Source organism: Centruroides vittatus, unplaced genomic scaffold (genome assembly GCF_030686945.1).
Source record: "Centruroides vittatus isolate TY-2023 unplaced genomic scaffold, ASM3068694v2 contig_880, whole genome shotgun sequence".
Taxonomy (NCBI): Eukaryota; Metazoa; Arthropoda; class Arachnida; order Scorpiones; family Buthidae; genus Centruroides; species Centruroides vittatus.
Genome location: NW_027122572.1, coordinates 368,336 through 512,514, shown reverse-complemented (window position 1 = coordinate 512,514; position 144,179 = coordinate 368,336). Strand labels below are relative to the sequence as shown.

General features: G+C 26.7%; 4 protein-coding genes across 5 annotated transcripts in view; 2 read left to right on the top strand and 2 right to left on the bottom strand.

Moving 5' to 3' along the window:
• Positions 1–5,716, bottom strand: part of LOC136983302 (uncharacterized) — a 6,631-nt gene extending 915 nt beyond the window's left edge. The window contains exons 1-5 of one of the 2 annotated variants that reach the window (XM_067280000.1): positions 5,671–5,716; positions 963–1,961; positions 826–894; positions 511–600; positions 358–443 (exon numbers count right to left, since the gene is read on the bottom strand). In XM_067280000.1, the coding sequence (XP_067136101.1) occupies positions 381–443; positions 511–600; positions 826–894; positions 963–1,943 (1,203 nt within the window). In that variant the 5' untranslated portion in view covers positions 1,944–1,961; positions 5,671–5,716 and the 3' untranslated portion in view covers positions 358–380. Of the gene's footprint in view, positions 1–357; positions 444–510; positions 601–825; positions 895–962; positions 1,983–5,670 lie in introns of those variants that run through there. The other variant, XM_067279999.1, reaches the window with a different exon arrangement.
• Positions 5,717–11,027: 5,311 nt separating this feature from the next.
• On the top strand, positions 11,028–19,703 carry LOC136983301 (tolloid-like protein 1). The gene is made up of 14 exons (XM_067279998.1): positions 11,028–11,211; positions 11,365–11,395; positions 11,467–11,567; positions 11,640–11,763; positions 11,832–12,004; positions 12,079–12,300; positions 13,890–14,108; positions 14,446–14,580; positions 14,654–14,799; positions 14,962–15,166; positions 17,072–17,197; positions 17,277–17,440; positions 19,244–19,418; positions 19,508–19,703. The coding sequence occupies exons 1-13, from the start codon at positions 11,064–11,066 to the stop codon at positions 19,412–19,414; spliced, it is 1,965 nt and encodes a 654-aa protein (XP_067136099.1). The 5' UTR covers positions 11,028–11,063; the 3' UTR covers positions 19,415–19,418; positions 19,508–19,703.
• Positions 19,704–27,951: 8,248 nt separating this feature from the next.
• Positions 27,952–86,449, top strand: Galphai (G protein alpha i subunit). The gene is made up of 9 exons (XM_067280024.1): positions 27,952–28,304; positions 57,147–57,189; positions 60,802–60,943; positions 62,755–62,912; positions 67,281–67,409; positions 68,383–68,512; positions 68,600–68,753; positions 84,637–84,830; positions 84,908–86,449. Exons 1-8 carry the CDS (start codon positions 28,184–28,186, stop codon positions 84,825–84,827), a joined length of 1,068 nt encoding a protein of 355 aa, XP_067136125.1. The 5' UTR covers positions 27,952–28,183; the 3' UTR covers positions 84,828–84,830; positions 84,908–86,449.
• A 10,992-nt stretch (positions 86,450–97,441) lies between these two features.
• On the bottom strand, positions 97,442–137,038 carry LOC136983330 (uncharacterized). The gene is made up of 4 exons (XM_067280023.1): positions 136,874–137,038; positions 130,021–130,797; positions 113,503–113,620; positions 97,442–98,471 (listed from the first exon to the last, which is right to left on the bottom strand). The coding sequence occupies exons 2-4, from the start codon at positions 130,783–130,785 to the stop codon at positions 98,368–98,370; spliced, it is 987 nt and encodes a 328-aa protein (XP_067136124.1). The 5' UTR covers positions 130,786–130,797; positions 136,874–137,038; the 3' UTR covers positions 97,442–98,367.
• Positions 137,039–144,179: the final 7,141 nt, after the last annotated feature.

The following is a 144,179-nucleotide window of genomic DNA, read 5'->3' as shown; positions in this document are numbered from 1 at the left end:
ACTTTTACTTTACCAATAGAGTCCTGCCAGTTATTTATTAACTGCTGTCAGGAGAAGTTTTAAATTGAAATAACATGACTTCCGGTTTTCGTTGGAGGTTCTTATATAGTTAATCAGGGCCTCTTGCGCCTACGATTTACATACCTGGTCTTGGATTACATCTATCTAACTCAATTCTTGAGATTAAAGAAAGACAGACGGATGGACAAAATTTATTAAAGCAACAATTCGCTGTAAACATTGTAAATATATTCTTTTTTATTGGTTTATTCAGAGAATTTTCTTTAAATAATATTTTAAATCTTATTATTTAACAGGCTACTAACTCGAATGTAACTTTAAATAGTAAATACTTACTTTTAATAAACTATATACAAGTGTCATTTATTTGTTTCTTCATATTGATAGTACATAAGAAGATATGTCAGAAGTAAACTAAATATCTAAAATAAAATAAAAAAATTTTAAATAATTGTCAGATTATAGCAGAATTTTTCGAAAAATACTCACACTAGATAATGTATTTGGTGTAACAACAAAAATTCCTAAGCATGTTAATCCAATAGGTGAACCTTTTAATCTTCCTAAAAATATGTTTAGCTATAAAATAAAATATTCGAATATTAAAACTATAAAAAGAAATCAATTTTTGAATATCTAAAAGAATAAAAATAGGATTTCTCCCAGATCAAGTAATTATAAAATAAAAATCTCAATCAAGTTTCGATCACTGAGAATATCATAATCTCTCTAAACACAGATTTAAAAATAATTTATTTGTATTTTAGTACATAATAATTATACTGTAGTACTGTACACAATTACCTGTAGACGTATATCAGTGGGTATTTCTTCATCGCACAATTCGATAACAACTTCACGAATGCGGTGAGCCTTTATAAATTTGCGATAATTATTTATTTTAGAAAAAATATACAAAAAATATATTTAAAAATACTTACAGCAACGTTTACATAACCTGCTAAAACTGTAAACCCACAAATTCCAAAAAGTGAAATTATAGAGAAGAAATAAATAATTATTTTGATAAACATTTCTTTATCGTGAAAGAAACTTTTTAAACCAATAAACATCAAAGGAACAACTAAAGTATATAAAAGAAATAAAATCCATTGAAACATGATATCAGTTGCTTGTACAAGCAAAGTAACAAGATGGTGACGAAATTGAATAGCTTTCACATTATAAATTTCAGTTAAATTATTTAAAATATATTGAAAATGAAGACTAACTTCATCAAATTTTCTTTTTAAAATAATACAAATTAAAATTCCATAATTTAATTCTGCCATTACCAAGAAGCAAATTGCATTAGAGCAGAGGAAAAAGTGGACATAAATACATAGAATCGAAAGCTTTGATATGTATTTCAAAAAGACTTTGTTAACATTATATATAGACATTAATACAACGGTAACACATGTAAATAGGAAAACGGGAATGATCATTTTAGAAAATATTCTTTCTATTTTTAATAATATTCTATACGTTTCGAGTGAATGTGAAAGTGTTGCATGATCAAACGTTCTCGACCACAATGTACTAATTTGCCGTTCAGATTTTGAAGGTAAAGAGGTAAAATTAAACAAATAGGAGTAAATTGTAGAAAGAAGTGCTATGTCGAAAAGTAAAAATATTACATCATTATAATTCTTACCGAAAACTTCATGTAAAGCGATTCTAAGAGAGTTCTCACAATTGAAGATATTCATTATAATAAGGATTAAATGAAATATTGTAAAAGAAAATAAAAGAAAAAATACAGTTAAATCATAATAATGGATTTTTTTATCGAGTTTTTTAAAACTTAAACCTGCCCATCTTAATCTGCTATGAATACTCTTTGTTAGACAATACCAACATTTGAAAATGATTTCATTGGAAGAAGATTTTAAACATTTACATACTTCTATATCTGGCATACTTCCAATGCAAATTATCTAAAAAGAAATAAAAACAAATGTTAGTAAAGTATTTCAAGTATCATTATTTTTTTATTTAATTGTTTGGTTATATATAATATAGTTTATATAAGTTAAACTACAGTATAAACATTAACTGGAATAAAGATGAAATAGTGTATATGTTGTCTACTTGGACTTTGTTTATTAATAGGACTTATTATACTGGTGAAGTTTCTGATTAACAAAGAGTCCTATTAATAAACAAAAGTCCAAGTATAGAAATATATATGCACAGAAATGTAAAGATGAATTAGTACCGGTATGATAGAAATCGCATTTATTGTTCAATGGCGGATCCAAAAAACTTTTAAAGATAGTATAAACAACATTATTGGTTACAAAAACTACTTAGTTACTTACTCGTATGACTAATGAACAGGCTTATTACACACCAGCCTATTTAATTAACTTATCCAAAAACAGTCTATGGTGACAATCGCCAACATTACCATATACGTTAATAGTACAATTATTTCAAATTATTACATACACTTTATTAATAGGGTTCTAAATTATCATTAGGACAATACTAAACAACAATAACACAACAATACTAAACAAGTCCAATAAAAACCTTGTGAATAGTCCTCCTGTCTTCTTTATGGTTGTGGTAATTTTCTAATCTTTTGTCGCCACCACATTTGTAGGATATGCTGGTTCAGTTTCCTTTTTTTGATTTTTATTTTCATTTGGGTTATTTTTGGACGCAGCTTTCATTACGATTATGGGTGATCCTATACATGTTTTCATCTTAATATACAGATTCACACATTCGTAAGTAACTAAATAGTTTTTATAATTAAATAAGACATTATTGGTTGTTTATATGGAATCGTTTTGCACTAAAAAAAAAAAAAGAAAGTTAACGATAGAATCCAATCAGATATTAAAATTTGTCTCCAATAACCCGCAGCTAGCATGTGTTATCCGATCGGAAACTGTCATTGCGAAAACAAACAGAGAGAAAATTTATACGTTTTTTGAAAATCAGAAATAAATAACTGCTAAAGAAAGGCAATCCACTTTCTTGACGCTTTTTCACATTTATGAAGAACCGAAGAAATAATATAATATAATATTACAATTTTACTTATTTATTTTAAAATAATTTATTATTAAATTAATATTGTTGTTGAAAAGTGGTAATTTTATATCAATATATTTATTATATATTTTTTTATATTTAAAGTACTTCGCGTACAAGTTATTCGTATTAGTTTTATTAATGTCATGGGAGCTAATTTTATGTGGCAAATGCATTGATCAGTATACATTAATATATTAAATGTTTCATAATTAAAGAATAAATATGTATATTTTTTATCATTTTTTTATTTATTCTTTTATTTATTAAATCAAAAATGCTTAAGTTATTATTATTGTTTTTTAATATTTTAAGAAGCGTAATTTAAACAAGCAAATTAAGTAATTAAATGCAAGAAAAAACATATATCTGTACAGCTTTGTTCTAAATTCAATGATAACGTTTCGTGCGACCTAGGTGAAATTTTCAGTGTTATATAAGAACCAAGAATATGAAACACAAAGGCTTATATGGATGAGGGATCACTCTGAATCCAGGACCTGCTCCTGGATTCAGAGTGATCCCTAAAATTTAATTAATATATATATATATATATATATATATATATATATATATATATATATTTGGTGTACAAAAAATGACGTAAAAGTGATTTTAAAATGTTTATTTAAGACTACCGTGGTCATATCTCTTCTCTCAGACCCTACGTAAGGACATATTTGTGAAAACAAATATAAATAACTTCTATATTAAAAGTTATTAACGATGAAAAAGTTTAAAGTACAAAATACAAATTCAATATAAAAATTTTAAATCTAAACTTAACTAATACTGTAAAATTGTTTTATTACCATTTCTACAAATTATGCGGGACGATCATTCAATCCATACACTTAATTAAAAATATGTCTATAGTTTTATATTATATATTTATTGAATGCTTTCATAAAATAATTGAAAATTTTTATTACTGTAATGACAAGTAGTAAATAAACGCCTTTCTTTACGCCTTCCTCAAATAAATAAAAATAAAATAAAACAAGCAGCAACACACTTCATACTAATTTGTAATAATTAAATAATTATTTATTGACATCGTTACAATGCCAAGCTGCAATATTTACTCATATTTTTAATTTATTTTATTTAAAATATATTACTCTCCACCTCAATTTAGTACTGTAATGTCTTGCCCCTGTACATCATACTTTTCCGTTAGCAATTGAGTCGTGTTATCGGTACAACTATTCTTGTAATTGATTTAGCTCAAAATAAAGCTTAATTTGCGACAAATTGAAGTGGAATTACAAATTTTGAGATGTAATATTTTCGAGAATTATGTAAAAATGACAATCCTTCACTACAATAAAGTATAATTCATATGAACATTTTAAAATAAAGTTATTGCGTTAAACTTGATCCGATGTCTGTCCTATTCACGGGTCCTCAAGGGACAGAGGAGATATTTCCCCAATATAAAAATATTGATGCAAAAATATCGGTAAATTGTTTTCCTGTCGAGATGCATGTTTATACATAACTTACTTTTATTTTATACCATACTACAAAAATTGGAAGTAGAAACGCGTACACTATATACAACGGGTACTGGTACATGTTATTATTCATTTTTTTTTGTATTCAATCAAAACCCGACAATGAGAAATTTTTCTTATTCTTCGTCATTGAACCGATCTTCCAATATATAGACTATATAGAGATCGACGCCGATAATACTATAGCATTATTTAAATACTATAGCATTATTCCCGTTTGAGTGCAGGAAAAGTTGTACAAAAGCTGATAAGGGCTTTTGTACAACTTTTCCTGCACTCAAACGGGAGATCAGGAAGTCTGATAATTTTCAGATTAACTACGATATAAAAGCTTAAAAGAAGAAATTTTGTTGAATTGTGATAATTTTTTTTTTTATATTTGAAAACGAATAGTTAAAAATTGTGTGAAGCCATCTGTTATGAAATTTTATTACAAAATAATTCTTATATGTTTAATTATTTTAAAGGCAAGACTGTTTTTGGTTGCTTTTTAATTCTTTCCGCTCTGTACGTACTAAGATAATTTTTTTAAGCAAATCTATTATGGGTTCGGCCAAGCCCACAATGGTGCGACCGAACGATAAGGGATGGGATCATCCCTCGAAAAATTGCTGGGTTTTTTTCGACTCGTCTGTATTCGCTCCTGGGTCCCAGAGCAATAAGTTGCCACCTTACCGCTCGAGCATCCGGCCGTCAAAAGTTTTTGGAGTAGGAGTGCATTTCTAAACAAATTACTCGTTACTGGCATTTAGCCAGTAACGAGTACAATTTTTATTAAATCTAACTTCACTCCAGATATGACACATGACTTCTTTATCTCCCTATTCCCTTGATATGAAACTATCACAAATTAATAGAGTCAATACCACATATATCTGTTGTTTGAACTAAATCAAACCAACATTAAATCTATTATTTACAAATATAATCTACACACGAAACGAATAGCTAATACTTATTTATATTTCAAATTTCTATTTAATCTATAAATATATTATTTAAAATTAATAAAGTCTGGCATTTGTCGACACCATTAAATTTTTATACACAAAAATTTTGAGTCAAAATCTAAAATTTTCCTTACCTAAATTTGGTTAGATACTTGATAATATGGCTATAAGAGATTAAATTATGAAACATGATCAATATATTTCTCATAAATCATAATGTAAATGGATTTTCCTGAGAATTTTTTAAAAATATTTTATTCTGATTGTCTTAACGAAGAATTTTAAGAGATGATAAACATTCTAGTAACAGCTTTGAGATTTAATGATTTTTACATCTACCGGGTATTGATTTGGCTAATAGCATTAATAATGTTCAGTCATATTTAGTGCATGCTTCTAATTGTATTTAAATCAATTATAATTTTCATCTATATTGTGTATAATCGTACATAATTCATTTTTCTGCTATAATTGGTTCCGTTTCTGCGTTAGACAGAATTCCAATTTATAATAGAAATTTTATCATTATGTTTTGACACTTCAGCCTAAAAATATAGAAAAATCGAGATTTATTTTCCGTTTACGCAGGTTTTCGTTTTGTAGAAAGTCTGTTTTAGACAAGTTTTACTGTAATTATATTATTATTATATATCACGTATGCCTTCTAATAATATACTGTTTTAACATGATGGATATAATAAATTTTAATTAATTGGAATTATTAATACAGTATAAATAAAGGAATATCATTCTATAATTTTCCTCACAACAAACCTGTCTTAATGAAGGAATGGCTAGTAAAATTAAACGTTTTAAACCTAAAAATAGCACACGAATTTTTTCGGTACATTTCAACGTCAGCTCTTTACTAATAGACAACATTGATTAATTAAATTCAAATGCTATACCAATTATATTTATATAAGTCTATAATGGGTATCAGAATAAACAAAAACGTTGGGAACGGCGAAAATCAATTAAATTCATCGGAACGTTTACAATAAAATGCGTATATGATACATTAGAAACCATTGTCGAACTTAGGATCTAGATATCACAACCATCTATAATAATAAGGCCGTGTTCACATGGTCCTGTTGTTGTATAAATTATTAATAAATATAGTTTAATTATAGCCTTTAAACCTTATCAGGAATAAAAAATAATCTGGTTTCCTGCGATATTGAATGGTATGAATAGAATAGTTTCTTTGTTTTTCATATTTGACTCTTTTAGCTTGTATGCGCTTAATCCTGTACATAATAATTAAATATCCTCGAACGCAAATAGTTTCGAGAAAAAAAGGAACCAATTTTAAATTATTGTATTTTCGTTCTCTGGGACAAGCATAACCGGAAGAGAGTGGCGAAGCGAGTTATTTGCGTTAAAAGTTTTACAAATAGTCACATCATACTAACTTTTCGAGTATATTAAGAGAAAATGGAGCATGTCAAATATCTTAAAATAAAGGACTTTTACAGAGACGTGTATAACGACGGCAATCTACATCGAAGAGTACAGTACATTTTGAGATAATGGTACTGTTCTGTACGTGACATGGACATGAGTCATTTTTGTAGTGGAATATACAAGTAAATTTAAGTATCCCGGATGCCATTATCGTCAAGAATTTTTAGAGTGGGATGTTTTTCATACATTGTTGTCGACAAGAATCATTTAACAGAAATTATCACCATCATAATAAATATAAACTTGTTGACATCAATATTTAATCGTAGCCTACTGACCCTGGCACAGTTGATTATGGTGACATTTAAATAGTAATCTAGAGTTATTGTAGGTACTTGTTACGTACAGTAACCCTAGATAATTACATATAAGTGTAATAAATAGATCTAAGTATAATTTATAGTCGCATATATATATATAATATAAACCCAATTTAAATAGTTATAAGGTTATAAACTTATATTAAAATTTAGTTTTGTACTCAAAATCTGTATAAATAAAACTGTGACGATATCGATATTGTTGTAACAGGATTATGTCACATTAAAGGAGTTTTACCTAGAAATTGTGTGATTCATTTATTCTAGTACGCAAGAAAGTCTATAAAGACATAATAGATATTACAGTCTGTTTGGATATTTGTTGCCGCATGACGGAAAAAAGCCTGAACATATTTAAACCAAACTTCATATTTCGAATCTTTCGATTCAGGAGAACGTTTAAACGTACTTATTATAACTAAATCTACATTATATAAATTAAACTGGAATGGATTTCTGTCTCTTTGACTCTCTGTTCGCTAGATGGCGACACATAGAATCAGCATCTGTCCGTCAAGCACCTATATATATATATATAGGTGCTTGACGGACAGATATATATATATGTCAAAATATGTATTTTGTATGTATATTAGCTAAAGGCTTCTATATTGTTCAACATATCCGCACCAAATTTGTCATGAATATTATTTGAAACTTCAGAAAAATACTACGGGGTCCCCAACCCCTCTTAAACACGAGCAATTATTTTGTTTTGCAGTTTCATTATTGTAGTAAATACTCAAGTAAATAAATGTATATTTTAGTTATGGAACTGTTTTGTTTTAGATTTAGAAAAAACATTCAGACATCCAACTTTCAAGTCGTTTGTAGTTATTTAGTGCATGCGTGATACTCTAAACCAGACATGTCAAAGATACGGCCCGCAGGTCATGACTGGCCCGCGAAACAATTAGTTGCGGCCCGTGACATCAATTCAATAATGCTATTTGTTTATTTTTTTTATTATCTTGATACCAAAGAAAATGTGATATTTTGTACTTAAACAAATAATACTTAATAAACAAAATTGTTGAACTCAATTATTACTATTATTGTTTTTGTTTTTATTTATTTATTTTTGTGTTTAATTTCTTGTTTACATTATGTTTTTTCTATTTCATCTTTTGAATTTCAAATTAAAGTCCGTCTCGTCAAGATCATTTATTGCATAATTCTCACGATTTTGCATATAAAATGCGTGTTTTCGACATAGTGTGGGTGATCGGTTAATGAACATAACCCGTTCCAAGACTTTGTTCGCTATCCGAATTGTTCGTTAACCGATCATCAATTTACCATAGGTTTTTATGAGAATTTGATTAATTCGTTCTGGAGACTCGAAAAATAAAAATATATACTTTTTTACTACGTTTATTTATATGTAATAATAAAAATAGCCTACATATATACACAGTCTTGCATTTTTATTAGTCATGTTTTTTCCGTTTGTAGGGGTTAAAAAATCTGTCTAGTGTCGATTGTTTTTCTCTCTTCTTCAGGATTTTTCAGAAGTAATTAATAGCATTGTAAATTGTAGAGATCTCCAAGCCTATTAACTTCAACCTGGTTTGGATGCCATTCTAAGACCGTTGTTCTGACTTCAGACTCCCACTTCTTCAAAAATTCTTTAATAGCAGATATATATGCATTAATCCTCTTTTTTCAAAAAAAACATGTCAGGCAGAGTTTCTTGGTGTTCTTCATTCAAGAGTTCTCGGCGTTCTTCCGTTGTCAGATCAGTTTTAGGTTCCATTATGAGCTCTTCAATGTTCTTTATTTCTCAGATGTGATTTTTGTTACTACTTAAGCTGCTTGAGCCTTCTTGATTATACTGTACCTTTCTTAGATAAGATTGAACTGCGGCCTACTGTAGAACTGTACATACCATACTGCCCAGCAACATCAGACATCTTCTGCCCACTCTCTATCTTTGCTATTATACTCTCACTATTCGAAAATAAAAACCGAACGCAAAACTTAACGAGTGCCCACCCGAATACTATAAAAGAATTGTTTCTGTCAGAAAAATAAAAGATCTTGGAAGTTCAAAGTTCGAGGAATACTATCCGATAGGTAACAGCTATATCGGGTTGAGCGTCGATGTCGACGTCTCCCACGCTTCGAAAAGTTTCGAATTGTTGCCTGAAGACAAGGGAAGACCAATCAGTATTCATTATTTTATGTTGCTTCTTTTTCTGTATGTTCTGTGAAGTGTTCGTTGCCCGAACATAAAAATCTTTCGCGAAAGTGTTCGTTATCCGATTTGTCCATTAACCGATCCCCCACTGTATTAGTAAATTACAGTTTATGCTTGTATTTTGATTCTTGCGATCCTTATTTCCGGATCAGTTTGCAGACCTGCTTCAATCCTGTAAATTGGTCGAAATTGTTTGTTTTATGATTAAAGTTATTGCTAGAAAAGTACAAATATTGTTTTTTTTTTTAAATTTTATTGTGAAATCTCGGGTTATTAAAAAGGAATTTTTTGAGTCGGCTACTTTTTAGAAAATTTTTGGCTACAAAAGCTAAAAACATCTGGCCCGCTGTCGTACTCGAGACAAAAAAATTGGCACTTAAGCAGTTTGAGTTTGACTCCCCTACTCAGCATCCTCGTAGAGTAAGACAGACATTAACTTAGCATAATAATTTTATGTTATTTCTAACATAAAACTATTATGCTAAGTTGTGTGTCTTTGAATAAATTGAAGTTTCTTTGAAAATACATAATCGTTTTTTACAACCGTTAATAAATCCACTTGTGGGCATAGAAATACGTATTTAGTAATTTGTTTACTTAATAAGTAAATTAATAAACAAATACAATAATAAATAATTCGGTAGTGAAAAATGTAACGCATCTTTACTGCTAAAATAAACTATATTTCGCATAAAATTTACTCGAATTTTAAATATTTCATGCTTAAAATTGTTGTTCTGTTGCCTTTCTAGTCAGTCAAGATAAATGAAAGAATGTTTAATTAATAAAAATAAGTGAAAATATCAGTAATTAATTTTAAAATTAGAAAATATTTTACTATCTATAGAAAAAAAAAACGCAAATGAAAGAATTATAAACATTTAAAATAAGCAAAATTATGTTTATTTATATAAATACGACTTCAATACGGTCTTATTGAAGTCGTGTTTATGTTGATTGAAGTTGATGAGGTAACTAATGGAAGGCGTGGTTTGTAAAAATGTACCAATGAAAATACCCCAGGCGTAAGGAATGTAAATACAGACGGCCCTAAAAATTTCCTGATTTCATCCTGGCTTTCATGGATGATAGAATGATAGAATCTTAGCACCTTAGACCATCCGGTCCTAATAGAAAAACTGGAACCACTTAATGAATACTTATTATTATATTTTTTCTGTTAGATTTATAAAACATCTTTTAGTTAAATAAAGATATTTTATGAGCTTTAAGATAAAATATCTTTGAGAATTATATCAAATTTTTCGATACAATAGAGTATATGAAATAAATATGGAAAAAAAAATTGTTTTGTACATCTCTAAAACTTTACTTTTCAATTGATTAAATTAAATTCATATCTACGTTAGTGAAGAAATGAAATAAAAGGAAAAGCTAATTGGCTATTTTGATTAACTATTTCCTGTAACATTGATTGAGTGTTGATAATTACAGAGTAAATGCATTATATTAGTATTCTTCTTAGTTATATTACTTAAAATTTTGAAGTGGAATTTAATTTTGTTTGAAATTAATTATGAAAATCAGATTCAATTTCATACATATTTTTATAATAATTTCTTTAATTGTATTTTTATGCGCTTTAATCTGTATCATTGTCATTCTATTTAGTTTAACTAATAATTCATCGGAAAAAATTTCAAACTACGAAGAATATGATTTAGGTAAGTCTTAACAGCAATACATTTATAACAGATTAACAATATTTTTTTAATGTGAAAATATCTTTTAATTTTGTATTATGTAGTATTAAGACGCTACTTTTGTTTAATTATTAATATTTAAATATGTCCTCTCTCTTCTCCCCTCTCTCTTAGAAAAACAAATAATTCGAGAATTTAATAATGGGTAAGATATCTTATGATATGTTTATAATTTATTTCTCAAAAAATGTTTACAATTTCATATTTATATTTCAGTTATAATGAATATTTTAAAAGAAAGAGAGCAGCTACTGCTATTAAAAGAAAGTTATGGGATGAAGGTGTTATTCCCTTTGAAATTGGTTATGAATATCTTTGTGAGTATTTAAATCTTATAAGAAAACAAACTATTAAAATATAGACCTATAAATTAACTATTTGCTTCGAAGATTTTCAGTTTAAATTAATAAACAAAGCATTTCGTGAATGGGAAGCTGAAACGTGTCTCAAATTCATTCCAGCTGAGCCTTCACACGAATATAGAATTATTGTGAAAAAAGGAGGTTCGTGTGGGTTAGTATTTAAATAATTTATATGAAAATTGAAGCTTTATTTTATTTATTTATTTTATTATTTCGAAGTTGTTGCTCTCTTTTTGGGAAAACTCAAAGAAGACAGAACTTGATCATAAACTATGTCTGTAATTATTCAATGATTTTACACGAGTTAGGGCACGTGATTGGTTTTCATCACGAGCAAAACAGACCAGATCGTGATAAATATATTAAAATATTATATGGCAACATTCAGAGTAGTAAGCCAGATATCATTTCATAGGAAATCATCATTAAAAATTATATTATATGAAACGTTTTCTTTTATTTTCAGGTAAACGCGTACAATATGAAAAATTAACAAAAGAAGAGGTTAATTCACTAGGATTTCCTTATGACTATAACAGTATTATGCATTATTCATCTCGCTATTTTGCAGTTTCTTCAAAAGAAGAAACAATGATATCTCTCAACCAATCTGTATCTTTAGAAGAAGAAAGAAAGCATCTTAGCAAAATAGACATTGCACAAACTAATAAACTTTACAATTGTCCAAGTATTTTATTTTTTCTATTTATATTCATATATTCTAATAATATATTTGCTATAAGTTTGTAGAAAATGTGTTATTCTCGCTTCTTTTTGAGTGGAACAGTGTTCCATAATAACTCATACCTTTTATTTCCCATGTTCATTTCTCTTTTCGGTTAATGATACCTATGGTAGTGAACATGGCGGCGCTTCGGTTAGGTTAGTTTCGTTTCCGTTACATTAACTATATTTTTAGTAGACGTTTCCTTTTTTTTTTTTTTTTTTTTTTTTTTTTTTTTTTTTTTTTTTTTTTTTTTTTGTTTTTAGTTTGTTCAAGAACTACCGTGAATCAATAACTAGTGACATTACACACACGGCGGCCTGCCGGCGGCTCCCCTCCGGGAGGAGTCTATCGAGAGCACGAACAGTCGGAAGGGCCGTCATGTTCGCTAGGTAACATTAACCCTCTTTTCGTATATGCGTTTCGGGAATTTCATCTCTTCTCCTCGGTATGGTATCCGTTTTTATACATATTGGGCTGCAATTTGAAGAACTGTAGACCTACAACTTTCCACTGTTGTCTGTCTGTCTTTCCTTAATCTCGAGAATGGAGACAGATAGATGAAAGACGATATCAGATATGGAAACCGTAGAGGCAGGAGGCCCCGATTAAGTATATATAAACCGGAAGTCATGGTTATTTCAATTTAAAAAGTTTCTCCTGAAAGGTATTAGATAGATGACTCTATAATTAAAGGAAAAGTATGATGTACAGGGGCAAGCCATTAGTAATTTGAGATAGAGAGAATATATTTTAAATTAAATACATTAAAAATATGAATAAAAATTGCAGCCCGGCATTATGACGACGTCACAGTAAATAATTGCTCGTGGTGTTATTTTGAAAGGTTTCGAATTTTCAAGAGTCACTCGTACTTCCGTTTTAGTGATTGAGGAAACGTCACTGCTACACTTTTTAAAATATTCAGTGAGGTTGAGTGTTCACTCCGGCTATTGAAAGGATTTATATTATTAGTTTACAAAAAGGTTTTTACTTCTAATAGATTTCCAAAGAGGATTTTTATTTCTAAATTTATGTTTTCTTACCTATTTTCACCCCCCTTTTTATGTTTAATTAAACGTATTAAAGGCCATTAAAACTAGCTAAAAATTTCTTCCTAGCTTGTTCTTTTATTTCCTTTCCACTCTTTACCAGTTCGGTCCTTTTTTTTACCACGTCTTTTTAGATAGTACTGTTGCATATGGTTGTTTCAATTACAAAATCTCTTTTCAGTATGATTTTATTTCCATGCTTTTATTAATATTTAGATTATTATTATTTTTCTAAATGTACATGTTTTCTTTAAATAGTTTAATATGTGTATACAAACAGGTACCGTACTGAGGAGGGAGATGAAACTTCTGAAACGCGTATATGGGAACGAAATAAAGATGGGAAATAAAAGGCATTTGCGTTGTTGTTATGGAGCACTGTTACAAAAAAAAGAAACGACAAATGATACAACGCAGTTCCGGAAAAATAAAACCAGATGTATTATTCTCTTATATTTAATATTTAATATACTAATTACAAAATACATTTATACCTTTCAGAATGCTTGTTTAATATTAGAGATGAATCAAGAACAATATCAACTAAAGATCAAAGACTTAAGATGGCAAAAGAGAGATATTGTCAATGGTACATTAAAAGATATCCAGGCGAATTTATTCATTTTTACATAGATTATCATGATATACCTGAAAGTGAAAACTGTTCCGAAAATTATTTAGAAATTCGCAATGGATATTGGTCTAAATCACCACTTATAGGTAACGTTTTACAATATTAGATATATCTATATTTTAGTATAAACTTCGCTGCGATTTTTTCGTTTTTCTCAACTAAAATCTTTATTTTAGTTGAGATAAACGTTGCAAGATATATGAAAAAGAAGATATATATATATATCTTTTTCCAACTCTTCCCTTTAAGTTCTTTGTGTTTTTGATAGTTTATCTATCTTCTCTTCTGCATTTTTCTGGTATCCATTTCTAAAATTCAGTCTGTTATCCTGTTTACATGTCCAAACCATTTTAATCTTCTCTACATTCTTGTCTTAACCATTCTTGTGATATCTGTATAAGTATCAAATTTCTTTAATTTTAGGAAGATTTTGTGGAAAGCAAACTTACCGCAACTCTAATTTTATATTATATAAAAGTGTCTCAAATTATTTATTAATTACGTATAAAAGAACATCTAGTTATTCAGAAGATCAAGGTTTTTCATTAACTTATAAAAGTAAATAAGTACAGTACATTTTTAAATGATTTTAATACATTTTAAAAGCATTCTAAGATATTCTTTCTTATAGCTGTATGTGATAGAATTATCGAAGCCAATGAAGGAATAATACAAAGTCCAAATTATTTGGGAAATTATTATTTTCATCTAGAATGTAAATGGATTATTACAGTTTCTTCAGGTTACAAAGTAGCTTTAAAATTTCAACGCTTTCAGGTATTTTTCAAAATACGGTTGTAAGTAGCTTCAATATAAATAGATTATTATGTAGAGTAGCACAAAAGTCAATTAATCGATTTATATATTAACATTATTTATATTGTTAACTGAGTTTTGGATAATCATGTATATTATTATATTAAATGTTTAAAACCTTAGATTACAGAAGAAAATTGTCAATCAAACTTTTTAGAAATAGTCGACGGTTCATGTCCTGAAAAAAATTTAATAGGAAGATATTCTGGAAACGAAATGCCAAAAGATATAATATCCACTAATAATACAATATTAATGAAATATAAAAGTGACTTTTCTGCGAGTGACTATATTCAACCCGATGGTTTTATAGTAAATTTTGTCAAAGGTAAAATTTATTTATCATTTTTTAATTATATGCCATAAATAGATACAGTATGTAAAAGTATTCAAAGTTAAACTAAAAATTTCTTAGAACATTCATTATGAAATCCATGTCAAACTTCTATGTTAACGAAGTCTTTAAATGTCTTTTTATGTAAACAAGATTTCTGTTGAGAAGGCAAACATTCTAACTCTTGTAGCAATTTTTTGATATCTTTAGAATGAATTTTTGCTGGTGCAATGCGAGCATTTCTCACAGCTTCTCCTTGAAGGTAGTGAATAACTTTTTGAGGACGGCAGTTTTCTAATTTTATCGACAAGCCTTGTTTGTGAATTATTTGTAAGAGTTCTTTTAAATCAGATATACCGTAAAATGGAAGAGATTTAGTTATTCTTATTATTTCAGCTGTATCAGTATATATTTTAATTTCAAATCCATTTGCAATGATCTTGTCATCTGTGATTAATGGATATCCAATTTCTTCATTTCTTTCTGAATTTAATATAAATAAGGCATTCCAAACTTCAAGTTCTCCAAATGAGCCTTGAGATAACATTATTGGACAATCCAACTCAGAAAGAAAATGATGTGAAGAGATATCATCAATGTATTCAGGGAGCGAATGGGGTGTATGCTTCTCCTTAATTTATGCTTTTATGTGTATAGGCTTGTGTGTGTGTCTTTTTAGATTTATCTAAAAGAGAACATTTATTTACAAAAGTATTTCCAATTATAACGGCGTAAAAAATGCAGTGATAACTCTTGCACATCACATTATCAAATGCATTGAAATATGGTTTTAATATAGTATTTTTTTCTCATAACATTATATTGTATTATATTACAAGATGCAATGCGATATATACTACCAAAAAATATTGTAAAAGAATAATGAAATTTGTAATTTAATTGCAAAATTATTTTAAGCATTTATAATTATGAACTGATAAATATCAGTTTAGAATTATAGAATTATAATTCTAAAAATTTTCAGTTTGAAGGCAAGTATAGGTTAATGGTAATTATAGAACTTTCGTTGTATTACTTTCAAACTGAAAAAATATCGTTTATAGTGTTATTTTACATCAGTTTTTATCGTCTACGACTTTTATTACTCTATCGCTTGTAAACAGCAAGAAGTGTCAATTATATTATTTGTAAACATAAAGTATAGCTTGTAAACTGATAAGAACGACACACTACTTATAGCTGATAAAATTATAAATTTCTGTCAATTAGAGTAAAATAATATATTAATTTTATTTCCACAAATTTAAAAAGATTATATTAAAATAAATAAATAAATATATATGTATATATATATATATATATATATATATATTGCAGGGTAGTCTATTAGAAATGCTTCGAAAATCCATTGAGGAGCAGTATCGATAAGGGCGGATTATGTAATAAAATAGCACTGTGATGTTAACTGTTATGTCTTGGCTGTTGTTAATTAGGTTAGGCTTATTTCTCGCATAGATGTTAATGTATGTGGTTTATCCCTTCTAACATAATATTTTTGGAAAGATATAGGAAAGGTTTCTAGACTTTCCCCTCAGCATTTGAATGCCTCTGAACGAGCGTATGTTCAATAGTTAAATGAGGCTCACAAAGCCGCTCTTTAGTCACTGTTGGTTTATATATAGGCCTATCCGTAATTGAAAATTGTTGTAATGGAAATTGAATTCGATAATTTATTTTACATAAGAATTCTCTAGAAGGTCCAAAATTCTAAAATATTCGTTGTATGACAAGTTAGTCTAAACATAAATTCATTGCTTAGAAGTTTTATTGTAATTTAATTAATTCTTTAATTTAAATTTAAAAAAAATATATAGCCTAATTTTGCTGTGTCCATTTTGAAGTAATTTGTTAAATATTAAAAATGAAATCATATTTAAGAAATAGACGAATGCGAATATTCTGAAAGAAACGGATGCAGTGATATATGTGTTAATACAATTGGAAGCTATCGATGTGAATGCAGAGAGGGACGATATGCATTTACGAATGATAAAATTTGTAAATGTAAGAGATGTTTAATTAATATATATAATATAAAATACTACAAAATTTTGAATTTAAATATAAAATTTTTATAATGTAGCTTATTCTAATGCTTGCGGAGGAATTTTGAATATAACAGAGAAAATAATAATTACTAGTCCTTTATTCCCGGATAATTATCCAAGTTACTCTACTTGTATATGGGAAGTTATCAATCAAAATGTCATGATTAAGTTTCTTCAATTGCAGTTAGAAGGAAAAGAGGTATTTTTATAAATCATAATTTTTCAAGTATTATTATTTATTAGACTTATTAGTACTATTATAATTAATAAAGTGTAAGAATATGATTTTAAATTTAAAAAATCAGGCTATCAATATACATTTAATGTATAAGCTCAGCAATGCATATATGCTACCTAAAAACGCATAAAGAAGTAACATATTATTAAAACAAGATAAATAATACATAAATCCTAGGTAGTTCGACCGCTTTGAAAAAAATTCATAGCAGGTTAAAGCATTGCCCAAAAAGTTTAGATATGTTATAATTTACAACAAATCAAAAGCGTATATTTTTATTTAAAAAAACATTAAAACGGCATGTCTCACTCTTATGTCCTAATTAGAGCGTCCACCCATCACTGGTGAGATCGCCCTTTAAAAATAACAAAAGTGTAACTTATAAAGAATAAAATAACAGAGAAAATTGATTGGTACAATGTTGCTTTTTCAATTTTTCACGTGAATCGCAATAATACTCGTATTTAGAGCAATAATGAAACCAAAGGCTGCAGCTCTCACATTTAGGTCTAATTCCATCATCCCTTCTAGTAGTTTAAAAAATAGTTTTCTCCTCATCCCACATATTCATTTTCGTTTCACTCTTCAGATGATACATTATCTTATTGTAAATCTGGACTTTCACTCCCCGAATCTGAAGATAGTTGGTTTATGTGTACGTATATGCGTTTTTCATTTACATATAGTGTAGCAATAATATTGGATATAGGATATAATATATAATATTGGAATAATTGATGGAATAAATTGAATATAGGAATATATTTCTAACTTCCACACTTTCAATAATTTTCAATTTCCTTTGCGGTCTGTCTCTCTCGAATTAATGTGGTCTAACTATACTAAAAACACAGAAGAGATCAACCATCTTCGTAACATGAAACAAAAACAAATACGGATGCATTTATCACGTTATACTCTATGTTTAAGCACATTCTATCACCCAATATCGGAATAATTTATATAAATTCACTTGTCTTTAAAATATCACTAATCACACAAGTCAGTCAAAAAACTTTCAGGTTAGTGCAAAGTTTTAAGCATAATTTCTAATTTGAATACGGCTTTGCTTACGTCTTGATACAATATCTGCAACAGACTGAATCGTATTAACTCTTCGACGTGACATACAGCATCCTGTGTTGCTTCGCTCCTCAAATACCGTCATTGGCCGGTCTCTTCGCTGGTCGTATTCACTATTCCAGACTTACATTGTACACACAAATTTTTTAAAAATTAGAAAAATAAATAAAATTTTAAAACTCATTCTTTGTTTTTATCATATATCATCTTTCAGTGCGTTAGAATAATCAAATTCAGTTTTCTTATGCGTTTTCTCAAGAAGAGAACAAATATCCGTCCTGTTTAACGGTACTGTTATGAATACATTAGTATTCATGTGCTGTTGCGCAGGGCGGTCGTACCTACTTTAAAATCCAAACATAGTGTTAATATTTACAGAATTTCTACGAATTATTAGGCATTTTGACATAAAATGTGGGTTAATGTTACTTATGGTTCCAAGATGGCGGCTCGTCTCTGATTCCAGCAAGGAAACAGTGGGGACGCACGTTCTAACCTAACCTAACCTATTTTAATAATTTTCTTGGTAATAATTATTATAATTTATTAGAATAGGTTAGGTTAGGTTAGAACATGAGTCCCCACTGTTTCCTTGCTGGAAAATCGAGCCGCCAACAGACGAGCCGCCATCTTGGAACCATAGGTAACATTAACCAAAATATGCTAATATTATTTTTTTAGCCATCGTGTTTTGATAAATTAATAATAACCTCTGGAGATTATGATTATGAATATTGTTCAACCAAGCCTGAGGCTCTTAATTTTACTCAAATTGATAATTTAAAAATTGAATTTCTTTCGGATGAATATGAAAATTTTCCAGGATTCGCAATTTTAATTGAACCGTTTTAGTTAGGTAAGTAAGCTTCTATTTTTATTAGCAATTCACATAACTAATTTTCATTTTATTTCTTTCTTTTATCTGCGATATAGCCTACACTTTAGGGATGAAAAATTTTAAGTGTTCCCGATGGATTTTTTGATTATTCATTCATGTTACGCTTATTATAAAGCATTTAATTACGTATTGTATTAAAGGTATTTGTTAAAGGTTCTGGCAGATGTGTACTTATAACTATTAAACTTTTTAATACATGAAATGGAAATCAATAAAGCATTATTAAGATAAGATTATTTTATAATTGGCTTAGTTATATTGATCATTTAGCCAAATGCAAAGATGAAAGAGTAGACGAAATAATTAATGGAATGAAGACAATGGATGGAATAACGACAGAAGAAACCAAGAATTAGGTGGAAACGAAATTGGAAAATTTGAAGAGAGATCGTCACGTAATAATGGATTGATAATGATTTTAATTACTCCGAAGATTTTAGAAAGAAAAGAGAAATAACATTTTAATTATTCCTAAACATTTAATCGCAACTAATTCGACGTAATTACTATTTTTATAAGATTTAATAAACAGTTTAAACGATGCTAACATTCCCTGTTATAACAGAAAAATTGAAATACAGTATATTTTTGTCTTGTTGTTTTAATTATAATTACTAATATTGTCGTTAATGTTAATTACAGTCTAAATGATTTTTCTGTCTTGACTGATATAGATAGACGGAAATTTCGTTCTGGTCATAAACAGTTTATTCCTTATAAGGTATTTATCTTAAACATATTTTTGAAACTATAGATAGACTGTTCAGGAAATTCTAAAGAATAAACTGTTTATGACCAGAACGAAATTGCTTATTATATTAGAGAAATTGAAATGAAAACAGACCGAGGTCTGTCACATCACACAGATTTGTGAGTAAAAACGTACCAAAACTACCAAAATATTTATCCCACCTTTCACCAGATTGGAAATTTTGGCCTTTTAGGAAGTGTCGGGACATAAAAAAAATGTTTAATGGCCTTTTTTACAATTCCGTCTGATGACAAATCGGAATCCTAAGGCAAATAGATAAACTCTTCCCACTCAAACATTTTTTGTATTCGCGCTGGATTTTGTGACTTGAAGGCGCATATTATCGTGGTGAAGAATAATCCCATCTGTCAGAAGACACGGGTTTTGTTCTTTACAGCGCGACGTAATGTTTCGAGAGTATCCTAGTTTTATGGGACTCAATGAGCAAGGACTTTCGTTTTTCGAAGAAAAATGTAATCATCATTTTGTCGGTTGCACTTTCTAAGCAAATGCTCAACTGACATCGGTTGCGTTTCACGAAGGGACAGAACGGTCAAACGTTTTCTTGTCACAACCGATCTTCTTCAAACTGGAATTTCTAACTTGGTTAAGTGATGGATAAATGTTTTAATGGTTTTGGTATGTTTTTACTAGTGACGGTAAATCGCTTGAATAAATTGCTTAAACAATTCGATTATCTCGATTATGGTAATTTAACTTGAGTATCAGTTGAGCAGTTGCTTGAATTAGTCATTCGTAGAAGTCGCTTGAGTAGCAATCTCTCGAATCAGTCATTCGAGTAGTGATCGTTCGATTTACTAGTTCGAAAAATTAATCGCGTGCTATTTCGAGTGACTGCTCTTTCAAATGTTATCTCAAACAATAATTGACTAAATCCCACTCGTCATTCGATTTACGATACTTTAAGGAAGAATATGGAAGTCATTTTCTATTTAAAATTTGATTATTTTCAAATTAAGCCAATGAATATTGATTTGATAATATTCTTAATATAGAACAGAGCTATAATATCTGGAGAGGCAGCGCGTAGCTTACTGCTACTGTCACCGTAAAGCCACCAACAGAAACACCTTAGAGCACTCTGTCCTGTAACGAGTAGAAATTTGTTTTAGTAATAAATAGATTACGCGTGATTGGTTGGAACGGGTTCAAATTAGCGGCCTGAGATTTTTGACCTCTCTTTGATTTCTACTAATTTCGACGCCCTGAGTACAATAGTAATGATCTCATACCTCGTTCCCGAGATATAGGGCCCCAAAGTTCGGGTCTTACGGTTCGTTTTTCGTTCATTCCTGCTTACTTAACACTTAGAACCGCGATTTTAACGATTTCAGATAATTCGACATTCCGAATGAATTGTAATCGTTTAAACTCTCACCAAACCTATTTTTAAAAGTTTAGAGAATTTTTTCCACTTACTATACTTCACATGTAATGTACTGTACATAAACTGACGGGAAACAAAATATCCAAACTTTCTCGACTGTTTTGCTGCTCATACATACATTTTCTCACACAATTGAATATATTATAATATATATAATAATATAATTTACATAAAAATATATATATTTTAATATCCACACTTAACCTGAAATTATAGCAAGTTTCGGTTTAGGCGTAATAATAATCGATGACACACACCCTCGTGGGATATGTGACCATGTGTTTTTGTAAAAAAAAAATAAAGGACAAATAAAAAATTGCTTCATAATAAAAAAGCAGGTTGCGTTTTTTCGTTTCATTAAAAGTAAAAAAATTTATAACATTTATTATAAAATATAAGCATATATATATAGCATCATATTATTACTTAAATAACATTAATTTTAATAATTTTTACAAGAATGAACTTTTTAATAAATCAGTTTTGTTTTAGAAATGTGTATCTCGTAAAATTTAAAACATTTCGTCATAAAGTGAACATTTTATTATTCTTTAAAATGTACTTTTTTATTCTAAATTATTTATTATTATAAAAGGCAAAAAGCTTAATTTTGATTGTGAAGATGAGTATTATAAAAAGTTGTAAATTCTAATAACGAGTAAATTCGTCATTACGTCGATTCCACTCGAGATATGACATATGATCCCCTCTCTATCTCCCCACCCAGTTGACCTTTAGCTACCAAAATTTAATTGCATAAATGCACCTTATCTCAGGATTGGGTAATATCTCAGGATGTTTTTTAATCATTACCCCATCCTGAGATATGAAATGAAATAGACGCCAAAATACACACACATACATACATAGCCACGAAATTTTTTTCTGATTTTTTTAAATCTACTTTTTAGGTTCAGGAAGTCGAGGTTTTGGTTTATGAGGAAGCAAACAACTCATACGTAAAAATATTGTGTCAAGTAAGTGACAATTTAGATGCAGTAAAATTTTTTTCTTAGGAGTTTTTCTTTGGTAAAGATAAGCTTGACTTTTTCAAGCGGTGCCATAAGAATTTTATTATTGCCTCCTATATTTAGCATTGAAACACAAAGCTAATCTTTATTTAAAAAAGACTACTAAGAAAAAACTTTGTTATCTAAATTGTCATAATTTTTTGGTGCAATTTGTTACATCTCAGATGTTTTTGTTTGGATATGAATTGCTTTTTGGTTAATGATTGTGTTTTTACATCAAGACCTATGTATGACAAAGATGTAGAGTTCGGTGCTCGGCAATGGCTGCCAAGCTTTCAATACATCTTTTAGTAAAATCGTTATAAAAAGTTCTAATTGGCATAAAGTTTAATTATACTGGATAACATTTTAAACAAAAATCATTCGTTTCCTTGCAATTTTACCCATACGAGCATAAAATTAAGCAATGAAAGTAAAATAGCTCTGTGGGAAAGCTCCATGAACTTTGACCTATCGATCCGGAAGTTTGGCGAGCAACGCACTGATGACAAGAGGCTTACGTTTAAAATTTGAGCTTTCTAAATCTAGTGGAAGTGTCTGTAGTGCTGAAGGAAGAAAAGAAGGAAAATAGCATTTTTGAAGATTTTTACACTTTTCGATCGCTTATATTTCGGCAACCCTTTTATAGAAAAACCTGAAATTTTACATACTACTAAGCATACTTGCAAAAATAATTATCTTTCGATTAACAACTCTGATTTCTGTATATATGTTCAGTCAGTGACTTTTTCACTTCTTTACCGGAAGATAATTAAAATTATTTTATTTCTTTAAAAACGTTTTTGTTTGTTTATAACTTTAAAATAAAATCTTTCTTCGGAGCATCCAATTAAGCCATGCATTTACACTAAAGAGAAAGAGAACTGTGAGTAATGAAGTCGAACAGTCAGAAAAAGCAAAATCCTACCCGAATTCCATCAAATCGAATTGAAAATCTTAGTTTTTCTGAATAGTTGCTTCCAGTTTCAGGTGGCACTAATGAAAATTGTAAGATAATTGTACTTTGAGTGGAAGGAAAAGTGAAATACAAAACATTCCTCTTCCAAAAAACATCAAGGAAATATAATGCAGTTGCAAAGCATGACTTATATTGATATTTCAAAGATGTTCAAATCAAAAACTCTCACGATGAAGTAGAAAAGCAGAGGTGGTCCTTTCAGCTTTTTTTGCAGAACACAGCATTTTCAGTGGTTAATCACTTAAGTCCTATTTTTAAAAAAACATTCAGTGATTCAAAAATATTAAGAGAAGTAACATTACGCAAGAAAAAATGTTTATCATTAATTAAGAATGTTATTGTTAAGGAAGAAAATAATGACATATTATAAAGCTTAAAATTGTTTGCCAAAAAAAGAAAATCCCTTTATCAAATCTTACAAGTATTGCAACAGATGCTGCAAGTATGATGATTTGGCAGAATAACTAATCGTATGCTCGTCTTAAAACAGAGCTTCCCAAACTTATTCTGTCTGCAACACGCTGCTGCTGCTATTGCTGCAAAAACATGTGAAGAACTTCCTAGAAATCCAGAACCTGTGCGATGTATGGTTACGTACTGTACATTGCCAGTAGTCAAAACGATGTCGAGCAGTTAGAGGAGATTCATGAAACGTATGGAGCTAGTAGGCAAAATACGTTGAACTAACAGAATCTAGGTGGCTTTCCTACCATCATTGTGTTGATAGAATCCTTCAACAATGGGACGTGTTCAAAACCTTTCGTTCGACCTTTGACAGATGATATATGTATGTTCTTAACCCAAATGGATATTTGAAGAGATGCAGAAACCTACAGATAAGGTTTATCGTTTTTTAAGATTTGTTTTGGATTACTTTAACAGATTCGATGCTCTTTTTCAGTCAAAAACACTTCTGATTCATCAGTTAAGTGAAAATTCAAAGTTGATTTTGAAATAACTGTGTTTGAATTAATGGAAAACCTAGAAAAGATCAATTTATTTTATTCATCCATTTTGTTGAATGAAACTCAGTTCTTCACTCTCAATTCCTTCAGTGTGAAGAATTCTTGAAAGGAAAAGCTGATAATTTAGTTCAGGAAGTAAGGATGATGTGTTTAAAGTTTTACATTACCACTTCATGAGAAATCGCTTTCAGGCTACCACTCTCAGATACATTGCTTCAAGAAGTCAGGTTTATTAATCTATGCATTGCGTTGGAAGGTAAACCTCGATATTATGCAAATGACTAAGTACCTTAAAAGTATTTTCAAAGGTAATGTTGAAGTATTTGTCGTGGATGTTGAATGGAAAAATTTGCTAGTCTCTTTCTTCACAAAAGAAGAGCTAAAAATGCTAAGTCTGGATGGAATGTGAGAACAAATCCCAAGGAAACAGAGAAGCAGCCTCCTTTTGCCAATATTTGTAAGTTGACAAAACTTGTTCTTATATTACCTTATTTAAATACTGACGTCGAACGTGTTTTCTCTATAATCACTGATGTCAAAAGAGAAAAGAAACCGTGTGAATACTGTTACATTGAATGCTTTGTGTGCTATCAGATGTTCTTTTCATATTGCAGGCATTTTAATGTGGCAAAATAACACCTACGTTTATTTACAGCTAATATGTATAAAACTAATTGAAATGTGGCGTCAAGTTCAAAGCCTAGTCCAGTCATTGAATACAAACTGTTTTAGATTCAGAATGTGATGATTAAGTCGCACAATTGCTAAAATGCTGCGATATTACAAGTGCCAAATTACTAAAATGTTATGATACCGTATGTGCAAAATTAATAAGATGCTGTTCTTATTAATTTGCAATTCTATGCTGATTTTTACAATTTAAATAATACTCGTAAAATCATAAATTATGAAGCAATGTTTAATGGAACATTTTTATATACAAAAATAAAGAATTGCATTTTTAGTCTTAAGTTTAGTCTATTACAATTTTTTGGTCTTTGTAGAAAACGAAACAAACAAAAACTATTCAGATTTGACTTTTTCCTTGCATTTATAGTATAATATGTAACTACAGTAGAACATCGATTATCCGACCCCCGATTAACCGACTTTTCGGTTAACCGACCGCGTTCTAGTCGGCAAATTCAAATGTCCGCTAGTGATGTGGCGCTACAATATTTGGTTATGTCTTGGCTACTTTAATATTATTTTTGTTAAATTTTTGCTTGTTTTAGCTGGCAGCACTGGCTCGACCATGAAAGGGAGGCTAGTATTTAAACCAGGCCTAATACACTATACTAATAATGTATTTTTTCATACTTTTCGGTTATCCGACCAACCCCAGTCCCCAATTAAGTCGGATAATCGATGCTCTTACTGTATTTTTTTTTTTTTTTTTTTTTTTTTTTTAACTCTTTCCGCCCTGTGGGCACTAAGAGGGCCTCTTTTAGTAGGCCCATTATGGGTTCGGCCAGGCCCACAATGGGGCGACCGGGTGGTGAGGGACGGGGCCCGACATATCCGAACGGACCACCCCCCGAAAAATTCCTGGGGATTATTCGACCCGTTCGGATTCGATCCCGGGTCCCCCAGAGCGGTAGGCTGCCACCTTTACCGCTCGGCCATCCGGCCGTCTAATGCTCTACTGTATTGTCAAAACAAAATTGACACATCAACATGCCGTCAGTTGCTTTTCAGTCTCCAACCATTGGTGTAGGGAATTTTATTTATAAGGGCATTTTAAATGTGACGTCAGGTTTAAGAGTATCCCGTCCTTGATCAGCAACGCCGCCTCTTCAAATATTATAGGTCCACTGTGGTCACAAAGTCTTGTACACACATTGAAATAACATAAAATGTAATTGACATTTTTTCCAGTGGCGGATTACCCAACAGACGTGCACCTAGGGCTTCGTCGTCTCGACGAATCTCAAAAATTACATAGCGAAAAGATAATATACCGATAGGTCTACACCTAAAAATTTAGTGAACGTTTAAAAAGTGTATATTATAAAGGAAAAACTTGTTATTATTTAAGAATTTCATTATCATTTTAATATAAAAAATACTTTTACATAAAGGACCTTATAATAAAATTGCGCCTAGGGTCTCAAAGAGGCATATCCACTACTGCTTTTTTCGTCTCCACCCTGTAGATACTAACTAGTAAAAGGAGCCTTTTTTTCCCATACTCTTTGTGGGTTCAGCTATGTCCGCAAGGGGTGCGTATACATTTGGAATCAAACTGATCCGAGATTACTCTGATCGTTCAAATCCCGTATATAAACGAACTATAGCGATCTGATCAATCTCTATTCGCGTATACAAACCCCATCTAGAATCAACTGGATCGCGATCAAACTAATCCGAGGGTAGGATAGTTTGGATCGAATAAAAAAGATTAAAGATAGTGACTTCCATGCTTGTTATTATTAAAATTAAGCTGCTAGTTGACAGCAAAGAAATATGTTTAACTGTCGAGAACAAAAAGTAATTAAAACTGAATAAGTGGTAAGTAAAGACATTATTAAAATATCCGATAAACCGAGATTAAAATAAATAAATAAATAAAAAATAAGTATTAAGAGACAGTTTTGAGAGATTGTATCGTAACAATGCATGGTGTGCGCTGTCCCATTTTGCCACTATGTGAGGAGTTTTATTTACGGAGTAAATACAATTCGATCGTATCTGTATACTTTTCGCCAACTAACACACGATAGAAGTGATCTGTAACACGTGATGAAGACCGATCCTATCTTACAGATCGATCCATCTGAAACGAAAAATATGTGCACCCAAGGAGAATGGCTGGATGGTGAAGAACGGGGCTCAACATATACGGAACAGATCTGATTCCTTATGAATAATTCCTGGGTTGCCCGCCCGAATTTGATCCCGCCTCACCGGAGATTTAAACTTCTTAAGTGATTTCAGTAATTATATATTTAAAACTTTTAAAGTAAACCTAAAAACTAATTGCTTTTATTAATTAAAATTAATTAAATTCGCTAATGGATGAAAAATATTTATTGGCCAAACAAAAACTTCTTTTTATATCAAATACAAGCGAAGTATTTAATCTTTAAAGTTATAATAAATATATATACATTTGTATTTATAATAAACGCTTATTGAAATTAAATAATTCACATTTTGTGTAAAATTATTTTCACAAGTATTATAATAATCATTTCATGTTCTAATAAAATTAAATTATTAATAGAAAACACACAAGATTTAATAATTATTTAATAAAGTTTGCAAATTTTAATGTTTATTATTACGTTCTCTAGAAGGGTTATTAGAAATGGGCGTGCCAGTTGAAGAATTTTGAATTTTTAATCTCGATGTCAGTGTGGTCGATCGGCAGAAGGCGCTGTCACAGTCGAGGAGCGAATTTAACGGAAGAAGTGGAAGTCTAGGGACTAGGGAGTGTTGTCACGTGTTAATTGACATGTTATTAGAAATCTAATCATTTACAAAGCGTTTTTTATATGCCTGTAGTGTGTAATTGTGTTTTTATACTTTAATTAACAATTTGGATAATTGAGCTTATTATTTGAACTATTTATTTTATTTGAACTGGTTCATAAGCCTAAAGTCAGCAATGGGTTGTGCTGTCAGTTCCTCTGCTGACAAAGAGGCAGTCGAGAGATCCAAGAAGATAGATAAAGATTTGAGAGCCGATGGAGAAAGACAAGCCAGAGAAGCTAAACTATTATTATTGGGTGAGTTAACCTTTCATACATAAGCATTGTCCTCATGATTCTCTCCTATGTTATAACATTAATTAATTGAGATAATTACAATTTGTAAGCTAAATAAATCACCTTTGATAAAATTAAAGCATATCAAGTTATGTATTAAATCAAAATTTATTCTAATCTATTTCCTTTAGAAAACTGTCAATTTCTATTGGATATGATAAAGAAATAAAAAAACTGATTATGAAATTATTATTTTAAAATAATTAGTAAAAAGTTTATATAATTTGATATTCAATTATTAAAGATCATATCTAAGTATAAACACATTGAATGTTTTGTAATTGAGGACAGTTTTGGTTAATTGCTAAAATATTAAAATATATTGTAAAAAAACCTTGATAATTGACCCTTCATAACTTCAATTATTACATACAACAAAATAGAAGAAGCCAATTCTCAAATAGTAAATTTATTGAGTAGGTTGTTTTTTAAAATGAGTCTAGAACATTTTTTATAATGGTTCTTCAGTTATAGATTGAAAAAATGTGAATTTATAATCGTTAATCATTACACTTCACTTTTTTAAAGATTACTATATTAGAGATTTATGTATAATGTTATATTAATCTTTGTGTTACATCATAAAAAATCAGAAAATATAGAATATTAGAATTAAAGATTTGAAATTTCGAATATTTGAAAGTTTTGGTCATTGTAAATATTTCTAAAATCTATTAAATATTAATTATCAGATAATGTAGTTTTGCGTAATATTTATTTTATAGATTAAAAATAGTATAAATTTTTTTGTTTTGATATAAATTCGAGTATTTTAATTTTATAAAAACGATATAAGCCGATTTGAAATATTTGTTTTGAAAAATATCAATTAGAATCTTTAATGTCCTCATTATGTCATTAATTATTTATATTTCTTTTTAGAAAGGTAGAAAATCCATTTTTTTTAAATTCCGTACAATAAGATTGGCCTTAATAGTTTTTGATTCAGATTAGATAAATGTGAAAAGTTTAACCTAAGTTAAAGTTGTTTAAGCATATTAGTTTTTGTTATATGAATAAAAAAAACTAAAATTATTTAAAATTCAAAAATATCTCTGAGAAACTGATTTTTGCCTGAAACATGAAAGTTTAGGATCTATAATTTTAATAATTACACATAGCATTTACATAAAATATTATTTTTTTAACATTTAAATTGAAAATTTATTTTATATTTTATTATTCAAATATTTGACCTTTTTTTTTTATAAAATTGAATTATTTTTACTTATGATTTTTATTTATTTTTTCAAATATTAAAAATAAGATTTATGAGAGCTGTTGCTGTTGAACTTATTGACAAGGAACTTTTTGCACATTCTAAAAACATTAAATAGTGGTTTTGAAAAAGACTTGGTTGTTTTAACCTTTATGCTCTTGTATAATTTTTTTTTAGTTTTAAACAAATGTGCATAGTATCTATGCTGCAATAGGATTTCAGATAGTAATTTATTATTAATCATTTCATTTTTCTAAGATGCTATTAGATTAACAAACAACTCTACTAAAACCCGATACATTACATTACTAAAGCCACCTACTGCCCTATGCTATCAGGCTATATTGTTTGGTGATGTATTCGTATTATAGTTGTTATATAGCCCGTTAGCATACGGAAGTAGATGGTTTTAGTAATATTGTTAGATAAAATAAATTATTGTATAATTTTCATAATTTCTATATATTTTAAAAAAATTCATATTTAAAAATTAATCAAGAATATAAATGAAATAAATAATTTAGTATTAGAAAGTTTTTATTGCCAAAGTTAGCACATTACATGTTTTTTATCATCAAATATGTTATGAATGAACTGTGTTAATGAGAAGTAATATGTTGATAACATTGTACACAACCTTCAAAACTTTAATCTCTATGGATATTAATTTGTAATAGACAACTATAAAATATTTTGTAAGTACAGTACTAACAGATTACACTAATAAAACCAGAAAACTGCTTAGAAGTTTTTGGGTTTTATTCGAAATATTTAAGTTTAAAAACAATGTACTATAAAATGAATAAATAAATTTTCATAAACTAATTGTTTTATTTAAATTTGAAAATGTGCAGATCATGATGACACTTCAAATTATCATATTACCAGTAATAAAATACTTTTATATTTAATCTTTTTTGGAAATTAAAAAAAATTTTAAAAAAAGTTAATACATTGATATCATTTCATCTGAATAATATAAAATGTATAAGTTTTTAATATTAAGTTTAGCTCTTAATGTTTATGAATCTTTATTAAAATGTAATAAACTTTTGGTTACATTTTTATTCCCAATGAAATATAATATTTAATAGTTTTTTTTATTAGAATATGTATTTACATTTTGATGCTTTTAGATATGATAATGACATATTATTTAGATAATTTTTTTCTCAAAATTTGATGATATTTCAGTAATAAATTTATTATTTGATTAAATTTTATAACAATAAATTTCATCATTTACACTATATGAAATAATAAAATTTGTATTATTTTTCTATAGCTTAAACATGTTTGAATGTAAAATTGGTTGACAACATTAGCCTTGAAACTATTGAGAAATTTTAAAATGATTATATAGATGTTAGAATTTAGATTTATACATATTATTTTATCACAAAGTATATTGTTACAGGCATGCTGAATTGAATAAAATGTCTTTAAACTATTTATTAAGGCAAAATTAAGTTCAATAATATATCTGTCATGTCATGTATTCTAGCTATAAAATTTTGTTAAATTAGAAATTTAAATAACTCTGCAAACATGATAAATTTATAATGGAAATTGTTTTAGATTTCTGTTGAAGTGTAAAACGTGATTTAGATTTAAAGTACATTATTTTAGACAATAAATCAATCTGAATTTTTCAGATAGATTGAGTTACAAGGTTCAAGATTTTGTTGATTTAGCCATTGATATTACTGTAAATGGAAAAAAAGTGCTAATATAACATTGCATAGTATATTGGTTTAAAATAATGCCATTTATTAAATATACAATTTTGTAAAATATTTAATTATACAGGAAGTTTGAAAGCATAATGAGATCATACAATAATTACAAATTCTTTAGATCAAACATATTTTAAAATTGTAATGAATACAAAATTATAAGTTCCGTTTAGTAGATCAAAATTATTTTTGCTACTAAATTTAATACTCTTACAAGCAAAAATATATATTATTTATCAATGTGTATTTTAAAAACTTTAAATTTTTATCTCACTAAACTCTTATCCTAGTAAATGCTTATCCAGGAAGTGATGTCATTCGTTTAATAGGAAACTTTTAGAAGGAAATTCTGAATATAGTCCTTGTTATGTTTTAACTGATGAAAATTTTTAAAATAAAATAATCAGTATATTATAATAATTTATACCATTTTGCTATCTAATGATGAATCAAGAGATTTCTTAATATTTAATTTTTAGTTTAAAAATATTTTCTTATTCATATTTGTTTAAATTTAAAATTATGTTGTATCATCATTAGCTTATAATGCAGTTTTGTTAGACATATTTATGAACTATGTATATACATATAAGTTTTTTTTTATTTCATTAATTCACTACCAGTTTTTTATTTGTAATACCTGCAGTGAAAAATGACTCATCCACCTACTGTTAAGATTGCACTTTAAGTTTGTCCCTGGCCTTAGTAGGGTTAAATCCCCACCCAGTTCAAGGGGAGGACAACGGTCGTAGTTCGACCAGCTGCTTGATGATTATTCTTTAGTCCTTGAGCTTTACTAACGGTCTTGTCTCAGAAATTTAAATTTTTTTTTCATGTAGATTAATGTACAATAGAAAAAATAAAAAAACTTGGTGTCGAATTTCGAAAAAGATCTTAGAAATGATTTATTCTTCAGTGTTATACATACATACATGCATACATATATATATATATTTAAACTTAAATGTTGGTAAATTTTCAGTTTTTTAATCTTATTTAATAACTATTTTGATATATTATTATTCTGTTCTAGCTTTTAAAATGCTTACTAGGAAATGATTTCCTGTCTGACTTCCTCCGGATGAGAAACGTTTTCAGGATTCTCCGGCAGAATTTTTATTTAAACACTTTTTATATTATTATTATTTCAGAAACGTTTTCGGATTAGTCTATTACGTTCGATTGAGCGCTTATCTACTTTTTGGAATATCGCAACATATATCGTTTTCGTGTACAGATAATTTATTCCATACAAAAACTTTCCCAGTCAAATATGACGACTTTGAATTCCCCCGAATCGAATCTAGAGACGGCCATTGTTTCATTCTTACTCATGTCCTGTTTGATGTGACTTGTTTATTATACAGAACGAAGAGTCGCGACTATCATATGTCTTTAGAGTATTTTCTTTCAAACATATGTTCTGAAATAACATCACATTCTCATCGGTAAAATGGTTTCATGCAGTCAACGTTTTTTCGATGAAATTTTTTTTTTTAAACTTTGACTTTTGCCGGAAAATTCATTTTATTTTCGTTCGAATTATACCGGAGACACGGAACGTTTTAGTTTCGCACGGTTACTGATGTACAGTACTTACAATATTGAATTGTTGACCGATAGAAACAGTCAACCATTAAGAAATTTATAAAAAAAAAATTTGCGGATAAATAAATATAAAATATTTTAAAATCCTCCTCTCATCGCAGATAAGAAATATCGAAACACGCTCCCGTAATCTAGTTATTCAGATAATTTGTTTTTAACATTAATAATTTCGTCACCATTCCTCCATACTTATTTATTTCTCACGGAATTAGGATTCGATGGTGCAAACAAAATTTTTGCACAGTTCAATGCATAGATTCAATGTGTCTTGGGGGAAAAAATAGATTTATTTTCCGATTTAACAGTGCAGATTATGATAGGTGTATCTTATATTAAAAAAAAAGAACATTAAAAAAAGTTTACAGAGTTTGCTAGACAACCACCCACATTGGTGGTTTTTAGTTTTAGGTTACTGGAAGAGTAACACGTGGTCTGTGATAAGATAACATTAACGGTCATTTAGGACTTGTAGAATGATCTTGGGTCTTTCCACAGATGGGATTAAAAGTATTCGTATAACAGCTCTCTCATCAATTATATTTAATGACCGACTCATAGGAATTCGATTTATTTATATATATATATAAATTTTTTTTCGTAATTGCAACGAATTAGAACATATAAAATTCAAATACATAACGAATATATCCTCCCGTTCTGTTTTTTCCCCTACTTAATTAATAATTTTTATGGCGCTAAAAGTAACGTACTTCAAACGAATGTTGCAAATTGCAGGGATGAAAAATTTTATAGCAAAAAATAATCCTTTCTGAGTTTACTTTTGATATGGTTGCATTGAATAACTATTTTTCCTTCTTCAATTAAGAAATTGATCTGGTTGTCTCGGTTCCCATGCCGTTCGGGGAAAATTTACTGCTGTCGGCATTTCTTTTTTTATTTAAGTCGGTCGATCACCATATTTTTCCCAAGGGTCGCTTATATTGCTGGAAAAAGCTGGCTAATGTCACGTGTGTTCTACTTCGTTTTGACTTATATCGAGGTAAACGATATCAAGTGTTGAAAAGTGAATGTAATGAATATAAATGTTTCCTAGTCTGCATTTTTTTAAAAATAAATAAACAATTTGTAAAAAAGAAATTTACCAAATTAATATAGGGTAATTTGCAATATTAGTTTTCTAAAATAGTAAATTTATTTTATAGAAATATTTGTCTTTTCAGTTACATTAACAAAGGATAAATCTGTGTAAATAGAAACTGACAGATCATAAATTTCGTAAAATATCTAACATTCTATCTTTATTATTATTATTATAAATGGAAGTGGGTATCCTCATGGTGTTTTGGTAATTAGTTTAACACATGTTAACAATATTTTAATTAGAATTATTTTCGTTTCTATAAAGTGTTGATAATTTCTTGTGTGTGTGTAAACAGGGTTTAATCATTTTAATGCAAATGATAAAACCTAGTTTAAATGAATCTTTCAATTTTAACTGAAGAAACAATTTGACAGTATTTTTATTTCTTTGTTTTTTTATAGCTGTATCTACTGCTTGTTTAAGTAATAAATATAGTTTTAATAAATTTATCAAAATATAATAAATTATGAAGTAAAGATAAAAATTATATTAGTAGATTGAATTCAATTTTATTTGTAAATTTAATTTTTTTTTTTTCTGTTTTATATTACTCAATTTTTAAAACTGATTATTCTATTAACACAAATAAATTATTTCAAGATAAAGTAAAACAAAGATTTGTTTTAAATATTTAATAAAAATTTAATTATCTCTGATTATTTTATGATTAATAAAATCATCTTTCATTCAAAAGTATAATTTATTAAAGCTGAAATCATCAAATTAAATATAAAAAAATGAAAACTTAACATATTCGTATTATCATAATTCTACAATCTAAGAAGGTAAAGATATTTCAATTTTTTAACATTTAAAAAAACTTTTAACATTATTTATTAATAAAAATTTTAAAAATTATGGTTAATTAAATATTTCAAATATTTGAAATATTAATTCTATTAATATTTGAAGTAATTTAGAGATAGCTGATGTTATTTATAAAATAAAAAATTATTTTTTATATATATAACTATAGACATATTTGTCGGTATGACAATATTTATCTTTGAAAAACTTTTTAATTATCTGAAATATTTATGAACTAATTTTGCCCATTCTCAGAAGCAAAAAAAATTAACATTAAAGAACGTTAAGAATGACATTGCTTGTGTAAAAAGAAATATTCAGTTTTTAATATGTATGCTGTCAATATTTGTTTTAAAATTTGAATTTTAAAGTAACAATTTTGTAATAAACATGAATATTTTTTAAACTTTATTATAAATTTGTAATTATAACTGTCTTAAATAACATTAAACTTACAAATTTTAAGATATAACTTGCAACTACTGCTAGATTTTGTTTATTTAAAATATATTTTAATAGAATGAATTTAAATTGTATGAAAACTCATAATGCATATAGTCTGTTGATGGACAAAATTATTAAATTTTTAATAATTTTATTATACAGTTTAACAAAACAGAACTGTATTTATTAAAATAAAAATAATTTGGAAACTATGAATATATACAAAATGAATCAGCTTTTAAGCTGATCTGAATGTATTTATAATAAATCTACAATTTCAGTTTTAAAATTACTTGAATAAACTTAAAATAATGTTACAGTTAGATACTAATGAAGTAAACTACCTTCAAGAAGTTCAGATTAGAATAAAAGAAAAAATTTTGATAAAACTTAACAAAAGTATTTAGTTAACTCTGACAATGTAAATATATTAAAATTATTATTTAATAGTTAGATATTTTATGGTTTTTAAAAATATTTTTAAGGTCTGACTACTATATTATCTGTCAGTTTTTCTGATTAGGCTGTATCTTAAAGATCAAATCAAATGATTTAATTTGTTTAAAAAATTTTATTATACCCTTGCAAAAAAGATGATACATAATTATCTCATTCTTAAAATAATTATCATTATGATTAAATGTGGGATAATTTTTATCATCTCATTACATTCTAAAGGGTTTGAAGAAATTAATGAGCTAGCATTGATAATAATTGTTAATTGGGTAATTTATGGTATATTAATTTATTTTAAAAATATAAATTGAATAATTTAATAGATTTTAGCTTTAGAAATATGAGAATTTTTAGAAAAATTTTCATTAATCAATGAAATCATTCTAAATGGTTTTTAACTATTTATAAATTCATCAAAAATTTCAAGAGATGTATCTACAATTTTAAATGTTTTATTTAAAGACATTTATGTTAAAGAAATGTTATTTGAAATTCCTGACGAAACATTTTCAATACTGCAATTATATATTAAACAATATTTTAAACTTTTATAGTTGTAAATACTAAGAACATTTTGTTAATTAAATTTGAAATATAACAAACTTTCCATTGAATTAAATAGCCATTTATGTTGTATATTCAGGGTTTCTACACACCTGGAAAGTCAGGGATTTTCATTAGTTTTCAGAAAAAGTAATGGAATGTCAAGAAATTTGTCAAAAAGTAAGGGAATTTGTCTCCTTGGATGCCTTGTTGATTTTTTGCTGACAATATGCTTGACTAAGTGTAGCCGTCTGCAGGTGGTTCAGGTGGTACAATACAACTTATGAAAAAGAGGTGCAGAATATTTTAAGGACCCATAATTTCTCCCAAGCATACAAAAATTTCCCCAAAAATTTAAAAAATACAAAAAAATGATAAGTAATATCATTTTAAGTAAAATTATTTATCATTCTTCATTTTATTAATTTTGACTGCATAACAAAGCAATTTCTGATTTTTTTTCTAGTTTATTAATATTTTATAAGGTTTAAGAATTTTATTAAGAGATAAATTTAATAAATATATACTTTTGTACCTGGATTATACAGGATTTGTTACTGAATAATAAATAATTCCTTCTTTTTTTTTCCAAAGCCATGTAGATTTATGGTTGTGGATTAATCACAAACTACTTTAATTTAATAAAACATTTTATTTTTAGTTTTAATAATTCAGCAATTATAAAAAATGTATCTGTTAATTAGAAAAATCATTAATTAAACAGTTGGAGAAACAATAGTGTATATACATAGTAAGTCAAATATACTCCCACAATTTATGGCAGTAGTGGGAGTATATTTGTAAGTCAATTTCTGTTTTATTTTGTCAATATGCCATACTGAAGGAACATGAGGGTCAGGGAATTTGTACAAAGTTGGTCAAGGAATGTCATGGAATTTAAAACAAAAATTTGAATAGGAATCCTGTATGTTATTAATTGCAATTGCGTAGTAATGAGCAGGAGAAAGATCTAAGATAAAATACTGAAATTAGTCTATGTTAAAAAACCTGTGTGATGATAAAATAAAATCTAAAGAATTTCCTGAAAATTTTCCTTACATGTATGTATTTATATCAGAGATGAGAACTTTGATTTGTTTCTTTTTAAGAAATAAATATACTGATAATTTTTAAAATGAGATTTGATGTTGTTATGATGGTATTATATAAATTTTTAACATTTTAATCTGTTTAATCTTTTAATTTTTTTTTTGTTTTGCTCTCTAATTAATATAACTAAAGGTGGTTGAATGAACTAAAAGCATTTAGCTTTCCCCCATAAAAATTTTTATTATATAAATATATTGCAATCATGCAAAGAAATGGATTCTAAAAATATCCACAATTTAATATATAATTTTTTTTAGAAATACATTACTGTAATTTTTGAAAAAATGAAGTTATGATGATTATCAGTTTATAATACAGTACTTTGTAAATCAATAAAGCTATAATTTAATCTTGTAATTAAATATCAAAAATTTCCAAAATATTTTAAGTTAATAAGCTTGACTATAATCTGGTAAATTGCAGTGATTTTGGCATTCACTTAATTTTTGATTTTTAAGTTATTAATGAAGTTTAAAATCAGTTTATCAAATAAATATTTTTATAAATTATTATGATTTAATAATTTTTTAATGAAAAATTTAAATCTTTGAGATGTTTCAAAAATAGATAATCAATCTCAAATATTTAATATTTTAATGAAAATAAAATATCGTTGTTTATGAACACAAACTTTGCTTTGTTGTGTTTTTGATGATTTATATAGATTATGAGGTGCAGTAAATAGTCAGAAATGCAATCAGTTAAAATTGTAGACCTAATTTTAAAGTTACATCATATCCTATCATTTCATGAAACATTTTATGTTGTTATTACAAGTGAAAATAATGATTAATTTTTTAAAAGCCTTCAAATTAAAATAATTAATAAATATTTAATTTGAAATAATTAGCAGATTATGAATTTAGTTTCTATATGTAAAGTTATTATATTAAAATATGATACAGATTTCTAAGATTGATAATGAAAATTGCATTAATGTTTTGTGTTTCCAATATAAATACAAAAATTTATTACAAAATTTAAAAAAAGTTAAAATTCTACAAGTTAAAACTTGTGGTATAACAAAATCAGTGTCCCAAAGTACGATTCACAACTCAATACTTATGCACAAAATAAAAATGCTGATTTTTGGAAAACTTAAAAGCTACATGGAAATAAATAAATACATGGAACACACATGGAAATAAATAAATAATAATAAATTTCTAATAATAAAATAGTTTCAAAAACATTAAATTTATTATTTAAATAAAATTTCTTATTTTATATATACATAATTGCATAACGTTATGTAATAATTCTGAACTTGGTAAGATAATTGTGATGCAAATTGTTGTGCATGTCTGATGTGTTTGAATTTATATTAGTTGGGTTGGGTTCAAGAAACTTATTGAAAACCTTTGGTCCATAGGTGAAAAAGTTTAGAATAACCAGAATAGCCTTTTCAAAAGAATTTATTCTAATGAAAGAATAAAATTTTATTTACATTCTAATATTATTTTAAAATTCTTATAAAAATTTTAAATTGTGATTCTGAATTTAATCCATGAATTTTAAAAGTATTATTTTTTTTTTTAAACAATAAGTTCTGAGAGTTTAGTTGTCACTTTTAAGAATGTTACTACATGTGTTAATGTATTATTGAAAATATTAGCAAGGTTGAGGCCGAAATTTTAAATGCGAAAACGTGTATGTCAGGCGTTTGGCGCCGTTTTCCTGTAAGCCTAGAAGTTTGACAATGGTGTTTAGAAAGTCGGTGGAATTGTGCTTGACATTCCAAACGCCATCGTCAAACTTCTAGGCTTACAGGAAAGCAGTGCTGAACGTCCGACGTACACGTTTTCGCATATAAAACTTTGACCTCAACCTCGTTATTATTTAATAAAATGTTATTTAGATAATACAGTGTCATCATTTAATTTTCTCTTATTTAGATAAGTTTCAAATTTTAGAATTATTTCTCCAAATTTAAAAAAATATACGATTTTTTTTCAAATTTTGAAAGTAAATTAACTTTTATTAAGTTTTTGTTGAATATTATATTGAATTAATCCCAAATATAATTAATAAAACCTTTCAAATTATTGGATTCTAGTTGATTATACTTAACATCGTTCTAAAATTGTTACTGTTGTTTATTTTCAATGTTTTAAAATTAATAAAATCAGTACATTCTTATAACAAATATATAGATAGTAAAAAATACAAAAATTCTAAATATAAAATCAATTCCAAAACAGAAAAAAATCACAGTATTTAATTTTAGATATATAATTTAACATTATACTCCATTTCATCACAGAAAACTTCAAATTGTTCAGCAATAATTAGTTTTGAGAAAATATTGATTTATTTTGATGTATAAATTTTCAAAAAAATGTTTAATCTCATCAGATCAATAGCCTAAAAAGATAAAAATTAATCATTAGAACAGTAGAATTATTTCTAAAAATATGTTTGTGTCTATCTTAGAATCAATTGTTCATTTTTTGGAAATTTTTTAAATTTGAATGTTTCTTAATGTTTGCTTTTAATTATGTTACTGTTCTACATTCATTTTTTATTTTTTTTAAACATTTGATATTAAATGTATAGGTACAATAATATAAAATTTTTAATCAAAATAAACTAATAAGATTCTTTGAATTATCTAACAATTTTTAAATATATAATATTTAACAAACACTTTTCAAACATTGTATAAAATGCATCTATTATATAATATAGAAATTTATCTGAAATTTATTCAGATACTTTATGCTCTTTATATTTTCTGCTATTATTATAGAATTTAAAGTGAATTTATTTAAAGTTTTTAATAATATTTTTTTCATATTGATAAAACTAAAAAGTAAACATTGTAATTAAGAAAATTTCATATATAATTGTTAATTGTGGCAAATTTTTAATTATATAATCACATACATTATTATTTAATTTAAATAGACTTCATTGACATTATATGTAGTATTTTGACCCACATTGTAGATAACTTTCATGACATAGGGAATACTGAGTTAGTTAATGAGGATATCCTGCATAAAGGAAGAAAAGCAATATAGGTAGTGAGGAAAATTAAACTTCTACCTTAAATCACTTAATTTTAGGTTGTCTGATGCTATAAACAATTTTATATTTTTCTATATAACATAAAATTATAATACTTTTAAAATTGAAGTTTTTTTCATAAAGAAAAAGTTTAGCTTCAATTAAATCTTTTTGATTTTATTATCTAATTTGGATTTTTTAACAGTTAACCATTATGTTTAATGAATATTATTATAAATGAATAGAACTATAAAAAAATTAAGAGTTATTATTTGTTTATTTTTTAATTAAAAATAAGCATTCATAACTTAAAATATTCTAATATAGAATTCATATAAAATTAAAACTTTCTGATAATTTGTAATGATTATTTACATAAAATTAATTTTTTTTACTTTAAATAATTATTTTTAAATTTTTTATTCCAAAAACATGCATGATTATATTTTAGTCTGTTTTTTTAACTCCTCTTAAGGTTTTTATAAAAAAAACATGAAAAAATTGGAGAAATCTTAATTTTAATAAAATTTGTTTTAACTTTATATGAAAAGAGTAATATATTATAAATTACTTTTTATAACAAAAAGAAATAATTTAGTGAGTAGTACTTACATCTTTTATATTAATTTTGAAAGTTACAGATGAATAGATTTAATACAGTTTGAAAAAACATTTATATTTAAAAAGGAACTCCACACCTTCCATACTCTTTCCAGCAAAAATATTAATAGGACAAATGTTTTTAGCCTCTTTATGGGGACTGCATTAGGTTTTCCAACTATTCTAAAATTGAATGATCTACAGCAGTGGTGGCCAACTTTTGTGCACATAAGATCTACTTTTTATCGTAAAAATGTGTCGCGATCGACTTGTCATAGGCATAGTCTAAGTGGGGAGGGAAAAGTGTGAAATACATACATGTTTATACACTGTTTCAGTACGAAGAGCACTCACTGCTTATGAGTCGAGTCATAACTGCATGCATATAGTTGCGTTCGGTTACAAATATAATACATTAAGTCAAGACATCGCTAGCGATTGACCAAAATTGGTTTGGCGATCGACCGGTCGATCGCGATCGACTTGTTGGCCACCCCTGATCTACAGCATATTCCAAACTGGAATGTTCAAATGTGATGTTATTTAAAAATTTATACATATGAATGTATAAATTTTAAATAATATGCTGTAGAACATTTTATTTTAGAATCTGATGCAGGCCCCTTAAAGTGGCTGAAAATGCTTGAAGTATTAAAATTTTTTCTGGAAAGAGTATGGAAAATGTGGAGTTGTTTATTGCTAAAATGATCCAGCTTGTCAAAAGTATATCAGTTTATATTTAATATCAATTCTGTCTTATATTTATTTTATGATTTCAATAAAAATTATTAGTGGAGTCTTGGAAACTTGACTCTCAATAATTCGACATTCTATAAAACTCGTGTCATCCAAAAAAAAAAAAAAAAATACATGTACAGGTAATCTTATTTTTATCTCTCTAATTGTATGCTAGGATCAAATAAATTATTGTTCTTCACTGATGACACTCAATAATAGCATTAATTTCATGTGTTTACAAAGAATATAACCCTTTTTCCAATATGCCACTGTAAAATCATGTGAATATCACTAACTCTAAATTAGCCATTGAATTAACCAATTTTTTTTAAATTAATATTTAATAAAAAATAGAAATAGTCACTATCAGTACATAGTTAATAAGTATATGAATTTGTACATATACTAACTTTATGAAAATTCTGTTATTTTGGCTGGCATTAGACTGCCATAAAACTTGGCATTTTCAGTAACTTGTTGCCTTCTCAGTTCACATTAAGTTGAGTTTGTGGAAATCTACTGTATTAATGATTAATGTTTTAATTAGAATTTTTCAGCATTTATTGAGTGATAATTACTTCTAAATACTTGAAATGAATACAGAGCAATAATGTATTATGTGAATGTTACTTGAAAACTGGCAGAACCTCAAATGAGGTTCTGCCAGTTTTCAAGTAACATTCTGCCCTATTCTCAAAAAACATGATTTTGATTATAATCTTGAAAAGAAAGATGATAATGAATTTGTATACAATGATTTGTAATCATTTATTTGTTAACTGAATAATTAGTATTTAATGAGACTGAGTTGTATTTATATTTAAAATTTTTTTTTCTATAAACACTTAAAATCAAAATTCATAGTTTCATAAAGGAAAGCAAAAAGTCTGCAATGTAGAGAATGTGATTTTATGTAATTCTCCACTTTAACAACATTGTCCATTGTGTTCAGAAGATCATCAGGTAGAGATTTTGACACTGAAACTTTGCAGTGAATCATGCAATGTACAATTCTAACTTGTGATTTTTGTTTGAAATACATAAATTATGAGGTGTTTTTATCGACTCTGCATGGATGGATCACCATCGGTGCACACACTAATACAAGTTTGCCACTGCATCCCTCTCAGTATGACATTTTGGTTTACCACGTTAAAGACATCTGATGTTTTTTCCCTTCAATTCACAGGAAAAGAAAAACTGACTTATGATTTTACTACCTCAGATTATTTGCCAAAATGTAATTAGTTGAAAGTACAGACATCAGCAACAAAGACCAGACATCATCGATTTGTAAGGAGTTTGAGTTCATTTTTTGCTTCGGTGAAATGTTTACAGAGCAGGTCATCAATGTCTCATGAAATGTCTTGAATTTTACAAGAAATTGTGTGGGCTGACAAAGAAATGGTTTTAATTTGTTTGATGGCATCATCACTAATCATTGTGCCAACGGCAATTTCCAAGGCTGGTAAAATAATGTTTTTGGCATCAGAATGTGATTTTTTTTCTTCTTTGCCAAAAGTTGGGTAATCTATTAACTAGCAATTTGAGCTTGCTTGGGAATTGAGTAAAATTTCTTCAGCCTTTTTGATTGAATTTTTAAATTATTTCTTAGCATCTGGAAATATCCTTTTGGTTTGTTCTTATGTTGCAGATGATTTGTTATTAAATGATGTTGAAGTTTACTGGAACCATTGCTTCATTTGGGAGTGTTGTTAATAAAAAAAGGAACTGAGTTGTCTTTTTCTGATAATATAAAATCATATTTGATGTAATTTTCATTATATTTTTGTTTTGATGAGATGGACTTTTTATTCTGGTGTTCATTTTGTTTGCTATCATAGCAAACAAAATCATTTTCTGATTTCTTGTTTTTTCTGACGTCTCGTTTTAATGTTTAATTTATACGTTTAATTTGTTTGTTTAAAATATTTTCTCTTCACTAAAAATCTATTAATTTATGTAAATTATAAATAAATTATAAACTAAAATCTACTAGGACTTCTAAACAATTTACTTACAGACAATCCCAGTTGAATTTTTTTAATGCAGAAATGTAATATATTGATAGTTGATCTAGTTAAAGCTTGCATTAAACATAGTATATCTGCCAAAATTTCAATTTAAGAAAACTAAAGCATGGGAAAATTGAAAAATACATTAATACATAAATGGGAAAGAACTATTTTTTTATTGAGTTAATGTGTTTCATAATATATATAATATTAAAATTTAATACTAATTAATTATTTAATAATTAAAAATGTTGAAAATCATCATTAATTAATGAAAATCGTTTTCCATCATCAAGACTTAAAATTTTCAAAATCTATATTATATTTATTTTTACTCTTAGATGGTCCATGGTATCTCTGCATGTTTTTACCTATACAGTATTTTTAAATCTTTTGTGGCACACTATTATGCTGTGGAACACACTTTGGCAGACACTGCACTAGATGGTGTGAAGTAGTATATGTTATTTTTCTTTTGTATTTGCATTATAATATATTACTATGCTCTTACACATGCAAACTTATTACACAACAAACATTTTAAAATTTATCTTGTTTAATTTGTGTTCTATCAGTAGAACCTGAAAAGGGCCTTCGTAAAGGTTGAAAATGTTTGTTTTTCAATAAATGTTTTGTTCTTTAACTGAATTCTAGATTTGGAAGAGGATGGTCTATAGCATATTTCATGAAAAACAAAAGTGAGGTCCTTGACAAATTCAAAACCTACTTTAAAGGATTAATTTGCTATTAGCAGGAAGAAGTAGATCTGTTAATTATTTTTGTAAATATAATTGTGATTCTTGCATGTAATTATTACCCTATATTAATAGCATTCTGTCATACCCAAGTAAAGAGGCATGTTTTTGTATTCAAATTGAAAGTAGACGAGGAAACGTGTTTACTTTTATGTCTAATGTTAATATTATTTAAAGATATCTTATAACTTAAACACTGAGGGGTCCAAAAAGGGGGGTAGATTTCAAAACAAAATAATGATTATTAGATGTTGTCATCTCTATTTTTCTATCTGGACTGGTAACAATCAATGACATGTGGGAGCAGTTGAGTCAGAGATCAATGCTTCGTTTACAAACAACACAACCCATTTATTATACAATTAACTTACAATAAAAGTCAATAATACTTTTCATGAAGGGTTGAAGTCCCTGTAGATTTTGGTGTGTAGTTTTCAAAAGAAGAGGAGGGAAAGTCCGGCAACAAAAGTGGTTTTCATTCACTGACCAGATGTTGCATTCATCGAACAGGAAACGACATCAGGTGAATGCAGATTAGAATTTTTGAAGTTTCTCTCAACAAAAATCTATAACTTTCGGAAGATATATTGGCAACAAAGATGCAACCTTGCGGGAAACACCCACGAGGGACATGGCATTATGGACACCACAGCAAAGAACAAAGTGTCCTTGTGGCCTGGGCTTAAATATCTTGTGGTCTTGCAAATCATTACTTTATTGGTTATTAATTCTCTTTCTCAGTCCCCAATTGGTGTTTCTTTGTTACCAGGTAAAATTGGACCAGATTGGTTTCCGAGAAAGACGATTGTTTATTAATACAATTCAATACTGTCTTTCACTCTGTGTTGAACGAACCTTGTACCGTTAACTAACATTTTCTTTATTGTTTGTCTTGTCTTATAAAGAATTTAATTTACTAATTTTTCCCCTTTTTTATCGCATGGTTTTAATATTAAAATAATTTTATTTTTTTTCCTTTTCTTATAGAATTTAATTTTATATAATTAATTTTAATTAATCCCAAGATTTGATTTTTTTTTTTTTTTTTTTGTTTGGATGTATGGTTAAAAGAATGTTTTTCATTCCAGCCCAGGGCCTCACATTACTGATATTTTTAATTTTATTATTGATCTGAGAACTTTAAAACAACAGAAATATCATTTTCTTTACCAGATTCACTGCTTGAATTAGTTTTACTCATATCGTCCAAGTCACTGTCACATTTATACTTGCCTTCTAGCAGATCCTCTACAAAGTCCAGCAGTTCTGGTACTCATCTCTACATACTCCTAGAGTCTAGAATGCATAAAATGAGCTGTTTGAGGTATGCATAACTTATTTTGCTTAAACACCAACCTCACAACCTTATTATCTATGTTGCTTTATCTATTGCAAATCCATTTCGAGACTTCCTCATAGGAACATGATTTTATTGTTTCTGAACCTTGTAAAGTTTTCATTCCCATTAGCAATACAGTCTTTCCATTTTTTTCTCATCCTGTCTTTAAGAAGTTTATTCAGATGAGTATTGAGAGGTGTATTGAAATGAATCATACAATCTGAAATGTAATAAATATCAGTATTTTGTTTTGGCCTGTATGTCTTCCGAACATGACTGAGTCAAATACATAACAAGTAAGCATTTCTGCTTAGATAAAGAATTGGGTCAGATATTTGAAGATTTTTGGAATATACCCTTCTATAATGTATCTATTTATTTAATTTTTACAATTGGAAATGTCATGTAAAATTTCAGATTTTCACCTTCCATTTAACAGTATAACCCTATACATAAAGTACATAAAAATATAAGTGTAAAAAAGCAAGTAAAACTCATTTTAAAAACATTGATAAGATAACAATAGAAGAAAAATATTGAACATTAAGAATTATAAAGTGCTGTATTTACTTATGTGTAAGATGATCTCACATATAGGATGAGGTGTGACTTTAAAGATCAAAATAAAGAAAATTAGATTCATTAATATAATTCTAATTTTATTTCATTTAATCACAAATAAAATATTATCAAATTCACGTATTAAGGCAAACAACCGTGTTTTCTTGACGCAATTACCTTTTGTCTACTCGGACTTGCCCTCCAAAGCTTCGTTACAACTCTCCTTTTTTTTCACTCTGACTCCACAAAGCATCGTCCTCTGCTCCGTTGAGTGAATTTGAAATGCAACATTTCCTGAATGACTTTGCTACCAGCTCTTGATGAATACTCTTCCATGCAACTGCACCCATGTGACAATCTGTGAAGCTTTAACTCTGATGTAACCAGTTGTGCTCACTTTGTGATTTTCAGAGGTAAGACGGTCATCATACAATTTCCTCACAAAATCTTTAAATATGTAAAATCGAGGAGGTAGGAGGAAGTCGTATCTCCCCTTTCCGGTAACAGGTCGTTGACCTTTCACTTGTCAAGATGGCTAAAGTTCGAATTCCGTCCCGCGAGTAGGGACTCTTTTTGTCGGGCGAGTGGATAGGAGGTGAGATGGGGTCAATGGTAAGGCAAAAGCGATATTCGGGTCAAGGAGGACACCATTTAACAATTAAAACAAGGTTTATTGGAATTAACAAAGGACACAAATACAAAATCTGACTAAATTTCCTAATTTTGCATAGGGTTCAAGAGAGAGAGCTTACAGTTTCAGTTCATACCTCATTATTATTTCCTTATAGAGTTCGGCCCTTGATATCCAGAAAGTGGAAATCGGTATCCGAAAATGGCACAGTTTTATAAAGTCGTGACTGAGCGCGGAGACGATGGGACTGTAGGTCCAGAGCGGTGACGACCTGCGATGGCGTTGGTCCGGCAGATAATAAGAGACTCCCCTGAGGGGGAGAAAGGAGTGGCTTTTATAGCTTTAGGCTGGTAAAAGTGGTCACGTGCTTGAATGTTGATGGCGATCTGGGTCATAGGTGTTCCCGGGACTAAAAATATATGACGAATTTGGACGTTAACTATAAACTTAGGTTGCAAGATGATCTGCACACAGCTTAAGAACAAAGGATAGTTGACAGTTATACGGCCGGGGACGCATATTTTCTCGTCCAGGACCGTTTTCTAGACGGGATGTTTATAACAGGAAAATTCTTCAATATACTAAAGGAAACAATTATTAAAAATTTTTACGTTTTTACGAATTTACGTTCAGGGGAATTTCCGGATCTCACAAATAGCTTGTTGATGCATATGTCCAAGGATTGTAATTATGATGTCATTCCCCAGGAATCATCACGAGAGTGCTCTTGTTTCCCCTTAGAAGATTTTTAACATCCTTTATAAGGTGTCCTTTGAATTCATCCATCACTAAAATTGACAGTAGTTTTAGCAATGCACCTGGTCAATGTAGCCATACTGTTTTTAACCAGTCAATCAAAGCTCATTGTTCATCCAGCCTTTCTTGTGACATCAAATATCATCATCTCTTGGAAAAGTTTCATCTTTAGGGATTGTTTTCTGCTTCTGTATAATGTATGGTGGCAACTTACTGCTGTGCGTGCCAGTGTAGAGCAGAGGACGCCACCACAATTTTGGTGAACTTCGCTCTCGGACGCTGTCAAGGAGAGACGTTTTTCTTTTTGTTCCGTGCCAACCTAACTTACTGTAAATACCTCGTAATAGTGAATGATACTACTGTATATATCTAGCAAACGTGACGAATAAAGTAAGATATTTCGCAAGGATCAATGTCTCCGTTAATCCTCAGACGAGCAAAGGATGCGGGGCTTGCTGTTGAGATCGAAGCTATCATCATCCAAGGTAGGACCAAACTCGAACCAATTCTACCGAATTGCGCCAACGGATTTTAGTCACATCACTAAACCAGCATGACTGATTCTTTGCTTTTCATTTTCCACCTGACCTAATCAATACTTGCTTTTCTCCTTTTTGATGGATAGATGTATTGCTTGGTGTATCAAAGTAAATTGGTGTCTCATTTGCATTCCCAATTTGGCTTATTAGGAATTTAGTCTGTTTCTTAAATTGATGGACATGCCTCTGAAACTGGACCAGCTTGGCTTTGTAATTGGTGGGTAATTTTTGAACAATGGAGATCCAACATCTTATGGAGAATCCTTCTCTTTTTATGAAGCAGGATGCCCAACCACAACTTGCTTTGAATTCTTGCTGTGGAATTCCATATTCTCTTGTGAGATCTCTGGCTTTTGCTTGAAGAATTTCCAGTTATGGGCATACACCTATTGTGCATGTGTTTCACAAAATTTTGTAGTTTTTCTAACTTTGGATATTCACCAGTTTTTGGTCCACAAAATGATTTTCTTGTACTTTCACAATTAAACAATGAATCTCACTGATTATGCCACTTCTGCATGCACACTTCTGATACACTGAACTCGCAGCCTGTGACACAATTATTACTATGTTCTACATGCAAAATTACTTTTCTCTTAAGAGAAGCTGTGTACTGTGCTGTGTGTTTTCCATAATTTTTCCATTGTCAAAAACCAACGATATCTTTTCACTACACAAGCTAACAGTAAAATAATGTAACAATGAAGAGTGACCTGTTGTTAGACCAGTATTTGACAAGTCAGAAATAGCAACCAGTCATTCCTATAGAGCTAGTGGAACTGAGTTGAGCGCCACCTGTACACAGGCAAAGAAAACTGCTTTGGGAAAACACGCGCATCTTTGGGTTGGATACGTACTGAATGCGGTGCTTGTTTTTTTCTCGTGATAATGAACCACAGCTTTCTGCCACACAAAACTTCAAAAAATAACTGTTGTGTGGTTGCTTGTAGTGTTATCTATATTATTGTGCTGCCAGGTACGAAGTTAACCAGTAATGTGCAATAGTATTTTTTTAAAAAATCGGTATTAATATTGATAATATGACATACATACGTGCAGATTCAATACGTTAATTCAAAATAATCTATAGTCACTTCTCAAGTTATGACCATTTGCACTTACATTCGAAGTTGCAAAACCGAACCCTGTCGTAAGTTGAGAAGTAACTGTATTGACTAATGCAGGCATTACTTTGACTGTAAACTGCTGAATGTATGTATATATTATATATTATTTAAATATATACTTGAAATTTGATAAATTATAAATTTATATTATTTATTAAAATATATAAAGTGTTGCATGTAACATACAACATTCATACAAGATAAATTCATATATTGCAAGAATGCTATTATTCCTCAACAACAATCAAATGAAAAAAATATTAAAACAAAAATAATGAACACGAAGTACTAAACTTTAAAATTATCACATTGAAAAATCACTGATAAGATCATCATCAGAATCTTCCTCACTAGAATGATTTTGTATGGTTGAAGCAGATGATGGTTTTCAAGTGTAACATTTATCATTGTTGCTTTTAAGTAGCTTTTTTGCTAATAACAGTGCTTCACAGGAATCGGTAAGAACTCGATTCTGTAGTTTTTATTAAATTTAATTGTAAAAAAGTATGTTCAACTGCTGCACTTGAATGAGGAAGTAATAAAAACATCTATTTACTGCCAAAGTAAGTAGAATAAAAATGAATGTTTGGAAAGGTACTAAATTGAAAGGAAATGTATTAGGATTTCATGAATGGTAGTAGGAAAATGATGTTGGGTATCTTGGTACTGGACGAGTAAAAAGGTACTAGATTAGTACAAAAGTACTAGGTGGAACAGCACTGGTGCCATCTTCATAGCCCCGATTCTGTTACCCGGCTTCTCCGCTAGAGGTGCCTTGATCTAGTTTCGCCATACCTTATACTAGCTCTATTCTCAAAGCTATTTTCAGACCATCACTTTGACCTTGATAGCACCCTGCTATAATGGCAGCATGTTCACACTATACATGGTTCACAAAAAGTATATAAAAACTCGTCTTATATGCAAGTGAATATGGTATTTGTTTTCAAAACATATTTAAAACGACTATAAGCATCTTTGCTGTCATTACTTCATCTTTTGTTTCATATACAAAACAGCCTTTTGGGAGGTTTTTCAAATTTTGAAATATAAACATAGGAAACGGTTTCAAAATTGTTTTGGGATCATACACAATAGTCATCCCAACAGAAAAGCACATTTTTTTTCTTTTCCTTTCTTTCTTCCTATTTTTTTCTGGTATTTAACTATCTTAAGTCTTAAAGTAGTTGGAATAGTTGGCTGGCAGATCAAACCATAGCAGGGATTTATCAAAATTGTGAGTAAATGTTGCAGTATGCATTTCTATATGTCATTTAAAAATGTACAGATGCACTACTGGGTACTTCCTCTTCCACACTGGTGACAACATTTCACCAATATATGCTTGCACAGAGACTGGGTTAGCCACCCATGTGATGTCTTTAATTTTGATGAATTAACATTTGGCTAAATTTGAAGAAAAAATGTTATGTCATTTCACAAGTATTATTACCATTTTTAGTTACACCTTTAGACCTTTAATTCATTTGATGAATGTTGTTTCCATCTTTGTATACTTAGCAGCAGTTTTATAGGGAAGATAAGTTTTTTACAGTTTAATACAAGAAGCAGTCAGAATGTTGCCTGATTCTGTTAACTGTCTTGTAAATTGATCTTGCTATCTTTAAGTTTTCAATCAATAATAGTCAAAGCTGGAACTTCACCAGTATATCAAAACACTAAATACACCTTAAATTTTCAAGAAACTTTCAATGCCTTTTCGTTTTCATATGATAAAGAGGTTGCTTTTTTAAACAAAAAACTGTATGATTTTCTTTTATGCATTTTTGTGTAAAGGATTTCTAACAAAACAGTGTAATCTATATATAATCGAGACATGATGATGATAATAATGATAATAATAATTAGCACAGAGCCCAAACGGTTAGGAGTTGAAAGTTGAAATTTGGTACACAGTTAGGGTATGTCACAAGAATGCACACTAAGAAGGGATTTTTCGAAATTCCTCCCCACGGGGGAGAAGGACAGGATTAAGTCTTAACACTTCCATTAACAATGGAAGTGTTAAGAGAAAGCGACGTGCAAGACGCAGATGCAGTTTTTTCCTTTTTTGCGGGAAATCGAAAATATTTTTAGACCCATCTAAAAATTCTCTAGTTAGTCTGGAAACGGGTCCCAATTCATGCATTTTGTGAAAACGGGTAAGGTTGACTATAACGTAATAATCTTAATTTTTGCTAAAACGGTTAGGAGTTGAGAGTTGAAATTCGGTACACAGGGTACCAAATTTAAGTACTTAAGTGTTAAGTACCAATGGAAGTGTTAAGTAACAATGGAGAACAAGAGAAAGCGACGTGCAAGATTTACGGGCACTGGAGGAAAAAAAAAAGAAAAAGAGTAATATGTTAGAACATATTCGATTTTTCAAATTTAAACAGATTAGTTCGGTTTTTCTCAACTTTTCTTCTTTAGAACGTTCGATGAAAATCGAACAATATAATCAGAACACGTTGTGAAAATCGAACAATATTAGAATATTCAATTTTCGAATTTGACCTTTCTTTAGAAATATTTAGTTCGTTGATGAAATTACTCTTTTTCTTTTGTGACTATAATGTAATAATCTTAATCTTCGCTATCGTTACTTTTGCCTGAGCAACGCCGGGCCTACCTGCTAGTTTTTTATAAAATTCTTGTCAAACACCAATGTTGACGGCTTTCAAAATTCAACCAATGAATTCTAATGGTCATTTTCCCACAGATGTATATTATATCATGCTGATATATTTAAGATAAATATAAATTTTGTTTTCTGTCAGAAATGTGCAATTTTCTCATACAGGTATACCTCACCTTATGTCGGTAATTGGTTCCATGAGAGGTGACTTAGGTCGAATTTACTTGTCACTAGGCTAAACCACAAATAACCATTCCCATTTCTGTATTTTATTTATAAATGCATTTTTAATAATATATGGTTAATAAGAATCTATTTTAAGCTTACAAATATATTACTTTTTTTTCTGTACTATATTAAAAACTAAAATTTATCTAAATTTACGAATACATGTACAGTACGTACGTACTTGTAAATGTACATGTTTACAATTTGGCAAAAGTTTTGAAAGTTGATGTTTTGAAACTTTTGCTAATTGCTAATTTTACTATTAACCTTATATGATCTTTCCTATCATATTGTATTAGTAGTTTCTAGTATTAAGAGTATTTTGTTAATTGTATAATAGTATTTATAAGATTTGTTATTCTATTAATGTTTGTTTGAACAATTTAAAGAAGTAATCTAAAAATAAGTTTGTGAGACATGGTGTATATTTTGGATTGTTCATTCCTTATTTTAACAAAAACATTATACAAATCTTAAGTATATCACTATATTTTTGATATAGTTTTGCCTTCAATGAAGGCATCTGATATAATATGGAATAAGATTTTCAATTCTCTATTCGTATAAAGCTTATCCTGCTATTCCAAAGACTATTTCACAACTGTCTGTTTTCATCACTTTGAAGTTTATGATCATCAAATTGAGTCTTTAAAGCAGGAAAGAAATTGTTGTCAGTTACTACCAGATCAAGGCTATATACCAGATGTTCCAAGGCTTCCCACTAGAAAGTGTTGCAACAGTTTTTGAATTTATTTTGCCACTTTATGGCCAAGAATTTCCATGCAGAAACAAAACACCTTCAAAATTTTATAAAATTTTTATTTAATTTGCACTCTTAATCATTTCTATATTGTATAATTATAGATACATTGCTTTTTATTCTATGTTTTATAAAGTTTACTTATTAGTAAGACATAGCTGTGAACAGGAAATCAAAGCTAGTTGTTTTCACAAATGTCTCACTCAAGGTTGGAACTACATTGAAAAGTAAAATGACAATCATAAAAGTGAATGTGGATGGTTAGGAATTTCATATTACAATATAACTCTGATTTATCCAAATTGATTTGTACTGCAGGTGATTCGGATAATTGAAAATTTAGGTAAATGGATTAACATGTGAAGAATGAAATTACAGGGGAACAGCAAATTATTGTACACATACTGTATTTATTTATTCATCAGTGTGTGAGTAACATTCATTTAGCTCGGTCACAGCAAATAGTCATCACTAATCACACAGTCTCATGATGTAAGAGAATTGCAGTGTGATGTCAGTGGGAAAGAGAAAGGAGGGCCTGGTGATCTGGATAATTGGACATACAGTTAATCAGTAATTGGATAATCAGAGTTCTATTAGGTAAAGAAAAATTGAAATATGGTGTGCAGAGTTAAACTTTCTTATGACCTTGCGATCTCCATTTCCCAAACTGGTTGTTTCTTAGCCAGACGACATTTATGGGATATAAATCTTGTAAAAATGCAAATACTATGGATTTATGCATTTCTTTGTAGAATCTTAATTTATATCAATTATGAATGATTTCATATGCATTATTGTAAAATATTTAATTAATTTATTAAATATTATACAATAATTTATTAAATATTTATTTATGTAATTAATATCATACATTTTTTTATGTGATAGTGGTTTTTTTTTGTTTTTAGTTATAGGATAAAAGTATAAAATGAAATATTAGTCTTTTCATAAAATACTTTGTCAAATTTGAAAATGTAAAAATAAAATACCTTTCTTGTTTTAAGAAATATACGTGTTGAATGTTTTATAAGAGAAAGTTGTAAAATAGTTTTTATTTAATGTATTTAAATTTATTCTGGGTAATTGGCTACTCTTAATTGACTCTGATAATTTGAAGGTCATGCTGCATTTTTCTAATAAAACATTTTAGGATAAATGCATACCTTTTTATCCAAATAGAATTTATGAAATAAAATACTGTTTTCAGCGAAATTTATAGCCACTGTCTAAATGGAAATAGATTGTTTTAAATAAGTAATAAATAAAATAGTGGAATAATAAAATGTTTAAAATATGTACAGTAGAACCTAGATTATCGGAGATGCTAGATTACTTAAGGCTGAAGTTTAAGTGAATACACTATTTTTCTTACTGTAATTCATAAAAGAAAGTTTAAAACAATAACATGTATTACAAAATGATTTTGTTACCATTTATTATTTAACACTTCAGTAGGAGACAAAACATTTATAATGGTATTAAAATGTAACTACAATAACACACATTTTTATTCTTAAAACTATTGTATGTAGCTGTATAATAAATAAAATAGTGTTGTAGGATATAATTGTTGTTCTTAATAATTATAGTTTTATATATGATTAAATTCACTAAGGTATAAAAATAAGTTTGAAAGTACCATTATATAAATCTTTTACATTTGTAATTTTTAATCTGAAATGGTTATAGATGTCTGTATCATCTGAGTTTTTGGTTATCTAAGATACCATTGGTCTATATTACTTTGGCTAATTGAGGTTTTTCTGTAAATATGTAATTTTTACACTACATATTAAAATGTGTGATTAATTAATAAATGCAATGTTTATAATGTGTGTTGAAAATATGTGGTTGACATCTGCAGGCAGCAAGAAGTAGTATGGTGTAATGCAACTTATGAAAAGGGCAGTAAAATATTTTCATGACTTAAAATTTCTCCCAAACATACAAAAAATTTTCCCAAAAATTTACAAAGTACAAAAAGTGATAATTTTAATTTAAATGGTATTATTTATCGTTTTTCATTTTAACAATTTTGATTGCATAACAAACCAATTTCTGATTTTTTTTTTCCAGTTTATTAATATTTTATAAAGTTCGGGAAATTTATTAAGGGATAAATTTAATAAATATATACTTTTGTACATGGATTATATAGTATTTGTTAATGGATAATAAATAATGGATTTTTTTTTTCAAAGCCAAGTAGATTTATGGTTATGGATTAATAACACAATAAACTACTTTAATTTAATAAAACAGTTTATTTTTAGTTTTAATAATTCAACAATAAAAATAATATATAACTGTTAATTAGAAGAAATAACTAATTAAAAAGTTGGAGAAGTGTATATGCATAGTAAGTCAATTGCTGTTTTATTTTGTCAATATGCCATACTGTAAGGAACATGAGGGTCGGAATTTGTACAAAGTTGGTCAGGGAATGTCATGAAATTTAAAACAAAAATTTGAGTAGGAACTCTATATTATTATTGTTGATCTATATTATTAATCATTCAAATTTCATAATTAATAACTGATTTAATTCTAGCACAAAAATAATGTGGCTTGTAGATGCTTGACTATAACAAAATATTAATACAAAATTTGTTGAGCTTTATATACTAACAATTTATAAATATTTTTTGATAATTGTGTTATTTTAAGATTATTGCACTTTGTAATCTATGTGTATGTTAGAAGTTTGTTTTTTACAAGCAAACTTTTGTAAATTTCTCTCTAATTGTATTTAGAAGAATTTTCAGAGAGAATATTTTTCTCTAAACATAAATTAATATTTTTAGTAAAGTAAGATATGTTTATAATAATAACAATAATAATAATAAGTTGACAAAACTGCGTCAAACAGCTGGTTAGCTCGGGGATGCCTGTTTGGGAGATGGAAGGATTCATGATTGCCATACAGGATCAGGTCATAAATACTAAAAACTACAGAAAACACATACTCAAAGATACAACACTCATGAATGGCACATGCAGAAAATGTCACGTCATGCCAGAAACTATACAACACATCACTTCTGGTTGCAAGCTCTTGGCACAGACAGATTATTTACACAGACACAATCAAGTAGCAAATATAATACATCAAGAACTTGCAAAGAAATGCAAATTATTAGACATCCATGAACCATACTACAAGTATATTCTACAGACAGTATTGGAAAACAACACACACAAAATGTACTATGACAGAGCCATAATCACAGATAAAACAATTTACCACAACAGACCAGACATCACACTCATTGACAAACACAATAAAATCACATACATTATAGACATATCCATTCCAAACACTCACAATGTACAAAACACATTCACTGGAAAAATCAGTAAGTACACAGAACTCGCCCAGGAAATAAGGCATCTGTGGAGGATGGATAGAGTGCTTATTGTACCTGTTCGTCTTCTCCTGTACAGGTGTGATACCACACACACTACACAAAAGCCTGGGAACATTACAATTGAATAGAAATACATACATCACACTACAGAAGGCCACAATATTGAATACATGCCATATTGTTAGGAAATTCCTGAATACAGACACACACACTGATATACTTGTTTTGGTTGCTATGCCTTGACTTACTTGACTTTGGTTTGGCATAGTATACAGCCACTGGTGTTATTCGAGTATATCTCACATAATAATAACAATATATTGGATTTTTAAATCTGGTTGTCAGTTTTAAATTATAAATTTATAATTTCAAATACAAACAATTTGATCTAGAAAAAACAAGTATATAGAAAATATTTTTATATAATTTGAAAATTATTTAATTTATTGTGAAGTTAAATGATTTAACTTCATTATTCCATCATTTATTTAAATACTATTACTAATTTTTTGTATATAGAGAACAAAGTTATTTGAGTTATATGATTAGAGATTTTAAGTTAGTTATACTTTTCAATAAGAATTATATTATGTAAAATGTTTGTTTAATTTATAAGAAATAATTTTAAAATAAAAGTGAATAGTAAAATGTAACAAATGTAATTAATTTTTCATTTTTATAAATATATTTTACATGTATAATTTTTTTTAGGTGCTGGTGAATCAGGGAAAAGTACTATTGCTAAACAAATGAAGTAAGTTTTATATATATATTATATATATATATATATATAATATATTATTTTTTTTTTTTTTTTAATTATTGTAATACAACATTATTTATTATTAATCATTTTGAACATGTTATGTTTTAGAAATAGAAATTTTTATAAACGATATTTAAATTTCTTTATAAAATGCATTTAAGTAAAAATTTGACCAAATAGACCAAAAAGGCATGTACGTGGTGTGTGTATTACAGTTTATATTAATTCTTTATATACATATACAATATATATAAAGAATTAATATAAACTGTTAATCCAGCACTACTTGTAGTCAGATTTGTAACACTATTACTCAAGAGTGAATGCACAGAGCTCACCCTACCTATTTTTGTATTCTTAATGATTTGTCTTGATAAATTTCTTAGATCAGGAAGTTTTGTTATGAATAATACACTCATTTAAAAATTTTTCTAGTGTTTTAAAATCCTACATCTAAAAATTGCACTGCTTTTCACTCGAGATACAATAAATGTTAAGCATTTTTTATAAGTTCTCATAAAAATATTTTCAACATTTATACAACTAATTCATGAAGCCTTTTTACAGAAATTTTAATATTTTTGTAATTTTACAAAAATATTAAAATTTCAATTATAAAGTAGTTTGTAAAAATTATTTTAAAACAGTTCAAAAATAATTAATTTTAAATTATAATTAGAATATGTTAAATGTTAAAATTAACATTTATACTGCTATTATTATTATTATTATTATTACCAATTAATGAATCAATAATAAATTGAATACAGTGGGTGATTGGTTAACGAACATAATTCGTCCCAAGACTTTGTTTGCTGTCTGAATTGTTTGTTAACCTATTATCGATTTACCATAGGTTTTAATGGGAATTTAATTAATTCATTCTGGAGACCCCAAAAAATAAAAAATATATACTTTTGTACTATGTTTATTTATATGTAATAATAAAAATACATATATACACAATCTTACATTTTTATTAGTCATGTTTTTTCCATTTGAGGGGGTTAAAGAATCTGTCTAATGTCAGTTGCTTTTCTCTCTTCTTCAAGATTTTTCATAAGTAATTAATAGCATTGTAATTGTAGAAATTCCCAAGCCTCAACCTGGTTTGGATGCTATTCTAAAACCATTGTTCTGACATCATCCTACTTTTTCAAAAGATGTTTAATAGCAGATATCAGCATTATTCCTCTTTTTCAGAAAAAAAAAAAAAAATATTTCTCTGAGTTTCTTGGTGTTCTTCTGTCTTCAGATCCATTTCAGGTTCCATTATGAGCTCTTCAATGCTCTTTATTTCTCAGATGTGATTTTTGTTATTTCTTTAGCTGCTTGAGTCTTCTTGATTATACTGTATCTTTCTTAAATAAGATTGAACTGTGGCCTACTGTAGACCTGTTCAAGCCATACTGCCAGCAACATTAGGCATCTTCTGCCCACTCTCTACCTTTGCTATTATACTCTCACCTTTCAAAAAGAAAAGCCCACGCAAAACTTAACGAGTGCCCACACGACAGTCTCGCAAATACTATAAAAATATTGTTTCTGTTAGAAAAATCAAAGGCTGGAATTGTAAGGGAGAGTTTCAAAGTTTAGAGAAATACTATCTGATCAGTATGTACCGCGGGTTGAGCATTGATATCGACGTCTCCCACACTCTGAAAAGTTTCAGATTGTTGCCCGAAGACAAGAGAAGACCAATCATTATTCATTATTTCACGTCATTTCTTTTTGTGTTTGTTCTGTGAGGTGTTCGTTATCCGATCATATGTTCATTGTCCAAACACAAAAATCTTTTACAAAAGTGTTCGTTATTAGATTTGTTCGTTAACCGATCACCCACTGTGTGTGTGTGTGTGTGTGTGTGTGTGTGTGTGTGTGTATGCATTTCAACATTAACAAGTTTGGTTAATATGTAAAATAAAACATGTTTGTATTCCTGCAAATTCAATAACAATTATATTACATCATTTAATACAAAGCACATTGTTTCTAGCTTCTCTCTTGAAGTCACGTGGCCAGATTGGAAACCCCAAGTCACATGACCAGAAACACATGTTAGCCACAATACTTATGACATCAATTTTATCATAGTCAATTTCACATCACGAACAATGTTAACTCCAACTCAAAAAATTATACTTTATCTTATAGTCAGTACTTTATATGCTCTGACAATGCCAAATGATTAGTTAAGAAGTTGGTTTGCACATTGGAAACAGAAGTTAATATTGGATTTAACTAAAACTACATAAAACTGTAAATTTTTTAGTTGTTAGTAATTTATAAACAACTAACATAAAACTACAAGTTTACAAATTGAATATCTCCCAATCCCATTGGGAGATTTTCAATTAAATTTGTAGTTTTATAAAGTAGATCTTACTTTTTAATTGTTTTAATAACAGAAATAATGAAACAACTGAATTACAATATAAAATGCTGTAATTACTTTTAATTTTAAAATAAAAAATTGTTTTTGTTGAAAACCAAGCAAATAAATTATTTTTAAATTTGTAAAGTTTTATATAGATCCATCACCCAGATTTGATTAAGTTGATACATCTGCCTCTTATATCCAGTAGCCTTAATCATCATTCTACTAACTCTAACCAGGGCCGGTCATCACATAGACAAATGTCTACGGCCCAGTTTTTTAAAGGGCCTGGCCAAACTCTATTTTGAAAAGATTTGTAAATAAGATAGTTTACTTTTCTGAATTTTTAAATGTAGTATATTCATATTTATCTACTTATTTTTTTTAAACCATCTTGGCTTTTATTTAAATTATCTTTTTCATTATTCAATTTACCTTTGATGGGTAAAATATTATATTATTTAAATATTACCCAAAAAGGTTAAATTAAACAATTAATATTTTAAGGTAATATTGTTATTGTATAACAACTTTTGTTAGACATTTAATAAAATAAATTTCAATTTTTTTTAATTTATAAACAAACTGTTCAAACGTTTCTAGAAAAACTAAAATTTATTGTTATATATTAAATCTTTTTTATTAATTAAAAATTTAAGATTTGTTTTAGTTTTTCACATTATTTAGTTTTGTTTTATTTATTATTTTATATTTTATTGTGTGCTCTATTTCTTGTGGGATAGGGAGGGGGCCCCATAAGAAGAAAATGTCTAGGGCTCTAAAGTGGGTTAATCCTGCCCTGACTCTAACCAATGTCAAAAACCAACTGTAGATTCTTTCTTTGAGACAATGTATCACAATAAAGTACATTGCTTATTTTTTCAAATGTATCTAATTAAGATAAAACATAATGAAATGACTGGAAGAAAATTTGGCTTTTGCAATTTGATGGTATGATTGATTTTTTTTTAAAATAAACTTTGCTTAATACAAACATAAATGATATAAAGTACCAATTTTTAAGTTCCTTTGACTTTGTATTAATGGAGTTTGTGACTGTACTGTAAAAATAAGATTTTATTCATAACTTATTTTTAGGATTAATGTTACTTTAGCTTTTATGAGCTATTTCAAACATTTATAGGTAAAATGCATTAAGTTTTGTACTTGAACATTTTTGCAAGAAAAAAATTTTAATTAATGATTTTTTTTTTACTCTGCAGAATTATACATGAATCTGGTTATTCCAAAGAAGAATGTCTTAAATATCGACTAGTTGTACACAGTAACACTATACAAAGTCTAATAATTATTATAAGGGCAATGGGACAGCTAAAAATTAATTTTGGTGATCCTATGAGAACAGTAAGTAATAAATGTATTTATTTTTATATGATTTTATGCTTATATGCATTTTAAAGTGTATGTAATGTTAACAGTGAGAAAAACAAGAAAATATCATTATGTAGCTTATTGTTAATTTAATTTTTGAATTTCATGTTTGTAAGCATACTGCAGCAAAAATAATGAGAATGAATTAAAATGAAAATACTTATTTAGATTAAATATTGTTTCAGGAGATTTGTGTAGAAAAGAATTAAAAAATATGCATTGAAGTGCCGTATAATGAAATTAATTTATCTGATATGTTCCCATATGTACATATTTTAGGCTTGGGCTACTTGTGGCCTGTATGACATTTTTATGTGATTTTCATACTATTAAGATACATTATAAGTAATTATAAGTCTGTGTTCAGTGAATAAAAATAGAGGCTATGAGCAAGAAATGTGAATATTATAAATAAATAATCTTCAAATTTCTTTTACAAATTAGTAAATTTGCTCATTTATGAGAACTGCCAATTGTAATTCAAAGACCTCCTTCAAATGTTGTCAAATTACAACCTTAATGTTTTCATTAAAATTAAGTACAAATTTTATACTTAAATTTTTTTCACTTACTTACAGTTTTAAAGAAAAATATTTCAATGTTACATTTTTACAGTAATTGGGTTTTATATAGATCTGACATAAAATTCAATATTTTCAGTGTTTTAGTCTGATCTCATATCAAAACAGTGTTGTATGTCCATTATATTTATATAATGGACATACAACAATGTTTTGATATGAGGTTGTTCATGCCTAGTCTATACTATGAATATGCTCTTTAATATATATTCTACAGGCTTAAAAAATCTTATCACAATCTGTGTTCTTTAAGGATTTGTTGTAATCCCTCAACATTTTATCTTCAAAATATGAAATTTTGATGTTATGTGATATCCAAATGACAATAATATTACTATTACAAGCAATATTAAAAGATAATATTGATTCCATGAAATATGTTATATGTAGATACATATTGAAACAATTTTAAATTACATCGTATGAAAACATTTTGATTTTTTTTAATATCCAGTTTTATCTACATCATTTTTAAATTAATGTCAACAAACTTTAGTGAGTCAGTAAATATATATAATTTAATTTATACATATATATACAAATTATAAAAATTTTAGTTCATTAAGTAAAATTACACACGCATACACATTTATATATATATATAAATGTGTATACACATTTATATATATATATAAATGTGTATGCATGTGTAATTTTACTTACTGAACTAAAACTTTTAAAATCCAGAATGAAATTTGCACAGGAATAATTTTCAGCTTAGTCATTATCAGATTCATTTAAATAATTTTTTGAATTAAGCATGTGATGGGGCTCATATTTGTTTTTCTAGAATATGATAGCTTTTTTTCTGTATTTAATTGGAGTAGATGACAACTAATTAAATAACCTGAAAATGTTTACTTTTTACAGTTTTATTCTGAATATTAAAGTTTTGTTTCTTGAATTCATCCATTGCTTACATTAATGCTGTTAATTTTAATGTAAAAGTTTTTAACATGTTTTTAAATTTACATATATTGTACAATTCACTATCACTCCAGGTTTTGTAATTATTATTATTTTTGTATATTTGATATAAAGTTGTTAAATTATTTTTTTATTTTCATATAATAAAAAATATTAAGTTCCTCATTTTTAAAATTATACTTTTATTTTTAAAAGAGAAACTATATAATTATAAGTAATGATAAAGAAATATATTATACAATTTAAATATATTCAATATTAAATTTCAATTTGTAGGAAGATGCTCGTCAATTTTTTACAATTGCTGGAACTTCCCAAGAAGGTGAATTGACACCTGAATTAGCAGCAATAATGAAGAAACTTTGGTTAGATTCTGGAGTGCAAGAATGCTTTACACGTTCTAGGGAATATCAGTTAAATGATTCTGCACCTTAGTAAGTTAATATAGCAATTACCATTTTTATTACATAAAATTCTTTCTTACACGAAAAACCTTGACGATCCAGTGTTTTTATGTACAACTGCTAACGTTTTCAACCCCTTCGGGGTCTTCCACGTTTTCAACTCCTTTTATTACATAAAAGAGTTGCATTGAAATTATAAAGATGTTTAATAAATTTTAAACTGCCCTTATATAATTAAATAATTTAAATGGAATATTTTTATAGTATGTTTTTTAAAATGTTCAATTTAATTAATTACAAAACTTTGATCAGGCTCCTTTTTGTAAATTTTACTTGTATAAAGATTCTGAGTGATATATAAAATAATTAATATATTTTAGTTTCACAATCTTATGAACAGATAGAATATTTTCTATTTTTAGCATTGTCTTGATGATGATATATCTTTTCCATATATTTGCTAAATTCTTTATTGCAGATTTTATTAAAATTTCGTTAATATAAAACTACAGTAGAGAGTCGTTAATTGGAACCCCGGTAATTGAAATCGCCGGTAATCGGAACAATTTTCAGTCGGACTGTGTTGTGCTGAATTGAACGATTTTGATACTAGATTTACTTCTAAAGTATAATTTTCATGTTTTTATATTCTTCAATATATTTATTTTGTTTGTACAAAATGAAGAAATAATTTTTAACAATATGATAGCCTCGATTATTGTTATAAAAATTTTCGTTAGGCTTAAAATCGATGAAAATTCAACACGAAGCGACACGCAACGGAGAAAAATTTGAACATTGGACAGGTTAATATATTTTTTCGTACATAATCGGTAATCGGAACAAATCACTAATCTGAACAACCCCAGTCCCTAATTGATTCCGATTTTCGACTCTCTACTGTATTAGTATATAAAGAATATTTTCATGAGTGTTAAGCATTGTATCAAAGTTTTTTGTTTTTATGAAGTTCTACGATATGATTGAAGATGTTTTTTTGAAACCAAAAATCAAATCTGCAAAGAAAAATTTAAAAATTTTAAATTTACATTTTAACACAATGATTATTTAAAACTGTTTATTGATGTCTTAATTTAATCTTCATTTACAAATGTTCAATGTTATGAATGAACACCGTAGTGAATACATTTGATGAATCCTTAGACTATTTAGCATGTTACAATAAGATTTTTGATAATAAAAGAAAACTAATTTTATAATTCATTTATGTAGAAAATGTGGATACTGAATCAAACAGTAAAAATTTATTAACAGTACAATGAACTCCCCTAAAATGCAAATTCATATAATGCAATGAAAAAATTTTGACTAGTACTTATACAAAATGTTAATTTTATCATCCAACGGTATAAATTTTCTTCTGAACTTCTCAGTTTTATTTGTTTCAGTACATATGGCTAAAACAGAAAATGCTTCTTATAATTAATAATGACAGTATATAATATTTTAAACAATTTAGTTACCTGTATTTTCTGTTTTGCTTTTTCCTTATTAAAAGAAACTTTCCTTAAGATAAGTTAGTTAACACTCTGCATATAATAAAATCATATTTGAAAGTAACATACATCTCATTAGCAATTTACAATCATACTGAAACTTAGACAAGTTTAAACTTGCATAAAATTGTCCTGATAATTCATGTCTCGTGTAACACTATTTCCTGTAATGTGGAATGTATCCCACATATTGTACAGGTGTTTGCAGTACTATTATGTAATAAACTTACTATTGTATGTTCTTTTAATTTTTCTGATTATTTCAATTTAAGTAATTAAAAAACAAAATTGTGTGTTTTAACAAGCAAAAACTTACAATGTTTGTATGATCTTAGTCAATAGCATAGTGAGGTGGGAAGAAGGGTCTATCATGCCCCGGGCACCACTCGCAGAGGGGCATCTGGGGCATGAAGGTAATAGTAACTATTCATAATATATTATAGATATTTTAAGGTAGGTACTACATTCTATTATTATTTGTATTATATTCTTATTATGAGTAAATTCTATATATTATATTACTATATGTGTTTCTGGAGGAGGAGAGGGGCACCAATAAAGTGTCGTACTCCAGGCAGCAGTTATGTTTGCTACGTCACTGATCTTAGGAATGGATTTTTTTCATAAATCAAGAAGTACCCACATTAATTATTATAATTAAATGAGTATATTATAAAAAATTAATTTATTAGAACTTCAAAACTCATACTGTTGTTGATTATTTAAATTTTAGTTTTCCACCTTCTGGACATTAGCAGGACTTTTTATTCCTATTATGACTTTAATAGGCTCTAATTGGGAGTGGCTGGATGGTAAGGGATGGGTCCAGTATAACAGGGTTAACTTTTTTCTTAAAATTTGATTTGACCTAGTTACAAACCCATGTTCCTTACTGTTCTAGGCTTAAACTTATTGTTTCAGAGGTCATCAAATTTGTATTTTCTTGGTCATCTTATTCAAATTATGAGTGTGTTAGATGTTTGTTCACATCTGTTATCTCACTATAATAAAATTTATCAACAGAAATGACAGATATAAACAGAAATGTTTTTATTTGTTTAATACTTTAGATCTGATGTAAATATTAAATTGCTATATTTTGTAATAAGCAAATGTCAAAAAAATTTTATTGTAATTTTTTATTTCAATAAAACATGATTTTGAAATGAAAAAAATTCATGTATAATGAAGTCATGTCCTATAGACATTTTTGTTTTTTCATTTCTCAATTTTATATAATTTTATCTACTATCATATCTGTTTCATTTAAAAAAGATTAATATATATTTTTTGTACAAAATAATGTATATATTTAAATATGAATTTACATTTTTAATATTTTACATTTAAATTTTTTCTCATTGTTTGTTTTGAAAATTAGATAATTTGTATAATAAGGAACTATTTTCACGTGATTTTATTTTTATATTACAACAAATAAAAAATTAGTATAGTTTATTTAATTTTCAGTAAATATTGTCAAATACCTACAAACCAAGTCTATATTTGAGTTAATTATTTAAATCATCTAATTAGAGCCTGAATTATTCAGTAAATATGGTATATTTGTCATATTATATGGTTATATATAGTGAATTTTTTGAAAATGAATATAACGTTTTTTAAAGAAATATGTTTCTCAATTTCTGAGTTCATAAATAATAATTAACATTAAACATGAAGTAAAATAACAGGAGTTTCATTTGAGAATACTGTAAAAGTATTCTCAAATATAAGATAGTCATACATTTTTTTTAATAACAATAAGAAAAGAAAAGTTGCAGATAAGTAACAGCTCTATAAACATGATTTGTTTAAATATATTATAATTTATATTAACATACTATAATATTTTTATATTAATTTGTTGTAATAAACTTTTAAAAGAAAATTTTCTTTAATTGTATAAAAAGTTATAGGTACATAATTTGCATGAAATATTAATAAATTTAGTAATATAAATGCAGAAAACTTACTGGTGTTCCAATTAAGACTATCAAACGGTAAACCTGAACTTGTTTTATAAACCATGTCTGTTTTAATTAGGAGGCAAAGTTCAGTCGGCAAAGAAATTTTTATTCACTAAGTATTTTGGGATTAAAACATCATCTCTTCAGGCTACAAAAATATATCTGACATTAGCAATTTTAAATTGAGAAAGTAATAAATACAATAAAAATTAAACTACCAGTCAGGAACACTTAAAAATTTAGCAATTTTTAATTATTATCCTTGTTACTTTTATTTTTTTGGGGGGTGTTTATGCTTATAAATTTTTTTGAAACTAGGAATTTTCCTAAAAAGAAAAAAGGTTTGAGGAGTGTATTGTGATATTAATGAGAGGTGTATATGCAAAAACTGAAGTGTTCCTGATTGGTAGTTTAATTTTTATTGTATTTGTTACTTTGTCAATTTAAAATTGCTAATGTCAGATATATTTTTGTAGCCTGAAGAGATGATGTTTTAATCCCAAAATACTTAGTGAATAAAAATTTCTTTTGCTGACTGAACTTTGCCTCCTGATTAAAACAGACATGGTTATAAAACAAATTTGGGTTTACTGTTTGATAGTCTTAATTGGAGCACTAGTAGGTTTTCTGCATTTATGATATAAAGTCTACTATAGTGATTTAGTTTCTAAATTTTTGCATAAATTTAATAAATAAAAATATACTTTGTAAAGTTCAATAAGTGCAAAAAATTTATTGTAATAATAAATTATTGTCAAATATATATATTATAATTACTATAACAATTTTTGAAAAAATAAGTCCATATTTTAAAATAAATGCTGAAATTATATATACATTATAAGAGAAAGTGGTGTTAAAATAAAATTCTATTTCATAATTTTTTTAAAATGAATTATAATTTTTTTTAGTTACCTGAATTCTTTGGACAGAATTTCACAACCTAATTATATACCAAGTCAGCAAGATGTTTTGAGAACAAGGATTAAAACAACTGGAATTGTAGAAACACTTTTTACATTCAAAGGTCTTCATTTCAAGTATGTTAGATATTAAAATATTTATCTTCTTATTTAATGAAGTTTTTAAAATAATTAATAAAGTATAAAAAGTATAAATTGGTAGATTATGAATCTGAATTTCAATTAATTTTTGTTCTTAGATTTTTTGATATATTGAAATTACTTTCCAAGTTATGCAATTCTGTTTTTACAACTTCAGCCTCTTCTAACTTGAAAATGTGTATGAAAATTGTTTAATTTATTGTATGGTAGTTGCTAGGGGAATTAGAATATTAGCCATAAGGCATGTTTTTAGTTCCATTACAACTAGATAGATACAATTATACCAGTTGGATACTAATAAATGACTATTTTTCAGATATTTTCAATTTCTATTCAAGTTTCTGAAAGTAATAATGGTGTTACACATGATATAATTCTCTATTTTTTCATGTAATTTTTTTCACTCATTTTTTTTTCATGTAATGTTGCCATATTATTGGGAATTTGAGAATTGCAATCCCTTTTTCAAAAATGTGACAATTCTTGTTTTTAAGAAATTGGAATTGGTCAAAATAGTTGATAAATAGTCTTATGTCTATAGTTGTTTTGAGAGAACTGGCATTTATTTGACTGTTAATGGTTTTGGAAATGTAGCCATTTAGAACATACTGTTATGAACTAAATAATCATCTACATATAATTAGATAAATTTTTCATAAAAAAAAACAGTCTGAAAATCAAATTATTTTTTTTTACTTCTATGAAACAACTAAACAGTTTGACATATTTTTAATAAAAGCTGTTTATATTTTGAAATAGTATAGTTTGATAAATATTTGTTCAGTGATGTCAAATGAGATGATGATTGATTTGTAAACATAAATTTTATGTTATAACTAAAATTTATTATTTTTTTAATTATTTTACTCTTGCATTTTATTTATTAATAAATAATTTTAACATAAAGACTAATATAGTTAAAAGTTATTGATAATTTTTATTTTAATAGAATGTTTGATGTTGGTGGACAGAGATCAGAAAGAAAAAAATGGATTCATTGTTTTGAAAGTGTTACTGCTATTATATTTTGTGTAGCTTTAAGTGGTTATGACTTAGTTCTTGCTGAAGATGAGGAAATGGTAATTAGCTATATTTACAGATTATTAGTAAATTAAAATAATTAATTAATTACTATTAAAACATTTTATATTTTTATTTCTATTTAGAATCGCATGTCAGAAAGTTTAAAACTTTTTGATTCGATATGTAACAACAAATGGTTTGTTAATACATCCATTATATTATTTTTGAACAAGAAAGATTTATTTGAAGAAAAAATAACTAAATCACCTCTAACTATTTGTTTTCCAGAATATACAGGTAAAAACATTATTGCATAGTCTTCTATATATTTTTATAACTTTGTAATAAATTTAGTGTTATCAGTAAAAAAACACAAGATAGTATTTAGCATATTTCAATAAAACTCCAAATATATGATTTTAAAAATAATTTCTAAACATTTTTTATTTTAAAAGTTTGTTTTTTTAACTCATACTGTGCTGTATTCACTGTCTTGAAACCCAGATAAACCAATAAAATTTCAATTACACATTCAGTTCAAATTGACATTCACTTTACCTCAATTTTAGATTTAAGTCTACATTGCAATTTAACTTGCCAATAATGATGAATTTATTTTTAAATTATGAATTAATTCAAGCATTGTTTGAATTCATTGTGAAACAACATGCATATTAAATTTTTAAAATAATCTTACTTTTTCAAGAAGCTGAAAATAAGCAGTTATATCAGAAATAAGTAGGTTGTTTCTAGATATTTATAAACTTTTTTTAGCAAAATTACAATTGCTTACTATTTTGTGCTGTTATTTCAGGTAACTATTAATATGACATTGTCCTTGCATTCTTTCATATCTGTTACTTTCCTGGCTGTTATGTATATATAACAAGGGAAAGTATTGAATCGTGTCAAATTTGACTCTCTGAGTCTTTTGCAAGTCTCCATGTTTTGAGACCTTCTGAATCAAAAAATTTTAAAAAATGAAAAGGCAAAAATATTGTGTGTGTGTGTTGAGATCTATTTTGCTTAATATCTCAGGATGGATTAAAGATTAAGTAACAAAATTTGGCATTGTGGTTTGTACATGAGGGGCATTGATGCTATTAAATTTTGGCAGTTAATGGTCAAAGGGATGGGGAGATAAAGGGGTCATGTATATCTCCTATAGTGTCAGACTTAATGACAATTTTACACATTGTTAATTTTATGCATTAGTTTTTATAAAACTCATCCCTACTTTCAAAATTAAGCTGTTTGTCATTTTATAGTAATTAAAATTATAAAAGTAATTTTCTAAATAAGATCTCATAGTAGCCAGGAAAGTTATGCATTTGTTGCTGCAAAATTCCATGCCACTTGTTGCTGAATTTTTTTGTTTACTTATTACTGCATTTTTTTTTTTTTTTTTTTTTGTAATACACTTTCACAGTTTTAAAGGAAGATATTAAATTTCGTTTCAATTGGTACAGTTTTTTTTTTTTTTTTTTGTTGTTGTTATAAAAATCCATTGTCTATAAAACTTTGAAGTGATAGCTTAGTTTGCACATAAAAATTTGTCTAAATGAATTGACATTTCTACACAAAGCAAAGAATTTCTAATATAACTATTTCAATTCAAAGATTTCTTAAACCAGTATTACAGTGGGTTGGTGAATATGAAAAGTAAAGTAACTCATAATGTAGAATTACAAGCAGAATCTCAGATTATGAAATGTTCAATTTGAAATGTTGTTACTGAATACAGTTAAAAGTTTCAACAGTGAACTGCATCTTATGCAGAAGTTACTCTCAACATATTTCAGTATATCTGAAATATCTTAACCAGTTGTTTGCGGAGTACTGCTATTGGAGTAACCGGTTTTCGTTAAACTGTTGCGGAGTACTTCAGTTGGAGTAACTGTCAATTTTCTTTCGTAATTAACTAGTTGGTGGCGATTTAAGCACTGATTGGCTTTTATCTACATAGACTAAGTCTGTTTCAACGAATAAGATATTTGTTACCACCCCGTATTTTTAAATTTAGGCACAAAACTCCTCCATTCCATGTTAAGTCTATGGGAGACCTTTCTTTTGTTCATTTGACAATAAAATCCTAGTTAGCATGCCTGTTAAGTTCTAATTGGTATATTATAGCTAAATGACTATCCTTTGACCAATAAGCATTGACTTGGGTTTGTGGGGTGGGAACTTTCTTGGAAAAAGTTATACCAACTTCGAGCTACATTGTCAGCTACAAACGTAAACAAACAATTATAAATCGTTATTCTTATCTATTTTTAGCATGAATTTAATAAATTTTTATGTATATTTATCCTATTTAACAAATAAGCTTGTTTTTTAAGCCATTCAGCCCTAAATCTTTCAAAAAACAAAGTACTTCCGGTTATGGTGGTACTTCCGTAATACATAAGATATACATGTATAGTCGTTAATATAATAAAGTAATAATCGCTTATTATAGTCTACTATTAGTACAATAAATTAAATAACGTATAAATGGAATCAAATACACATCATCAGTAATAAAAGTGTATTAACCTAGATTTAGAAAGGCCACCACCCCCCCACGCCGATCGGCGTTATAATCTATAGGCCGTATTATTTCTCTACGTTGATTTAGAAAGCTGCAGTTTTTTTTATTTGACAGAAAATATACATGTCTAAGTAACGTATGTAACAAATTAATGGAAAATTTATAAAAAAAACGATTTTTTAAATATTTTAAAATCTTAAATTTTATTAATTTTTTTAAACGTACATAATATTTTGAAGTTAACAATCGTAAAGTGTAATATGTACGTGATAGAAAACTGAAAACAGATTATATCTACTACAATTTTTAAGCGAGATATCGCAAATTGAAAAACCACTTTAAAAACCACAAAACCTGTATGCAACAGCGGTGTTGTTTCGGATTATCGAGTGCGCAGCTGACAGGTTAAATAAGATTTGCTGATTTTCTCATATTATTGACTTAAAATATTTATAAGTACAATAGAGTTCTGGAAACTTGACTTTTGATAATTTGACATTTTGTAAAAGTTGTCATATTATTCAAAAAGAAAAGAAACATAATCTAATTTCTATCTTTATAGTTTAACACTAGGATCAAATAAGTTATCATTATTTATTGGTGACACTTGATAATAGTATCAATTCCATGTGTTAATTAACCAAGAATATAACTCTTTTTCCAAGGTTTCACTGCTAAATGCCATGTCGGTTAGAAGTAGTCACTGAATAGCCAATATGTTTCTTAAATTAAAATGTAATTACAAATAGAAATAGTCATTATCAGTATGCAGTTAATACACACATATAATACTAAGGTTACTAAAATTCCTCTATTTAGACTAGCATCATCACTATGTGGTAAAACTCATCACCTTCTCAGTTCACATTAAGTCCAGTTTACAAGACACAACCGTATTATTACAATATTTTACATATAAATACATCCAGAAAAATTTATCATAATTTTAGTAATCTAATCAAAAAATATTTTAGGAAATGTTGTGATTTTATATGTTCAAGCTAACAAAAGAGAGCAACAGAAATTTTATTAAATTTTAATAAAAGCAATTTGATATAATTTATTTTAAAAATAAGATAAAACTTGTTAATTGTTATAGTGAGATGATTTAGTACAGATGAATTAAATATCATTTCCAGTCATCATTATTCTAGCAAATATTAATTAAATCTAGCAAGAATTGAATAAATAAATTATATATAGTGGAATCTTGCTTAATGAGCACCTCGCATAACAAGTGATGAGGAGAGAGGAAGTCTCAGATTGTGCTCATGCTCCATAGTCTGTTTAGTATCTTACTGTCGCTTGTGATCACATATTTTTCCAAACTTGTGTTCACACATTATGTATATAAACATCAACAACCATAGTTCGTTATATAATAAACACATCAAACGATATGACAAATTCTTGGGCTATGTAAAGGCTATAATTAAATATTAGAAATTAATTAATTTGACTAGAGGTAGGCAGTTAGGCTGCTATCTCATAATAAATTTAATGACCAATTCCAAATTAAATTTTAGAAATGTCTAAATTAAAAATTTATTATTTTTAATTATTAAATTTAATATGAGATGGAAGCATAACTGCCTACCTCTAGTCAAATTAATTAATTTTTTTTCCCCCCTGCAAATTAAATTCGCATTTTAGGTTGGTTTATTCCATGCTAGAAGAAAAGATAAAGATGATTCACATTCCTTAACAATGTATATTGTATAATTTTCTTTGAATAAACATAATATGTAAAATATTTGAGTATTTTTCTGGCATGGAATGCATTATCGTATTTTACATTAATTTATATGGGAAAAATTGTTTCACTTAACAAGTGTTTTGCATTAAGAGTAAGATTCTGGAACGAATTATTCTGGTTAAGCGAGGTTCCACTGTATTAGTAAAATATAAAGAAGTATAATAAAAATGAATTTTATGCCATATTGATTTACTAGTTTTATTAGATGGTGGCACTTGGCTAAGTAAGGATAAACTTCTTGTACTTTCTTTCTAATTTAAAATGTGCTAATGTTTTAATAATTCTTATTTGCTGTTTGCAATTTAAGAATGGAAAATATATATTATAAAGAATAATTTAATTGTATACAGCTTAATAGCTTTTAAATTTATTGCAAAAGTTATTAACCACAACATAAACTAGCCATATTTACTACAAATAACACAAAAACACCAAAGAAACCAGGGAAAAAAAACAGTTTTTTGTGATACTAAAGTTTTCATTCATGAACAATTAAAAATGTTAATGTAAAACATTTTATTTTTTTACTGGTTTCTTTGTGTTTGTGTTATTTGTGCAAAAGTTATTTTCACTTAATTTTTTTTTGTTGGGCAAAGCTTAATTAATGTACTGTTGCTTGCTAAATATACAGGGGTTGGACAAAAATATGGAAACCCCTCATGAAATGCATAGTTGAACGTAAATGTTGATTCTAGCCAAGCCTCTAGGTAGCACTCTTGTGTTTGACTATTAATGACACCTGTGCAATCTCCTCAATACATTGCACATGTCAGTCATTGTTAGAACTGTGTTCTGTGTAGGTGAGAGTGCACAATGTCAGAGCTAAGTGAATTCGAACATGGGCAAATTGTTGGTGCTCGTATGGTGGGTGCTTCCATAACCAAGGTGGCCGAAATGTTTGGTGTGTCAAGAGGCACCGTATCAAAGATTTATACTGCATACAGAACAAGTGGAAAAACATCATCCGCTAAGTCACAACGTGGACGAAAGTGTGTGTTGAGTGATCGTGACAGACAGTCATTGAAGAGGATTGTGACAAAAAATAAGAAGACTACAGCTGCAAAAGTCACTGCCAAACTGAATATGGAGCTCACAAATCCTGTCAGCACCAAAACAGTTCGAAGGGAGCTCCATAAGCAGGGAATTTCAGGGCGAGCTGCAATTCCAAAACCATTAATCAGTAATGCAAATGCCCAGAAGAGGAAAATGTGGTGCCGAAGCCATAAAACCTGGACTATGGAGCAATGGAAAAGAGTCATTTGGTCAGATGAGTCTTGTTTTACACTGTTTCCAACCTATGGCTGAGTTTACGTCTGGCGAACGCCGTCCCAAGCTTACGATACAGACTGCTTGCTGCCAAGAGTGAAACATGGCGGGGGTTCGGTTATGATTTGGGGAGCCATATCGTGGTATTCCATGGGCCCCATGATTACTCTGCAAGGTCACATTACTGCCAAAGATTATGTAACCATTTTGGGCGATTGTGTCCATCCCATGGTACAATGTTTGTTCCCCAATGGTGATGCTGTGTTCCAAGACGACAGGGCGCCTGTTCACACAGCTCACATCGTCCAAGAGTGGTTTTGTGAGCACGAGGGTGATTTGTCGCATCTCCTCTGGCCACCACAGTCACCAGAAATCAATATTATTGAGCCTTTGTGGTCTACTTTGGAGAGACAGGTGCGTGATCACTATCCACCTCCATCATCGTTACCTGAACTTGTCACTATTTTGCAGGATGAATGGTACAAGATTCCTTTGAAAACCATACAGGACCTGTATTTATCCATTCCAAGAAGACTGCAGGCTGTTTTGAATGCCAACGGTTTTCCTACACCGTATTAGTGCTTAGTAATCGGTTTCTTTTTGGTGTTTCCATATTTTTGTCCAACCTCTGTATTTATACTGTTCAGACAATATGATCTACTAGCTTAGTAATCTCTGTAATGTACATGTGTATACACTGATGATAACTCAAGTAACATGTAATATAGTAATGTTCTGTGATGATATGATAGATATGCTTTTCAGAAAATTGCAAGGATTGAAAAGAGGAAATATTTAACTAAATATAGATATATAGTTAAGCATGTAAATTTGAAATATATTTGATTAATTGCAAAATATTTTCAATTTATAAAGATTAAAACATTTTCAGTTTTATTTTAAATTTTCTGCAATGTAACAAATTTTAATAATTGTAAAGAGAAGAATGAAAATGAAATATTTTTATATTAATTAAATTATCAACAACTGTGAGGCAGATAATAGTGAGGGCTTATCAGACCAATGATGGGCACAAATGCTCAGGGATCAAGTGAAAACAATTTAATAAACACACAAAAAAAAGGTAAATTGTTTTCACTTGATCCCTGAGCATTTGTGTCCATCATTGGTTTGATAAGCCCTCACTATTATCTGCCTCATGGTTGTTGATAATTTAATTAATATAATTATACCAAGGGCTAAAAGCAACTTTTGTAATAATTTCATGAAATATTTTTGTATTTTTATTTAAAAGATAGTTGATTTGTATATTTCCTGTTCTAATTAATCTAAAAGTTAATAGTTTTTATTTTATATCATAATAATATGGTTACATTTACCATGTGATTGTATTAGGTTTTTTAGTAGAAGAATAAGAAACAGAAATAATTATGAATTTTCTGTATAATTTAAGCTTTGTTGAAACAAAATCATGCTGTTTCTATTTGTCTTCTTGCCGTCATGAAATTCAGCATCTTTTTTATTTCTTATACTTCATAACTTCAGTAAAGCTTGGTGACATGATGAACCTACCAAATGCCTCACCAAACAAGAACCTAACCTGCTAGTGAAAAAGTTAACATTACAAATTGCTTTTTCATGCCAAAGTATGATAACTAAAAATTTTCTGCTTTAATATATATAATAAACATCTTAAAGCCTGATGAGTGTAATAAAGAAATAACTAGGGTTTCTCAAATGGGATCCTGGCTGTTTTTTTTAACCTGGGAAATTATTCTCATCCTGGAAAATTCTGCAAATTTCTTAAAAGTTCACTTTTCTCTTATTTTGTGTTAAAATTGAGGAAATTTTTCAAATATAAAGTATAATTAACCCACACACTGTCAGAATACATCTATATTTATTAATTTTAAGCCTGCTTATTAGTTTTTTAAATTTTTGATTGTTATGACATCTCACAGATTGTCAATAATCAATATGTATTTTTGATAGGACTCTGAAAATTCTTTACTTGTCAGAACCTGTAATATTTAGAATAATTGTGCCCATGCTGTCTTAATTTTAACTATGCCCAGTAGCTTCAATAACTGCATTATGCCAGGTTTTGCAAATTGGGCAAGAATAGAAACGAGTATGAAGTCTGCAAGTATGAAGTTTTTCTTCATAAACCTGATTATTAAAGCCAAACGAACTGTCAAATTATCAGCTATAAGCTTGATGTTTCTATTAAAGCAGCCGAGGTAGACAAATCAAGAATATTTGAGAGCAAAAGAAGTATTGCAATGCATCTTGAAAATGAACTAGAAATCTTTGAGACTATGGGTGAAAAACACATAACATTTGTCTTCTCTTAAATGCATTAAAGACAATTCCATCCACATCCATTGAATTGGAAAGGGCATTCTCGGTAGTGGGACTTTTCATTATTAAAATTACAACCAGATTGAGTGATCAGAGTATTGACCATCTTTGCTTTTTAAAATCTTTTTATAAAAATTTACAATAATAATTTGTATTTTGCAGGGGTGTAGCATAGTGGGGGTGGCAGAGGCGGCCTGCCCCGAGCGGCACTTTTAGGGGGTGGCAAAATTTCACAATAAATAATAATATCTTGTAAAAATTTGAACTATTTTATTTCATATTTTTGTTACACCTACAATTCAGATCGATTGAAATGAGCACAGAATTTTTCATTACTTATTCTGTGACGAAACTGGGAAATCCCCTTTTTTTAAATGAATGTATAATAATGAGATCTACAAGTCAGTACAGATGATGTTGCCAGTTGCTCATTGTAGCAACTGGCAACACCATCTGTACTGACTTGTAGGGATTCCCCATATTTTATTTTGTGCTTGGATTGTTTATGACTAATATTCAGCAAGAATGACTTCTATCATTCAATTATATTATTTTTCAATAAAAATATAAATAGTAACAGTATAGTTCTAATTCTAATTGGAAGTCAATTTGTGTTTTATATTCAATTCGTTAATAACTTAATCTTGTCGATCATCAAGGTATAATCATAAGTGTTCTATACCTGTTATATCAATGTAAGTGGCATACGTGTAAAAATTTTTGTAATAAATGTGATTATTATATTGTAAAATGTATATACATGACTTTTTATTTGTAACCTGTACAATACACAATAATGATGATTGTTCTTGCCAAAAAGTTCTTTTACTGAATTACTGTATATTTTAGTCTTTTAAATTGAGATAACTAAATAAGGGGGTGGAAAAATTTTCCTTCACCCTGGGCGGCTGACACCCACGCTATGCCACTGGTATTATGTTTTACTTAAAAACTGAAAATTACCTTCTAAGTTATAAGTTTGACCCAAGTCATTTTTTCTTAAATTTTTAACTCAATTCATAAGCATTTGTTTTTTGTAAGTAGTTTCCAACAAACCTTAATAATTTTTTCTATTTGTGAAAATTTCTACGTAATTCGAAGGTAATTTTAATATATATATATGTGTGTGTATATTTTTTAAACAGCATTTATTAATATTATGATTTTAGAGGTTGCAGAAAGTATTAAATTTCTTTTAAAAATGACAAATAATTATATCATTTGATTTTAAGATATTTTGTATATCTTGAACATAATTATTTCTATCCTGGGATTTCCCGGAATCCTGGGAAACAGTTCACTTTTTTCTCGAAAGACCGGGAAATGAGAAACCCTAGAAATAACCAACAATCACCTGAAAGATCGGACAATAGCCTAAAATTTGGCTAATTAAATGATTAAAGTAATTTGTCACTAGAGGGAAGTATAGGCATCATCTCTTAACTGGATTAATAATTATAATTAATTTAGAACCCTTTGGAATAAAAGAACTGACCCAAGGTGGGGCATTTCTTTTATTCTAAATTAATATACCTCTGGAAGGCAAGACTTGCTAAGGGTCTGGGTGATGCAACAGGCAAGCGCATCGCACGGCAAGCGGAGGTTGTAGGTTCATGCCCCACCCCAGGTCAGTTCTTTTATTCCAGAAGGTTCTAAATTATTTAATAATTAATTATAATTATTAATTCAGTTGAAAAATGGTGCCTAACGCCTCCCTCTAGTGACAAATTACTTTATATTAATCATTTAATTAGCCAAATTCTAGCCCAATCTTTTAGGCGATCATTGGTTATTTCATTTCTGCTTTAATTTTTAAAGATATTAAGTTTTTCATATCCCACATCTATGTACATACATACTATCAGTTATACATAACAATTATAAATTTAATAGCAAACTATTTCAAATAATAAATTTTGTCTCTGTAAACATACAGGGTGATTCACTCAGGACTGAATGCTTGCTTTGCTCAATACCTCATGATTGCATGGTCACATTTGAATAACGTATTGTAAAACATACACCTTGGTTGACTGTTTCATCATGAAATAATTATCCTATTCATGTTTCATACCCATCCTTTTATTTTCTACAGAGATATTCCACATAAGTATTTACTCTTGAGTGGATTTGCCAATATGTTCACACTTAGACAAAATCTATTTTTTGAAATACTTTTCTATTAAATTTATAATTGATAACATGATATTTAACAAAAAATTTATTAATTTTTATTTTGAATACTCAATGTAAGATTTATAATAAAATTTACAAATATTGAAATATCACAAACTCCAAAAGTATCTATTTTATTACTTTAGTAATGTTTTTTAAGAAAAATGTTGTCTGTTTACTTTGGTTATTTTTGAATGTTTCATTATTATTATTCTGCTTTTAGAAACCTTATTTGGCTTTTTTTTAAATAATTTTAAGTGATCCTATTTATTTATTGAGTTGGTACTCAAAAAAATGAATTATTTTTTTTTATATATAATTATTAAAATAAATTAATAGTTTAAATAAGAATTACTAAATAAATTTATAATTTTGCATTTTATGATTAATTTTATATCATTACTGACAAATAGTTTTATAATAATTAAATTTGAAAAATTTTTACAATAAATTGAAACAAAACATTGAAGTATGCTAAATATAATGTTTTAATTTTAAACAATTAAAAAACATTTACAAATAGATAAATTTTTATAATATTGTATATGCTGTTTGATGACATATTAAAATAATCTTATTTTATGTTGCAATATAGAGATCATTTTACTGTAAATAAATTAACAAAATTTTTGTATTTCTAATGATTGCCTGAATTAAATTTACATTCTTAGTGATATACAGTAAAACTTCCTTATTACAAACTTCTATATAATGAATTTCTCTGCATAATAAATTTTTGCATTGTACACTGCTTTTTCAGCCAAAATATGTATGTAAAATTGCTTCTAAATAATGAAGTTAAATTTCTGTATAACGAATGTTTTTTACACCCTTTGTCAGAAAAGTTTCAGGACAATTTTTTTATTTCTGTACAGTACATGTGATGATAAAAAACAATAAATTGGTGTTTTAATGTCACCTGGTATGTGTTCTTACTTGACATGTTTTTGGAAATGTTTCTGCACAAACTCACTAGGTGGCAGAGCTGCGCTTAACAACACATTGTTTGTATAGCTGTCACAATAGTTGGAATGACACAATGGATGCTGATTGTGCACAAAGAGTGAACATTAAGTTCTGCGTTAAGCTTGGAAAAACCCCTACTGAAACATGGAACATGATTAAGCAAACATATGTGGGTGAGGCACTTTCAAGAAGCCAGATTTTTGAGTGGCACAAAAGGTTTCATGAAGGCAGAGATTCAGTGCAAGACGATCCCAGAGCTGGTTGCCTGTCTTCAGCACATAGCAATGCAAACATGGAGTGTGTAAGGCTGTTACTGCAAGAAGACCATCATGTAACTGTGCATATGATATCAGAAGAACTGAGTTTGAATCGTGAGAAATGTCATAAGATTTTATGTGAAGATTTAGGGAAACAGAAACTTAATGCAAAAATTGTCCCTCATGTACTGACCATTACAGACAAACAATTACTGCTGAACTATTGGACAGAGCAAGACGTAATCCCACATTTTTGTCAAAGATTATTGCAGGAGATGAAAGTTGGTGCTACCAGTATGACTCTCAAATGAAGCGTCAAAGTGCTGAATGGTGGGGACATGGATCACCAGCCCCAAAAAAGTCAAACGACAACCTTTGAAAACAAAGACAATGTTGATTGCATTCTTTGATTGTAAAGGATTGGTGCATCATGAGTATGTTTCTCAAGGTCAAACAGTGAACCAAACTCATTACATCAAGGTCCTGAAACATTTGCAGCAAGCAATTCAATGTCAGCATCCTGATTTGTGGCATGCTCTTACTACATGACAATGCAAGACCCCACACTTCTTTATCAGTTCACAAGTATCTGGCCAAATATTCTATTACTGTCATACCACATTCCTCATATTCACCCAACCTCTCACCTTGTGATTTTTTTTCTTTCCACGAGTGAAGAAACAACTGAAAGGAACATTTTGTCAAGATATCACAGACATCCAACAGACTGTGACAAATGAGCTAACAAGCATCACACTTGAAGCTTCCTCTGCTTGCTTCCAAGACCTCCAGAAACATTGGCAATTGTATATAGATAGCCAAGGAGACTATTTTAACAGGAGTTAGCATCATTACTTTGTAATTGCAATTTTCTATTTTTTACGAGCTTTGTCCTGGAACTTTTCTGACAAAAGGGTGTAATTTGTAAGGACCATCTATCATTGAAAGTTGACTAAGCCCTCTGGGTCAACTTCAAATTTAGGTTCAATTTCAGGTATCAATCTGTAAACCCTTTGTAAAACTGGACAAGTGTGGGAAATACTGGACATTAGCTTTTAAAATCATAATGTAATCTGCCCCATGTGGCTACTGGTTGTAAAGGGGGAGAGATTAGGTCCAAATGCCCATGTTGACAGATAAACAATGTATAATTAATGAATGTTGAAAACGTTAGAAAGATGATGATTTTGAAAACTACTGGACTAATTTTTGAGGATAATGAAGTCATCCAGTTGGAATTTGAACTGTTAATATAGTGTTTAAGTATTACAAAAATCTTAATTGTTGTGGGAAGTTGATAAAGGCTCAAAAAAAAAAAAAAAGACAGTTGCAGCAAAGTTTGGAATTCCTGTGAGGTTATCAACCATAATAACAAATTGCAAATAAATTTTGAAATTATCCAATGATGCAAGACCTGCAGGAAAACATGCAAGAACCTGTGTTTATGTCACTGTAGATGAAGTTGTTTTAATGCACTTAAAAAGTGTGAAGCATGTTATGAGAAGAGAACAATTTTTTATTGTTCTGTGCAAAAAAATTACAAGTTTTTCTAATGGAAATATAGTTAAACTAATGTAAACTTATTTAAAATACTACTTAATAATATAAAACTACTTTTATATTATGTCATTACTGTATATTACATTTATATTAATTTAAAATTATGTAAAATAATGAAAAAATTAAGGTAAAGTAATACTTTATTTACCAAAATGTGTAATTTCTGTATAACAATTTCCTTATAGCAAATTTTTTTCAGGATTTAGTGACTTCATTATATAGAAGTTTGAATGTAAATTCAGTCTTAATCATTTACTAATATATATTTTTTATTTAAATAAAGTATAAAATAATGGTTGTTGTTGTTACTTTTTTAAAAATTCTAGCTACATACTAAAGTTATGTTTGCTTTTCTGAGAAATGAAAGACAATGAAATTTTTATTTTTATATTTGATACTGTTTATTTCTTTTTAAATTTTTAAATACTTCATAAAATTACTTTATATACACACACACACACACACACACACACACTTTTTAGTCACTTTGAATATAAGTATGTGAGTCTGTATGTGTGTGTATTTAAACATAAAGTAACTTTATTACAAGTAATTACAATTAAAGAACAAAAACAGCTGTGAGAAAAGGATGAAATATTAAAAACAAATAAATTCAGCATATTTATCTTTGCAGACAGATTTAATTAGAATAGCTTGCAAAGTTTATGCATGTGCAGTAAATAACTAACATAACAACAATTTTAAACTAGTTTTGATGAATGGTTTAAAAAATTTTTGGCATAAAGATATCTGATATAACAATTAAATTTCTCCTCCATCGTTGTCATTCGTATACTTTCATAGCAGATGTTTCTTCTGATTTTGAATTCATTTTATAGCTGGATAAGTTTTTTCCACCTTTCTGTCCCTCTTTTCATCCGGATTTGGATCACCCACTTTATCAGACTCTGGTGGGGGAAAATTAACAATTATGGTTAATTTAATTACATTAATTACTTTTATACAGAATAAAATTCTCTAAAAGTTATAGTTTAATCAGTGTTGAAGAAAATTGATATTATAATAAAGCTGTCATAAAAATGTTGTAGAATAAAATAGACCAATTTAATTAAATAAATATTTTTGGTTTCTTTAAACTACCCAAAAATGTGTTTAATGACATTATTTATCACAATATATTTATTTAACAATAATTTAATTTTACATCAGTAATTTATACTTCAGAGTCTCCAATAAAGAAAACCTTATAGTTTAACTTTTTCCTTTTCCTATAGTATTTTGTCATTTTATACTTTTTGGAACAAACTGAAACTGTATTAAGATACTTTATTAAATATTTAACTATTACTTAAAGTTAATTTAACAAAATAAAAGAATATACCAACAAGCAATATAAGTTTGATGACAGATTATTATTAATTAGTTTTAAAAATTTTATATTTTTTTTATTTGCTAAATCAGTTTAAATTCTGCTTGTGACATTAATACCACTTGCGCGAACTTGTAGTCTCTGTATCGACCTAAGGATACAGTGATGTCATCCTGACAGGGTACCAAGGAGGTGCCGATTCTGCAGTCACATTTGCATTTGTCAAATTGTAATAAGGATTGATGTTTGGGAGAATGTACAGTAGTCTGATATTAGTTTAAATAAAATTAAATATTTTTTAAATTTTGTCTCAATAAGCTTTAAGTTGTTTATTCCATTTTTAATTTAGAAGTTTTACTAATTTTATATTGATAATTTTGTAAAGAAAAATTTTTTTTAATAATTTTTAAATAGTAGTAAATCTTATATTTAAATTCATATAAAAGAATTCAGAAGAAACAATTTTTAATCTATAGAAATCAATTATATTATTTTGTTATCTTATTGAGTACAGTATACACCAATTGAATTTTTTAAATTTTTGTCTATTGGAAGAATCATAAGAATGTTTTTCTGATTTAGAAATATATTCAAATAAAATTTTAAAAAATAGTAAAAGAAAAAACAGATAATTAAGGAAACCAAGGATAGAATTCTTAAAATAAACATTTTTAGCCTTTGTTTCTATCAGTTTCAGCACTTTTCTCTTTCATAAAGAGCACAGAATACATGTGGTATTCTGCATTCATTATGAAAGTGCATACATCATACTTATTTTGAATTAAAATTTTGTATAATATATTTGAATTATCATCATTAATGAAACAGAAAAATATGTGAATTAAATGCTTTAAACAACAAATATAATTAAAATTTTTCAAAAATTAATATATATTTTTTTGTTTTGAGTGAATATTTATAATCAAATATTTGTAAGAATTGTTAAATCTTGTGATATCAATAATGAATAAATAAGTATTATTCATAATGTATGTCAAATATAAAAATATAATCTCATGTTCATCCACAGTGACTTAATTGTTATAAAAATTATAAATGGATTTGACATTTTAAAAATGTTTAAAATAAAGATTATTTTTATCCTAGAATAGGATTGGATAGGATAACTGTTCTAATAAAATAAAAGAAGTTAAGAAAACATTACTCTAATGCATTTGATACAAATTAAAAATACATATATTCAGTTCTGTCTGGAATTATAGACAGTATTTTTTTGGATTTATGTTTGTAAATCAATGTTAATATTTTATTTTATTAATTATTAGTTTAAATGGATTTGGATTGAACTGTTTTATGACTTGAAATAACTGTGCTTTTGGAACAAAAAACAAAACATATATTTAAAACAAACTTCAAATTAATGGTTAGATATTTTTGAGTTTACTTTGATAAAGAGAATTATTGTAAAAAGTTCATAAGTTATGTAACAGAATGATTTATTTATTATGACATTAATTCATATGTTATAAACTTTTTTATTTTAGAGAGAATTGTATGTATTTATATGTACAAACTGTAGTTAAAATTATATTTTGGATATAAGCCAGATATTTGTGGTGCAAGTCTGCAGATTTTTGAATAATAATAATAAAAAATCATAATTGTGACTCAAAAACTGATATGTAGCTTATGTTTAGATGGAGTATTTTTCTAAGTTACATTTACATGTATTTTTTAAATTTTCAAAATATTTCATAAATTTAAAATTTTTTAAAATATCAGCATTTATTTATTTTTATATTTGAATTAGTGATAAATTTGTAGATAAAAATTACTTAGACTGTTAAAGAAGTATCAAACTGCTTTCTAAATATTTTTGACAGTTTATTTTTTATCAAAATGTAATTTGTCAGCTTTGATACAAGTGTAGAATTTTTTTGATAAAGGTAAATTGCTAAAATATTCAGGAAAAAGATTATTGGAAAAATTTTTTTTTCTTTCTTTGCAAAATAAATATGGAATATATTATCTAACTTGTGTTTGTTTTTCCACAGGACGTAACACGTACGAAGAAGCAGCTGCATACATTCAGATGAAATTTGAAAGTCAGAATAAGCGTAAAGACACAAAAGAAATTTACACACACTTTACTTGTGCCACAGATACCAATAACATTCAATTTGTTTTTGATGCTGTTACTGATGTCATCATCAAACACAACCTTAAAGATTGTGGTCTATTTTGAAAGGTATAATTAATATTTAAAGTATGTTTAGTAAAGATAAAAACTTCAGAATAGTTATTAATGATACTAAATTTTTACAGGTAATTGATAGTTCCAAATTAAGAAAAGCAACAATCAAAGACTGTCTACAGAATTCCATTGCTTCTCATGGATGTACGTTCACTGTGCCAATTTATGCATTTTGATATGAAGTTTTCTGAAATGTCTTCCTTCTTTCAGAGTCTCGTGCCTTTCTCTCCTTTAAACTGCGTGCCAATATGTATAAAAAAAAAATGACCAAATGTTTTTCCACTCAAAGGGCATAAATGTTGTGAATAACACTTCTATTTTTTCACTATTTACAGAATTAAATTAAAATGACTGAATAAAAATAAATGGGTCATTCTTGACCTATTTGCAAAGCAATGTTGAATTTGTAAAATTTTCCTTTTTTTGTTTTTGAATAAGCAAAAAACATACTGTATAATGAAACATTAATAATATAAACTGTTATAAATTTCTTTAAAAATGATCAATTATGAGACGAAAAAAAAAGTAAATATTTTAAGCTTGGGCATTTATATTTGTTGTTTTGCATGATTATTAAAATTATTTGAATTTTAAAGTAATGAAGCAAAATGGTTGAAATAATTGACAGCTTTATAAAAAATAATAATAAAATTATTACTTTTTGTGTTAACTTTATTATAATTATTATTATTGGTTTCAGTCATGTTCTTTTGTATAAAAAAAAATAATTTTTTTACCAATTTGTTATTGTTTTTTTCCTCTTCTTTCACTGTATATTATTATAATTTACTCTGTAAAATGATCACTTCACTCAAGAGTTTGGATAATCACTTTCCATTAATGGAAGTTGTCTTCACAATCTGTGATATGTTAAAATAGGTTCATTGTGGAAGTAACAGTCTTAAACAAATTCCGAAAATCATCATTTATATCAGACTCGAAAAAATAATAACTGTTGATTTTAACATTTATTATTGTCTTTTATTATACCAACATAATAGAAATGATCATTCCCACAATGTATTTTTATATATTTAATCGATGGAATAAAAGTTTTGATGGACCAATTTTCTTCCAGAACATTGTATATATTGAATTTTTATTGTGTATGCATATTGGGCATTGTTACTTTTTATAACTTTTTTCTTATCAGTGAGTGCTATACTACCTAACTGCTTTGTCAGAAGTTAAAAGGACATGTTAATTTGTTAAACAAATAACTGGCAAAAGAGAGAGAGAGAGAATTTCACTCACAAATAATAATTTTGTGACTTTATTTCCTCTCCACTTTATCTGGAGCTAATTTGTTTAAAAAAATCAAATTTTTAACAAGATATTAGATAAAACATATTAATAAATATTGTTAATATTTTTAATCTATTATCAAGAACTATCTTATAATTGTGGTTTATAATTACATACAAGAGAGAATTGTGAAGTTTCATATTCTAAAGCTGTTCTATAATTTCAAAAAAAATGGAAAAAAAATGAAATTTTAGAATAGTTAATTTTATTTTTTAATTTTTTTTCTACTTGTAAATTTGTTAGCATAATCTACATATAATTGAATATAAATGTATTTAAAAACAGTCAAAATAAAAATTTAATTTTTCTTTGTTTTTAATTATTCACTTTTTAAAAAAAAAACACAAAATTTTTTATCCTTTCACACATTTAAATAAATGGATAAGTAAGAAAATATGAATTTTCTAGGATATTTTTACATGTAGGAGTTGGCATACCAATGTGATAACAGCAGAAATGTGGATACAGTTTGTTTAGGAAAGATTTTTATCAACGTAGTTCATCTTTACCTGTAGAAGGAATTTTGATAAGCGTGTTGACTGATGTCAATATTGTCAGTTGATGGATGCTGCAGGACATGAGAAATATTGATAAAGACTCCTACACTTCTCCCAAAAAAAAAGAATTTTTATATGATTAATTTTCTTGAGAACTTTAAATAAGTAACCAAAATGATATCTGACATTAAACAATTCGACTGTCAGATTATTAGAATAATGCTTAAAATTACAAGAATATTCAGTTATAAATAAGGTCTGCCTACTGATACTTTCACACGCTTGTCACACGACAAACTTTTAAACTTATTTATATAAATTTTAATAAAAATAGTCAAAAATGTACGGTGAAGGAGGTATCAGTCTAATCAATTCTGAATAGAAATGTGTGTTGAGATATTTTCGAAAGAAAAGAAAATTAAAAATTCGATCGATAAATACTTTAGAAATGTTTCTTAATGAGTATATCGATTTTATTTAATAGAAATGCCATGTTGTAGTTTCGCTAATAGGAAATTGGAGAAAGTCTGTCTATTTCTTTTATAGATGATACTAATCAATAAAGAATTTTTCACGTGATTTATGATCTGTTTTTCTATGTATTACATTCGAACAGAGTAATGAAAATCGTATATTATTTTTTTTTTCTTAAATACGCAGTTAAAATCGAGAGATCCATTAATCTTAATGAGAATTTGTACTGTTTCTATTTAAATTTTTTTTTTTTTGTAAAGTTCTACTTATTGGAATATCTGATTTATATTAAGAAAAATTTAGATTCAACAAAGACTGTGCTATGTTATCTAAACGACAAGTCAAGCAGTTATATAAAGGAAAAGAACTAAATGTGAAATAGATGTAAAGAAGAAAAGGACATATTTTAATGGCTGAACCCTGACAATAAATGTAAAAAACAGCACAAATGGCTTCTCCATATGCTAAATTTAATAAATAAACTTAAAAAAAACAAATGACTAGTCTTTCTATTGAATCTTTTCAGGGGGAAAGTGAACTACATTTTTAAAAGTTCAATCCTTTCTAAAACAAAGTAATGTATAGATCCGATTTTAGAGAGTTGTAAAAAATTAAATTTTATTTTATTTTTCTGAAAAGATATTTTATTTTGTGTATAACACAATATGAAAGAATATTCTATAAATACAATATGGTCTTAAAAAATGTAAAAGCCTCTTATCGGATATAACAAGTCTTTCAATTGAATTTAGGTCACTAAATGTCCCTTTGTTTCGTTCCTAATGCCAAATAAAAGTTTCTAAAGTGCATTTTTTAAAGTTTTATAAATTTTATTGGTTATATTGAAATTATTTACAGTTATAATAGTTTTTCATAAACGTTACTTTGAAATACAATAAAGTATTTATAGTAAAATTAATAAGTTTTTATTAAATCTTAATGCAAGGGAGAATTATCAAGATAATCAAATGACCCTCCATTCGGCTTAAAGTATTTTCAATGGCAGCTATTGAGATAATTTGGACCTGTATAATTCTCGCGAGACCCACTCGGACCCAATAAAAAAGGCCCCCAAGATTTATTCTGTTATGTAAATGATAGAAAAGTTATACAAATTAAAATTTCTTTTGATAAATGGTAAAAATTCTGTTTTCGTTTATTTTATTTATACATTTTTTATGGCTTTTGGAGAGGATGAGGCCTCGTCTTATTTTTTCAACCCTGTTCGTGATTATAAATAACATTAAATTTTTGTACAGATGACATTATGAAATCCTTGGAGAGAATTAGAAGATAACTTTACAAATTCTCAACCTTTGTTTATGCAAGAATGTTTTAAAATGGAGTCAGAAAGTTAGTAAAATGGAAAAATAAAATCCAAAATAAAAATTGACAGTTTTTTTATGATTTCGTATTCGAGAAAAATATATAAAACAGTTTTTATATTTCGGTTTTCATTTCTGACATCACCAATAAATGAATTTATCAATTCGTAGAAATAGTTAACTTATCAAAGCTCATCTCATTTTTTAAAATTTTTTTATTTTTACTTCCTGGCTGTTATAGAATATAAAGTAGGGAAAGTAAGGTAATCGGTCAAATTTTCACTCCCTTTTGCAGTTTTTTGCACATCTTTTGACATTCCAGGAGCCCAAAAAGTATCACAAAAATGTCTGTCGGCATCAAGATTAGATAAACCAAAATTTTCGAAACTTGGCAGGGTTATTTTTATATAGGCTTATGGGGCATATTAGAGTTATGCTATTCAATTTTGGTGTTAAAGATCATAGGAGTGGGAAGATAGGGCATGCGTTGTGTCCTGTGGGTTCAGACTTATTAGCATTTACATTTTTTTTTCTTTTTTTATAAACTCATCTCTACCTCCCCTCAAAATTAAGCCTTATGCCTTTTTATCAGTGTTGCCGCTTACTTCTGGTGGAACTACTCTGATGGCGCCTTCGTTTTACCCTAGATTGCCCTAAATTGAGAAAACTCCGCGCTCTGCTCGGATAAAAAAAAAGACGAAAGATTCTATGACACAGATCCCTGTACTATTATCGTGAAATAATAGTCAGAACAATTCCTAATTCATTCCTTTTAAAAACTAAAATGTCAGGATTTTTAGGTCTTATCAGAAGTATTAATTTACATCTGACTTGGAGAGTGCCAAGGCTCAATGGCATGGAGGTTGAGAAAAACGAAATCCCATTCGGGTGTCATATACAATGTACACTCGTGTACCTAGCTCCAATATGCTTTATTTCTTTAGCTTCGGCTGTCCTATCCTAAAACTCTCCAGGTAGGGGAAAACAGAACGGTTTTAGGATAAAACTTTTTCCGGAGAAACTTGTGGCGTGATGGGTAATAGCATCAGATCATAGGGCAGTTTTACTCTAGATTTACCTTAAATATAAGACTACCCTAAACCTGAGAGGTTGAAATTACCTAAAAAAGGGTAATTACCCTAGAAACGACAGCACTGCCTTTTATAATAATTAATAATATAAAAGTAATTTTTAAATAAATCGTATAACAGATGGCGCCATACACCGTTTTAACCTAGAGTACCTAGATATCAGAGTAGCGACATATGAGTCATCGCCGCCATGTTCTGTCGAATGTCATCACGTGGTCTATGGGTTTACATTAAGAAATGACGATTTTTTTAGTTTAATAAAGCATTTTTACTGTCGCTACTCTGATATCTAGGTACTCTATTTTAACCTGTTATAAAGTGTCTTAGTGTTTTTTAAACTTAAATATTCTTTTAAACGGAGAAATGTTTCATAATCCAACAAAGTTACTTTTCTTAAGCTTTTTGTTATTATCTAAATTTTATATTGTAATATGATTGAAAATTATCGGGCTTTATCCCTTAACCCAGTGCCGTCTTTAGAACGTAAGGGACCCTGGGCCAGAAGAATGTTGGGGCTCCCATGAAAAAACAGAATCAATACTAGATTACAGACCTAGGAGTCGCTGGTGTAGCTAACACGGGCGAGACCGGTTACGGATATCGTGCTATCACCCTTTTAACTGCTTGGGCCATCCGTTCGTCTTTATGAATGGTGCTGACAAGTGGCCTGGTAAGAGCATTATTTGAAAGCAAGTGCTTCCTTAGCATAGATATGTTGTGGCGTTCGACCTATCGCAAGAAATGAAATTTAAACAATGTTGATCAAATTGAAATAGTTTGCCACGTCATTTAAAAAAATACAATTTCCTCTCTTTATAAATTATTGAAATAAGCTACAATACATAAAATAAATTATAAAGATTCAATGAATTAGATAAGTCTTTATTGCTTTTTTATGTGTCTGTAAGGTATGAACGATAGATAATTTTTATATTACAATAAATTTACTATTGAAATTTACATTTTTAAGTAATGAAAGACATGCTGTGACATGTTTGTGTTAAATCTCGTTCACTTTTCTTCCTATCTTGTCACTTTCATAGGAAGACACAAAGATGAATATGACATAATGGGTATGAAAGAGAATAAAAAGTTTCTTATTTTATATTTTTAATATTATTTTTTAAGCAAAATTTGAATAAATTCTTACCAGTTTTTATTCATATTTCAATTTTTTAATAGAAAATTATCTGTCAGATTGAGTTAAAATAGAAAGTTGATCGAAACATGAAAATAGTTTTTAATTCACGTTGTGTATTTTACTTTTCTCAGTTAACAATTTGAAAAAAATAGGTGAATTAAAAGAAATTAAAAAGTCTTTCAATTTGTATAATAGCAAAAAGCAAAATAAAATAATCTTAAATTTCATTTTTAATTTCGTAATAAAATTTCATATCTTTCTAAGTTAGAAAACTTATAAAACAAATTGTAATTACAGTACTGTGTTCGTCTATAATTGCCTCGATAATTTTGCCATCGAATCTCATATTTACGAAGCCTCAAAAATGTTTGTTATACATTATTCATTCTGGGAAAACCTTAAAATAAGGAAGGCCTCTCTAAAAATCCCTTATGATATTGAAGTATATGTTTAAAATCACTTACAGCACAGCTTCTATTATGACCTTTATGCAGGTTTAAAAATATAAATGGCTTATAACTTTTTGTTGGGCTGTAATTTCCAAAAATTGCAGACCAATAAATTCCCTATGGTATCTATTTATCTATCTGTTCTTCCTTAATCTCCAGAACGGAGTTAGGTAGATGAAATCGAGATCAAATATGGAAAGTTTAGGGGCAAGAAACCCCGATTAATTATACGTGTTGAATGTATATTTTAATTAAAATAATTTCTCCTGAATAGAATTAGATAGATGACCGGCATGATTCTGTTGTTAACAGGAAAAGTATGATGTACAGGGGCAAGAGTTACTAAAATTGACAGCATTGTGACGAAAAATTGCAGCCCGGCATTACGACTATGTTACAATAAGCAATTGCTCATTTTAGTTTAATTAAAATAGTACTCAGAATATTTTAAAACACTTTTGATATGTAACTTATTGATGTTCTTAGATATTCAATGTGACTTAAAAGAATAAATGAATAAATGTTGCTATTATCTGTTAATGCTATACTGAGTAAGAGCTGAAAAACAATGGCATATTATGATGGATCTTGGTGATATTAGACAAATTAATTTTGGAGCTATTAGCATTATTTTTTATCTGTACTATCACTTTTTTAATTACAAAGGCTAATAATGTGTGCGAGGTATATATCATTACATTTCATGTTATAGGTACAACAAATGAACTGAAATCTGTTTAAAGATGTTTTGGAATTGGGTGCAGAAGTCTTTTTTGCTTGTGGTTTAATATATTGATAACAAATAACAGATGGCCATACGCTTCGCAAGTGAGGAGGTCCCACATCTCCAGGAGCCCCAAAAATGCTTATTTTTTTCATGTAACTTTAAGAAAGTTTTACGATTCGATAATTAAAAAAGTTTAAATATCTATTACTTAGTTATTTACAATTTTATATTTTATCGCATACTGAAAGATGAGCTGAGAAAGAGGAAGTAACTGGTTTTATAGAAAAAAAATCAACTCTGCTTTTATTAGCTTGAAAAAATTACGGATTTAAATTGTTTACTTTTTTAAAGCCTACTATTGGGCAGTGAAAAAGCACTAATTTTTTAAATGCGCTACTGGCTGCAAAGGGCTGCAAAGGAAAGAAGAGGAGAAAATATTTTTGGTGCGAAATCGAACCTGGACTCTCCATCCAAGATATGATTATATTTTCAGAGTCTATTGCAAAGAATGTGCATTAACTATTTAGGTATTTCATACTTTAAATTATTTTCAATATTGGAGAAAACAGACTACTGGAAAAATTTTTATAATATTTTTTACGTGTCCATTGATTCGCTTAGTTATTAAACAAGTTTTTCCAACAAAAAAGAGTTTTCTATGTTGTATTAAAAACTATCATTCATATTTTTTAATACAGACATTGTAGATACAGAAATAAAGATTTTAATTTAAATTTTAATTTTCTATCACATTATATTCAAATTTCTTCATTCAAAAAGTGGTAATTTTTGACAGCCATTATAAATTTTTTAAATACAGTATATATCTGTGGTAGAATACCACAGATATATACTTTAATGGTTGTTGCCTGTATATTCAGGTATGTGTAACAAATGTAAAAAACCCATTTATAGTCCTCTAGTTATATAAATTATTTTGTAAAAGCTTAGCAAATTTAAACAAATCATCAGTAACGGAGCAAGTGTCTTGGGCCGTAATGGAAAAATTACTTATAGGTCGCTCACAAAATTTATTCTTTTATCGTTATATGTATATACATTTCATGTACAATATAAATATTTAAATATTTCAGTTTTTGTATGAAATATTGAATATTTTTTCTTGCCAAGATGTTCGGGCACCAAAGGTTTGAGCTCGGGTGCAACGGACAGCTAGATCCTCCACTTCATACAGACGTTTTAACTCATCAATAAGAATAATTATTTTTAACCTAATAACTGTTAGAGAGGGATTGATTCAATGCAAAAACCGTATTAGAAATTAATCATTTGCAAATTTTTCAACGAAATTTAAACATTAACACATGAACTCGGAAGATTTGTTGTTAATTTATTTGAAGCGTATTATTTACGTTATACTGTGAAATTAAATTAACCAAATAATTAACATCAACAGGCATTTACTAACTAAAAATTCAATTTCCGGGAACGAAATCTTAATTTATAACACTAAGTTTATAGGAAATAGAACGATTCTCTTGTTTTTCCACGAATCAATTGAGTCGTAAAAGCTACACATTCATATGTTTAGTTCTAAAAGTTTTTAAATATTAATCATTTTAGATTATTGTTATTCAAACACGTAATATTTGACTATATGATGATACACCGAACATTATGTATCACAAATTCAGGAAGACATTCAATATTATGGATTGATCAATATGATATAACGGTTTGATCATAACAACCTCTGTTACATAAAATTTGTAATATATTTAATTGTGTAATAGTTCTAACCATTAGTATTGTTTACTTTAAATGATACAATAATAATTTCAATTATGTTATAGCATATAGGCCTATATTATTATTTCCTGCAAATTATTTAATCGGCCTAAGTTTGCAATTGAATTCTATATATTATATTAAATTCTAATATAAATTAAGATTATATTTAATCTCGTATTTTTATTTTAAATCAATTAATTCTTTCCATTGTTTTTATATACTGTAGTTCAAAGTTAATGCTGAAAACTTGACAGTTATAGAACTTTCTCTTGGAAATATTACTAAAATAGGATTTTTTTTTTTTTTACCATAATTTTGGATATTCTAATATAAATTTAGTTTATTATAGTACATCTCTGCTTTTATGACATAATCGGTTCTCGGAAAAGCGACATTAAGCGATGCGTCGTAAAGCAAGACTATTATTATCCATAAGTTTGATGTCATGACATTCCTGGAAACCCATTTTAATTACATAATATCATATAGAGATAAATAATAAACAATAAGACATTTATATACACTTGATATAGTCATAACAGAAAATTATATCAATCGTAAAGCGGTGGGTTGTAAAGCGAGCAGTCGTAAAATGAAGTGTATTTTACAATTTTTGCTTTACTTTTTAATCAAAAATTTGACTTTGTATATAATTTATAACATTTAAAATAGAATAAAAATTACTTATTCGAATATTTTAGATTTATTCTTGATTTAAGTAACATTTAATGGAATATACATTCATTTTCTCTAAAGATTTCAATATCTAATAGTTAGTTAAAAAATGTTCTTAAGAAATTAAAATTAATTAAAATAGTTTTACATCATAATAAATAGATATAAATAGTATTTTTAGTAACTTACTAGACTGTTACAAAAGAAAAAAAATATATCGAGTAAGCATTATAATGTCCCTATTGGCAGATAACCTTCATAAATTACATAGATTACGCGCTTCCATTAATGTTCTAGCCTTGAGTCATAGAGAACTAGTTGAACAAAATCTTATCTCTATCTGATACCGGAGCCCCTGGTCATATTCATTTACGATCATAAGAATCAGCAAACAAAACATTTGGCCAGTTCAGAGGAGGGGAATCTCTCCTAATCGGAAGGCCACTTCCCATTCAGAAAGATCTCATACTGTTGCAAATTGCAATATATATATACTTACGGTTTTGCCACATATATTATGTCTCTGTGTTGAAATAAAGAACAAAAAATATACTTTCATAACCAAAAATTTATAATAGCAAAATTAAATAGGCTATATTAAATATCGAGCTACAATACGAGAGCGCCCACAGGAAACTGGAGGTTATTCCTTCTCCTGATATTTACTTTATTCTTTGTTTTTCTAATAAGAATTTCATAAGACAAAGGTATTTTATAAGAGTAAATTTATAACAGTCGTTACATTGCAATAAGTATAATCCACGCGCTACAAGATGGTCCTTCTAGTTCTTTAAGTCATACGCATGAGTTGTAATCTTTGAAAGATCATATATTTTGTATTCTTCGCCTGTAAAAAAACAAGCAAAATCTCCAACTCTCTTGAAGGTAGATAAATATAAGAACAAACCCGTTTAAAGAACATGATTTTAGTGAAGGTTTCACGGTTTATAATTTCCTCCACCGAGGCAAAATCCTGCAATTCTTCTCTAGAATCACACATAGCCTGAAGGACTAAAGTGCCCATATCTATAGTAGACATTCAGTGATTAATTCCCATATCTACATTTAACATTTTTATAATTAAATATTAGCAAATAAAATCCTGGAAAACTTTCAATAAAACTCAGAATTGTGTTGATATAAACCACCAAGTGAAATCCACTTGATTTTAAAATGGTTTATGATTATTAAACTCTTGGATTAATTCCAACTTTTCCAGATTATATTTCCGTAAGCAAGTGTTTATTTTAATCTTTAATAGTTTAAATAAATTGAAAGTTTTGTGTATAAACAAATAAATCGTAAATACTTTGGTTTTAACAGATGATACGAATGTTGGGTTTAAGGATTAGATAGCGTGTATAATGAGGCGATTACTATCTGTAATTACAAACGTGCTTCATTAATTGTTTGTGACATTCATTAACCTTAGTCTCCCTTAGAAATTACTCTTTCCATTCAGATATTTCTAATAGTTTTCTTCTTCTTATTATTATTATTATTAACAATAATTTATCGTATGTAACAGGATATGTAATTTAAATAATTTTACAAAATAATATCTTTTAAAATGAATAACAATTTACAAGTATTAAATTTTAAATTAATTTTAATTCGATAAGGTAAAGTTGTAATTAAATTTTGTATTTTTGAAAATTTTATTACAATTTTAATAAATTGTCAATTTATAACTAGAATTTAATTAGTTTTAAAATTAATATTTTGTAATATATTTTTAACAAACATTATCTTACAAAATTCTTATTTAAAACATTTTAAAGTTAATTTTACATTATTAAATAATATATTTTAAGATTATTGAGATTGGAAAGTAGAGAATAGAATAATAGATTTGTAATGAGAAAATTTATTGTTTAAAATTTAAAATGGTGTCATTAACAATGTCTTTATAATAAAACATAAAATAATAATTAAGAAAAATGTAAAAATATATTAATATATTTTCTATATAATACAGTAGTTTATAACGAGAAATTTCATTCTGTGTTTTTATTTTCAACTAGTAGATCGCGATCTCCTGAAATCGCAAATCGTCTCAGTTACGAAATAAATACTAATTAAGTTTTCTTTATTGCAGTTGTAATAATGAGAAAACTCGATTTAGAGTTTATTAAGTTTATAGTAATAAATATTAAATTTACGGCAATTGACGTTTATACATTTTTATGATATTTAATTTGAAAAGTTTTTATGAAACGCTAATAGATGGCGCCAGCATCTATGTATATAGATCATATATCGATCGTATATTGTATCATCAATGGATCTAAACAATAACATAATTTTGTAAAAAAAATATAGAACAATGTAAAGTAGTAAAGTAAATATTTTTATAACATATTTACAACATAAATAGCACGAAACTCTGACCAAAAAAATCAGAAATGGCAATTTAGACATAGTCCCTATGAGAATACAACTTTTAAATTTACAATTATTTAGTACAGAAGTCTTTTAAGGGTTTCAACAAGTCTTGATCGCGAAAAGATATCATTATAAGATTTTGATTTTACTTAATAATTGTAATTTTAATTTATTAAAGAACGAAATTTTAATTTATACAAAGCTATTTACTTGATTTGTTACTCGACAAAGTGTAAACAGATTTTGAAGACGTGTAGTTAAATGTAACCATTTGTGATAATCTTTAGTTTATAGTTTTGACTCGGTTGAGTATAGAAAAGATTAATCTCACTCACTGAACGTTGTCATGATTTAGTACTGAGCATAAATTTGTCACTTTGGTTTGTAATTGTTAAGATTAGATGAAAATTTGTAGTTGAGAATCAAACCTTTACGCGAATGATTTTTATCATATTATTTTATTTATCGCGAAAAATGTATTGTTAAATTTATGTTTCATATAAATCCTCAACATAAAAGAAAAATTGATAGCGTTCTAGAACATTTATCATTTAGAAAATAATGCGCTTAAGTACTTAAACGTTTATAAAAATTAATTCTTTTCGTGTTCTATATATAGAAAATGAATTTTTAAATTAATATACTTTAAAACCAACCTATTTTTATTTACAAAAATAATAATAAATAAATAAAAGTATTATCCTTCACAGTGTATTTCTTGTCTTACTTAATTTACTCACTTATATATATAATGTAAAATAATATATAGACAAAAATCACATAATTTCATTTTTTCATGACGTTTATTCATGTTCTCCAAGACAAGAGGAAAAATCTTGTTTGATGACATATTTACTTGGGAGACGAAAGGATGTCTAAGACTTGACACTTGACTCTTTGACACCGCGATGTTTCGCTCCAGTCATACAAATATTTGCCTCTAATGTGTTTATGAACGGAATTAAAACCGCCAAAACAGCATTAGAGAGATGGAAGATCTTATTTTTATCAATTGATATGACGGATAGACAGTAAATGTGTGAAGAATTGATTTTTTTTCCTTATTAAAAATTAGAATATTTAAATATTTTTAATATAATTATTGACATAAACAATTAGAAAAGAAATAATAAAAATACTTCAACAAAATGACATTTACATTATTATTTAAAACAGAAAAAAAAACTGAACCATTTTTAAGAAAATGATGTTATTTACTCTACAAAAATCCATTTTTCCACACCAAATAGTTACTGTCGAAAAATAAAATATATATATTTATATATATATATATTTATAATTTTTGTACACACGAAAACAATTCGGGTTATAAATTTTTAAAGGGATGACATCACAATACGTTTTTTTTTCTCTTTTTTTTCCCTATTGGATATGTGGAGGGTGAGGCACCAGTGATTCTACTCTTCCTTAAAGTTATAATATTATTAATGATATGTAACTGATATCCACCCCTAAAAATAAAGAATATTAAGAGAGATTATCCGAGTAAAATAATATAATACAGACTTTCTAAAATCTCATATATAATAATAATATAATAAATTCCTGGATTTAATATTTTGAATGTTTTCCCATCCATGTTGATTGAATTTTTTTTTGTGTTTTTGTATTTTTAATTATTTATTTATACTTTTTGTAAAGTGTTTTAATGATTATTTTGTATGCCTCCATCTTAAATTATTATGATCTTCACATGACGATTGTCCTCGTAGCTTCTCTCTTTAAACGATCTATACCAAGAAGCGAACTATCTAGGGGACCACTATGCCAATTTCCCCAATCATCAGTGAACACTATAAAGAAAAAATAATAATAATTAATTAATTTATTTATATTTTAAAATATTAAATATATTTTATAATTTAAAATATTGTAAATTAATATATATATGTATATATATATGTGTGTGTTTTTTTCCTTTTTATTTTACTAAGTAGGAGGAGGTTTTGTATTTTATTATTCTTGAAGTCGACTTGGCTCAGTTTGAATTATTTTGCGTTCAAGAATGGAAACAGCTGGTCGGGTTGTAAGACGTGCTTACGTCAACGATTTCAAGGATGGGCGAACACATTCTAAGGTTTGGATGAAGCAATAAAATTTTTAAAAATACAAAAAAAAAAAAAAAAATATATATATAATACATATACACACACAAAATAGAAACTTGTATCAAGTTCAAAAATCAAGCATTAAATATAAAATAACATAAACGAAATTTCAATGAATAAAATATTTTAAAAGAATACAAAATTTTTGTATTTTTTTAAAAAATACAAGAAAAGAAACAACATATATAAATACACAAAGAGTTGTTGAACTTGGTATAAATACTTGTATCACGTTTAAGAATCAAACATAAAACGCGAAAAACATCATAAATAAAATCACGAGGAAGAAATTTTATAAATGGAATATTTAAAAAAAAAAAAAATTATATTTGAAAATTCTATATATTTTTATTAAAAATTTTGGAAAATATTAAGGAAAAAAAAACAATACACAAATACACAGACAAGAAAACCTTCCACCAAGTTTAAAAATCAAAAACAATAAACACCAAAGAACATCCTAAACGAAATTTCAATCAGAATAAAATTAAATCCAACATAAAAATCGATCATTTTTAATATATTTTTAAATACTTTAGCAATTTCTATATTAAAAAATATATATATATTAATATAATTTAAATATAGTACAATGATTAATTAAGATAATTATACTTCGGTGTGATAGAAAAAAGAAGAAAATTAATATTGATTATCGTTTTCGCATAATTGAATCATTCTTTGTAACGTAATAAATGAATTTTAAAATATTTATAAATATAATTAATGTTTATAAAGGAAAAAAAGCATATTTATATTCTTAATTATCATAATTAAAAATATTAATTAACTTAATATTACAATATTAAATGCGCATCAATATAATTTATTTTATAAAAAAAAAATTAATTAAAAATTATAAAGAAAAACATTATCCGACATTGTTATTTTTAAACATAATTTATTTATTTTTGATTGAATTTAATTAAATTAAAATTACCAATTTTTTCATTAAGAATAAAATAATCAATATTTAACATTTAAAATTTATTCTGAAAAATTATTATTCGTAAATTTAGGTCGATTGTTATATAATAAAAATAAGTTATTCGATAAATAAATACAATTTGTTATTTATTATTTAATAAATTCCAAAATAATTAAATAAATTGGGGAAAATTCTATATCAATAACAAGCCAAACTGTTTCATAAACTATATTACACCTGGTTAATGTAGTATATAGAGGATAGTGAATGGAAGAGATGGATCCTAGACCTAGTTACCATGGTAACACCATGCTCTACCTACTCCAGCAAAAAGAATAAAGGATAGAAAGAGAACTTTTATACGCTTTACTTAGCAGCATTACCACAAAATTGATACAATATCAACTATTTTTATTTCTATAAAAGAATGTAATAAGTAGGAAATCAATTTTTCCATCCCCTTGAAATAATAAATAGCATCAGCGCCTCTTCCTTGTTGAATGGATGCCAGTAAATGGAGGAGTGTTTTTTTCCATTCAGAACTCTCCTTAGCTGTTTTATGAATGAATGTCGCAGACTCGATCGATAAAACTTACTAACGTCGATTTTTACTTCTACCGCCCTCCCCTCTCGTATTTACGACAGTTATGCTACTTTTTTCCATGTCATTCAATACAAATTTTTGTTATATTTAGAATTTATTATTAAAATCTTTTGATAAATATTTTAAATATATCATTTTTAGGATATAAAATTCATTTTTTTTATAGTTTAGAATATTTATTTTGTACTAATTTCTACAGAAAAGTCTTGCAATTAACAGAGAAAACCAGAATTTGATTGCAGATGTTCTTTACTGTTATTTTAATTTTCAATTAGTTAAAATAAACTATTTTGCTCTGTTTTTATATATTAAATACTGATTTTTATATTAATTTTTAATCATTTTAATTAATGACTTAATTTAGTTTTAATTCAAAATTGAGAAGAAAATTGCTCTATTAATTTCTATAGGAGGAAAACAATTTAATTATAATTATACAAAATATTAAAATATGTCTAAATTAATTCTTAAAGTAATAATAATTATTATTTGCTGTTACATATTCATCAATACCAACACTTAAAACTTTAATAATAAAATTATTTAAAATTTTTAAATTACTTAAAACATTAATCATTTAAATTCAAATTTAATAATGAAAATTTTTTAAAATATTTAAATTAGATTAAATATAATTTTTATTTCATAAAAATGATTTAAATTATTTTAAAAAAGACGAATATTATTTTAAATGAGTGTAAATAAAATGCTTAAAATAGTTGAAGCATGTTCAACATTTAAGGTTTTCAGTGAGCAAAGAGAGTTACAAAGCAGAAATTCATTAAATATTGGACAAGATATTTCAGGAAGGGAAAAGGTAATTTTAGGAAGTTCTGCTTATTCTATCAAAGGATATTGTGTTGTTTCGCTCGAAAGAACATCACACAAGACTGGATGCAACAGAATGGAAGCTATTTAAGACACAAAATGTCAGGTGGATATAGATATACGCCTACCATATTTTACCCAGTTTCTCATTTAATTCAATATATTTAAGTCGTAAGTTGAAAATAGATCGAATCGCGAAGATATTATTTCTGTTAAAGATTTATAACTAACTGATTTACTTTTTCCATATCGTTCTAACTCTCAAACATTTTCTATATCGTTTTTATTTGTCTCAATATTACTCACGTTAGTTTATTATTATGATATTTAATAGTCTTTACGATAGATGGAGACACTATAATACACGATAAGGTGATAAGATCATTTATAACTTACATTATCTTCTATGATTGTCCGATATTCCGAGAAATACTTCGAGTGATCATTCGGGGATAATATTTAAAAATTATTTTAATAATTCAGTTGATCTTAATGTCCTCTGGCACTACCTAGGAATATTTGAAACACTGTGCTACACTGATGATAACGGTTGTCATCACTATAAATCATAGATTATAAAGTTTATATGAATGCGAATGTTAATTTTTATAATATAAATACATACTTTTATTCATATTTATATTTTAGAAATTTTAGGTATAATTTGCTTAGGTCTTCGCTATTTTAGGACTCTCAGGCCCGCACAGATATGCACTTTTCGATATTGGTTTTGGTCTAGTATTCGAAATCCAATACTAATTAAGAGCCTATACCGTATACAAAATTATATTGAGATTTACATTATATAAACTTATATAAAAGGGCTTCTCAAGTCCAACATTGTATAGGGCTTAGAAAAGCCAAAAACCAAGGCCATTCATAGTCATTGTAATTTTTATAAAAAATTCAAGATTTAAAACATTCAGGGTCGTCAAATATGAATAAAAAGCAAAGAAAAATAGAAATCAAGAAAAGTAATTTGATAAAATTTACCAATGAATGATATTGAAGTGAATTTTCATGCTTATTACTCGATGATGTATGATTTTTAATTGCTTAATTCTCTACAAGTCGATCTGTAACAGCACTGATAACGAAAAATACCATACCATAACCACCACCATCATCTTTAATTTCCACCTTCCCAACCTCTCTATCATCATCATCACCATAGATTTTCCTTTATAAAATTAAGTCATCATCCCTTATAAGAACTTTACTACGAATTTCATCAAAAAGAAGTCATTATCTGGTATTATACAGTACATAAAAGACTTATAATTGAAACTATTAATAGTAACCTCAATACTGAAACAACGGTTACAAAAAAGTAAAAATAAATTTTAATTTTCTTTAACTGAATAATAAGTGGATTATTAAATATTCTGTACAAAAATAAAATTTCATAAAAGGAAAAGATGGAGAGGAGATGTACTTTTAAATTATTAAAATGTTTATTAAATTATAATATTATATAATTTAAAAAATAATAGAATACATTTTAGATAAAATTTCTAGAATAATATATTAAATACTCAAAAAAAAATTATAAATTTTATGCATGTAATGAGTAAATTTTTATGATTTTTATTTAATAAAACAGTCAAAAAATTTAATATAAATTCATTTAAAATTATAAAGTGCTATCATCTAATATATAATGAGGTTATAGTCGTTAATTATATATTAATAAATAAGATTTATTTGGATTAAAACGATTTAATGTTAAAAAGACTTATTAAAAAATTAACTCTAACCTTCTTCACCAATTGAAAATTAAGTCACCTGAAGTAATTACGAGTTAAGTCTATCAACAGAATATTCAATTTGCAAAAGTGTAATTTGCTTAAGGGTTTATTGATTAATGAAATTGAATATCTGTTGATATTTTACCTTTTATTATTTTATTTATCTAATTTATGATCTCTTAATTAAGTAATTAAAATCGTCAAATCTCATTAATGAGGTTTAATGTGCATTTTTTGATGCTTCCGGTAAAATTCCCATTTAACGATAACATTTTACGAGAAACTGATTGATTTCTATTTTTAAAAATAGATTTATAGTTACTTAAAAGAGTAAATAGCATAATTATTTTCTAGTAAACTAAATTTTATAAAGTTTAAAATAATAATAATAATAATAATAATAATGCTGTGAAGTATTTTAAACAATAGAAAGTTTGAAAATAACTTCTGAAACTTTTAGGTTCATTTTTATAATTTCGAAGTAGAGAAAATGCTACAGACTTTATTCAATTAGAATTATAACAGAAATTTTTTTAAATATTTAATTTTATTTATTGTTTTTCTGTTTATCATAATATTTATGTGTGATATCCTCTCTTCCTATCACACTTAACAGACGTTCTGGCTCTCATAGTGTATTGTTTTAACGTAGCTACGTCAGGTTTTTCTAAATTTTGAGTGTTATTAGTCCATTTTTAATGGTTAGCTTTAAATGGTTATGGCTTATAATTCGCTTGAATACCATTCGTGAATTTCCTAAGAAATCTTGAAATTTTAAGAATCCTGATCCTGTCTTTTGTTCAGAATTAACGAATCTAATGTAATTTCTACGGTAAGAATTCACGCAAGGGAGTGTGAATTCTTACAATTTAAATTTACATTCACATAATTTTTTTTAATAATAATTTACATCCAATTTCGTGAATGTGAATTCATTTAAATCTTGTAATTTTTTAGGAATTCAATGGCAGAAAGCTCATTCTTCAAAGCGAATTACAAGAATAATTACAGGAGTTAAAGAATACAAAGGTATAATTCTTAAATATTTTAATTTAGAATATTAATTATGTAAAATATCAAAGAAAAAGTTTTAGTAAGGATGAACTTGCGAAATATATAGCCGCTGATAACATAAATAAAAAATAATAATAATAAATTTTGCTGAGGATGTGAAGGAGTGATTGATATCGAAGTGAAATTCAATTACATTATCACAAAACCGAAGAAAAAAATGTGGAATATAGGCCTATAAAAATATACAAAAGAATATTTATCATTATTACTATTTTTATATATCTACATATAACGTGATATCGTGATTTGAATATTATACAATTCATATCATTTAATAATTTAATATCATCATCATTTTACAACGGATGATGATTATTTTTCGGATTTTTCTCGTGAATTTATTGAAATCAAAGTCATAATAACATATTTTCTAATGATTGTTATGTGTCTCTCGTTATCTTTACTAGAATATATTATAGAAAATAATGGTCAAATGATATCGCATGATATAATAAAACGTGATAAAAGCGCAGAGAAATATTATTTCATTTTTAAAAATCGTTTATAGCGATTTTTAACATTATTTTTATATAATAGATTTCTGTATCTAGCAATAAAAAAATTCAATAAATGCAATAAAAGGTTTGATAAATAATAAAATTATATGAGCTTGCTTTAGAAATATAAAAATGTTAATGCTTCCGAAATACTAATCATAAATCTTATTAATAAAATTTTTAATTATAATTAAATAAAAGCTCTATTAAATGATCGAATTTTATATCCTAAAATAGTAAATATAATCAATATTTTAAAAAATTCATTCCAAAAAACAATTTTTCTTTCAAAGAATTCAATTTAAGGTGCCCGAATAATGTACAATATTACATATCTTTGACGTAATTCTTACAGTATTTTTACGAGAAAAATGTGATAACGACGTCATTTTGACAAAAAGAATGTACCTTTAAAGACTTTATGCTTCTAAAACATAATTTTATGTTATACATCGATAATGTTTAATTATAATTAAATAATTCATTTTTAAATCATTAAAACATTAAATATAATCAAGAAACCTGATTTATAAAAGTTTATTATTGAACTCTGGTTTCTAAAAGGTAATTTTATCCATCGAAGAAATAATTTTAGAATAAACTTTTGAAATTTGAATAATGAATTCGTTTTTACTAAAAAAAAGAAAGAAAGAAAGAAGTTAATCTTTCAAACAGTTCTTCTATTTTTAACAACCAAAAAATGAAATAATTATGTAATTTTATATATTAATTTAGTTAAAATTTTAATCTTAAAATAAGAAGGAAAAAATAGTATTGAATTGCTTGTTTTATATACTTCAAGAATTCACTTTTTTCTCATAAAATAAGGCAATATATAATAAAATATATATATATATATATTTGATATTAGATACTAGTAGTGAAACTTTATATATTTCGTAAGGAGTATGTCTTCAAACAACATAACTTTTCCATTCAGCTTTATTTACAATAGCATTCCTGAAAAAACTTCTTCTAAATGGAATTTTCAAACTACTGATACTCAAATTTCTTTTCTTTTATTGACACAACTTACGTTTCACCTTACAGTTTACCTGTTTCAATGACAGGTATCATTCTCTTTTTATAGTGAAATTTTATATATTGTTACAAGACTTCAGACCTCATAACTACTTTTATTTAAATGATTGATACTCAAATTTCTCTTATTGACATAACTTACGTTTCATCTCACAGTTTACCTGTTTAAATGAATTAGATGAGTATCATTCCGCATTTGTTTAGTGAAATTTTATATATATAAGGTAATGTCTTACTTAAATGACAGTTGAATTCTGCTGACGTACGAATTTCTTTTATGTTTTCATCTTACAGTTTACCTGTTTCAATGATACTTTACTTTAGTAGTGACATTTTATACATTTTTAAAAGAGGGATAAGACTTCAGACGTCATAACTACACCCGTTCAGTTTTATTTAAATGAAAGAAATAAGTTAAATTCTGCTGATTCTCAAATTTCTTTTCTCTTATTGATTTAAATTCGTTCGTGTTACAACTTATCGGTTTCAAAGTCTCGGAAAGTTGATGTCATTCAACCTGTCTTCGTTTCTTTAAGATTTAAAACATTTTTAATTATTTATTTATGCTAAATTTTAGTTAATATCAAGACTCAACTGTCTTCATATCAAATGAAATGTTAATATAGCGAATCCGTTCTCTTAATACGAAATTAATTAAATAATTTTTATAAATATTATTCATTGGCTTTTTACATTTAATAAGCTAGATTTATAAATTTATTATAACATGTTGAATCGGTAATTTTACAAAATAAATTATTATTTAATTAGATTAAAGTTGAGCTTTTATAGTTAGTCAGGGCCGAATTTTATGCTGTAATACTTAACAGGCCTTTCCAATAATAATAAATTTAAAAGCGCTGTATAGTTTATCTGTAAATCTGGCCCTCTCATTAGTTACATATAGGCGCGTAATGAACTATCAAGAGTAGTGTTATTCAATTATTTTATTAAAATTAACAAGTTAATTCTATAAAAGTAATTTTTATTAAGAAAAATGTTATTTAATTATATTTTCTGTTGAAATATAATACAACTTAGATACGAATTATAGCAGAAAATTGATTATCGATCTAACATTACATCTCCTATTTCTGCTACAATGAAATCTGAGTATTGCCATTTGATATTGGTTTCCTATTAAATTATCAATCAATCAATATCATCAAAATCCATTTAATATGGATTACAAGTTACGGAAAAAACATTTTTTACCTTTTCTGTTCACATAAGTTTAAGGCAGTGTTTTCTATCCGTACAGTTTTGGTTAATACTCTTTTGGAATCGCGACCTACTGGTTGAATAATTAAAAAGTAACGCGGATCTTTACGGGAAGTAACGATAAATTCATAATAGATTTATTTCTATTTTTTGTATATTATATCATTACTAATACATTATTTGTTACAATTGCGTGGATATAACTAGACTTTAACAATAAATTTGAGTGTTATTCTTCAAAATTTGGCATACATAGTAAGGCATAATAACCAATCTGCCGGGAGGGATTACCTGTTGTTTCGGAATTTCAATACAACTTATCGATTTCCGGATTTTGCTTCCATTACCGAAGATGATCAATTTTTTCAATAGTTCTATAAATAGTAAAAAAATTCTCTTTGCAATAATCCGATAACAAGTTGACTGACTCCATAATCCAATTGTGATGGACGAACAATAATAGTATTGTCAGCTTACTGAATCGAATTTAGACTCTTATAAAGAAATTACCGTATGAAGATATTTAGCACATCATTTCTAAATACGAAATCTTTATCCTTTGCCATTAATTAGATGAAAATTGGATATAAGACATCCCAAAGGAACAATTACTCTGTAATAAATTTGTAAGATTCTGAGGATTCTGAAGAGATTCTGAAACGAATTTGGAGAAAATAAGATAATCTAAATGTCTTTGAAGTTGTTAAGTATATAAAAATATAAATAAAATTTCATTCTAAAATATTACAAACGAATTATAACAAAAATTCACGATCTTAATATTCAAACTTTCAAGTTTTTCATTGATTTTTGGATTTAAACTTTTAAATTAGTGAAAAAAAACTTTAATCGATTTTTCAAATGGTTGCATAATTTTTAAGATTCAACTATATCCCAGGGAGTTTTATTTTTTATTTTTTATTATTAACACAATTTTGCCAGGAGCAAAATTTTGATCATAATGTAAGTAGATAAAGCTCTGGTAGGTCTTTATCAATCAGGAACACCAGCTCTCCAGATGATGTTCGTATTATACGTTCGATTGGCAAGCTCCTCAAAGGGAAGCAAAAGCAAAAAATGCTGTTATCTAAAGAATTATTTTCGACGGGAAAAAAGAATATACACCAAAAATCTTGAAGAATAAAAGATAGGAAAAGTAATACACCTATCGAAACAACTTCCAAGTTTAAAGATTCTATTTCATTTCCACAAAAGTATATAAAATAATCAATTTTTATAGAGTAATCTCGATAATGATTCACGCAATTTTAACACAACTTGATCAATGTTCCAAACAGGGTAAAAAATTAAAAATAAAACGTCTTAATTGCTCCACTCAATTGAAAATCAATAATGTGACAGAAGTACGAACGTTCTCACTTAAATCCGAGTTCAAATCTCTTGAGCATTGTACAATGCGTAGCACGAATTTGTTAATTAATCATTGGAAAATTTACGTCATAGGGTTGATATAGTATATAATTATCTGACAAATAATTCTTACAATTTAAATTCAGATAAGAGATAATTTCATTCTTTTGAGATCATCATTTCATATTAGAATCCGAGATGATAATTTGAAAGGAACATAGCGGGGTTGTCTCAGATAACAATAACCTGATGCATTAATGCTTAATTTAATAAATGTATAAATTAAGTTACAACATTACTTATTTGCTCATTATTCACTAGATCTAATGGAAGATCAATAGATTTCTCAATTGCTATTGTTAACAATTAAAATAATTGTCGTTAAAGTTTTAAATGGTTTCTTCCATAAATTTCTACTTTTTTTAGTAAATAAAATTTATATTTTACTCTAGAAATGTCTCAAAATAGATTTTTCTTATTATAGAAGCTAATAAATTTGATTGAAATTTATCAAATGTTGTGTTTATTAACATTCTATTCATTTAAGTATATCAAATTTCAACTTCGAGATATGAGTAATTTGACTAGAAAGAAACTCTAATAAAACTATAATACTTCACTTAATTTCTTTTTATTTAGAGAAAAAATTATTCAAGATAGTATTTTATTATATTCCAAAATAAAATTCGTCCTCTAGATTGAAAGACGAATGCGTTAAGGCGTTGGTTTCTACTTGGCTCGATGGCGGGTTCGAATCCCACTTTGTGCATGGGGTTGTGTTTGTCGAATTTTAATGGGTTGTTGTTTGGGGAGTGCTTCAACGTCACTAAAATAAGAAGCGTTTCACGTGACAATTTAAAATAGGATATTTTATTTATTTGATCAAATTATAGATTTTTGCCAAGTTAAATTTATTAGGTAAACTTTAAAAAATTTTCTAAAATATCTCCCAAAATTTCTATAAAAGTCTGTAATAACATTTAATTAGTTCTAAAAATTATGTAAAATCTATAATAAATATCAAATGACTTCTAATAAACTTAAACAGCGTTTATGCTTCTATTCAAAACAATTTTTTCATAAAGTTTTTAAGTAATTTGTCTCAAGTTAACGAGATTAATTAATTCTTAGGCATTTTTAACTATAATAAAAAGGAAAACACTAGCTAATGTGCTAAACAAAGTAAATAAATTTCATTAAAATATATGGAAAAAATATATATATTAAATTACATAAAGTTTTAACTCAAAAATTATAATTATCGGTTCGCTTATTTTAACAAAAATAAAAGTATTATAAAAGACATGCCACTTATCCATAATTTGATATGGCATGTAATTTGACTACCAAAGAAACACAAAAGAGTTTATCATGTTTATTTTAATGACTAGAAACACCAGAATATCTGAGTTTGTAACAGATCTGTACAATACAAGATGTATCCAATTATTATAGTACGCTTAATATAGATAAATTTCACTTATTTATTTTACTTATTATTGTAAATATAAGACAAATTCGATATGTTATAAACAATTAGAAACAGATAGGAGTTCACAAATCCTATTTGGATCGGGTTCGGGACATAAATAGGCCCCAAATTTAGTCTTTTATTTATTTCGATACTGTATTTTCGGAGAAGAGGGGTTGTCGTTCTGGTATATATTCGGGGACAGGGCCGTTCCGACCCGGGGGTGCAGAGGGTGCGAAGCACCCGGGCGGCAAGCCTAGGGGGCGGCGCGAGCCGCCTTAAAAAAAAGGGAAAAATTAATTTATCATTAAATTAATATAATACATAAATATTATTCTAAATATTATCATTAAAATACTACTATTCTAATATTATTTGAATATATGTACTATTCTAAATATTATTAATTATATTTCAAATTCAAATTTTATATACACAACTTATTCAGGCCACAACAAGTGGCAAGTATAACAGTTTCTTGTTTTAACTCGTCTTAAGCTATTTTTCACGTCGGTCGCGAGGAAGATTTTACAGGAAAATACTCGTCTGTGGTCAAAGCATAGAAATGCACGCACCGGGATAATTTCTTTTATTTTAATTTTAAACGTGTAATCGTGTAAATCGCAACAGCTTAAAAAGTTTTTGTTTGATATCGTGGTTAGAGAGACAGTAAAAATTAAAGGTGAGTACATACATTAATTTGATTATATTTTGCTTTTGCGCGGTTAAATAAAATTTAAATAATATTTTGTTAAATTAAATTTATATTGTGTAACAAATTTATAACTTAAATAATAATACCAACATAATAACAATAGTAAAACATTTTTCTTTTCTTTTTATTAGTAAAATATAGTTTAATTAAAGATTAGCATAATCTTAATATTTTTTTGTTTTGATTAAAAATGTTGAAATTTTCAGACAAAATAAAAAATTTAAAACTTAAATTTACTTTATCTTTTTTATTTGTAAATTTTTAACAACTTTGGGGGAAGAGGCGGCAAAATTATTCTCGCACCCGGGCGGCAGATACCCTAGGAACGGCCCTGTTCGGGGAAATAGTAATGAGTAAGAAAAATGTTCCTTCTATCCTTTACGGAGTAACGCCCATGGGGTCTCTCTCATATCTGTGAATAGCTTGAGCCCCAGCTAGAGGGTGACAGTTGGTCGTTTCTCTTAGGATTCGATCACAGAGAGGACCCAAAGTTTAGTTTTTTTATGTAAAAAAACTGATATCAAAATGGTTAATCTGTTTTTTTTTATTTGTTTATTGATTTTGATGAAGGGAAGGTCTCACTTTATAAGTAGTCTGTACCTTATGAACTCTGCCAGGACCTGCATACAATACATTAAAAAAATACATCTTAAAAAATCGTATTTTTTCGTGTACTTTAGTTTAAAATTAAATTAATTTGAATGAACTTTTTAAAAAAGTATTATTTAATCAGATAATTACATTAAAAATTATTTTATTTGCTTTTTTTAATATCTTAATCTTCTCTCTTTCTAATTATTGATTGCTTCATAAATATAATTAATTAGCGTATTTGTTTCTTAATTCGTTTATCCCCGTTATGATTACTTCATAATTACATTTATTGTCATTTAATTAAATATTCATTGAAGCATTAGCATTATAATTTCTCTTATTATTCATAATTTAAGAAGTGTATTTACACATTTTTTAAAAAAGATTTTTAAAGAAATAAACCGTTGTTTGAATTTAAAATTTACATATTAATCGCCTTTACTGTGTAAAATCTTATTATAGAATTTCCTAGAAACATTGTAGAGTAATTTTCCGGAAACTGGTTAAAATACTTGAATCGGAGTTTACTGGATTAATAAAATTAATCCATCTTAATCCTTTGTATAATTGTGTGACTTTACGCTTAACGATTTTAAAGGACTTTTGGCTAACAATCAAATCTCTGATGAATTACGTTGATACATTAATTTGAATCAACGAGTTGACGAAGAAGAAGAAAACTTTATCAACAACTTCCTTACTCAAAACGGCTACGGAATAGAAAATAAGCGAAAGAATACATTAAAATGTTATAAAAATCTTAGCATTTAAGTCATCAGAAGATACACAGGCTTAAAAAGTCAATATGCAAAGAAATTTACATACGCTGTATTGACACGATATCAATATCGTGAGGATTTATAAAAATAAATGGCAAAAGTAGATAAGTTTTGAATTAACATTTTTCTAAACTTTGAAATTAATGATAAAGTTACCGGTCCAATTCTCTTTAAAATCATTTTGGAGAATACTTAAACTGCTAAGCGTTGAAGTATGAAGAAAATTTTGCGAAAAGCAGAGTCTGTGTCACATGTGACGGTTAGGATAATCAATCAACATTCTCTTTTGGGAGATCTTATCTCAGTCTGTTCAATGGAAGCAAAAGACTTTTAGTTAGCGAGTGTAATATACCTAAGGGGCCTTTTGACTAAAACATTTTCATTAGTTTTAATATTTACACGGTGAACGATTTCTAAAAACTCTAAAGATTTGCTTAGATTATGTAATAAAAACTGCACTTTCACAATTTTTACGTAAACAAAAGATAAATTTTATACTTTCTATGGTAAATTAATTAATAACTCGTAAGTATAAAGTAAATAAATAAATAAATAAGATAAGGGACAAGATATAACTAATGTTTAAACGTAACAAAATGTTAAAGTCTTTTGTTGCTGCTCTTATTGTTAATTTTTATAAATAAAAACTCTTAATTAAAACTCTATTTTATTTATTTTATCAAATATTAAAAAATATTTGATAAAATAAATAAAATAGAAAATAAGATGTAACTAATTTTAAATTTAATACGGTACTAAATCCTTTTATGTCGTTATTATTGTCATTTTTACAAATTAACAGGCGTTAAGAGTTAATAACCTTTAAATAATACTAAATAAGGAATAAAATGTAATCAGAATTTAAACTTAGTAAAATACTAAAGTCTTTTGTTGTTGTCTCTGTTGTTGTTGTTAGTTTTAACAAATCAAAAGGATTTTCCCAATGTTTACTTATTTTTTATCCTCATTAATAATAAAAATTTAAAGGTTTTTTTTGCTTAATTAGCCCGAACCCTAATTAATTTTTTCTAAATTAAAGTTTTATGTATACAGTAGAGCTTTTTATTTTATAAATTCGTTTCTTCGGAAAAAAATCTTTTATTAAAAAGTAGTTAAGCTGTTGTTAAGGTTGTAATATTAAAAGAATTGCAATTCAAAAATATCAGATTTATTCTTAAGATAAAATAAGTCTATTCATCAAAACAAATTAAAGATAGAATAAAAAAATATATTTTAAAATTTTTTTAGTTTATTCCTAATTACTTCTAAAGATATTAATTAATTTTTAAAAATATATTAGTAAAGGAAGAATCACAGTTAATATTACCCTTAAACAAAGAGTTCTCGGAACTCAAGAGAATTAGAAGAAAATAATTATTGTTAGTATTTAAAAAGGACAAGAATTTTAAATAATTTCTTCCATTTATTCAATTATAAATGCACATTACCTTTTAAATTATATAAGTTAACATTTTATGTTAGAAAGTCAGCTTCTAAGCTCATTATCGTGCTTTAATTGTACAGTACAATAAGTAATTTTGTTTTTAATTTCAATAAATATAAAGAAAATTTAAATTGTTTAAAGAAGATCTAAATTATTTTTCTTCATTCAGAATAAACATCCTCCCGAATTCATCTTAAGCCCACGTAAAATTAATAAGCTCGACATAATTACAATCGTTAATGACATGGATGATTCACAATTATTGTGAAACACTGTTTAGGATAAACCTCACCCACGTTAATAGTTCGACCTTGCACATTTCCTCTTATCTCCTAAGATCAGATTTACTTCCTTTAGAAACCAATTAGGTATGTTACTATGAGAGAAAAAAATTACTTTACCTTTACTAGGTTTGGGGCTTCTGAGACATGTTCCTTCTACACATTGCAGTTGATTACGAGAACAATGACAGTCTTCTCGTCTTTTGCAAACTTTACCTTCAAATCTTTTGCAGCTTGCCTGTAATTATAAATAATAGGTAATTAGGAGAACAATTAAGTATTCCACGGATAAAATTCGAACTTTGGATAGGGTAAGGCGGCATTCTAAATTTTATTATCGACAGAGAGAAAAGTAATTACCGTTAAAAAGTTGCATTTAAAACTACTTGCAGTTGGTTAAGATAAGAAAACGAATTAATTTTAAATTCTTTAAAACAAAAATTTAACGATAAAGATTTTAAAAAATTATCTGTTTTCATAATGTATTTACCAATTACAGTTTCTTTTAGAAGAAAACAATCGTCCGTTACATAAAAATAATCAAAATCGACCAATCGTTGATGTAATTTTCATAAACGACCGTTTTTTTCGATTTCAAATTGAAATTTTAAAAAATAACGGTCATGTATTTTTTTTAAAATGTATGAATAAATTTAAATTTTTTTTTATTTTAAATAAAAAGTTAAATTATATAAACTTCGATTAACTAAATCAGAAAATAAAACCTTGTACATTAACATAAAAATAAAATATTTAAATAATAAAAAAAAACAATACTTTACGAAACTATTGTTTTAATTAAGTGAAGTTGCACTTGTAAACGTTCCTCAATGCTTCGTATAAAAATTCTTTTATCAGCTACAGCGTAAACTCAATGATGTATAACTACGAAGGTGTCAAAAGCAGGCGTCGGAGGCGCAATTTGTCTTGTTTCTAGAGGAAATGCCCCTAGCTTTTGTTTGATATTAATATCCTTTTGCAAAGTGTTTCTAATGGGGATAAATCTCAAAATAACTTCACTGTATAGAAATAATGCGATAAAAATTTCACGTCTCTTCAATACTTATTAAATCTTTTAAGAAGATATACTGTATATATTCATTGCACGTTCCATATTTTTTCCACTAACGAATAATTCACAAGTATTATAAATTGACTTTTTCGTTAATCGTGAAAGTTTCTTATACTATTTTTATCTGTACAATTTACAAAATGGAGACGTATAAAACTAATAAAATCGATATTAATTTCATATCGCCCATTTTCTATCTTCTGAAAGTGATAAAATCATATTCACATCGGTAAATATAATACGTGATTAAACATATAAATTCAGTTATATTTTATCTGTAAGTAAACAATATTTTTATATTTCGACATTAAGAAATCCGATTTGGCCTAATGGACGATAACAATAACAGAAAATCTCAAAAGAAAAGAATTTTTACTGAGTTTATATTAAAATAAAATTGTTTACAAAAAGTATTTTAAAGTTTTTAGGTATTCTTATGGCGACTTATATATATATAAAAGATTACGTTAGTATTCCGTCTGTATATGTCTGTCGTTATATGTTTGTTGAATATGTAGAAGATCCCTTGAGATGAGGTCATGAAATTTTCAGAATAATTTTAGGAAGCCAAACTACATTTTTTATATCAATTTTCATTCAAATTATGGCAGAAATTTTCGAGAAAATTGAGACAATTTTGAATATTTCAATTTAAAATTTGCTGTTAACGTAACTGCCAGTGTAATAAATTGTCTCATTAATATAATAATAAGACAAATTTCTGACTTTTTTAATAGCCCTATATTGAAATTTCTTGCGAGAACTTTTTTGTTTCCAATTATTTTATATTCCGTTTATCACGTAAGAAGTCATTTTACATTTATGAAATTTCCTTCGAAATAAAATAATCTCTTGTATTTAACTTTTGAATAAAATGATTGTTATAAATTTTTAAATGATTTATGTAGAATTATCTACACCGCTATTTAATGTTATTTTAAGGCGCAATAAAAGACCTTAAAATAGTAACACTCATCCATTTTGTATTTACGAATCAATTAGTACAGAACATAATATAATATCATTATAATAGAATATATAACTCAATAATGACATCGTAAATCATATTTCTGTATTTCCGTATCTTGATTTATCTATCCTAGTTATTAATAATGTTTCGGAATGAACTTTTTAATAACAAGTACAGGATTATATATATGAAGATATTATCCGAAAATTCTTATTATTCTTTTTTATAAAAATATATATATATATATATAATTATATATTTATCGTTTATTTAAAATAAATAACCATGTTACATTTAATGAATGATTATTTTTAACAGATTATTTTAAAAATAGCATTGTATTGCCCCCTATTCAAATACTTTAAAACTGTATAAAAATTGTTTAAAACGAGAATCTTTGTGTTTAATTAATACACGGAATGTTTCGATAGTTTGCTCGAACGATTCACACGGTTAACTTTTGGGCTTCCCTGCATTTTAAATTCAATACTCTAGTTTGTGTGAGAAGACATTATTTCAGGCTAATCAAGCAGAAATGTGTATCCGAAATTTAAAAGATAAGAATCAATTTACATAAACAACGCAACAAAATACTTACTAAAAGGTTACTCCGTTAATTTAAAATAAGATAAAAGAATAAATAGATATAAACTACATTAAGATTGATTTGCTACATTTGCAAGTAACTGGTTGGCGAAATTAGTTATTTAATCACCAACTAATTGAAAACAGTTGATTAGTAAGAGATTTGATCAAACGTCACGTGATTTATTTTTTCGGGAATGATGTCTATCGCTGTTACTTTCTCCATTCTCCATCAACCAAAATGAAGTTTAGAATCCTATAATTGGAGCTATCTTGAAAGGAATCAACCAGATCAATTCTTTCAGCTTGCTGAGAGCATTTACTCTCAGTGGTTAAAATAAAGATACTATCGTATTCTTAGTATTTACTTTAAAATAGATTTGAATTTTTATTTATATCTATATAATCTTCAAAATTAAGTATTTGAAGTAAGCATTTACATGTTTTAGAATTTGGATCATTCAAGATAAGTTTTATATCTCGATCATTTTGGAAACGAAAGACATTTATTTTATAGTTTATTTCTAAAATTATCTCATCAATAGATATGTTAAAATGATATTTTTAATTTAGTTAATCGTTGGCATAAAATATCGCATTTCTTGACACAAAATATAAAGTTCAAACTAAGCGCTTCACTCTAATAACTCAATCGAACCCCATTAACAATATTCCTAATTAATGAAGTAGATTAAAATTTACTTTTATATTTATAAAATATAAAAAGAAAGAGACAATAGCTATTTATCTATTAACGCGGTCAGCTCGACGTGACCCACAGATGGATCGCATTACAGTTTGACACAAACGATGTGTATCACGGTGAGTCACACTTAATGCTGATTTGTATAGTGATTTATTGAAATCCGCCTTGTAGTTCAATGTTTTTATTATCGATCCTTGTACATAAAATGGCAAATAAGTTATTATTAACGTCAATATCTTTCTAAGAATATGGAAAATAATCTTTATATAAATGGTAGTTATATTATATAATTTAGCTGATATAATTACAAGTTAATATTGTAATAATTTATTTCCATATTTAAACAATATATAATAAGTAGGAATTGAGTGTTTCGGTATTAGTTTAATTGCTAAAATGGCAGGAAAAGTCTGATGGGAACTAGGCTCATTGTCTAGCATTCGAGTAAATATCAGTCCAATAGGGCTGACGAGTCCACTTGTGAGCTAGCAACGTTTTAATATGAAGTTAAAATTGAGATAAAGCAAATAAAATTCACATTAAGTATCTAAATGTGTACATCAGAAGTGTAGATCATCGATGAGTCACGCATCTGAGAACTAAAAATAATCAAAAATAGAATTTTCTACGTAAAAATACTTTGATATCATACAAAAAAATTAAAATATTAATTCGATATATTAATATCCTTAAAACCGTTCGGCACTCGAGTACAGCAATTGACACGCTCTAATCTTGATTGAATCTATTTATAAAATATTATATAAAAATAAAAAAGAATTTTTATATTTTACTATTTTAAGGTAATTAAACACAGCGAATATTTTTTTAATATTAAAATATTAGCAAATCTCAGTATCTTGTTCTGTATTTCTGCAAGAAGATATATATTTTATCTTTACCTTAAAGTTTCTTTTCAGTCATTATTGAAAAATTTCAAGATTTTTGCTGTATATTCATACTCAAGTACTTAAAAAAACTCATAAAACACGGTATAAATTGTATATAAAATATATTTAATGTAAATAAAAATAGGAATATTTATTATTTTGTATATGAAATTGTATCTATATATTTACAAATAGAATAAAATTTCAACATTTATTCCCCAATCTATTATAGAAATAGGTTTATGTAATATAATATTACTATTACTAATCAATAATGACATAAACAAAGCATCAATTTCGTAAAAATAAGTTAAATTTGAATATTATTATTAATTTTCAATTTTAAAAATCCAATTTCAATATTCTACAATGTGGTCCAAAAAATTTTTCTTGTTTCAGATACTCTTATGAAGATAAATCGTTTAGTGAGTTTAGAAGAATATTTTCCCTTGCAAATCAGTTAGAAATTTGATTAAAAAATATAATTAAATTGGTTGTAATTTAGTCTTTACAACGATTAATTGACTTTAGTGCCAAACTGTACATAAACACCTATGTTAAAAAATGTAGCTGCCTAAACCATAGTTATTGATGTAACAATTGATAAATGTAGCGACACGCGTTAAACAATAGTTACTATTCGTAACCATTTCGTACTTAAAAGATGATTCGGTTTAAATCTTGTTAGTATGAAAATGAATTTTCAAATTTACCTTACTTTTAATTACCTATTAATTTATTCGAACATTAAAAATAATGAATATCTTTACATCTTACAAACAATATGTACCTGTACAGTACATACTAATGTATTAATATTAATGTAGCCTGCCAGATGGCAGTGTTTTTTAATTTTTTCAAACAGTGGCACCCCAACTTGGTAGTATTTTCTTGTGGTACCCCTACTTCTTTTTCAATATAGAGTTACTGAGTCTTTCGTATTTTTAGTGATATACATAAGTAGTATTGTGGCACTATATTTCTCCGCACCCCAGTTGAAAACCACTAGGTTAAAGCGACAGTCTATCTTTCTAGGGATCCAGTTCTAGTTCTTTCCAGTTCTTTCTAGTTCGAATCCAGGCGGAAAAAAAACCCAGGAATGTTTGGGGTAATCTGTTTCTGATATGTTGGACTGCTTTATTGTTAGTCTGGTCGAACTCACGGTAGGCTTAAAAAAATCCCTTTTAATGCCTTCAGAGTCCAAAAAAATATGTACTGATGTAATGAATTCACTAAGAAGTGATGTATAAGATACTTTACAAATGTAATTTACAAACTCGTCATCTTGTTCTTAAATTCATTTCGTTACTTATTATTCATCTTTTAATGTTAAAATTAATTATCTTTATACTTTACAAATATAATTTTTGTATCTTGTTCTTGAATTCTTTCAGAAAAGTGCAAGAAATATTTGACTCTAAGAGGTTTTAACGCTTCAAATTTCCCTTTTCTATCTTAACATTCAGCTGCTATTGGAAAATTCCAACGCTTTTGCCACAAATAACCCTTCGGCACAGAACATCAACTTTAAATTTTGAAGTAGGAAGAGAGAGAGAGATATTAAATTTTTTCTTTTTTCCCCCCTCCTGCTACAGAAAATTAGCTAAGTTGAGAAAACATTTTTAAGTCACGAAAAAATAAATATTTCAAAAAAATAATAATAATGTTTCGCACGGTAACATATGATAATATGCTTGAAAAATTCAGATTAAATTTTATTTATATAGGACCAAAAAACAATTTATCACTTATTCATATAAAAAATATATACAATGTGAACAAGTAGTGGAATTTATAAAGGTTAGAATAGTTATATAAATATTACCTTATCATAAATCTTTCTTTGGAACGGTATAAAAAATATTTTTAAAATATTATTCTTAAAATGTATATATTACTTTATATATATATATATATATAATATTTTAAACATTTTTACCTTCTTTAAACGTAGATAAAATGGGTATTTTATAGTTTATTTAAAAGAAAAATAAATTATTTTTATATACCTTTGCATTAAAGTCATAGTTACACACCCACACACACCGCATAGATATACACGACTGAGTGAAAATTTAAACTACAGCAATTTTAATAAATTAAATTTTAAATTGCATTGCTTTCAATTTTGTTATGTTTCTAGATAAGATCAGGATTTACTATTTAAAGCATTTGCTTCTCTAGTCAATTCATTCTTGCACATTTTACATTCTAGAAATGATGTCAGAAAATGACAGCAATAAAATGCTTACATACAATTTTAAAACAAGATTTTATAAGCTTCAGTCAGCTTAGTTACCTTAAAATTTATAAAGAAAAAATTTAATTTAATATATTTTATACTATCCGATACAAAAAAAAAAATCATTAATGTTACATATTTAAGCTCATTTAGTTACGCATTGTAAGATGGTTTATAACTTTTAAATATCTTTTCTTAATTAAAAATCATGGATAGGTGAGTATAAATTACGTTCTTAAATGATAAACATGTTAAAATTCGTAAAATATAACAAAAAAAAAAAAACCAACATTTAATAAGCGGCGAATGTACACACACAATTAACTTTCTGAAATTCCCTTTTGTTAGAGTTAAATATTTTGTAACCGTAACAGAAACGTCAATCAAAACTCTGAAAGTAATTGAATTTTCAAACTGATATTGAGAAGAGAAAAAAATTTCTATTAAATTTCCGTCGTGTATTTTCGAATATCGAATAAGAAGAAAAAGAAAAAATTATATAAAAACCTTTTACTTTTCTAAATAGCAGTCATTTTAAGTTAATTTTTTTCTTTGAGTCTAACATTTTTTTCTTCCTTTCCTCTTCTTTTATAACTTAATCTAGATGTTCAGACTTTCCTTTGTCAATCAGAATAACTGGTAAAAGGAATGAAGTAATCAAGCTTTGATTGTCTCCGGATCTTCTTTTTTTTAACTTAATTCTAATAAATCAATCAAAGTTAACTATCAGATATTAATTTTTAATTAAACTGGTTCTTAAAGTTATTAAACTTTAGTATCTTCGAGTTTTAAAACTCGGTATCTTGAGAAGAGGAGGAGAAGGAGTTCTATAGATTTTTATCATAGTTTGTTACTTAATTTTAAAAAAATACGTTTATTAACATTAAAGATCATTAACTTAAGTTAATTAAAATAAAAATTAAATTGTGAACAAGTTTTACAAATGTAAATTTTATTAATTGGACTTCAAAAGAAATTTTGTTTATTTGGAATTAAATGTTATATTTGATCAAAAGAACGGCAATTATCTTTCCCCCCTTGGTTTGGCATTAAGTATTATTTTTCTTAAGAAAAATAATTTAATGAATTTGATTATGTTTTTTTCTCAAGAATTAATAAATTTCCTTTTTTACGACCTCATCTTTTCTCACTCTTGTTTTTTCCCCTTTTTAACATGAAAGTAAAGACATGTTTACAAATACTCACTGAAAATAATTACGCTAAGTAAAACTAAACATTTTAAAATTATTTAATTAATGAAAGCAAATGAATTATAAAAGTTGTTTATAGAATTTATTATTTATAATTTAAGGCATACTTTTCCGCATGTTTTCGAAGTTAAAATGGGGTATCTCAGTTTCTTGGTATTCTTTATCACTCTTTAAATTAGCACTTAATGAAAATCATATTGTATTTCCTGTTTATCTTATAGTGTTTCTGTTGACTAAACTTTAAATAAATAAGTAACATTTACTCTTTAATAAATTCTCTTAAGTTATATTTACTTCTAATTATGATCAAATTTTTTTTCCTGAAAATCCCTTTATAAAAGTGAGATACTTCTTAAACTTGACTCACTCTTACTTTTAAAGTATTATATTTTAAACAATAAAAAAATTAGAATAAAAATTTGAAACAGGAATCTATAACAACCAAATAAATCTTCAGAAAACAGTACAGTAGAGCGTTGATAAGTGGAACGTCGGTAAGTGGAATGGCCGGAAAGTGGAACGATTTTCAGTCGGACTGTGTCGTGCTGAATCGAATGTTTTTGATACTAAATTTACTTCTAAAGTATAATTTTCATGCTTTTTATATTCTTTAATATATTTATTTTGTTTGTACAAAATGCAGAAATAATTTTTAACGATACGATAGCCTCGATGATTATTATAAAAATTTTCGTTAGGCTTAAAATCGACAAAAATTCAACACGAAGCGACACGCAACGGAGAAAAATTCAACAGGAAGCGATACGCAACGGAGAAAAATTTGAACATCGGACAGGTTAATGTATTTTTTCGTACAAAGTCGAAAATTGGAACAAATCATTAACTGGAAGGACCCCAGTCCCCAATTGGTTCCATTTATCGACGCTCTACTGTATTACATTTTCCACTCATACATATTTTCCTCGTATATTCTCCATATATAACAAGAAAATAACTCACGATATTTTATCAAAATTATTATTAAAATAATATGATAGCATTTATAAAGCTTTATACCCATTAAAAAATATATCAGCAAATAGATTTTTTTTTTGTTAATCCGTAGCAATAAAATGGTGGCAAATACGGTTAACCAGTAATAATGCCATAGTAACAAATAGTAATTTTAAGCGATATCAATGAACTACAGTAGTAGCAAATAAGCAGTAATAGTGGTGCCTAAAGTATGCTCTCGGGCCAAATTCGACCGCTAAAATATTTAACTTATAACTTATAAATGATAGAAATGGACCTTTTGTATAGTTTATATGAAATATAGAAAATATTTATGGCCCGTTATTTGTCCCACCATCGAAAAAGTTTGGGTACCACTGCTATAGAAAATAATACTTTCAAGCAATAGCAATGCTACAGTAGCATGTAATACTTCAATGGCAGCAAAACAGAAAAGAATAAAGCAATTTTTATAAGTAATCTACACCTAGCCTATTCAATTTAATTTTAGTACTAAAATTGTACAAATATATATATCATAAACTTTACTAAACATTCGCACAAATATCTCAAGCTTATAAGTAGATAACATTTATACTAAAATAATAAAGACAAGTTATATAATATAACCGTGTTCCTATTACCTTCGTTCAGCAGTTTATGAGTATATTACACGTCAAAAAAAAAACTTTAGTAGCAAAGTGTGTACCCATTTAAAAAAGATTGTACGTGGTTTATGGCTTATAAATGCGCTCCGGTGCTTCAGAAATAACTTTGTTAAATGATACAGTATGATATTAACTTTACACAAATTTATCTTTTAATGTTTAAGAAAGGTCATACTTTACGCTCTTTTTCTTTTAAATGAAATAAAATTCTTTATCTGAAAGCTCTTTGTACTTAGAATATATATATTTATATTTTTAATGTTAAACAATTCGCTCTTTTAATAGGTTTTACAAGAAATAAATTCGATGTATATCGTACAGGATAATAAATCACTCTTTATTATCATTATGTAAATCATCGTGGCTTGAGGTTATTCGATATTTTACGTTTTATACACAGTTAACAATCGAAATAGGTTATAAAATTAAATTTTCTCCGAGTTGTATTTATCAAATGACGTTATAATAACCTTATTATGTCGTCTTAGCGAGTTTATTATTTCAGTTTTGCAGTAAAAACGGACATATACATTAAAGTATTGAAACGAATGATACTGAGTATTGTATAAGACAATTTAACCGAAGCATTATCAATGGAGAAGTCATCTGTGACGTCATTCTATTGTGAATGGGACGTAACGTTGACATCACGCTGCTAAATAATGAAATTGTCATTGTGCGATCTGATTGTTGTATACGTCATTTAATTGATATACTAAAATACTAAAAGGCAACATTAGGATCAATAAACACAATTTAAATATTTTTAAATTATGTTACACCCAAAAACTCCGTGTAAAATATAACAATAAACACTATTAATCTATCTAATTGTCAATTTAAAATTCTCTAGAATAATTATGAAACTTTCAAATTTATAAAAATTATTTTTAGAACCGATACTTTATTTTAATTATAAATATTATACTTAAATATGCAATATATCTAAAATAATGTGAGAATTTTATAAATAAATTTTGGCATTTGATGTGATTCGTTAGCTTACAAAGTTAATCTGATGCAATAAGGTTTCCGGTTTCGGTAACATCAAGCAGATAACAATAATGACAATGACGACAATGATGAAAAGGTAATTCTTTCTAATCTTTAATTTATAATATATGAAACTATCTAACATAAGATTTATGAAGTAAGTCACACAACAATAAAATTTTTAAAATTAAATATAATATTTTTAAAATTAAAAATATTATATTTAATTAATATTTTAAAAAATTCGAATTATACGTTTTAGTAAACGTTTTGAAATTCTAATTATTTCATTCCCAGATTAAATTTTATTATTAATTTGGGCCGTTATGGTAGTCAAAGGAATTTGACCTTCTCAATACCATAACGGACTAAATCGGCTCAAATTCTTTCGATTTCAATTGTTTAAACGGAAAAAATTTGTTTATTTCGATTTATGTTACAAATTACGAACACCTGTAAATAAGGACCATTCATTTTCACTTTTTTGGAACAAAAATATATACGAAACAACCTCCAAACAACGGCCAATTTTACATATCCATCAATGGCCGTTGTTCATAGGTTTGATTGTACTTTTAACTTGTTTCTATTATTGTAATTGATATATATTTTAAAGTTAATAACGTAATTTGATAGTTAACGTAATTTGATGTTAATTAGTTACTATTATCATAATTGATGAATACGTTAATGTAATGTAATGTAATGTAATATGATCGGATACTTTCTCTAGATGCTACTGCAGAAAATATTCTCTTACAGTGTAACAATGAATGGAATTACAACCAGATGATATTGCTTAAGTTAAGACGATAACAATTACATAAAGTAATGTAATGTCTACAGCATATCATTTTATAACTAATAATTGTTAATCTAGTCATAATAGATGGATGTAAATGTGAATAGCACATCATCACTTCGACGTACAAAGTCGTGAAATTTTACGAAAATGTAATAAAACGAGTAAATTATATGTCGTAATGATGTTATTATCTTTTATGAAATTATTATAACAATGGTAAATGAAAGTAGAGCCATAATATTATTTAAATGATGATGACATTATTACATATAGAATTTTTTTTAAATATATGATAAAATATTAATATATTACAATAAAAAGTTACTGATACAATACTAAACTGCTCCTAGTGTTTAAATTTTTGTAATGGTCCCATATTTATGGTGATAAAAATGTTAATTAAAAGCTTAAAATGTCAAATTAATTTTAAAAGTAAATTAAAAATATATTTATTAAAATGTTACCATATCAAAGTGATCGATAAAACGAGAAAAAAAAAATGGTCTATAACAATGACACAACGTCATGATTTCGACCGAATGACGTAGCGAGCGACATTACTGTAATGATGTAACAGATTAAAAAAACAGGCAAGTATCGACGTCCATCACAAAATAACAGTTCAATAGAGTTAATTAGACAGATTTTAATTGGCTATTTTGAATGTTGCAGTGTCTGAAGTTTTTTACTGGATAGGGAGGGGGTGTAACAAAAGTTAGATAGCAAACCACTCTAGACAACTCTTACTTTAAGAAGTGCACTCATTGGTAAAGACAATCGATAAATCTATTACCAGTTGATTGAGTGAAGGAATAAAGAACGGAAGTAACTCGACTCTCGACTCTATCGATACTTGGCTTGACATAACTTTAGTCATCACACAAGAGAAACTTCCATCCCTCTTTTTTCTTATAATAAAGTAAATTTACAATTGGTGCAAATAATACATGGAATAAATAGTATCGATGCCATTTCAGGACGGTCACAGGTCATTACACTACAATGGCGAAACAATGGTTGCTAGGTGACGGTAAATATTATTGACATACTTCTAATTTTGACATTATTCGTTTTCGTTTTATTGAAAAAATACAATTTTATTATTATTATTATTATTTATTAAAAATCAATGCTTTTTGTTTCTATTTTATATAAAATTTAACGATGCTTACTTTAATTGTTTGATGAAACGTAATTAGTTTTGTTACGGTTCGTATTCCATTTACAGGAAGGAGTGTTAACTAATCATTTAAGATTCAAGTTGAAGCAGTTGATGAAAAGTTTACAAGGAATAATTGATAGGTAATCGAGGTGATTTAGTTTAATGTTCGATGCTACTGTATATTCAATTACTGTAATAAATATTGTGAAATTAGGAAAGTTTATGTAATGAAACATCACTATACTCGTGTTTAGACATTTACGTACTGTATACCATTTATTCTGAAATAGATGATAATATTTTGATAACGTTAAATATTAATTTAAATTGTAAAATTCTATATTAAATTTTCTATAGATAAATTTCAAGAATAATCAATAAATATTAATTTCAAATTTAAAATATAAATACTGCATTATTTTAAAATTTAAGATAAATTCTATGATGAAATCTAAGAATTTAGAAGCAAGATAAATGATAATTAGAAGTAAATCTTGAATTTAAAGTCATGATTTAAACTCATTCTTCACTTTAAAATAGAATTTTTAAGAAAAAAAAATTGAATGATAATTAGAAGAAACAAGATTTCCAGGAATAAAATTGATTAATAATTAAAAGTAAACTTTGAAATTTAAGAAGCGCACTACTTTTAACATGAAATTTTTAGGAGCAGATTTGAGTGATAATTAGAAGAAAGCTTTGAATTTAAAACTCTATCTTCATTTTTAAAATAAGATTTTTATGTAGGAAAAAAAGGTATAATAATTGGATGTAAATCTCAATTTTAAGACACAGCCTAATTCTAAAATGAGATTTTCGGGAATAAAATTGGAAGATAATTGGAAATAAATTTAGAATTTCACACCCATCCCGCTTTTAAAAATGGGAGCGGATCTTTTAAAAAATAGTGGGGAGATTATTTTCAGGAATTAAATTAGATAATAAGTAGAAGCAGTGCTATCGAAAGCTTGGTATGGGGATAGATCGAGCTTCTTTTTGCCTTTTTTTTTAAACAAATAAAATACATAGAGAATGCTTCTTTATTAATAAATAGCAATCTTAATGATTTACTTTTTTGCTAGTAAATGTAACATTAATTTATAGGGGGTAAGAATTACAAAAAGGCTCCTGGCTGCTCACTCCTCTCGATAGTCCTGAGTAAAAGTAAACTTCGAATTTAAGAGAAATAGACCCTTTCAATTCGGAAATATATGGGAATGCTTCTTAACTTTGTAATAATACGGTATTTAAAGTTGTTATTACTTTTTTATTACATAAACAAAGGAGAGAACATATTTCTGGAATGCATTTTTATAAAAATGTAATGGAAGAATTTTATATTAAATATTCCAAAATATATTGATAAAAATTACTGAAGCGTTAGAAAATATGCTCGATCAGAAAATCCTTTAAAATGCAGCTGAGAAGACAAATAAAAGTGAATACTTTATCCAATTTTTTACAACAAATATTTAAACAGTTAAACGACCTTTGATTCACCTATCTCTAACACTCAATTGTATAGTATATAAAGCTCATCTTCTACAGTAAATAAATTGCATAATACTCGAAGAAAGTATATAAATATAGGGACTATTCAGATAATATTTTATGATAAATAAGATTTTGAAATAGAAAAGTTTCCAAATAATTTTCTATATACATTATAATTGTTATTCAAACATAAGTTCACTTGTTTATTAAGAAAGTAAGTATTTATTATTAATTATTTAAATATTTACTTAAGACGTAATTTTATTTATTACGTTGAGAATTTAATTTTAATTGCATGAAAAGATGTCCGGAAAGGAAATTTATTACTTTACATATTTCTACAATAATTACAGTGGCTGAAAATTAATTTTGACAACCTTTTACTTTAATCAGTTCTGTAGAATATTCTTGTTTAAAGTGATTGAGTTTTGACGATTTTATATAATGAAGATAATATATTTTCAATTTATTTATATGTATGTATATTGGTTTTTTCATAAATATGTTGTGAATAAACACGATTCGAAAGAATATGGTTATCTAGAATGCGTCAAAATTACTTTTTTCTTTCCCTTCTTTCCTTTTAGAAAGTGACTTTTTATAGGTCTATGGCTTTTTCCGGATTCGAGGAAACGAACAATGCTATAGAATTTTTACTGAAAATTCCGCCCCTTGGATGAATGCCAAAGGTTCCTCCAAAAAAAGTAAAAAATAAGAAAAAAAAAATATGAAGGAAAAAATTTAGTCATGTGATCGAAAGGCGCGAATCTTTTCTGAATTACCAACGAAAAGCTGCACTCGGAAAACTTTACCCATTTTTGAGTTAATGGGAAGAAATCTTGGTGTTTGTGGATGCGGATAAAATAAATATCTGCCATTTGGGTGCAGATGTGGATGGCTAGAAGTTTCTTTAAAATGTAAGTGCTCTCCGGACCAAAACATTTTCAGAACTTACTGATGCATTCGTTGACGTTAGATTTTTGTAAAAATTTACTTGATAACAATTCGTATAATATTTCAATAAAAATATATGGTTATGTCAAATTAAATAAAATAATTAGTAAAATTATAAACCTGTTTAATTAAGATGTAAGTTACTATATCAATTTACTTCATTATAAATTAATAATCCGGTATTGTGGCTTAAATTAATCTTCCATATAAACTATAATTTTGTACAGAATATAATAAATTTATTAAATGTGAAGAAAGTTTAGTATGAAAGCCATTGACTCAATCTCTACTTCACGTTTCATTAAGCTCGAGTTTTACTCGATTTCTAGTCATTTTCAACAATCTTTAACAGACTTATGATTGAAGTAATCTTTTTAACTATAAATTACTTTAATAAAATTTAAAATTAATATAAATTTTGAGAAATTTTAGTGCTCCTTTCCTTATAATTTCAGTCGGTTATCTCGATGGTAATATGTTATTGTAATTGACCTCTTGAAGACCACTCGAAAGCGATCAATCTGCAAATTGAATGGCACTTTGCTTTGTGTCTAGTTACATTCGAAGATAATAACAAGATAATTCCTTTCATAATTGGAAAATAAATCTTGAAAAAAATAATTAAAATTAATAAAGTTTATGAATTTTTAATTTAATAATCAATGGTAAACTGAAAAAAATTAAGGTCATTTAAGAAACAATTTTACGACCTTTTGTTCCTTTTTTTTAGCTTAAAAAGTTTATTTTTACTCATAAAAAAGATGATAAATAATACAAATTTCGTAGTTTTTGTTTCATTTCGACTTAATGAACAGTCAATTATTTCCAATTATAATGAAATATTTAAATATTGTGTTTCATTTTCTGACCTTCGTCTGTGGATAAGCGTGTAAGTCTATCACACCTTTAAGGAACTATAAAAATTATAATTTATTAGGAAAATTAATAAAATATTTAGAATACAACATTTTAAAATTACAAGAGCTTACAAGTTAAACTTTAATAAGCCCGTTTGTGTGAACCTACCTAAAATTTTCAGTTATCGCTATTGATTTAAAACAATTGTCAATAATTTTAAAGAATTTATATAAAATATAAAAAATATTGTTTGTAAAAAATAAATGTACTTGCTATTTTTAGAATATTTATGTTTAAATTCCCATTAAACATCTAAAGTACCTTCTCTTCTATATTTATCATTAGGTTAACAAGTTTAATAATATACATTAAACTATATTAATTTAAGTGTAAAAATATACAAACTGTAGGTTTAAAGAATAGAATAAAAAGTCCAGATTGTCATAAGTCCAATAGACAATCAGAAATTTATTAAGGTACAAATGGTATGTTTCATTTGTGACACTACGATTTCTTTAGTCATAAACAATAAAAAATCACCACCTTTCCAGCAATTTCTGACAGTTCTACAAATAGAAAGTTTCTTTATAAAAAAAATAAAGTAAAAAAAAACTACAGTTTTATTTTATTTTCCTTCTACGTGAATGGGCGAAGTATTGATCCCAATGTCATTCATCATCTCTCAGTCACGTGATTTCCCTCCAAAATCGACGTAGGAATGAGAAATGGCGAATTCGGAGATTCACTTAATTGTGGAAATATACGCGTTTGTGATTTTTGGAATCTCGAAGTGTTTTTATACATCTACGTGAACTGAATGTATAACAAATATAAATAAATATATATATAAAAGTAAAAGCTAAGATGCGAATAATCCGCGAAGCGTACATTAACCGGAAATAGCCTAGAAATGAAATATTTTTCTATCTCTCTCTCTATCAGATTGAATTTTTCTGACATGAAAACAAATTTACTCGACTCGTTATAAGTTTATATTTAATTGTAACGTTTACATTTTTAATATATATATATATTTTTTAATTTAAAATTGTTAAACAGGAGTTACGAGATTACCTTTTGTCTTGCAATAGATTTCGTTTGGTAAGTAAATGGTTCTCCTTCGACATCTGCCAAAGCTGGAATGATGACAACACTCGGATCTCGAGTTGAATCCATGTTTCTTACGTTACCATATTTATATTTATTTCTATAAGCATTGTCCCCTTCGTCGGGAAAGAGTTTAAATGTTCCAATTTCTGGTAGGGAGCTAGCCACTTGCAATTCAAGTCTGTTAAACAACTGTTCGTTCTTAACGCGTTGTTTTTCAGCGGGACTATTCACAATAGTTCCATAATTACCGAGCATATCTTCTGGTAATGCTGGACCTCCGAAACGTCCAGGGATATTCATCCTGCTTCCTGGATATACCTGTCCCGAATATAAACCTATCCTGGTCTTGGTGGATCTCGTGGGTTGTCTTCTACCTTCTGGTCTTGTCCGGATTTTCCCTATTGGATATTCTATATAATCGGGATATTCCCTCATCGGCATTATCTGATCTAATGTATTTGGAAATTGAGGGATTTCGTTAGTCAATTCGCTGTGTCTAGCCATTCTATTCATATGACGCCACATGGCTCTCAATTCTGCGCACGATGGCACAGGTTCTGATACTTCTGGTAAATGTCGTGGTATTTGTTCGCTCTGACGACGATGAACAGATACTAAATTTTGTGATCCTGGAAAAAATCCTGGAAGCAGCAAGAACGATTGACAGTAATTTATTAACGCAAACGTCACGATCAAAGCAATTGGCCTGATCGTCGCCATTTTAGTCATTCACTCTAAAACCTGCAAAGAGAAGAAGAAGGCAAAAATATACTAAATTATTAATTATACTATCATAATAAGTATTTTTAAATATTTCTTTCACGATACATTAATTCCCTAAGAGGCATAACCAGATAATTTATCCTCTAACGACGTAATAAATCTGTGTGAGTTGCGATGGTGTACAGTGGCATCATTCCCCCGAGGAAGGCTTCCATCTTGTGTTACAACTTTTCTAGAACATAATAAATCTAATAAAATCCTACGATTATTATAATAACCTCCGAAATGTGAGTAAAGAGAAGTAAATGATTATTTAGTTAACCAAAGACTGATTATCTCTCGTAATTCTGTATTTAATGATGGCTCCCACATTTAACATTAAAAATCCTTACTAAAAAATAATAAATATTATATATTTTACATTATTTAAGCTTATAAATTTTATTTTTTAATTGTTTTTACACTAAAATTATCTCCTAATTTTGTATTTAATTAATGATTGCTCCTATAACTCCTTTCAGAAAATAAATAACATAACTTTATACCATTTAAGCTCGTAAAATTTAATTTTTTTTTGAATATTTTTACACAAAAATTAAGTCTATAATTCTAGAAATGTTGATAAAGAAAAATCCATACGTAATTATATAATTTTTTTGAAAAAATAACAAAAAATAAGGTAATTTCCGTATGTAAATGTTAATATCCGTTTTAATTTTAATAATTTCTAAACAGTATTTGATCAGTTGACTGATATTAATAGATGAGTACAAGCCTTTAGGGAATATATATTCATTTTGACAGACAGTTTGAACCAATATCGGTTGTGTCAATATGAAATTTTCGGTTGTACAAACCACAAAATAACTCACATTATAAGTAATATTTTATAAAATTTAACAAGATCAACATATATAAACGCAGTTTTAATTTATTATTAAACTAAATTTAAATTTTCAAACTTTAAATGGCATCATTTTAATATTTTTATACGTTAAATGAATTAAACTAATAATAAAAAAATTATTCATTTAAATTATATTAACATATATAAAACGATTTAAACTAATTATCTTTATTTTATTATAAATTACACATTTTTATTTATTTAATTTTTAAATAAATTGAAAATAATTATACTTTATAATAATAATATTAATTTTAATTTATTATTTTTTGTTATTTTCAAAAATAAAATCTATTTTTGTTTTGTTATTATTGATATATTTAGAAAATCTGAAAGAAAGTAAAACTGAGTTTCTATATTTAGAAACTCTTACTTTCTTTAGAAAATTGTAAAAAAAAGGGGAAGAAAAAAAATGTCAATAAAAAAGCCCAGATTTTATTTTTAAAATAATAAAAAAATAACAATTTTTATGTAAAATTTATATAAAAATTTATACCGAATCAATTCTTATATATAATTTATAATTATATAAATTTAACAGATAAAAATTTTATTTGAAAATGAATTTTAAAAAAGGCTGTTTTTTTAAAGCTTTATAAACTCGAAAATCATTTAATTCAACAAGAATTATATAATTTATAAATTTAAAATTGATTTTTATATACTTTTTTAACAATTTATTCTTGTTTAAAGATATCATTCTTGCTCTTCTCTTCTTTCAAATGTTCATAACTCTTATCTCTTTACGGTTATATCGATTAAATTAACCTTAATCTTATCAAGTATCGAGTGATTTTAAGACCCCTTTTCAGGTTATTATGGTTATTTGATGTTGTTACAAGAGTAAAATTTAGATAAGAATTGACTTAATATATATATATGTGTGTGTGTGTGTATGTATATTGATTTTGAAATATTTTAACTGAAGAAAGAAAAATATTTTCTACGGATGTTTTGATCTTCATTATTTTGATATTATTCCTTTCAGGATGTTCATCTTATATCATTTCCTGAGAAATGGTCGTTCTTTGTATCAAAACATTAATGTTGTCAACATGTCATTAATATAAACATGCCAACATGTCAAATATCAGAAGACAATCGTTCAGAAATTAATGTTGATAACTTTTAAATATTATTATTATTGTTATTATTATTAAAACTTTAATTAAAATTAAATTGAAAATTTCTTAAAAATCGTGTAAAATAATGATTTAAATTCGAAAACCAATTAACTTTATTGCAATTTATTTATACAATTTTTCGATTGGTGTTATTATATATAAATTATTTATAAGTTTATAAGACTCATTGAGTTATTTACTTTATAATCTGCTTTAATTTTCTCAAACTGTTATTTCTGTTACTCTATTTCTTAATGATAATGAATAGTTTTATAAATTTCAATAAGTGGAAAGCTTTAAATGGTAAACTAACAGAATTTTCTGTAGTTTGAAGTGGAATTTTGAGCAAATATAGCCTGTACTTGAACATTTTACATATCACTGATTCAATTCGGTTCAATACAATTGCGCAAATTCTCTTGTGATGCAGTACAGGTTCAGTAATTAAATATAATTGTTTTTTAAATATCATTAAAATAAAGGTGTTTAATTTAAATAATAATATAAATTTATAAAAAAAGATGTTATCCTCCTCTCGAACTTCCCACAAAACTTGCACATATTAATGTATTTTTTTTTTAATAAGTATTCATATAACTCTTTTTTTAAATTATTTATGCAATTTAATTATTAATAATTTGGTCCCAGAATGGTTTTTAAATGTATTTAATTTTGTTAAGTATAATATCATATATCGCTGTGGCATTTTTCTTAAATAAATAATCAGGATTCAAACTCGCGACTTGACGAAAAATAAACAAAATTTTAATAAAAAATGCTGACGAAAAGATTAAAATATTCATAAAATAAGTTTTTAAAAAAACTTGAACTGGATATCTTGTATTAAACAAATAAAGAAATGAGATTTAACCTCACGACGTGAAGAAAAAAGTACAAATTCTAGAGAAAAAAACTGAAAGTATTTATTAAAAAGTCAGAAAGCTTGAATAATATATCCTATATTAACAGCATTTTCTGTAATTAGAATCCCATTCTATCAAAAACAGCAATTAAAAATCTGAATTTTCTGTCTTTACACAGAAATTTAAAAAAAAATTCAATGATTTTGATGTATATTGTATAAGAAACTTGTATTGCAATGTATAACAAGTTATATTTTAAGTGAAAGAAAATTATTTTTCTCTTTAATTAAACGAGGATGAAAGTATCGGATTATAGAATGTCGAACAATTGAATGACACGAAGTTAAGAACTTTATTTTCATTGTTCGTTTATTATTAGAAGTCTAAATCTCTGGTTATTACGAACGATAAAAGAGTAATTGGGTTCGAAACTTAATGGAAAAGCTTTTGGTATAATGGAACTTGCAAACATTTAGATTCCTTTCAGTGAATTTTTGGGTGAAGTCAAGTGTAATTTTCCAATATATACAGCTCCCTATAGTATAAGTCTATATAAATGTATAATGATCAGTTTAATATGTAAACATATTTATCAATTGAAATATTTCGGTAATTTTTCTTGACCTTTTAACTATCAAAAAATGAAGAATATATCCATGTATTTTACATTTTTTTAAATTGAAATATATATAAAAGTTTTTTAAAAGTATTAGTAAAATGAAATTAACAATTTAAAGATTAAAAAACAAGTAAATAACGTATATAAAATTATTTTTATTGTGAATAAATTTCATTCTGAGCTTTAATTTAAACGTATAAAAACATATTCATCTGGATAAAGATGTGAGTAAAATTCTCATCCGGACAAGGAAGATTCTAAAAGAAGCTATGTTCTTTAGAATAAATACCCGAATAGAAAAATTTAGGATGGATCCGAACCCGCGTCTGGAAGTCCAGAACATAATTTCCTCCTATCTTCATTGTTTTTCGGAGTATAAATATTGTTTGCGCACTTATTTATTATCAATATTTGCCATTCCATTACTGCTTGAGAATATGATATAATTAAGTGTTCTCGGGACAAAAGTAAAAGCTATAGTAACATATAGGTTAAGTATGTCTCATTTATTTACTAACTGGTGCATTCGACGTGTAACCAATGGATGTAGGTTCGCATCCCACTCCAACTAAATGCATTTTCTGTTTGTGAATTGACTCTTTTGCTTAAATAGATATAAAGTTTGAGTATCGTAATGTATATGCCTTTAAAATACGAGATCATACGAGGAGGATTTCGAGGAAAATCTAATTTATTTCTCTTCTTATATTTAATTATAATAAAAATACCCCAGAAAATACATGTAATAAAAATGATTTACGATATTCTATCGAAAATTATAGTTAATAATCATCAAAAATTCTTGAAATTTATAAGAATTTTTATTGATTTGGTAACATAAATTTTTTATTTTGGTCGTAAATTATATAAATTTTAATAAATTATTGTTTAATTTTTTAAAATTGCGATTAGAATTTCAGTTTTAAAATCAATAAAAAAAATTAGCAAAGCGGTTTAATAATTACATAAATAAATAAGCGGATAATTTTGTAAAAAGTTAAATTCTGTTTAAAACTTCTTAAAATATTTATTAATTCTAAAGGATTTTAAACGTCGTTATGTAGAAGAGAAGTTATCAAATAAAGTTTAATATATTTTTTATTTAAATTAAATTAAAATAAATAAATAAATTAAAGTAAACAAAATTGAAAAAATCTTTAATGCCCTTCGGGGAATAAATCGAAATTATCTAATTGTATAAGGAAGTTTTCGTAAAGAATTTTAATTAAAGTGCGTGATTGTAAGAAGAGGATACTAAATATTAATAAAAGGATATCAATCATCAAGTGTGATCAATTTACATCTTTAATAACTTCTAATGTGTCAATCCCTTTAATTAAATTGTCTTTTTAAAAGCTTTTGATGCGTGAATTGACATCGTTAATAGTCAATGTGCGTGTTATAAGAGAAAGAATGGTCACGATCATCACACACACACGAAAAAAATGAGCAAATTTTTGTGATTTTTCTATGACTCACCCGGATTTTTATTTTAGATTTTTAAAAAATTTTACCAAGGAAAACTTTTAAAATTAATTTAATTAATTATTCAACATTTTGCTTCGATAATTTCTATACTTTTCGTTGAGAAAAATCATTATTTTTAGTCAGGATTTTCGTTTCCATCCTCTCGTGATAACATCTTTCAATTCAAACACAAATCATTAAAATGCACTTGTTATGCTGCTATTCATCTTATATATAATATATATATATTAAAATTGTATTTAGTATACTTTTTATAATAATAATAGCAATAATAATTAGTAATTTAAACAAAGTTGATTTAATTTAAATAATTAAAATATAAGTTTCATATAAATATATAAGTTATTATCGAATTTTTAATTAGAATCATTGAGAATGATACATATTTTATTAAATATTTTAGATATTTTATTATCATTATTAGATATATAAATAATTTTATAAAATTTAAAAATTAAATGTAGAAATTTGTGAATTTATTTTCCATTTATCATCCATATTTCATAAGTAATATATACGCTTTTTAAAACTTTTAATAATTCATAATTCATATATTTAAAATAGATAAAAATTTTTTTAAAAAATTTATAATTTTAAAGAGAAATTATTAATTTTTTTCTTAATCTTTAAAAAAATCTTGCAGATAACCATATAAATTTTTAAATTAATTAAATCATTAATTATATTTAAAATTATATATATTTTTATAAAATATAATCGCTATAAATCATTTAATAAAGAAATATATTCCTTATTTTTTAATAAATATAACTTTATTACTTAAAAAAATAATAATATTTAAACACATTATAAGAATAAAAATGAAATTTTTAAATGAAAATTTCTTAAATTTTCATTAAAAATTAAAGCATTTTTCTCCTTTTCACTTTAACAATAAACAAAAAAACCTAATAAAACTGAAAAATAATCATTAAATAAAACAATTGAAAAACTTTTGCAAAAGTGCAAAAAGATCTTAAATATATAAAGTAAGTTGTTATAAAGTCTTTATTTAATATATAAAATGAATAAAAATGATAAAAATTGAATAAAAATTGATCAATTTTTGACACATGTTTAAAAACCAACTTACCAAAGAACAATCAGAGGATGTATAAAGTTATTTTTTTTATGTTTTCTGGTAGGGAACAAAGAGGATCTTCAACACTATGCAGCTAGCAACTGGTCGGTGGGTACTTTATCGTCGCATTAAATATTAGTCTGTCCCAAGCTGTAGTGTTGTTCCACGCCGCCAAGCGGTCGTTTATCGTACTGACTGCTCTTCCACCCACACACCATACGTCGAATGGCGTAGCAGCCAAAGCCAATAGCAGCTCTACCAACTTCATTCAATAACACCGTCGAGTGAAGCTACCCCGTCTTCATTGATGCGCTTTTTCTCTCTCTCCTATAAAATTACTAAGAAAAATCTTCTAAAAAATTTTTAAAAATTGTTATAAATGTCAAAAATTAAACAATTTTTTATATTATTCTATTATGAGAAGAAAGAATGGCCACGCATTAAATTGATTTTTTTCCCTGTGTTTTTCTTCTTTAATGTGGTGAATCTTAAATAAATTTTTTACCACTCTTTTTCTATTTTTATTACTTGACTTAATTGATAAAGTGTAGCGATTTTATAATTAAAAAATAATAAAAATTCCTTTATGTATTCATTTAATTAGTTTAAACGTGAAGAATTATTAAAGAAAATGATGTTTAATTTTCTTCTAATACAGCGTGTAAAAAATATATGTAATGATGTTTTTTAATATTTACATAAATTGATATATAAATGTTATATTTTTAAAGTTTTTAACATCTTTTGAAAGGTGTAACATTATCCTATTAGGCATTGTTTAAAACTTTTCATCTTCTTGTGAGTAATTTGTTTACCTGATCTCATTACAGATTTATCCATTAGTTTATTAAGAGTAGAAAAATTATACTTTTATATATTCGTAGTTTTAAAAGCATTGAAGTTATTTTCTTTCCATTAATATATATAATAAAAAACTTATCGATCTAAAACTTTACACGACTTTGATATGTAATTTTTCTTATATAAAGCTTACAGTGCTTAAAAACACATTTTTCAAGTTAATTAATTATAAATATTACTTAAAAATCCCTTGAAAATTAATTTAAAAAAAGTTTAATATTTATAAAATTTTAAATCGAATTTTTAAAGAAACTTGAATTATTATTCTTAGTTCCGAATTTGGGATTTATATTTCTTATAATTTAAATGTATATATATAAATAGTATCAAATTTATTCATTAGTTAAACAAGATACGATTTAGTACTTCACTCTGTATCTTTGCTTCATTCTCAAAAAAAAATTAATACATAATATACATTATTAAAAGGCCTTTTCTTAATAGTCTTTTATGTTGAAGGAGGAATATAAAGAAGCTCTTCCTCCATCAAATATAATGAAAGAGGAAGGATTTCTTATATATGAAGGACGTGCGAAGGATCCTTCTTCCTTAATCACACTTGACGAAGAAATCAAAGGTTTTTGTACATTCCGTCTTCATTAAAAATGAGAGATATGAATATACAAAATGCCCTTCTTTCATTAAATATGATCAAGGAGAAAGTACTTCTTTCATGTTATAACTTAGGATTACAACGTATCTAAATCCGCTTCTATATATGAACACTGGTGTATAATTTGATCTTGAGTATTTGGTTTATTAATTTTATTCCATATAAAGGCTATATTCATAAACTAAACGTATATTTCTTTTATACGGAATGAAATCCCATATATTTTGATGCTAGATGATCTCATTATTTCATGAAATCAGAGAGCAATTTATCGTCCCGACAATAGCTTTGCAATTGCATTCTGAGACTTTAATCAATGGTATAAATGTCTTTTGTCAAAACACAATGTCTTTGCTTTTTGTCAAAACAAAGAATTCACAAAAAAATTATCCCAAAAAAAGCCAATCAGAGCTTTTTCTAAAAATTCTTTTATGTCATTTTACTCGTTAACGTTTGTAACACAATTACTATTGCTAACAAATAAATATAACATAAAAGTATAAACAATTCTCTCAAATAAAAAAAAAAATTACACGAACAGAAAATTACGATTGACCCAATATAGATTCGGACTCACAATATAAAATATTTCATAGATTCTAATAATTAATTTACAAAGATAATCACTACAATACTTAGAGTTATGATTAAGAAAAAAATGTATTATATATTAATTTATTAAGTAGTTTAAAATATATATAACTTCGTGGAAAGATGTGGATTCGAACCTAATTCAGTAAAAAGAAAACCATGTTTTCTATCCGAACCCACTAACTTCCATATATAGTATTTAATTAACACACGAAAATACTATATTTATTCTTTTACCACGACTTTTTATTAAGAAAAAAGATTATTCTGATCAAATCGTGTACCAGCATAATTTATTAAGTACTTTAATCATTAGATTTGATAGAAAATGGTGGGTTAAGATCTCAATAATAAACTAAATTTTCTTGTCTGAATCTTCAATTTAATCACTAGAATACGGCTTATTAACGCACTAATTATTGACCCATTATATAAATTTATTAGTTATTAACACTTTATTATAATAAATTCGTAGTATATTTTTTTTATTAGAAAGCAATTAACGAGAAACAATTACTTCTATATAATCAATATCGGCAAAGTTAATCCACATAACTTGTTATCAACATGAGTAAAACAGATTTTTCTGATTTTTTCATGTAATTTATAAGAGATAGGAATAAAGGATATAGTAGAAATTCTCTTATTAAATGTCAGAAAAGTTTTAATTCTCGTATTACAAGTTTAGCAAAAACTGATAGAATGAATTAAGGATTAGACATATCTCCTGTTGCAAGTCTATCCAAAAACTCTTACATCGAATCAATATAATCGCTAAGAAAACACTCTTTCCTGTTACTTTATAACATACTTTTTATTATTTTTTTAAATATGATTTCATTAATAATATATTTCGATCTACATACAGACATATAAACTTCTTATATATTAGCAATTTAAGCTTAAAAAATCTGCAAAAATATATAAAAATTTAATTAAAAAATTCAAAATATTATCATCTTATAGACTACTTTTCAAGTTTCACTTTTATATTTTAAAACTATTAATTAAAATACATTTTAACATTAATTATTTTTTTTAAAGAAATAACAATTAAATCTCTTTCAGATTTTTATAATTAATTGAATTAAAGGCTTTTAAATGGAGTCGAAATTAATTTAATGGTAAATTTTGGTAACAATAATTTATGCCATAACTAATTTACAAAATTATTCGAAAACTATTGTTAGCTTAAATAATTATATGACAATTAATTTCCCGTTAATTTTGATTAAGATCGTTTTATGATATTATTAAATGAATAATATCCTTGAAATATTTAATTTTTAATTAAAATTTATTTATAATATTCCCATTAATTTTATCATAAGTTTAATTAAGGGAAAGTTAAGAAAATTTATTTTTCTTCTCATAAAATTAATAATAATATATTTATCTATATTCTAACATTACAAAAATTAAAGTTTTTATAAGTAATATATCTAAAGAACTTTTAATTTTTTTTTAATATATGTATTTATATACTATGAAATGAGATTTAAATTGACAAAATTTAATTTTATTTGAGTAAAAAATTAATTCTATTTTGGACAAATATTATATATAAATTTTTAATCTGTATTATTAATTTTTTTTAATATGTTGATAATATTAATTTGTATAAAATTACATTTAAATAGACGAAATTTAATTATCTTTATGTGTAAAATTAATTTGTTTATCGCATTTTGGGCAAACATACGGACGAACGTCGAAATTGACTTCTAAGTTAAATACGGAATACAAAAGATTATTTTCCTATTGCCTTAGGTGTTAAAGTAATAAAACTTTTTATATAACTCAACGTGTAAGTCCTGTATGTCTTTATATATTTTTCTCTATATCTTTAAACGCTTTATAAGTGATTAAAATTTTTTTTAAAGGCCTCAAGAAAAACATTACCTCCTCTTTTATACGTCTTCTTTCTTAACAGTTTTCCTTCTTTCTTTCTTTTTTTTTTTATTAAATCTATTTACTAAAGTGTTTCTAAGTAAAGTTATGAAAATTCTAACGTTAAGCTATAAAAAATATATTTCGTCAATTTTGCTAAAACTCGTTACTAATCTAGTAAAAATAATAATTTAATTTTTGCGTTAAAATTGAATTTACAATTAAATTGTATTTTTTTAAGAGTCACTTGTTTGTAAATAATTTCAAAAATAAAGAATTTTTCAAATTTTTAAAAGGAAATTTCTAGTTTAAATTCCTTCGTGAATATAATTATTGTTAAATATATTCATATAAGCTGTTATTAATTGAGTTTCATATATATATATTAGCTACAGGCCTACATTAACACGTGTAATAATGAATGAATAATAATCTATAATGATTTTACATGAAATGAGGCAGTGCAGTTAATAAATAATAGATTTAAAATGCACTTTTATATACAAATTTTTATAAAGTTTTTAATTGTTTGTTTATAACTTAGTAATTATTATTACAATTATGTAATTTACATTATAAAACTGTATAAAGGGTTATACAGTTCATAACAGTGTAATGTATAAGTTTATGTACAATTTTACACTTTACAGTTCGTAATTTACCATATTAAACTGTTATAAACTGTATAATTTTTCTGTGTTTACTATTACATTGTCGAACCTTTAATAACGGCCACCCGTAAACGGCGGCCATTTTTTAAGTTTCCGTCAGTTCGTTAATAAGTTTGTCTGTTAAATTAATAAGTTAAATAAATAAAATTTCTTTATTTTTAACAACATAAAAATTTAAATATTTACCAAATTAATTATTAGTTAATTTATTATTAACTAAAATGTTTCACTATACACGTATAAATGGCGTTATATAGGTATTTAAACTATTATATTGAATAATATTCGATAATTTTCTATCTAAGATAATTTTTGTAGGGTTTAATGATTTAATACTCTAAAAAAAATTAAAATAAATGACGTAAAAGTTTTCATTCAAATGGCTCTTAAATGAAAATAGTAAAGTCGATAATAATTGTGAATGAAAATTCAATAAAACTGAAGTTAAATGTAGCGTATCGATTAAGACATCATCCGAGTAAAAATTATCTTAAATTAATAATACTCTTATATTAAATTTCAAAATAACTTTTAAAATAACACTTTATTATTTTTTAAAACTCTATATTGTAATAATGTGTGAGGCCTTACATATATGTTACACTTTTTAAATATAAAAAATTAATTTTATTCTATGTTTAATATAATTATATATAGAAAACATGTAAATAGCTTGTAATACTTATTATATTTTTTAATGTATACTTTTTTAATAATTTAACAAAAATACTTTTAAAAGCATTGATTTTTTAAAAATAATTTTTAGATAATAATATAGTTTAAATTTTGAATATATTGCTTATAATTGATGGATGCTAGGTTAGAAAATAGAAAAAATATTGTCTTAAATTCTCTCTTATTTAATAATATATTACATTTGGAATAAGATTTCAGGTAAATATTATTTTTTTAAAGAAATTTTTAATATAAAAAATATTAAAAAGTAGAGGTTAAATCTTATATAGTCAATATAATTCTTAGCAATTCTAAGTAACTGGAAACTAAAAATTGTTATATAACTTTTTTACTTCGTTCTAAGAAAACATATATTATTTATTAATAAAAAATATTCTTAAAATTATTATTATTATTGCCTTATAACTAATGTATTTTGAATGGATTTTAGTAACAAGATCCAGAGATTTTAAAAGAATTAATATGAAAAATTTCATCACGTTCCAAGAAAATCAAGAACATATTTATGATAATTTTAAAATAATTTAAATTTTATATAAAAAAATAAAATATTTATATTAATTCAAATGACTATTCTTAGAAATTTATACATTTTCTCGGCTTAAATGAATAAACAGTTATTTTATATTTTTAGAAATTGTTATGACTTTATGTAGGTTGTAGATCTAATGACTATCATTAAGAAAATAATTAAAGTATATATATATATATAAGTAAAGCGAGAATATAAATTTTTTAATAAATACTTATATTTATAGAAAAGTTTCTTTTATTTTTAATATGTTTAAAAATCGATTAATAAATTTATTAATATTTTACTTAATGACTTTTAAAATTCGTCAGTAACTGTTTAAATGAAGTTTAAATTTACTTAAAATTTTAAGAATATTAAATTTATATTAAGTAATTACATTAATTGTACAGAATTCCCATGAAATTTTATATATGTATATGAAATTAAACGAAATGATTTTTAATTATAATTATTGATGATTAATGAATCTAGTCTAGCAAAATAAATTAAATCGTTAAGGTGTCATATGAAATCCTTTATTTGTAAGCTTTTGTATAAGTTTATGTTTAAGGACCTTAAAGTAAATGTTTGGCATTTCTCATACACAAATGTAAAAAAATTTATGAAGAATCTGTGTAGTTAAATTATATAGTAATTGTAATATGGCATTTTTTATGTTTATATTCTGTATATGTTTATGTATAAGCTCTATAAATTAGATAGTTCGTTATCATATGATAGCTTTTATAAGTTCCGTATAAATGTATGTCAGAAATAACATGAGAAACTTATGACTTTACTGTATAGACAATATATATATAGGTTTTTTTTCCTTTTGTAAAAGCACTGCAACCCAATTAGCTGTAATTTTGTTCTACTGAAAGCAATTACAACCCAATAAAACTTTTTCTGACTGAAGTACCTAATTGATTAAGACAAATAAAATTATGAAGAATCTTAAGTAAATCTTTAAGAGAAATGATGCTTTTTCGTTATAAAATATAATAATTTATAAAATTATTTTTTATATAATTTCTATTCATTTTAATCTATAATCATCTAAAGCATCTTACGAGATGAGTGCCAGCACCATCAAAATTTCATCGGTAATCTGATCATATTACAGTATCCCCTATTAACCTTTAAGCATTACAGACTTAGCCCTATCAAATTACTGTTTATTAGAAAATAAATATTAAGAAAAGTAATTAAAAAAGTAAAGTTAGAAGCTTATAAAAAATAAACTTATAAATTTATATATATATATTAATTTATTTATTTAAATTTATAAATTAACTTCAGTGTCATTCTTTTTACATTAAATTAGCTGTTAAATTGTGCAAAAATTAATATCCTTTAAATCATAATTAAATAATTAAAATAATTTTTTTACTTATATAATATATTAAAATTAAAATTTTCCTAATGATTTAATTAACAAATTATAATTATTTTCGATTAAAATATGTAATTAATTTCCTA

What these genes read in the sequence shown, in the direction of transcription:
- LOC136983301 (XM_067279998.1), top strand. Translation starts at nt 11,064, where the DNA reads ATGAAAATCAGATTCAATTTCATACATATTTTTATAATAATTTCTTTA. An exon ending in CTACGAAGAATATGATTTAG is followed by an intron (nt 11,212 to 11,364) that starts GTAAGTCTTAAC and finishes CCTCTCTCTTAG; the next exon opens with AAAAACAAATAATTCGAGAA. An exon ending in TATAGTAAATTTTGTCAAAG is followed by an intron (nt 15,167 to 17,071) that starts GTAAAATTTATT and finishes ATCATATTTAAG; the next exon opens with AAATAGACGAATGCGAATAT.
- Galphai (XM_067280024.1), top strand. Translation starts at nt 28,184, where the DNA reads ATGGGTTGTGCTGTCAGTTCCTCTGCTGACAAAGAGGCAGTCGAGAGA. An exon ending in TTGGTGATCCTATGAGAACA is followed by an intron (nt 60,944 to 62,754) that starts GTAAGTAATAAA and finishes TTCAATTTGTAG; the next exon opens with GAAGATGCTCGTCAATTTTT. An exon ending in TTGCTGAAGATGAGGAAATG is followed by an intron (nt 68,513 to 68,599) that starts GTAATTAGCTAT and finishes ATTTCTATTTAG; the next exon opens with AATCGCATGTCAGAAAGTTT.
- LOC136983330 (XM_067280023.1), bottom strand. Translation starts at nt 130,785, where the DNA reads ATGACTAAAATGGCGACGATCAGGCCAATTGCTTTGATCGTGACGTTT. An exon ending in AATCTATTGCAAGACAAAAG is followed by an intron (nt 113,621 to 130,020) that starts GTAATCTCGTAA and finishes TTATAATTACAG; the next exon opens with GCAAGCTGCAAAAGATTTGA. An exon ending in AAGCCCCAAACCTAGTAAAG is followed by an intron (nt 98,472 to 113,502) that starts GTAAAGTAATTT and finishes TTTTCTTTATAG; the next exon opens with TGTTCACTGATGATTGGGGA.